The sequence below is a fragment of the Haliotis rubra genome, unplaced genomic scaffold (genome assembly GCF_003918875.1).
Source record: "Haliotis rubra isolate DU_JTF1 unplaced genomic scaffold, ASM391887v1 Scf1255, whole genome shotgun sequence".
NCBI classification, from domain to species: Eukaryota; Metazoa; Mollusca; class Gastropoda; order Lepetellida; family Haliotidae; genus Haliotis; species Haliotis rubra.
Genome location: NW_025765176.1, coordinates 48,945 through 193,123, shown reverse-complemented (window position 1 = coordinate 193,123; position 144,179 = coordinate 48,945). Strand labels below are relative to the sequence as shown.

General features: G+C 40.7%; 3 protein-coding genes and 1 long non-coding RNA gene across 6 annotated transcripts; 3 read left to right on the top strand and 1 right to left on the bottom strand.

The window, feature by feature from the left end:
- Nucleotides 1-44,263: 44,263 nt before the first annotated feature.
- Nucleotides 44,264-64,603, bottom strand: LOC124266415 (beta-lactamase domain-containing protein 2-like). Of its 2 annotated transcripts, none has more exons than XM_046701224.1 (8): nt 64,309-64,603; nt 52,578-52,769; nt 51,496-51,595; nt 51,148-51,256; nt 50,323-50,445; nt 49,738-49,922; nt 47,888-48,148; nt 44,264-45,628 (listed from the first exon to the last, which is right to left on the bottom strand). In XM_046701224.1, exons 1-8 carry the CDS (start codon nt 64,362-64,364, stop codon nt 45,512-45,514), a joined length of 1,143 nt encoding a protein of 380 aa, XP_046557180.1. In that variant the 5' UTR covers nt 64,365-64,603; the 3' UTR covers nt 44,264-45,511. The 2 variants fall into 2 exon arrangements, with proteins under 2 accessions (XP_046557180.1, XP_046557179.1); XM_046701223.1 differs by having other exon boundaries at nt 64,313-64,603.
- Nucleotides 64,604-66,184: 1,581 nt separating this feature from the next.
- Nucleotides 66,185-71,914, top strand: LOC124266414 (polypeptide N-acetylgalactosaminyltransferase 13-like). 2 transcript variants are annotated; one of them, XM_046701220.1, is made up of 4 exons: nt 66,185-66,349; nt 68,000-68,275; nt 68,776-69,477; nt 70,952-71,914. In XM_046701220.1, exons 1-4 carry the CDS (start codon nt 66,249-66,251, stop codon nt 71,880-71,882), a joined length of 2,010 nt encoding a protein of 669 aa, XP_046557176.1. In that variant the 5' UTR covers nt 66,185-66,248; the 3' UTR covers nt 71,883-71,914. The 2 variants fall into 2 exon arrangements, with proteins under 2 accessions (XP_046557176.1, XP_046557177.1); XM_046701221.1 differs by having other exon boundaries at nt 66,204-66,333.
- Nucleotides 71,915-73,780: 1,866 nt separating this feature from the next.
- On the top strand, nt 73,781-90,679 carry LOC124266419. Its single transcript, XR_006895764.1, has 3 exons — nt 73,781-73,794; nt 79,393-79,399; nt 90,577-90,679. It is a non-coding gene; the product is annotated as an uncharacterized LOC124266419 (long non-coding RNA).
- A 1,039-nt stretch (nt 90,680-91,718) lies between these two features.
- LOC124266418 (cell wall protein DAN4-like) lies at nt 91,719-105,887 on the top strand. Its single transcript, XM_046701227.1, has 4 exons — nt 91,719-92,089; nt 100,292-100,988; nt 102,485-102,613; nt 104,925-105,887. The coding sequence occupies exons 1-4, from the start codon at nt 91,808-91,810 to the stop codon at nt 105,176-105,178; spliced, it is 1,362 nt and encodes a 453-aa protein (XP_046557183.1). The 5' UTR covers nt 91,719-91,807; the 3' UTR covers nt 105,179-105,887.
- Nucleotides 105,888-144,179: the final 38,292 nt, after the last annotated feature.

Here is a 144,179-nt window from a genome sequence, read left to right as displayed (position 1 = left end):
GAATCCAACACTTCCAAACCTTATTTCAAACCTGAGGGCACACATAGAAATGCATTATTTCATGCAGTGCCAAACATCTAAGAGCTTGATAATTTAAATTGTACAGCTTTCATTGCTTCTGATAATACTAACCTGAACATTTCAGTCCAACACGACTCCAAGTGAGGTTTTCAAGGCATGTGGTATTTGCAGTCATCTGATTAGTAGACGTGTCACGGTAACCTTGATGACAGGAGTACATGCGAATACTGCCAACAAGCCGACTTCCGTCACTGACCTTGGCATTTGTGAGAGGTGGAGGCTGACCAAGACAACTGGGTGCTATTGGTTTACTTTCTGGAAAATACATTCATTAACCAAGCTGATCCTTACCGTGCTCTACAAACGTTATAGTCCTCTCTCAGAAGAAGCGGATGTCAAAGTTGCGACATTTAAGGCTTCGGTTAAACTTTAAAACTAATTTATGGTAGATGTGTGGAGGATATTGCCTAATTTAACCCATCAGTAACAAGTTTGTCCTATGTAATTCCTTTGTATGACATTGTGAACAAAATGACTTGTCTTTGCATGTTTCAGTGACAGATGCCAATTATAATACCATACACATATTTGTCTGTAAAATCATAGTATCATCACTATATGATGCTGGTTCACAAACAAATTCTTGTGATTTAGTAGGAACCGTTATGTTTAAGCAGCATTTTGAATACATTGAAATACTTCATGTTATGACCAAACATTACAACTATTTAGCTCATAAAGAGATATATTTACAAATGTCAATATCATTTTCCATACTTGATATCGCCTATGGGCAACAGAATCCAACACTTCCAAACCTTATTTCAAACCTGAGGGCACACATAGAAATGCATTATTTCATGCAGTGCCAAACATCTAAGAGCTTGATAATTAAATTGTACAGCTTTCATTGCTTCTGATAATACTAACCTGAACATTTCAGTCCAACACGACTCCAAGTGAGGTTTCCAAGGCATGTGGTATTTGCAGTCATCTGATTAGTAGACGTGTTACGGTAACCTTGATGACAGGAGTACGTGCGAATACTGCCAACAAGCCGACTTCCGTCACTGACCTTGGCATTTGTGAGAGGTGGAGGCTGACCAAGACAACTGGGTGCTATTGGTTTACTTTCTGGAAAATACATTCATTAACCAAGCTGAGCCTTACCGAGCTCTACAAACGTTATAGTCGTCTCTCAGAAGAAGCGGATGTCAAAGTTGCGACATTTAAGGCTTCGGTTAAACTTTAAAACTAATTTATGGTAGATGTGTGGAGGATATTGCCTAATTTAACCCATCAGTAACAAGTTTGTCCTTTGTAATTCCTTTGTATGACATTGTGAACAAATGACTTGTCTTTGCATGTTTCAGTGACAGATGCCAATTATAATACCATACACATATTTGTCTGCAAAATCATTGTATCATCACTATTTGATGCTCGTTCACAAACAAATTCTTGTGATTTAGTAGGAACCGTTATGTTTAAGCAGCATTTTGAATACATTGAAATACTTCATGTTATGACCAAACATTACAACTATTTGGCTCATAAAGACATATTTACAAATGTCAATATCATTTTCCATACTTGATATCGCCTATGGGCAACAGAATCCAACACTTCCAAACCTTATTTCAAACCTGAGGGCACACATAGAAATGCATTATTTCATGCAGTGCCAAACATCTAAGAGCTTGATAATTTAAATTGTACAGCTTTCATTGCTTCTGATAATACTAACCTGAACATTTCAGTCCAACACGACTCCAAGTGAGGTTTTCAAGGCATGTGGTATTTGCAGTCATCTGATTAGTAGACGTGTCACGGTAACCTTGATGACAGGAGTACATGCGAATACTGCCAACAAGCCGACTTCCGTCACTGACCTTGGCATTTGTGAGAGGTGGAGGCTGACCAGGACAACTGGGTGCTATTGGTTTACTTTCTGGAAAATACATTCATTAGCCTAGCTGAGCATTACCGAGCTCTCTACAAACGTGCCAAACATCTAAGAGCTTGATAATTTAAATTGTAAAGCTTTCATTGCTTCTGATAATACTGACCCGAACATTTCAGTGCAACACGACTCCAAGTGAGGTTTCCAAGGCATGTGGTATTTGCAGTCATCTGATTAGTAGACGTGTGACGGTAACCTTGATGACAGGAGTACATGCGAATACTGCCAACAAGCTGACTTCCGTCACTGACCTTGGCATTTGTGAGAGGTGGAGGCTGACCAAGACAACTGGGTGCTATTGGTTTACTTTCTGGAAAATACATTCATTAGCCTAGCTGAGCATATCCGAGCTCTACAAACGTGCCAAACATCTAAGAGCTTGATAATTTAAATTGTAAAGCTTTCATTGCTTCTGATAATACTGACCCGAACATTTCAGTGCAACACGACTCCAAGTGAGGTTTCCAAGGCATGTGGTATTTGCAGTCATCTTATTAGTAGACGTGTCACTGTAACCTTGATGACAGGAGTACGTGCGAATACTGCCAACAAGTCGACTTCCGTCACTGACCTTGGCATTTGTGAGAGGTGGAGTCTGAACAGGACAAGTAGGGCCTATTTGTTTACTTTCTGGAAAAAACGTTGGACGTGAGACACATGCAAACTGAACTTTTTTAAGACACATACTCGAAGAAGGATGCTTTACATTGTATTAAGCCTTCGAGCACGAGTATGTGACTGACAAATCAAAACCGAAATTGATCGAAACCGTAACTTATTCCCAAGAACAGATACACTTACATCTTTACATCATAGATGTTTGTAAACCAAACCCAACAAACGCATAAAGGCTCCAAAGTCATCAATATCTTGCCACAAAATTCAGAATATCCCAGTTAAGTAGGAATAATCGTCAGTTAATGTACGTTTAAAATTATGAATGTCTATGAATATCTTGAAAAGACATCAGGCCCGTCTAATATATGTAGTATTCTGTTTGGTCTGTAATCCCGTCACATGGAATAGTGATGTCTGGATAGTGCCAAGCATCTGAGAGCTTGATAATTTAAATTGTACAGCTTTCATTGCTTCTGATAATACTAACCTGAACATTTCAGTCCAACACGACTCCAAGTGAGGTTTTCAAGGCATGTGGTGTTTGCAGTCATCTTGTTTGCAGTCATCTTATTAGTAGACGTGTCACGGTAACCTTGATGACAGGAGTACGTGCGAATACTGCCAACAAGCCGATTTCCGTCACTGACCTTGGCATTTGTGAGAGGTGGAGGCTGACCAAGACAACTGGGTGCTATTGGTTTACTTTCTGGAAAATACATTCATTAACCAAGCTGAGCCTTACCGAGCTCTACAAACGTTATAGTCGTCTCTCAGAAGAAGCGGATGTCAAAGTTGCGACATTTAAGGCCTCGGTTAAACTTTAAAACTGATTTATGGTAGATGTGTGGAGGATATTGCCTAATTTAACCCATCAGTAACAAGTTTGTCCTATGTAATTCCTTTGTATGACATTGTGAACAAATGACTTGTCTTTGCATGTTTCAGTGACAGATGCCAATTATAATACCATACACATATTTGTCTGTAAAATCATAGTATCATCACTATATGATGCTGGTTCACAAACAAATTCTTGTGATTTAGTAGGAACCGTTATGTTTAAGCAGCATTTTGAATACATTGAAATACTTCATGTTATGACCAAACATTACAACTATTTGGCACATAAAGACATATTTACTTAATGTCAATATCATTTTCCATACTTGATATCGCCTATGGGCAACAGAATCCAACACTTCCAAACCTTATTTCAAAACCTGAGGGCACACATGGAAATGCATTATTTCATGCAGTGCCAAACATCTAAGAGCTTGATAATTTAAATTGTACAGCTTTCATTGCTTCTGATAATACTAACCTGAACATTTCAGTCCAACACGACTCCAAGTGAGGTTTTCAAGGCATGTGGTATTTGCAGTCATCTGATTAGTAGACGTGTCACGGTAACCTTGATGACAGGAGTACGTGCGAATACTGCCAACAAGCCGATTTCCGTCACTGACCTTGGCATTTGTGAGAGGTGGAGGCTGACCAAGACAACTGGGTGCTATTGGTTTACTTTTCTGGAAAATACATTCATTAACCAAGCTGATCCTTACCGAGCTCTACAAACGTTATAGTCGTCTCTCAGAAGAAGCGGATGTCAAAGTTGCGACATTTAAGGCCTCGGTTAAACTTTAAAACTGATTTATGGAAGATGTGTGGAGGATATTGCCTAATTTAACCCATCAGTAACAAGTTTGTCCTTTGTAATTCCTTTGTATGACATTGTGAACAAATGACTTGTCTTTGCATGTTTCAGTGACAGATGCCAATTATAATACCATACACATATTTGTCTGCAAAATCATAGTATCATCACTATTTGATGCTGGTTCACAAACAAATTCTTGTGATTTAGTAGGAACCGTTATGTTTAAGCAGCATTTTGAATACATTGAAATACTTCATGTTATGACCAAACATTACAACTATTTGGCTCATAAAGACATATTTACAAATGTCAATATCATTTTCCATACTTGATATCGCATATGGGCAACAGAATCCAACACTTCCAAACCTTATTTCAAACCTGAGGGCACACATGGAAATGTATTATTTCATGCAGTGCCACACATTTAAGAGCTTGATAATTTAAATTGTACAGCTTTCATTGTTTCTGATAATACTAACCTGAACATTTCAGTCCAACACGACTCCAAGTGAGGTCTCCAAGGCATGTGGTATTTGCAGTCATCTGATTAGTAGACGTGTCACGGTAACCTTGATGACAGGAGTACGTGCGAAAACTGCCAACAAGCCGACTTCCGTCACTGACCTTGGCATTTGTGAGAGGTGGAGGCTGACGAAGACAACTGGGTGCTATTGGTTTACTTTCTGAAAAGAAGCGTTGGTCGTGAGACACATACAAACGGAATGTTCTGTAGGGCACATACTTGAAAAATGGAGTTTAGTATTGTATTTTATAACCTTCGATGATGAGTATGTGTCTGACAAAGCAAAACCGAAATTGGTCTAATCACAAATTCCTTCCCACGAACAGATACACTTACATCTTTATATCATAGGGGCGGTGGGGTAGACTATTGGTTAAAGCGTTGGCTCGTCACGCCGAAGACTCGGGTTCGAATCCCCACATGGGTAAACTGTGTGAAGCCCATTTCTGGTGTCCCCGCCGTGATGTTGCTGGAATATTGCTAAAAGAGGCGTAAACCCAAACTCAGTCAGCTTTATATGATAGATGTTTGTAAACCAAACCTGGGAAAGCCTAAAGGCTCCCAAGTCATCGGTAGCTTGCCGCAAATTACAGAATATCCTTCAGCTAAATAGGAATAATCGTGAGTTATAAGTGTCGCTGGAAACGTAACGTTGACATACATAAATGACACATACTTGTAATGCGTTTAGCATTGTATGAAACCTTCGACTATGTAACTTAGAAACGGAAAACCGACAGTCGACGAATATGAAACCATCTAAACTCTTTCTTTCTTAGATCTTATAGTGTGGTTGAGTTTGAAGTGAAATAGCCGATATTGTACCAAAACCTTTAATTGAAGGGGAAAGCTTTTACATAGTTTAGTTTCTTTCATTTACAAATTAGTTGGTTCTTTTCCCCAAAATATATTGTCCGTAGTACACCACTATTGTAGTAATGATTGAGTAATGATTATGAATATCTTATTACCTTTGAAAATGCATCAAGTTGTGCATCTATCTATAATCTGTTCAAAGCCTTGATAGTATAACATCCTATAGCATATCCATAGGCTCATAGTGACGTTCTTTGGCTAACCCTGGGACAGTATAATATGCTATAGCATATCCATAGGGTCATGGTGACGTTCTGTGGACTATCCCTGGGACAGTATAACATGCTATAGCATATCCATAGGGTCATGGTGATTGTTCTGTGGACTGTCCCTGGGACAGTATGACATGCTATAGCATATTCATAGGGTCATGGTGACGTTCTGTGGACTATCCCTGGGACAGTATAACATGCTATAGCATATTCATAGGGTTATGGTGACGTTCTGTGGACTATCCCTGGGACAGTATGACATGCTATAGCATATCCACAGGGTCATGGTGACGTTCTGTGGGCTATCCCTGGGACAGTATAACATCCTACAGCATATCCATAGGGCCATGGTGACGTTCCTGTGGACTATCCCTGGGACAGTATAACATGCTATAGCATATCCATAGGGTCATGGTGACGTTCTGTGGACTATCCCTGGGACAGTATAACATGCTATAGCATATCCATAGGGTCATGGTGACGTTCTGTGGACTATCCCTGGGACAGTATAACATGCTATAGCATATCCATAGGGTCATAGTGACGTTCTGTGGACTATCCCTGGGACAGTATAACATGCTATAGCATATCGATAGGGTCATAGTGAAGTTCTGTGGACTATCCCTGGGACAGTATAACATACTATACCATATCCATAGGGTCACAGTGACGTTCTGTGGACTATCCATGGGAGAGTATATCATGTTATAGCAGATCAATAGGGTCATAGTGACGTTCTGTGGACTATCCCTGGGACAGTATAACATGCTATAGGATATCCATAGCGTCATGGTGAAGTTATGTGGACTATCCCTGGGACAGTATAACATGCTATAGCATATCCATTGGGTCACAGTGACGTTCTGTGGACTATCCCTGGACAGTATAACAAGCTATAGCATATCCATAGGGTTATGGTGACGTTCTGTGGACTATCCCTGGGACAGTATATCATGCTATAGCATATCGATAGGGTCAAAGTGACGTTCTGTGGACTATCCCTGGGACAGTATAACAAGCTATAGCATATCCATTGGGTCATAATGACGTTCTGTGGACTATCCATGGGACAGTATAACCTGCTATAGCATATCCATAGGGTTATGGTGACGTTCTGTGGACTATCCCTGGGACAGTATAACATGCTATACCATATCCATAGGGTTATGGTGACGTTCTGTGGACTATCCCTGGGACAGTATTACAAGCTATAGCATATCCATTGGGTCATGGTAACGTTTTGTGGACTATCCCTGGGACAGTATAACATGCTATAGCATATCCATAGGGTTATGGTGACGTTCTGTGGACTATCCCTGGGACAGTATAACATGCTATAGCATATCCATAGGGTTATGGTGACGTTCTGTGGACGATCCCTGGGAGAGTATAACATGCCATATATCCATAGGGTTATGTTGACGTTCTGTGGACTATCCATGGGACAGTGTAACAAGCTATAGCATATCCATAGCGTCATGGTGACGTTCTGTGGACTATCCCTGGGAGTATAACATGCTATAGCATATCCATAGGGTTATGGTGACGTTCTGTGGACTATCCCTGGGACAGTAAAATCTGCTATAGCATATCCATAGGGTCATGGTGACGTTCTGTGAACTATCCATGGGACAATATAGCATGCTACAGCATATCCATAGGGTTATGGTGACGTTCTGTGGACTATCCCTGGGACAGTATAACATACTATACCATATCCATTGGGTCATAGCACTTGACGTTCTGTGGACTATCCCTGGGACAGTATAACATGCTATAGGATATCTATTGGGTCATAGTGACGTTCTGTGGACTATCCCTGAACAGTATATCATGCTATAGCATATCCATGGGACAATATAGCATGCTATAGCATATCCATAGGGTTATGGTGACGTTCTGTGGACTATCCCTGGGACAGTATAACATGCTATAGCATATCGATAGGGTCATGGTGACGTTCTGTGGACTATCCCTGGGACAGTATAACATGCTATAGGATATCCATAGGGTTATGGTAACGTTCTGTGGACTATCCCTGGTGCAGTATTACAAGGTATAGCATATCCATTGAGTCATGCTGACGTTCTGTGGACTATCCCTGGGACAGTATAACATGCTATAGCATATCCATTGGGTCACAGTGACGTTCTGTGGACTATCCCTGGGACAGTATATCATGCTATAGCATATCGATAGGGTCAAAATGACGTTCTGTGGACTATCCCTGGGACAGTATAACAAGCTATAGCATATCCATTGGGTCATAGTGACGTTCTGTGGACTATCCATGGGACAGTATAACCTGCTATAGCATATCCATAGGGTTATGGTGACGTTCTGTGGACTATCCCTTGGGACAGTATATCATGCTATAGCATATCGATAGGGTCAAAGTGACGTTCTGTGGACTATCCCTGGGACAGTATAACAAGCTATAGCATATCCATTGGGTCATAGTGACGTTCTGTGGACTATCCATGGACAGTATAACCTGCTATAGCATATCCATAGGGTTATGGTGACGTTCTGTGGACTATCCCTGGGACAGTATAACATGCTATAGCATATCCATAGGGTCATAGTGACGTTCTGTGGACTATCCCTGGGACAGTATAACATGCAATAACATATCCATTGGGTTACGGTGACGTTCTGTGGACTATCCATGGGAGAGTATATCATGCTATTGCATATCGATAGGGTCATGGTGACGTTCTGTGGACTATCCCTGGGACAGTAAAACATGCTATACCATATCCATAGGGTTATGGTGACGTTCTGTGGACTATCCCTGGGACAGTATAACATGCTTTGCATATGCATAGGGTCATAGTGACGTTCTGTGGACTATCCCAGGGACAGTATAACAAGCTATAGCATATCCATAGGGTCATGGTGACGTTCTGTGGACTATCGCTGGGACAGTATAACATGCTATAGCATATCCATATGCTCATAGTGACGTTCTGTGGACTATCCCTGGGACAGTATAACATGCTATAGCATATCCATATGGTTATGGTGACGTTCTGTGGACTATCCCTGGGACAGTATAACAAGCTATAGCATATCCATAGGGTTATGGTGACGTTCTGTGGACTATGCCTGGGACAAGTATAACATGCTATAGCATATCCATAGGGTTATGGTGACGTTCTGTGGACTATCCCTGGGACAGTATAACATGCTATAGCATATCTATTGGGTCATAGTGACGTTCTGTGGACTATCCATGGGACAGTATATTATGCTATAGCATATCGATAGGGTCAGAGTGACGTTCTGTGGACTATCCCTGGGACAGTTTAACATGCTATAGCATATCCATAGTGTCATGGTGACGTTATGTGGACTATCCCTGGGACAGTATAACATGCTATAGCATATCCATAGGGTTATTGGTGACGTTCTGTGAACTATCCCTGGGACAGTATTACAAGCTATAGCATATCCATAGGGTCATGGTAACGTTTTGTGGACTATCCCTGGGACAGTATAACATGCTATAGCATATCCATAGGGTTATGGTGACGTTCTGTGGACTATCCCTGGGAGAGTATAACATGCTATAGCATATCCATAGGGTTATGTTGACGTTCTGTGGACTATCCATGGGACAGTGTAACAAGCTATAGCATATCCATAGCGTCATGGTGACGTTCTGTGGACTATCCCTGGGAGAGTATAACATGCTATAGCATATCCATAGGGTTATGGTGACGTTCTGTGGACTATCCCTGGGACAGTAAAATCTGCTATAGCATATCCATAGGGTCATGGTGACGTTCTGTGAACTATCCATGGGACAATATAGCATGCTACAGCATATCCATAGGGTTATGGTGACGTTCTGTGGACTATCCCTGGGACAGTATAACATACTATACCATATCCATTGGGTCATAGCACTTGACGTTCTGTGGACTATCCCTGGGACAGTATAACATGCTATAGGATATCTATTGGGTCATAGTGACGTTCTGTGGACTATCCCTGGAACAGGTATAACATGCTATAGCATATCCATGGGACAATATAGCATGCTATAGCATATCCATAGGGTTATGGTGACGTTCTGTGGACTATCCCTGGACGTAGTATAACATGCTATAGCATATCGATAGGGTCATGGTGACGTTCTGTGGACTATCCCTGGGACAGTATAACATGCTATAGGATATCCATAGGGGTTATGGTAACGTTCTGTGGACTATCCCTGGTGCAGTATTACAAGGTATAGCATATCCATTGAGTCATGCTGACGTTCTGTGGACTATCCCTGGGACAGTATAACATGCTATAGCATATCCATAGGGTTATGGTGACGTTCTGTGGACTATCCCCTGGGACAGTATAACAAGCTATAGCATATCCATAGGGTTATGGTGACGTTCTGTGGACTATCCCTGGGACAGTATAACATGCTATAGCATATCCATAGGGTCATAGTGACGTTCTGTGGACTATCCCTGGGACAGTATAACATGCTATAGCATATCAATATGGATCATGGTAACGTTCTGTGGACTATCGCTGGGACAGTATAACATGCTATAGCATATCTATTGGGTCATAGTGACGTTCTGTGGACTATTGCTGGGACAGTATATTATGCTATAGCATATCGATAGGGTCATAGTGACGTTCTGTGGACTATCCCTGGGACAGTATAACATACTATACCATATCCATTGGGTCATAGCACTTGACGTTCTGTGGACTATCCATGGGACAGTATATCATGCTATAGCATATCCATAGGGTCATAGTGACGTTCTGTGGACTATCCCTGGGACAGTATAACATGGTATAGCCATCGTTCGAAATAACCGCCCGCCCGGAGGCCCAGCGCAAGTTGTTATTGTATCGGTCCGGCAGTTTCAAATATTTGCAGGCCTGTATATCTTAAAACCTGCTAGAAGCAGCAGGCCCTTTGGCTAACTGGCAACTTAAACACTGGCTATAGCATATCCAAAGGTCATAGTGGCGTTCTGTGAACTATTCTTGGGACAGGATAACATGCTATAGCAAATCTATTGGGTCGTAGTCATCTATCTCTGGGACAGGGGAATTTTCTATAGCACATGTTTTTAAGCATTTGAGAGTTGAAATGGGACAGAGAAATAGTATATAGAGTGTATTTATATGTACAGGGTAGAGCAGAGCAGTACCATTAATTACAACGCTTCAATATCAACTTTATAATACATATACTACACATCAAAAGTTTAGACTCACTTACAGCACTCACTATATGTTATGTATATACAAATGGTTACATCAAAGATGAATTTCTCCACTAACTTGGGGAACCAACTGCAAAACTTATGAAGATGAATTGCACGAGGATCATGCATTAACTTGCTGAAAGCAATAATCTTTAAACGTTACGAATTTGTTTTACAAGACATCAGTCCATGTGTAGTGCGTTTAAACAATATGGAATATTTTGCAAAGTCTACTTTAGAACAGGTGACTGAAGTAAGTGGCTACATTTACACTAGTGAGTCTAAACTTTTGATGGATAGTATATTATTACAGAGTGTATTTAAGAATCATCACTAACATAAATTATGATCACATGTTGTTTTGTTTTACAGCGCATTAAGCACTAACCTAACTGCACTGAGAAAGGCTGTAAATAATGCAGTCAAAGCCATGCTCAAAGCATGAGCAATGATTCCGCACAATTAAATTCTCATATTGTCAACTCGTTTTCTAGGGCGGTTGGTAGTGGGGTAGGGCAGGGTAGTCGGTAGTCTTGTGTTTTATATATATAATTAAGCGTTATGCAGAGCATCTGCGTACAGATCCATATGTACAATGCGTTAAGCTCTTCCTCGGTGTCTCCCTCCTCAATATTGCTGGATTGCTGGTAAGGAGAAGAAGTTAAACCCTACTCACTCACTCACTCCACTCACTCACTCACTCACTCACTCACTCACTCACTACGTAAGCTAATGTGGACATACACACCATTATTGAAGAGAGCATATATATATTCCAACGCAACGTTAAGGAGTATGTGGTGAATTCATTATGTGAATTCGTCCCGAAACATTGTGTTCTTCGCAGTAAAGAAGTTGATATTTTAAACTTTTCTCAGTTTGTCTTTCACTTCTAACCGTCACTGAAAGGCTAAATACAAGGTGATGCGAAAAGGCTGGTATGGAATTGATAGAAAATATGCAGACATTTTGGAACTAACTGTGTTTTCCAACCAACATAAACTTTCAATCAAAGCTCTTTGGTTATTTTATACATAGAAGTGTATCTTACCAATCACCATAAAATGCCTGACATCGAAGTTACCGTGCAAAATGGTTGGAGTCTTGTCCAGTGTTCTTTCGAAGAGACGGAACATGGCACACAAAGATGTGGATCGGTTGTACACAGTTATAATACAGTCTGGGTATTGGCTGCACTTGACATCGCATTCCAGGGTAGAAACAACGCGTTGTTGGTTTAAATCAGTAACAGCCAAGTAATCGATTGTGTTATTTGCCTTGAATATCAACTCCTGTACATTGGCTCCTTTTAATGCTCCAATTAACAGAACTATCAACGAAATCCTGAAAGCAGTTGTCTGTAGTGACGACCACATCTTTAAACTGTCAGGTAGAGACTCCAACTGAACAGGCTGTCTTGCTACTAACTATCACTGTAATATTATACAGACTGTGATGAGATACAGACTTCTTCAAACTGATGTTCCCACCCATGACAGGCATCATCCTTTGGCCACGTGGCATATCTGGAAAAATGAATAATGCAAGCATAGTTCACAGGAAGTTTTGTTGCGGGCGTTTCGTACAGGATTACTATTAGAGAGAGTGAGTGACCTTGTTTTCTAGTGCAGAGTGAGTTAGTTAAAATATAAAGACACATCGGCAGTATTTTAGCCATATCGTGACGACCTCAAATTACAAACTAACAATACGCAGACGTTGACTGTTTTATATAGGGACTTCAAATTACTAGATTGTTAGATTTATATTTAACGTAAGCATGTAAGGAAAAGAACTACAAACAACAATATAATATGAGAACAGGCTGTTGACCGCTGGGACCTAAAAGTTGATCACAACAGAATGGACCGGGGACTGACAGTACATTTGCTATCTGCATCGACCCTAGCTGCACTTCAATTATCCCTTCAGGTGATTCCTGACAAATGTAGCCATGTATTAAAAAGTAGGAGTGAATATACCTGAACAGAGGTAGTCTTATACAAACATTCCAGTGGACAATCATTGTATAGCAGACCATCCACCTTCGACTGACTGACTGACTGAGTTTGGTTTTACGCCGCTTTTAGCAATATTTCAGCAACATCACGGCGGGGACACCAGAAATGGACTTCACACATTGTGCCCATGTGGGGATTCGAACCCGGGTCTTCGGCGTGACGAGCCAACGCTTTAACCACTAGGCTACCCCACCGCCCCCATCCACCTTCGAGGGTACACACGCAATATAAGTTATCTATATATACTCATGCCAATAATGGTTGTCACCCCTTCAATTTTTTAATTGGAGGGGGTGTGGGTGGAGGTGTGAGGTGTGTGGGTTGGGGTGGAGGGGGTGACAACCATTATTGGCATGAGTATATTTCACCAATATATAAAGGTCCTTTGTCTTATAGAAAACATATAAATCTAAATATAACTAATCAATCGATTTTTAAAACTAATATACTATCAAAAAAAAAGAAAGAAACGCATTGTAACAAAAGTGTTGACAACATGATTCAACACAATTGCACAAGTAAAAAATCTACTTTACCTGAAAATGTTGCTTTCTATGAGGTTTCTTACAAGGATTAAAAAGGCAAAGCGACAACGCAACAGAAATCATCTTCTAGTTGAAATTGTGCAGCAAAGAGCATGCACTGTCTGGCTATAAAAAATCCAGATTACTTTCGGAAATCGGCATTCGTTTTGAGGGAGTGTCAGGGTCAAATCACTAGGCCACGTCTTGACGCTGCGACACGGAACATCGCCATTGAAAGAATGCACGCTGGAGATTACCAATCTTCTCTTGCCAGGCGTCTGGATGTTAGTCTGAGCGCGATATCACGGCTTGCAGCTCGTTACAACCAAACAGGTATAACAAATGACCGTCCCCGTACAGGCAGACATAGAGTCACCACTGCTGGACAAGATCGGTACATCCGGGTACTACATTTGCGTGATCGTACTGCCACGGGTGAGAGCACTGCAGCCAGGGTGCCTGGACTTCGGAGGATATCCGGTCAAACTGTACGGAACAGGTTGAGATCTAGAGATTGGAGTGAGAGCCAGGAGACCCGACGTCGGGCCCGTGCTACGTCGTCACCATGGCGCTCAATTATCTACTTGGTTGTATAGAGATTTCCTTCTAAACTGATGTACAAATTCATGTACTAAAGTCTATTTGTGGACGAGTTATACATGTTTGAAAATGCAACATTTTCGCAACTGATTAGTGGCAAATGCGGTTTTTTTGGGGGTGGGATAGTATATTTAAAAGTAATTATTAATTGCAAACTAATCGCATGAAAAAAATCCTTTGTTGATGAGACTTTGAAATAGTTGTGCTTGGTGGAAAATTGCCTTTGTTGAAAAACGTTAGGGTGAGAGAAACAAGGAACCAATGTATTGAGGCTACAGCTGTTCACATGATAGGGTTTTCTAAAAGACATTGCCTTTGTAGAGCTTTCTTATAATGATGGATATGGCATTGTCGCGACTGTTTCTGTGTAGTATCTAAAGTTCATTCTTGTTTGTTTGAACGATTGTGGGTTCTTGGACATGCAATGTGTCTCTCATTGTATAGATTGTTATACAACGTTGGAATCAAGTTCAATAGAGGACTGGAGTCCTCAGGTGTTTTAAGAAAAGAAATTGATGGAACCCATGCGAGGTATTGATAGATTTGACAAGAACACTACAAGTAACCATTGACATCAGGAGACACTACCCAGCCATGAACCGCGAACAGGGAACCCACTTGGCCAATGCCTGGGACGTATTACTTTGATCATTCATTGTTGTCTGTTCTTATTGTTTTATCAATGTCTGTGCTCTATAGCGTTTTTATGTTAGTGTTATTACCTCCCATCTGCCATTTGTCCATTCTCTAGATGTCCACCGTTCATCACCAATCAACACTACATAACTGTTAAATGTTGGCTTCTATCAGCACTAATAAACTGTTCAGTGTTGGCGTCCATTCAGCGCTAATTAACTGTTAAGTGCTTGCTTCCATTTGTTCCTGTGTTTTGCCTGCATCTTTGTTGTCTTATTACTTTTTGTTGTTCTGGGGCGGTGGGGTAGCCTAGTGGTTAAAGCGTTGGCTCGTCACGCCGAAGACCCGGGTTCGATTCCCCACATGGGCACAATGTGTTAAGGCCCATTTCTGGTGTCCCCCGCCGTGATATTGCTGGAATATTGCTAAAAGCGGCGTAAAACTAAACTCAGTCAGTCAGTCAGTTTTGTTGTTCTTACATGTACATAGATATATGCTATCTCCTGATGAAGGAGTAAGGATATACTCCGAAACGTTGGGTTCCTCATAATAAAGAAGTTGACATCCATAAAAACTCTCTTTCTTATGTGTATGACTTCTCAATGCCACCCAAAGACCCAGCTAAAAGAGCAGCCTCATATTTTTATAAAGTGCCCGACATAAAGATGAAATATCACACTTTTTGACAAATTGAACTTGGGTCGTTTTTTAAGATTGCAAAGATATCAATATATAGAAGCGACAAAACCATTTCCACAGCCATATGAATTCTCTGCTAAAAGCAGAGTGGACTCTACAATGGTGACTATATCATGAGTATATATATTTGTGTCTGGACCAGACAATCCAAGGATTGTAACAATGCGATACGATGACTGGGCATATGTTTATGAATCACTATGAAATAGTGATGATACCAGGTGTTCGCGAAAGGTGAGAGCGTATCCTGCCTCACCGGTGGCACCCGTCATAAACATATGCAAAGGCTAGTCAATTGTTCAGCTGTTATAATTCGGGAACGTATGGTGGACGAGGTCAAAATAAGGGAACTGCATTGGACATAATTTTGTCCTCTTAGGAGACTGTAGCAATTGTTCAGTTAAATGGAAACATTTACCTTTACTGCTCTGAAAGCATCGCATATATTTCTTTTAATGTCCTGATGTGTATTAGTTTCTTTCCCACATAAAATATAGTTGTCTGCCTACACAATCAACTCAATATTAAATCATGAACACAGTATGTGATTCGTTATCGTATTATATTCACATTACTTTTTGGACATTTATCAAACGTTGCCTAACTGAAAAGGTCAATCGTCAGAAATAAGGTTGGTAAAACAATACAAGTAGTAAAACCAAATGTACAATGGTTCAACTTTGATGTTTTTGACTGCTTAATGGCCTCATAGTTTCATATCATTATTGTTTATAACTGAGGATAGTATCGTTTGCGTTATAAAAATTACTTTAAATTAATGTTTAATGAATTTAGTGTGTATTGACAAGGATGTTTTCACAGTCAATTTTATGAAAGAAACATGTCACGAAATGATAGGACCAGTTTCAGAAACCTGAAACACACTCAAAACCAACTAGAAATAAACCTATGTCGACGTTCCTGAATTAGAAATGTGCGAAGAAAGGCGTCGTCAGTTTCAACGAACTCGAACACGATCGATGACCCTACCCAATTAGCTGCCTATTTTTCTTTGACGCAATAAGGTCCTTTGACAAATCCATTACCAAGGGCCCATATGAGACTTCACGAATGTTTTGCAAACTTTCTAAACCATTTCCAAGTACATGTTAACAAGACGAACACTTTTTCTGCATAGACAACTTCTGCAATAGATGCGACGTTTCGGTGTAGATGCGAACACCGTTATCAAGCAGGTAATAAACAACATTATGGACAAGAAGAATATGAAGGATATTTGAGTTTATACAATTAAAGGGTTGACGTAAAGTGTTGATGACATTCTTTTCTTCACTTTTAGGTTTTCTTTTAGTTTTGTTGTTCCTGAGAGGCAGGGCAATTCACCAAACTTTACAAAGCCTCCGATAAACTAGCTACAAGAAACAAAGAAGATCCTTCAGACGTTTTCTACCATCCGATCCCACGAGTCACCTCTGTATGACACGTCCGGGCTGCCAAATATCACGGTTGTCATGACAACTGAGTATTAAGCACCATGTGTTTAGTTCATGTATGAGTAGCATGTGTGCGTGTATTGCAAGTGCCATAACTAACGTATTTGTATTCATGCCAAATTTACACAATGCAGGTGATTCCATGACATTTGAATGGTCAATCTAAGTAGTTTTACTGCTTCCAACCAAACAACATTAGCCCCACAAACAAGCTGTTGTTTCCTAACTGGCAGATAAAAAGCGTGCCTTCGGTGGCATTTTGCACCAAAATGATGTCACTGGTTTCGTGTTTTGCCCGCATTGTATGTTTTCTTAGTAAAGGTCGTGTGGGTCGTGTATTTATTAAATACGTATTGTGTCCATGTTGATATGAACTGACTTCAGTGTGTTTTAACCTCCATAAATGCACAATGCAGGGTGATAATGCTGCAGTTACCCAGCTAACGTTGTCACGTTGTTATCACAACGTAATGCTTTCGCTGCTACGACGTTATTCTGTGGATTCCCATTTACGTTGTCACAACGATGTGGCCTGACGTTGTGATACGTCATTTTACTTCGCCACAAGGATAAAGATATTTGATGCTAACGTATTTTACGTTGTCTTATCGTTTATTTAACGTTAACAGTTGAATAGTTTTACCAGTAGTGTTCCAGTACATAAGAAACAAAGCAGGAATTCACTTCCAGTGTATATTCGTCAATTTGCATATTGTTTTGCTCGTGTGTTTTCTGAAGCTGTTGTTCAATATAAAGAAAAATTCTTAAAGAAAAATGTTTTACTGAAAACTCGTGACACCAAGTTTTAAGAAACGTTGTTATTACGTTGGGAGGCGCCCTAGCAAAACGTTTCCTCAACGTAATTTGCAACGTTGTTATTACGTTTGACATAACGTTATGAAATATGTACGTAGTGACAACGTTGTGTCATGACGTTACCAGTCTACAAACCTTGCCACAACGTTGAGAAAATGTTGTGTTTAGCTGGGAACCCATCGTGATCCTGACGAAAAGCTTTGTTGTTATGTTTGTGTTGTGGACATGTTTTATTAAAGGATATTTTACAATTCTCTTTGTGGCATGAAAGCACTTCAAAACGTTTTCACAATATATGATCAACAATTTTGTATGTTTAATTTGGAGCCTGATAGACCTATAAATCAAACCGCAATGCATTCTGGCTAAAACAGGCGTTGCAGCTAAATGTCCCACCACACGAATATTATTCACACAATTAACACAATACCAGACTACAATAAAATGTGGAGCATCATCAAAGTTTTAGTTTTAGTTTTAGTTTTAGTTTTAGTTTTAGTAGCAACAGCTGCATGGCGTACGAGGTGATTATAAGGGATCCGACTCTGTGACTTCGTTTCTTGTGCTGTATATCACCCCTCGCACTATAGATAGTTTCATGCTGAAGGATTTGTTAATTTGCTCTGATAATTGTCATAGTTGTAGAATAAAATATGCACAACATGTCACGCCGCCTGGGTGTCAGAAGTCAATTAATAAGTTTGAGGACAGCATGGAGATCAACAAAATATTTGTATTTTATAATATGAAAGTGGTAACAAAACTTAAGGTCCATTAATGAAATTGCAAACCACAGACTGTATGTATGTATGCATGTATGTGTGTGTGTGTGTGTGTGTGTGTGTGTGTGTGTGTGTGTGTGTGTGTGTGTGTGTGTGTCTGTCTGTCTGTCTGCATCTGTCTGTCTGCATGTACGTTAGGGAATGCGTGAGTAGAGATTTACGTAATTTCAATAGAATCTTTAATCAGATACGTTGGGGGAAGAGCTTGAGGCAACACCAAGGGTTATATCCCAGACGAATCTTGTGAACTTGCCGGATATTGGTATAGCAGTCGAAATGTAAAGATGTTGGAAAATGTATTAAGATTATATGAATTATAGAATGTCTTTCCATATATATAAAACGATATGTAAACATTAAAGAGGGTTTTAACAAAGAAGAGATAAGTAGGTTATAATGCTTTTAGATGTGATGGGATCATTTGAGTTTACTGTATACTCTTCTATTTCTCGAATAATGATAACAAAATCTGTAAGTCAGTGCTGCTGATGTTTGCGTTCTTTAATGTGAGTACATAATACAATACAATGCAATATAGATTATTAGTGTCTCACCAGTTGTACAGCAAGAGTTAAAATACAGCATTTTGAAGATTAAAGGGTAAAAGTACAAATGCCACCCAAGAGGGTTATGAGAGACTATATTTCACAAAATTAGTGTGTACTTTATATAACCGTGTAAAAGATATAATATAGATAATAGGAATTAAATGATGAAATACACAAATAAAGATAAAATATTGAGTGGTTGTTAAATTATACATAGAAGTAATGTCCTATTGTTTACACATTTTGAGCACATGCTTCCTAAAAGAGGTAAGTTACAATGCTTATTTAAAATGGTAATATCAACAGAAGTACTAAAACATATTTTTAAAGTAAAAAGTACGAATAAAAGGAAGTGTGTTTGGTCTTCAACTTGATTTGTACAGTGTTTGCAGTAGCGTTGTGAAGCAGGGATAGGAGGGGAGCAGTATCGGCCCGTTTCTATCTCGAGTTTTTAGAGAGAGCCACATCTTAAGGAAGCAAGTGTCCCTTGCTGGTATCTTAGAAGTCGAGTGTAACCCTCAGTGTCAGTGAGTTGTGAATGTTGATGGTGATGTTCAATATAGAACAATTTTTTATGGATGACAACTTCTTTATTTCGTAGAGTGCGACGTTTCGATACAGATTCTTGTACCGTTGTCATTCCTTTGTGTGGGATGTGAAGTGAATGTCAGCACTCCAACAGTTCTATTACAAGCTGTTTACGGCGTTGCCGTGGTGACAAACAACCGGCACTGATGCGTTCACGGCGGACAGCAGGGGCGGATCCTGACTCCTGCTTGACAACCGTACAAGAATCTGTATCGAAACATCGCACTCACGACAGCGGTACAAGAACATGTATCGAAACGTCGCACTCATTAAATAAAGAAGTTGTTATCCATAAAAAATTGTTCAATATTGTACGTCTCAACTTCTAAAATGCCACTCAAACAAGATGGTGATGTTTGGGTTTGTTTCTAGAGCTTGTGTTTTCACGTTGTTGTGAGCATTGTTTGTGTGGACTGTTGTGTTTGTTAAAAGTATCGTTTTATTAAGAGATAAATAAGAACCTTTACCAATAAGTGCTAAGAAATTATTCAACTCAGTCAGTAGAAACATATTACATGGGACAAAATAGGACAACAGGTGCGCCTGTTGCAGAAGTCAATGTTATGAGAAAGTGTAAGGGCATGAACTATGGGCATATCATGTAGATCATAAAAAGAGTATTATTGTTGCAAGTTACAGAAGTGATGATGGCAGATGTTTTGGTGTAGGAGGCCGAAGGTAAACTGAAGGTGGAGCATAAAACGGAGGTAAAAGAACATTCTAATTCCATAATGATTCTACGGTTGTAATCCCGATTGATAGAGAGTGCTCACGATATTATGAAGAAACTATTTCATAATTGAAGTACTTGGTATGCAATGGTATACTCTCAGAGCTTGGAAAGGGATTTTGGTGCATTGTCTGTGTCATTTCAGGGTTCAATCTGGGATTTTTAGGTTGTAGATTAAGTGAGTAAATTAAGAAAAAGCCTTTCATACAGGTATATGACTCCCAAAGTATATTTACAGGTATATGACTCCCAATTTATGCTTATTACTAGGTAGTCTCTCTCTATTTTGTACAGAATGTATTAGTTGAGTACCCAAACAAACAGCAAAGGGATTTTTATATTAATTAACAATTGTATTCTAGAAAAGATTCCTTTTACAAATCAATACAGCTCACTACAGATGAATTATAAGGACACAATGCGAGACAAGGTGACAGCTACAACTTTCAAAGAACCTTTGTAAGGCAGTCTATCAGCAAAGCTCTATTCTGAAAACAAATGCATGTCGCTGACAATTTTAAAGCATTAGAGGTTTTGGTTAAGGAACTCCCTTAACAAAATCAATACGACTGACACTTAGCAAAACTGTGTCAACAAGGTAGGTAACGTCATTGAACAAGGTTACTGGTCTCGGGATGTTGGCTTACAACAGGCAACTGTGGCACCCACTTGTCATCCCTTTAAGTCGTGACTATGACACTACGACCAGACGAGGAACCGACAGAGATCTCCCGGAATAGATTTTGAGATGTTCCCCGCCATGACTGGCTGTTCCGTTTCTGCGGTTTTCACCCACGCCGCGACAGATAAATAACTTTTGCGTTTTCAATGATGATAGTTTCTTAAACAACTTTTTGAGGTGGAGTCCGGAAAATTTCTTTCAAATATAATAAAGCTGTTGGGTATTAGTAAATGATAAACATGTAGCACCATTCAATGGCAATATTATATAAAAGCAGTGGGTATCAGTGTGAAAAGAGATACTAGTCTTTTGTAACGTGAGATGTTATGTGAGTGAGTGAGTTGAGTTTTACGCCGCACTCAGCAATTTCCCAACTATATGGCGGCAGTCTGTAAATAATCGAGTCTCAACCAGACAATCCAGTAATCAACATGCTTAAAATACTATTCTTTTGAGTTGATTGTAAAAAGCACAGAAACTAAGATAAATCTTTTATGAATCAATGTTGAAAGAGGGCGAAGGGCAGATTTGTGGTTAAAATGTGAATGAGTTAAGATTTAAACTCCCTACATGTGATATTTCAGCCGTATTATTTTGGCTTTAACAAGTTACGAATTCATAATAAGTACAATTATACACCAGAGTCTGCTGTGTTCTTTGATCCTGATTAGTTTGAAATACATAGCGATCAGATGGTATCATCAAATTCGCTTTGCAGTATTTAAAATACAGTTTGCCCCTACCACCATATATAGCGTCCTCGTGCTTTACAACTATAATAGTTCAGGGCAAAAGTGTGTTTTATTACACTATACATGGTGGTAGGGCGAACTGTATCTCTTCTAAGATGCCAAATTTAATACTTTCTACGAGGATAATTACGATTAATTTAAAGACAGAAAACGAAACGGCAGTGTCGGTGACCTAAGTTAAGAATCCTCACTACTGGGAGCTAACTGGCGCGTTGCTCTATCGATGTGTCCTTGCCCCTACGTTAAGACAGACGTTACCAGAAAAAACAAATGAAATATAGTTTGATGATGGTTTACGTTTGGATTAAATATCTTCTCTGAATTATTTTAATTACATCTGTCATTAACGTAAAGCCACATGAGGCAATGCCAACGTTGCATTTCTACTACCACCAGCGTAAGTTTAGATCAGTACATCCAGAGGAGGTTGGGTAGTCAGAAAGCGACATTCCACAATTGCATTGAGGAATGTAAACATTACGAACGTTACCAAAAATTGTCGCTGAAAACTTGTGAGTCAGGAAATAACACATTTTAACCGTCGTAAAACCTTATAACGCAATATTTCCACCAGTGATGTTAGCTGCGTGAAGCAACAGCAAACCAAGAGCGCTGGATACAACGGTGTAGTTTACTGTAGAGGAGGCCGTACGAGGCGATGACAGCTGACGTACATCGTGACGTCGCTTACATTGTGACGTAATGTAAAATGGTTTCCCTGATTACGAGGGGCGCACTAGAATGGCGCAGTGACGGGATAACGTCATTTCAATTTGTTACGTCATCAAAAACTATGCCTTTATTGGCTGATAATGTTTGTTTTTCAGTTGAATAACCGCTAGGCATCTTAAGAATAAATACGTTACCGACATCGCTCACACCATTGTATTGTTACGTCGTCCCAGCTGTGATGACGTCATTCAAAACACCAATGACGTAAATTCTGAATGACGTCACAAATAGAGCAGTTCAGATGCTACCATAGGAGACAGCCAAGAACGACCACGGCTGATGACATTTTTCCTTTCTGTACCACTCGATGTCAATGAGTGCAGACCACAAAACGATAGTAATGGACCACTGGTTTAGCATGTTTACAATGTCGATAAACATCATGCCAACGCCGTCGGTTCCAAATGGAAATTCCCGTGCTTCAAATACTCAATAATACCCGGAAATTGTAGCCAAGACAGATGTTTATACTCCCTGAATTAAAATTCCTAAAACCCATATCGACGAAGGACACTAAATATTCGAATTATACAGATAGAGAATTAAAACTAGCATATAACGCAAAATTAAAACACATTTTAGGAACAATACAATTAAAGAAACGGGCTAGAGATCACCAGCGGCTGAAGGTGGGTCCACTTATACTACGCTGGACCATAGGGGTGCCCCACGGAACCTTTGCTTCCTGCATGGACCCACCTAGTTGGATTTACCATCCCCTTCAGCCGCTGGCGATTGTAGGAAAATTTGGCAGGATCATTTCCAGTGTCTTCAGATTTGATATTGCGGGAATATTGCTTAGAAATAACGGCACTCCGCTCACTCTCTACACATGTAGCATAGTAAGATTCGTCTTCATGCATTTTGTGAAACATTGATAACATTTTTGGCATTTTTAAAACACATGTGCCCGAAATCGATTAAGATTATACGAATTTCTTGTAAGCTGAACGTATACGATGCAGCTGCCATGGTATAATGGGATTGCCATTTCGCGAGAGCATCTAGCATCATAACTGTTAGATATTGTTTTACAAGACATATACATGAGGTGTGTCGGAATCGTGCACGTGACTATGGTTTTAGCTAATGGGTCCAGAAGGGTTATAGAGGTTATGTTTAGACAAATACAACTTTTGTAGCTACGTTTACTCGGGTTGTAAATGTAAATATAGTATTATGAACAAACTACGATATTTTTCAAACTGACAAGAATAATTACACACACATTCCATTTGGACGAGTTTGCCATCTAAAACTTGTCCATAAAGGTGACCAACAAACGGAGTCATATCCAACCGACGAGACAAATGAAACACTACGTAAAATCATTATTTTATTCAAGATTTTCAGATCTAAACCCATTCTAGGAACTGCCATGTCCCTCATCATTCTTTGGAGTTGACAATGCAAAATCCAGTCGACTGATCTCAGATACCCTACTGGGACCTTAGCTTCTCTCTCCTACTGTCAATCCACTTTCCTACAGCACAACAATTCTTCGACATGGGACCTGATCCAAGAAGGTCTGAACTCCGGTGCAGGTTCTGGCGTCTTTCATTTTGCCGACACCCCTGATCTCCCAGTAAAGAAGTGTTTTCACCCACATCCAAATACATGTATCAACTCCTCAATTATTTCATTGTTTTTGTGTTCTTTGCAAATGAACATACGCATTTACGAAGCAAGGTTTTGGACAAAGAAGATAGATGTTTCGTTAACAAACACCTTCTTCCAACAGTCTTTGTCGGTATGCTCATTTCGCACTTTCCAGGGTATCGCTACGGCAACCAAGGCCCTGAAATGAAAGAGACTTCGATCAATATTTGTTACAGGGTATCAGCATGCTGTGGATAAGTAAATTACTCAATTGAGTGAGTGTGTAGGTGGGTTTTTACACTTCTTTTAGCAATATTCTAGCGTACCCCAATTGGGGTACAGAGATGCCTTCATTACAATGTACCAATGTAGAATCAGACGGGTCTTCGGAATGACAGGCAGACATGGCTTTAACCTCTAAACCTACCCACCGCCCTGGGTACTCACAGTAGTGTACGCGAAAACAATATTCGCTTCTGCTGTGACATATTTTATTCTCTTGTTCATGTCATTTATCTCAATATATTTTATACAATTGTTGGAACCAAAATTACAATCCTGTATAACAAAGTATATTCTATTTCACAGTGTATAGGGCAGGAGATCCAGTAGTCCTACAGCTATAAGATCATGTGAAAGTGTTAGCAGTTTTACACCCTTTTTAACAATATTCCAACTGATATCACATCGGGGGACACCAGAAATGGGCTACACGGTATACCAATGTGGGAGTAAATTGATTTAGTTTACACCTCTTTGCCGCAATGTTCCAGCTTGATATCACGGAGGTGACACCGAAAGGGCTTAACACATTGTACCATGTGGGAAATCCAGACCCTGTCTTTGGCGTGACGCGAACGCGCTGTTACCCAAAGCTACCCTACGCCCGCATGAAGATTATGTAACAAACAATCTTTAACTTCTTCTTACCAGTGCATTTGGAGAGTTGTGTGACTCCAGGTGAGTTCTTAAGGCGTACTGTATTTGCGATTGGTTTCGGGGAGTCCATACCAGCACTGTTACATGTATGCTGCAGATACTCCCAACTTTTAGACCTTTGCCATGACTATGGCGTTGTCGATAGGCGGAGGTTTGTGTGGACAACTGTGAGCTGGAATAGGAACCTTGATATTGAAACAAACGAGTGGGTAGGTTGTGAGTGAGTTCATGTTTTACGCCACACTCAAGCAATATTCCAGCTATATGGTGGCGGTCTGTAAATAATCGAGTCTGGACAGACAATCCAGTGATCAACAGCATAGAGCATCGATCTGCGCAATTGGGAACCGATGACGTATGTCGAAAGCCAAGCCAGCGAGCCTGAACACCCGATCCTGTTGAGTTGCCTCTTACGACAAGCATAGCCCAGGTTACTGAAGGTGGTTGTTCCTATGGATGCTTCACGGTTTATTGAGTAAGCGGTGCTTCTGATGCAGAGCCTGAAAAGCAAAACACATAACCTCGAAAACGATTTTGCACAACTGAAATGGGTATCACAACAAAGATTCTATTTACGAGATATAAATGTTTCTTATTCGAAAGAATCTCTTTATTCTACAAAATTTAAATAGAAATCGGTACATAATAGAGCACGAGGTGCAAATTCAGCTGGCTTAGGATGAATGCAAGAGGCAATGCGGTATAAAAATTGATATAATATGAACCCAGTGATGATATAAACATATATGAAACATTCACTTCAGGAAAGGTCAAAGTAATACAAGCTCCAAATCTATGGTTAAAATGAAGTCTCACGACCTGGTCCTGTATGGCCAGAATGAACAGGGAATGCAAAGCCTATATAAACTGTGTAGCTTTATAATATTTTAGGTTAAGACTATGGAAGGCTCACGAGGTTGTAGTACGTTGTAGTGCTTCCAAGATTTCTTAGCCATGTTTCACAAAGTCAACTATAGCACACACACCACCCCACTACCACTGGATGTCAGCAGAGAATATTGTAATGGACTCATGATTGAATAAACAAATGTCTTTTCAATGAGGATTCTGGATATGAAATTACAAACAAATTCAGAACACTTTGAAATAGCTTATTTGGGTGCGTGCTTTTGAAAGATTCATCGTTTTTAAAACTGTTTCATTTTAGTAAAAGGATATCACAATCATACACACATTGACGCTAGGGTTGCGCGATGTTCCAGCGACCGGCGGCCCCGTTTCCCCAAGAGCAATAGTGCGCAGTGGGATTTAGATATTCTTTCTCCTCAAAGTCAAGTTTTTGATAGGTCCTGCTAGAAGTTTTTTTCACGGTTTGTCCGCGGTCTCCATTGGGAACAACTGGGCGCTGAGTCCCAAGCTCAAAGAAGGCGCACTTTGGTTCAGTCCACTTCCGGATACCTTTACGTTCCCCTGGTTCCACCACCGTTTGATCAAGGTTTGACACGTTTTGCGTGTTATAATCAGTTTCTACGGATGGGGAACTGGACGCCGGCCAGCTTTGGACCAAGTTTGTGACGGCAGGAAGCAAGACCTCCCAAGCAAGGCAGCCGGTATCCTGGAACTGAGAGCAGCATAGACCTCAATGAAGATTTTGTGTTTTGTATGTTTGCTGTATGTTTACATCGAGTCTTGCGTCGTGGCAAGAGGGGCAAACATCAACTGCAGCGAGATGCCAGAGAACGCGGCAGAGTGCCGTATCGCGGCCTATGAAAACCGTCACACGCTTCCTGGATTGCGTATTGATAGAACGGGACGAATCAGCTGTACAGCCCTAGCTTACTTAAGTAGGAACCGGGACAAAACAGACCCGCAAGGGTAAAACAACCTTGATAAAACGCTAAACAAACGTGGCCAGACGTGACAAAATTCGAAGGACCGTGAAATGCCGGGTATACATATGCCCCGTCCACTACGAGGACCCACTACGGACCAAAATGTTACAAGTTTTGTTACGCCGGGTCTATTGCGACACTGTCACGTTTCGGTATTTACGTTACCCTCCGTTTTACAACGGCCTACTAGGTTTCTCATTGGTACCCTGTCTTTCGGCAGCGTAACTTGTTGAACGGTTTAAAAATCTGGCGCATCCATGATCACGGACTGTGACGTTTTACTCATACAGTCCCCAAAGTTGTCTCCACGTCCATCCCGTTTTGTCCCAGGGTTGCCGTGGCCGATGGTAACATGGTGTAACCCTAGCATGAAGGACCATTTTAAAAAACAAAACAAATTAAATTGATGGAAAAACATTCGGGTTTTAATTGATGTTCCAGTAACCCAGCATGGCTGGGTTGCTTTGTATCATCATATCACAATTGCGTAGATCGATGTTCATGCTGTTGATCCCTGGATTGGCTGGTCTCAGACTCGTTTTATTATTTTCCAGACCGCCGCCATATAAACGGAATCCATTGCTGAGTGCGGCGTAAAGAGCTAAACTCACTCACTCATTATTCGTCTTCTCGTCATACTGGCCCTGAACATTTGGGTTTAAAGGATGACTAGAATTGGGAAAACTGGGGCATTTTAGTTTATTTGCTGTAGTCTTTGAGTAGGTTGTCCCTGTAACCATGGTGAGCACCATGTACCTCCCTGACACTTCAACAACCCTGGCCTCACGACTGATGTCACGGCATGAATAGAGATGGAGGCTGGCTACAGGGCAACGTTGAACTGGAATGGGAACTTTGCCATTAGACAGATTGGCAGTATGGTATACACACATTTCGGTCCCATTCGGAAATACCCTTTGACTCTCTCCTCGGGACGTTTGTCAAAGTATATATTCATGATATTATATTTGGAATGAAATTCAACCAAAAAAGATGTAATGCAGCTGTAATCCAGCACTGGTTGTCGTATTGCCACACTTATAAAAAATAAAACCAAGAGAACACAGTCACGATATTATTTCATTTATCCGCCATATTTTAAAGAAATGACTCCAAAACCTTTTCGGACGCTTTCTCCAACTTTTCATTATCAGCACAGGCATAAGAGATTATGGGTGTCCATTTTTGGAAGCCCCAGACTCGCATAAAGGCAAGGGTAATGTATGACAAAAAATTGAAAGCTTATTAGTAAATAACGTATTTTAGTTTGTGTTAATGACTGGTTTGCAGGGCGCATGCGACACAAAGGCAACCAGTGGTGGGGCTTTGGCAGGGTACAGGTGGCGGTTTCCGGAATCCCCGCACGGGTACAGTATTATTGAAGCCCATTTTTGAATTGTCCCCGCCATGATGTTGCTGGAATGTTGCTTTGAAATGAGCCAAACTCAGTCAGGCAGTCAGTCATCTCTTTATGCCAAAACGCTGATTTGTTTAGATCCAAATGGGTGAGGAATGGAATGAAGTTAATCTGACATGAAACTGGAGCCCTAATCTCTCTGAATAGTCTTGGACATCTACCAATACAGTAAGCAACCCACCAAGATCTGATAACGACCTAGATGCTCCATCATGTAACGGAATAGACTCTGGAACCTTGTCGACTGCCAATACATGATTGTGCACGCACCGATTAATTGGCGACAATCCACTGAAAAGCTCCTCAAAACGCCGGAAATTGGCTCTGAGGTATGCCGGGTGAAGGTGGTATTTTCTGAATTAGTTTACCAACCACCCGCCACAATACGTATGGTTCACATCACGCCACAACAAGATGGCCGGTGTTATACGTTTGCAGACATCAATGCTTCGAGGAGAAGACGAGAAATGCGAACTTTAATCTCTGTACATTCATTAATGGTGAAACATTTAGATCAGCTTCATTGCCTTGAGCCCTGCAGCATTAACATGGTTCGAGGGCATTAACACATCGCCGCTAATACAGCTTCTGTAATGTAACGGTGATTAGAGTTAGGATGTATAGATATTTTTACGTGGTTTGAGGCCGAAATTAAAAAAGGTTCTAAGAAAATTTAGGGATTTACAATCCACACAAGTCATTTGGGTAAATGTAAAGTTATGTATTACAGACCGAAGCTGCATGACTGACCACTAATTAAATGCTTCCGTATTGTATCTATTTTTTTATACAAAATTAAAGATGCCAAAAAGTCAAACTTTATAGTTGTGTTCTCTAATAAATAGAAGTTTGCTTTACCCAGCATCTTATGGGCTTGAACTCACATTAGTCCCACAATGAATCAGGGCGTATCGTTGCAAACTGATGTTAAGTTACCTGTTTCACTTTCATCAATGATACTTTGGTTTACAGAATCTCTTTGTTGCAGCTCTAATATATTTTACATACTATGCTCTCGTTTGGTGACGATTAGGGCCATTTAACAGAAATGCTGGCAAATGTTGGATTAGTTCTACAATTAGCAAAAGCGACTGTGCAGACTCTCTTTGGCCAGCTTTTATCATAGTACCTGTAAAATTTGGTACCACGGCCATCTCGGTGTCAAATCTGTAAAGAGATATTCTGCTTCACATTTTCAGGTCAGCCTGAGCACCACACAAATTTGGACTGGCTGGAAGTTTTTGGTTTTACAGTTTATACTGACCAGAACATTTAGGTGCAACACTACTCAATTAAGTTTCAAGGCACGTGGGTATATGCAGTCATCCCATTAGTAGGCGATATACCAATGGTAAAACCGCGAACGACACGAAATTACGTCCGAATACTGCCACAACAAACCGACGCATGACTTCCGTCACTGACCTCTTTGGCGCCGTTTGCTAGTGATGGCGGTTGACTAGGACAACTTGGAACTGGAATAGAACGGTACGGTCTACAGAAAAAATGTTATGTTGTTCCGTAACGTCATGATGCAGCAAAAAATGCCTGTGGCAAGATGGAGATGTAGAAGACGGTGAAGTCTCATGGCTAAATATATAAATCTAAACAGGATACATAATACAGTGACAGAGAATATGTACAAAACAGTTTTGATAACACAGACCTGAACATTTCAGTGCAACTCGACTCTCCAAATTAGGGTTTCCAAGGCATGTCGTATTTGCAGTCATCCTCATTAGTAGACGTGTCACGGTAAACTTGATGACAAGTGTACGTGCAAAAGGAAGGTACTGCCAACAAGCCGAACTCCGGGTCACTGACCTGGCATTTGTGAGAGTGGTGAGGCTGACTAGGATGGAAACGTTAGCTGGAATAGGAACATGCAGATTCAAAGACGATATCATGCTGTACAGAACACAGATTCAAGAGAAAATATGGCATTCTAAAGATTTAAAGAATACCTTCCGTCATTAACGTTGGCATTTTTTCCAGTGAAATGGAGGTTGTCTTGGACATTTTAGAACTGGGGCTGGAATATGTAAAGAAACACAGAGATATACATTACATCTACATGCTATATTTCCACCTTCACATACTACTACGTGCCGCTAAAAAATGAAGTTACAGCAATGGTTAGCATATAAATTCGTACAAATACGTAGTTACTATAGAAATTAACTTGAACTCTATTCCAACCTGAACATTGGAGATGCATGAGTCCGCTAGTGAGTTTTCCAAGGCATGTGGTGCTAGCGGTCATCTCATTGGAAGATATGTCACGGTTACTTCATGAAAACACTTGTATGTACGCACTACTTCCAACAAGTTGACTTCCGTCACTGACGTTGAACGTTTTTGAGAGGTTGGAGGCTGATAAGGGCAAACTAGGGTTTTATTGGGGTTTTATCTGGAAACGTAACGTTGGTATTTAGACTGAATTGGTACATTACTACATCATGCCACTTTTTAGAATTTTATGAAACTTTCGAGCACGGGTATGGTACTGACAAACCAGGAACACAAACGTGGTGAATTTGGAACTCCTTCCCAAGTGATCAACAAGCCTAAGGTAAAGGTCACATGCAATGCAAAACACTACATTGCAGATTCTGATACCTTCCGGTATGGACTTACAGTAACAAATTATCAAAAACGCAAAGTCAACAGTTACTTATAAAGTTAAAAAATAACGCGATAAAAAAAGCCCGAGAAAAATTCAAACGATTCACTAAATTCACCCAAGCTGAGGTGAAAAGTGGTTTCAACAGCTGTGCTGCGCTGCGGACATAGCGCATGCGCTGTGAATAGGTTCGCGCTTGAAGCGGGATGTCCGAATTATAAGGTCGTGAGCAGGAGTAGTCTAATCTTGATTGTGTACACAAACAACAAATAGTAAATAATCTACTCGTTACATAAAAGAAGCTTGTTAAGGATCTATCTACTCAGCTATGTGTCAACCAGTGAGGCGTTCGACATTTCAAGACGGAAAACCTTCGCTGGCGGTGAATACTCGGAGTAGGCTTTGATGTGAGCTATTTTTCTAATGTTTTGTTGATATTTCACAGGCGCGAGCTTTGTATATGTTATGACAGTAGATTACCGATTTAACTGTTTATATAATTTCTATGAATATTGACTATTTCACCACACATTCTTCTTACCGAGTCACTTTCTCAGTTCGATACTTAAAAGCAACGTCATTATTTAGCATTGTCAGAATCTCTCACTGTGATGCCTCTGTCACAGACAAAAGTCAATGTCGTGTTTTAACACTTATGTGTCTACCTGCCTGTCTGCTAATGACAATATGCAATGCACAACTTCGATCACTGACCACAAGCAATTTGAACTTAACACCTTTCAGGCTATACACCATAGACAGTAAGCTCAACTGGAACGCCAACACCAACGCCTTGTATAATAAGTGCCAGCAGAGACTGTTTCTCATGCGCAAGCTCAGATCTTTCCAAGTAGTGCCAAGAATAATGCTCTCATACTACAGGTGTTTCCTACAAAGTGTCCTGACATTCTCCATACAAGTCTGGTATGATTACATAATGCCAATTAGAAAGTGGCCAAATGTAACATATGTTATATTAGGGATTACACTTTCTTAGTAAAGTACAAATTCTAGTACTCTGAGAGTGTGAGTTCGAATTCCGGATGGGGCTCAACTCAAAAAAAGTACCAGAATTTGTATTTTTCTAAGAAAGTGTAATCCCAAATTTAACATATGTTAAAGTCTGGTATGGTTCTCTATCCGTGAAAAACAGGAACAAGCTGAACAAGATTCTGAACATCAGCAGCAAGATTGCCGGGACACCTGTACCCAGGCTAGACGACCACAACAGAGTTCTCTCCCTTGCTAGCAAAGTAGTAGCCGACCCAACACATGCCTTCTACATGAAATATGTCCTCCTGCCATCAGGCCGCAGATATCTAGGGGGCTGGGACGGGTGGGAAAAAACGGAATCTAGTACCCGGAAATGTAAGGAATAAAGCGCTTCTATCAACTTTCTGAATATTCAATCACGAGTTGACAGACATTTTTCAAAGAAAACTTGAAATGATAGCAATAAGACACTGAAACTGAACTTAGGCTATATAATTTTGCGTTTGTTTTAAACAATATAGAAAGTAACACCATTACTTACATTCCTCCTTAAAACACAGATTGAGACTTTTTCGCTCCTGCTGTTACTGTAACTTTGACTACTCACTGCTCCTGCACAGATATATTATAGTCGTTAATAATAACCTCTATTAATCGGACAATACCAATGATGCAAATGAGTGCTACGTCAATCATGAAAAGAGACAAGTTATTAACTGCCTTTGCCATTACACAATTCTCTCCTTTTTCCGGGTACTTTCGATTCCTAGAAATGAGTACTCGATTCCAGCTGTACCCGGCCCTTGGATCGAGTACCCGAGTACCCGTCCCAGCCCTACAGATATCAAGTGCAAAACTTAGAACTAAACGTGCCAAATGTTCTTTTATCCCTGTTAGTATAGCCATTTTAAATGACTCTTCAGACTAATTTTAGCTACCTAGCAGTGTGTATTGTTTTGAGTATTTTTACATGCCGTATCCCTGGAACCTTTTAAAGTATACTTTCTCATAACCTATATTAATCCTTGTTCACTGTGTATATTGCTGTGTTCGTGTATCATGTGTGTTCATTGTGTTGCTCTGTATGTTACATGTAAAACAAATTCCCTTCAGGGTTTATAAAGTATTATTATTATCATTATTATTATTACCCGAGATCTGTCTCTGTCACATTATGTAATTACACAGACAGGTAGGTGTGATACATGTTATGATGTCTGTTGATTGCAAATTGTTATTCACAAAAAATGAGCATGTACTTACAAAACCCGACATCTATATACACACACAAAGAGCCCTGGGTGTATCGGCAAATGAACCAGCCAATGAAAGGCTTCGTTACATCTAAGTGCACGCCCACCCGCTCTGACTGGGTTCGGTATCCCGGGTGCTTCGACTCGAGGGAAGTAAACCAAAGTACTAAATATTGCACTTTTGATTTGCAATTGTACGCTTATACTTTTGTTTATTTGTTGTTTTCATAATCAGCAATGTACACTCACGTCCAAAAGAAACGATACAAAGAATATTTTGACTATAACAGAAAGAAACAACACATACTGTTTGAACAGACATTTGTATTTGATAAACAGATGCATAATCACCATAATTATCAGAGATTCATCTTATTATCGATGACAACAAATTTGGAAAAAGTCTTGAAACAAGAGAGTGTCATCTGTCCAGTATTCGATCAGGTCACAATGTATATACACATCATGATACTGATAATTTTATCAGAGCGATCAGTATCTGGTATGTCCACCTCGTGCATCAATACATGCGGCAACTCGACGTCGTATTGAGTAGACCAAACGCCAGATAACATGCACGGGTATACTCCTCCACTCCTCTTGGAGAGCCTGAGCCAGCTGCTGTCTGTTTCCTGGAGGCACAGGTCTTGCACGCACTTGTTGACTCAAATTTTCCAAGAGATGCTCAATGAGTGACATGTCAGGTGACCGAGCAGGCCAAGGCAACACGTTGACGTTATTTCTTTGGAGGAAATCTGTGGTAACACGAGCTGTATGTGGAGGGGCGTTGTCCTGTTGAAATATGATGTGGTTTTGGTGTTGTTGCAAGAAAGGCAGGACAACTGGGCGCAGTATCTGGTCGATGTACCCTCGAGCGTTCAAATTACCATTCACCACAATGAGATCTGTCTTCACATCACCACCCCAAACCATGACACCGCCTCCGCCAAATGGAATCATCTCCTGGACGCAGTTACGTTGGTAACGTTCGCCTCGTCTTCGATAGACTCGAGCCCTGCCATCATTATGGAATATGAGGAACTTACTCTCGTCCGAAAACATGACCCTTTACCAATGCCTGTTCTGCGGTGCGTGCCCACTGCAGACGTCAACGTCGATGTTGATGCGTTAAAACTACGCTTCGAAAGGGTCTGTGAGCACGAATACCATGCTGTCGGAGTCGTCGTGCAACTGTTTTTCGGTTGACACGATGTCCAACACCAGTTGCTGCTGATGACGTCACAGGCAGGAAACGATTTCTGAGATGAAGCATCGGTAAATACCGGTCCTCATTCGGCGTGGTAACGGGAGGTCTCTCACTTCTGGGTCGGTCTGATGTCACACCTGTCTGCCTGTAACGTTGTAGGAGTCTCATGATAGTAATACGAGCGCAGCCCAACGTTGTAGCAACGTGCTGGTGGGTGGCTCCCATTTGCATCATTCTATTGGCCCTCTCTCTTTCTTCCTGTGTTAATCGCGGCATGGTCGTTAATATATTTTTGATGGGATGATGTCAGTGAACAGCTCTGCACTCATTTTATATGAATACCATGCACGTGATTCAAGCTGCACGCGGGAGCAAATTTCATACTTTAAGACAGTTAGCACGAAAACGTTGCCCCCAAACACAACTATTTGCATGATTCTTGACTGTTGAATTGAGGCGATTGTTTCCATGTCATATCTCATAAAAAATATACATTTTTATTCACAATATTTATATTTTTAAATTGGTATCGTTTTTTTTGGTTGTTAGTGTATATTATATACATGTATCATGAATAAATGATACTGGTGCTTTAATTATGTTTATTTTTTTGGTTGCATCTTAGCTTCAAGGTGTTGATGAAGGCTTTGTACTCTAAGGTCTTTATGGTATTGGCGTTTGTAAACCACAGGAAACAAATTCTGAAAATCCCCAAGTCATCATTATTTGAAGTTTAAGTATTCAGAACATTGTTCAGTTAGATGTGTACATACTTCTGTAATCGATACAGTGTACAAATGTCATTTAAATATTACGTGTGTCCTTGACATACTGGATGGAAAATGCGGTCTCGACCAGATACCAACACCATGAGCATCGAGTTACGTAATTCGGATAGGATGACATACATGAACCAAGTCGGTGAGCTAGTCAGTGGCTACCCGATTGTAAAGGTCCGCTCCAACAGAATTTTGCTGAATACAACTCTGACCCAGAATCTCCACGGGAATTATCATATACCACGAATGATAAAACATGGCCAAAATGTCCATGCAAAGAGTCATCTGACCGTTTACACACGGAACTATTCTTGGCTCCAACTATTGGTGTCAATATTTCATGACTTGTGAGGTACAATCAAGCATGCTTTCTTTACAGTGACTTCAAAAGGTATCAAGAGGCTCTTGTTCAGAAAGACCACCTCCGTGGTGTAGTGGTTAGAGCGTCCGCCCGGAGAGCGGAAGGTCGAGGGTTCGATCCCCGGTCGCGTCATCACCATTAAAATATGGTACTTGTTGGTCCCTGTCCCTGTCTAGCGCTCGGCATTAATGGGTACAACAAGGACTGGTTGGCTCGGAGTCAGTATAATGTGTCTGAGTGGGTTATTCATGCTTCACTGCGGTATGGTATCTCAGTGGGCTAGCACTATAAAACAAGCTCAAGTGTGGGCTAGTACAAGCAGCCACACACACACACACACACGCACGCATGCACGTCGTCATATGGAGACAAATATTCTATTATTAGCGAAAATATAGTGTCTTCGTGATTTGTTAGTGGTTCTTAAACAAATCGTTAGTCGGAATCGTATGGCGGAATAGTATGACGTGTGGTTATGGAAAAGCGCTTGTTGATATGCTTGCTATCTGTGGTGACAAGGGTCGACTTAAAGGAGTTAAAAATGTAAAGAACTAACGAAGTATTTTGCTGATAACCTTCCAAGCAACAGAGGACCACATGGTATCCAAATCTCCGCTTAACTAAACTATCATATTTAAAGTAAAATGTAGAAAATAAAAACGTAGTTACAGGTTGTAACTGTCAGTGGCAGCGACGTGACTGGGAGTGAGTGCTCTTTACAGATAAAAGTCGGTTCAGTCCGTTTAGAAATGATGGAGCGACTGGAGCCAAACTGCGTTGAAGAAGTTCATCCGTTCGCTTTTCGGAGGCGTCATGGTATGGGGCGGCGTTTGTGACCAGAGAACATCAAACTTGGTTATCATCCGAGGAAATCTGAATGCCCAGGGATATAGGGGTGACGTGTTGAGACCTTTTTGTGGTACCCTCTATTCGACAACAACCAAAAGGAGTCATTTTGTAGCACGACCACGCAAGGCCTCACATCGTCAGAATTGTTCGAGAATACCTTCACAACGTTAACGTCAACCTATTTAATTAGCCAGCGCGTCCTCCCGTCCTGACGTTATCAACATATTCATCACAAAGGATACAGAATGGAGGATCCTCACCTTTTAAAAGATATTCATTTGTATATCTTGAATGACCAATACGACATCGTCTTAATATAACCTCTTCAAATCTGGACTGAGAGCCAAAGTAGGCGCAACCATTGGTTGGTTAAATATCATGTAACTTATTTATATCTACTTGGGTGTATTAGAAATCTTAACTCACTCACTCACTTACTTTATACCATGGAATACAAAAAGGGAAAACCAATGAGACAGTATTAATTGTTCAATACTGAGATATTTGCAACCGTACGTATAAACCTTGGAAGCTACTCACAGTTTCAACATTCATGCAGCTGAATAAAATTTATATTAAATCATTTAGGACCACTGAAAGCTATCATGCTAAATAATATGTGGCTAATGGTTTGAAGATTGAACAAAGGTTGTCTTACCAATCACCATAAAATGCCTGACATCGAAGTTACCATGTAAAATGGTTGGAGTCTTGTCCAGTGTTCTGTCGAAGAGACGGAACATGGCACACAAAGATGTGGATCGGTTGTACACAGTTATAATACAGTCTGGGTATTGGCTGCACTTGACATCGCATTCCAGGGTTGAAACAACCCGTTGTTGGTTTAAATCAGTAACAGCTAAGTAGGCGATTGTGTTATTTGCCTTGAATGACCACTCCTGTATATTGCTACCACCTAATGCTCCATTAAACGGAAATATCACTGAAATGCCCCAAAGGGTTGTCATTACGGGCCACATCTTCCGTGTGGACCTGCTGAAGAGGCTCCTTACAGCTGTAATATCATATAGTGTGCAGCGATGTACAGACTTTGTCAAAGGTTATGTTCCCTCGCAAGCACGATTCAATACAAGATGTGATTGATTACTATCAGAGAGAAAGAGGGAGTGATCTTTTTTTCTTGTGTGTTAAAATTTAAAGTCACATCGTCAGTATTGCAGTCATAACGTGGCTTTTAAAACAAGTTAGAAATTAACGAGAAACACATAAAGACTGAATAAGACCGTAAAATAACAAGACTATCAGATTGCAATATGACTCCAGTATGAAACCAGGCTGTAGAGCACAGGCAACTGAAGGTTGATTGGTACAGTCTAAAGCAGTAGGAGTTATCTATTTATTCCTCACATATTTCAAGGTCCTTTGTTTTATGCAAGACATATCAAAATACACATAAGGAAAAATTCTTTTCAAAAACAAATAATCAAATGTAAACGAATCGAGAGAAGGGGAACCTTGGTGACTTTATGAAATAGTTATCTATCCCTTGTGATGGAAATGCCATGTGTTGAAAAACTTTAGGTTAAAAACAACAGGCAGCAGCTGTTCACTAGGGTTGGGTATTGACAAATTTTCATAGTGCGATATATTGCGATATGTTTTGGCGTATTGCAATATGTATTGCAATATATTGTGAAAGTGTAACACAAGGGTTAAAGTAATGAAATTACTGTTTCCTTTCTTTCGAAACAATGCCACTGGCAGGACTCAGATGTGATTGTACAAAAGATCAATTGAAAATGTTTCCAAATTGAAGACTTCGCTCTGAAGTTTTGAACTCGTGAAAGCGACTACAGCGGCGTCCGCTATTTTGGGTTTTTTATCAATACAACGAGTGCCGGTACCAATCTATCTTTTTTAATTTATTTATATGGTTTAAAAGTCATGCAAATGCAATTACATGACCAATAAACGTTCTCAAAAATATTAATGTTTAATAATATAAAGGCAATGCAAATGTTATTAGTATTTATGACTACATCACGAAAATTACGGATCATGTCACGGAAATTGCCGATCGTATCAGGTGAACCGGTTCGCGAAAAGTGTACCGCAATATATCGTATTGTGAAGTTCGAATTGCAATATACCGGTTAACCGGTATTATCGCCCACCCCTACTGTTCACACAACAATGAACATCTCCTGACATGTTCCTGGTGTTGTTGATCAGTTCAGTATCACTCCACAGTTCACAACACAGTCCGTGAGTGAGTGAGTTTAGCAATATCACGGCGGGCGACACCAGAGATGGGCTTCACACATTTTACCCATGTGTGGAATCGAACCTGGGTCTTTGTCGTGACGAGCGAACGCTTTAACCACCAGACTACCCCATCGCCACAGTCCGTGACCTCCAAGCTCTTAATGGCGAAGTTTCTTTAATGACACACCTACAGGTGATACAAAGTTACACCTAATTCATGTAACATGCTCATATGCAAAGAATAAACTGTCAGTTTCCATTAAGAAGGGAACAACAGTGTGTATACTTCAGGGGTTGACACGAACTGAGCACATATGTATGCAATGGATATATCAAAATGTTGGAAACTGGGAATTGTTTTTAAATCTTTTCAAACAACGTTGTAAAGACATGTACTATCAAGAATGGACACAAGATATAAGAAACTCAAACTCACTGCATATGTATTCTGCCTTTAAATCTGATATTGTTCCGGAATTGTATTTGATCGCACTCTCTTTGTTACATCTGCGCAGTCTTAACAAAATTTAGATGCGGCTCCACCAATTTAAAAATAGTTTCGTATAGAAGATCTAAAGACTATGACAATAATGTAGCTATATGCGATTATTGTAAAAATGTACCAGAAGATGAGTATCTGGTGTTAATGAAATGTCTTTTATATGCAGCGGTAAGAACTCACTACATACCAAGTATCTATATTATGAACCCAAATAAACAAAGATTTGTCCATCTTCTAAATACTAAGAACCATAACATAATACTCCGTCTAGCAATTTTTGTAAACAAAATCATGTCCATGCGCTCTGTAAAAATTTAATCTAAGTTGTCATTTTGTACTATTGGCCTCATGGCCACATCTACGAAATAAACCTGTCTGTCTGTCTGTATGCAATTCTTGCCTTAGCTTGATGTGCTGTTTGATTGCTTGATCTGAAGCAGAAAATAGTTATCATTTTTTAACAGAATACGATAATATAAAGACTAGATTAATCCAACAAAGACATTATATTTTCAAAGATGTGTCGGTCAGATAATTAAGTCTATATATTTGAACATCCACATTGTGCCTAAAATTGTAGAGTTGCTACATCCACCTGGAACAACATCGTATGGGTAAACGGTAAATTGAAGCTATACGTTACCATGGCAATAGTTTGGAAGATCATTGTTTGAAATTCATGGCACAAGAAAGCCTACAGCAGAGTTGAAAAAGTGTGTAAATTCAGTTGTTTTCTGAAGCTTTAATGTCTATCAGATTATGTTGCGCGCAATATCTGATTCAAAACGAAATCAGGAAATTGTGAAGAAATAGAATTACCATTCAGTAATATAAGGCTACAGAAAACATATCCTGTAATGAGTAAAAACACCTAATGGGTATAAAATGGTTCAACTGTGACATTTTTGAATGCTTTATGGCTTACAATTTTAAGATAACGTTTGTTTATAACTGAGGATAGCATCAGTTGTATTTCTTATCAAGTGCTTTATTTTAATGTTTTATGTAAATTTAGTATGCATTGACATTGATATTTGTCACATGGCTAAATATGACTTAAAAAAGATAGGAACAGTTTCACAAATCAGAACACCCTGAACCAAATTTGGAGAAGACAAGGCAGTCCTTGGTACACACAAACTGGAACCCGATCCGCGATCACCCCATTCTTTGTGAAAACAATGTGTTCCGTTCCTTTATTTTTTTTCAAATATCACTCAGTATTTTAATGAACACTTGTTTAATACTTGATAAATGAATTATTCTTGGGGCTGAAAGTTGACTATCGTACCCAACACTAATATATGACAGTTTGTTTGTGAGTACAATATTTGGAAAACTGTTGATACTTGTTTATACATGTGACTAGAGGTCTTTGGCATATTTATAATAGATATGTGATTAATGTTCTCTACGGGTTTTTCCTTTGACCTCCTTTATGCCAAGCTCTGGTGAGTAAGTCGCTTTTCTTTGAGTCTTTTGATATCTTGTTCAACTGTGGCCAAATTGTGTTTTACTTCTGACAGACTTAATCTTTTACCTCATTCCAGAACACATAATATTTTAAACCGACGTCCTCTTTGGTTGAAGTCAAATGATAATCTGCTACTTCATCATTAAATTCACTCTATGATTCTTTTCTTCATATGTTCTGCACACAAAGCATTTAAAATGTGTAGTGATTGGATACATCGTATGCGGAAGGTACGAGTAATTCTGTTTGCTGGCTAGAAACCAGTTTCAGGTGTGCCTGTATAACACTAGCATGGACGTTAATGAAAGAAGCGTTAGAGTCATATGTTACTGGATCACATGCAATATCGCCTTTGATCTTCTAAAGTAGCTTAGTGGTTAAAGCGTTGACCTTTCACGCCGAAGACCCAGGTTCGACTCCTCCCATAAGTACAATGTGTGAAGCCCATTTCTGGTGTCCCTCGCTATGATATTGCTGGAATATTGCTGAAAGTGGCGTAAAACTATACATACTCTCTCACTCTAAAGTGGATACAGTGGGGAATACGTCATCACGTTATCGCCCGGGTTATTACTTCAAAACCATTACAAACCATTCAAGTTTTTTTCAACCAAACCGTGCACACATATCATCCAGAAGTGCGTTTGGACAGTGTTTAAACTTTTGCTTTTCCGTGTTCCCTCAATATTTGTATATCACTAAGACATATTAACAGTTGGAGATAATGTTGTTACAGCGTATGTCATACTGATTGCATTTTCGTATGGAACTGGTGAAATGGATGATGAGTATTAGTTATAACGAAAAGTGCGAGACTACCGGTGATGAGTACAGCTGGGTGACCTTTCAATAACGACGATGAGTACTGGTGCCATTTCCATGAAGAGCAAATGGAAAATGTTAACGTTGCTACGTTCTGTTTGCGGACAGAAGGCATTACAAACGTGCAAACCGATATATATATCAAGCATTTAATGCTTGGCATAAACTGGAAGAAACACTTGTTTTGCAAATGGGTTTTAGGGTCTTTACTTCAGAGAATTGATCCCCATATGTTGATTCATGTATGAGTAAAAGGCGTGAATGTATTGTAATTGTTATGAATAATATATTAATAATAATATATTTTGTTCCATTGCTAAATATACAAAATGCAAGTGATCCTATGAAATTTGCTTGGTTAACGAAACAGTTTTACTGCATCAACCAAAAAACATTAGGTCGCGACAGGTTATTTTCCTGACTGGCAGATATAAGGAAAACAACCATTACATATTTGCTTCAAATGATGCCCTGTTACAATTACAAGTACTTGTCGAAACACACCACCACCATTTAGGATCAGGCAATTACAATGTATTGTCTGTCTGGTTGCCTGATGCCTTGACAAATTAGGAAGTAGTTGTTCGTGTTATAAACCACTGGTTGACCAAGATTGATCATTTACAGACTGTGACAGAGACATTCCTGATTGTGCGGTATGAGCAGATCCAGTCACTGATTATGATGGTTTGTTGTTTAACGCCGCACTTAGCAATATTCCAGCTATATGGCGGCGGTCCCACAGATCAGAAGTGACGTGGAAGATTAGTAATGTTAAAACGTTCCACGACAGTTCAAAGGTCCGAATTCAACTATCACATAGTTTATACTAAGATCTATTCCAGTTAAATATTAACGAGCTGCATTTCACGAAGCACCCATAAACTAGCTACTATACAAAGTACGAGGACTCACCACTGAAAAAGTCATCGAACTGGCCCAGATATTTGCCTTTTATGACTTTCAAGATGCTGAGTACATACTTTAACTCAGGTCATTTTCATGAATATTTATTATCAATAAATTAGATTCCATTTCAAAGTACACACATATACAAAATATATACAGCAAACAAATACATTTACAAAGAAGATAGGAGACAAAACAAGTGATGGAAGGCCAGAAAATAATATTTTCTACAATAATCATAAATTGATGGAACTTTTCATGAACGCTTCCTTTGTCATAAGACTGTGGACAGAGGATACAGTCACTTGCCTTCATTCGGTGTGAAAACAAGGTGATGTTGTTTTTGTTTATTTTGCAAACAAAAATTATCACTCAATCATGTAATAAACATATGAAGGGACAGTTAAGGTAACTAAATACACCTTTTTACTGAGAGCTGGATACTGTTAAGTGGATCTCATACGTGCACTGTCCAAACATCAATATATATTTGTGAATTCCAGTTCAACAGTTAGAAAAGTGATAAAAAAATGTTTCAACCTGTGACATGAAGTAATAGTAAATATGCCATAAATCTTCTCAAAAGCATTTACAGAATGTTTACATAACACAGAATACGTTCATATATTTTTCTTCTTGGAGATTATGTTATATATAAACGAATCTCTAAATATGATGTACCAACTAAAAGTCCTATTATATTTTCTTTAGTATGAAAATACATCTTTCCGTTTAACAGAAATTTTATTTTACAAGTCTGATATAATGCTTATAATTCTTGATTATTTTGTCATTACAGATCCTGGATTCCTCTTCATCTGCTGGGGCGGTGGGGGTAGCCTGGTGGTTAAAGCGTTCGCTCGTCACAACGAAGGCCCGGGTTCGATTCCTCACATGGGTACAATGTGTGACGCCAATATCTGATGTTGCTGGAATATTGCTAAAAGCGGCGTTAAACCATACTCACTCACATTTACATTTTGACTTCATGAAATCGACAAAGCCATAACAGAACAACATATATAGAGCAACATATATAGAGCAACACTCTGTGTCTATATGTGCTTGTTCCAAAATTCAAAAGGAATTAGGAAAAATAATAGTTGAAAGAACACCAAGTATAACAATATCACAGGGTTTCAATTAGAATTTTACACCTTGTCAGCACTGCAACAGAAGAAACGCTTTCACTCTCATGACTTGTTTCTCCAACGAAAACAAACACAAAGTTTAATAGTGAGTGAGTGAATTTAGTTGTACGACGCACTCAGGAATATTCCAGCTATATGGTGGCGGTCTGTAAATAATCGAGTCTAGACCACACAATTCAGTGATCAGCAGCATGAGCATCGATCTAAACAATTGGGAACCGATAACATGTGTCAACCAAGTCAGCGAGCCTGACCACCCGATCCCGTTAGTCGCCTTTTACGACAAACATGGTTACTGAAGATCAATATTCTAGCCCGGACCTTCACGGGTACTCAGAGTTTAATAAACATATATGGACAGCTAATACACAACATCTGAAACATGGTGTTATATTACACCAAATGTTTCACATCCTTTTATAGAATCAGAAAACCCCGGCATCGACTACATATAAAAATAAACCAAAAAAATACATGATATAGATTTACAATTCCAACTGTGGAATTCCAACTATCACTATCAGATGTAGATGACACCAGGTGTCCGCGAAAAGTTGCACCTTAGGCCTTGAATATTGTTGCTCTATATAATCTTCGTATATTCTGGAAAGTTGAAGTCACACCCTTGTCATACATTCTTTTGAGAGTATTTTTGCAAGTCTGTATCGTTATTCCTTAAACATGACACAGATAAAGCCTCTTTGGCCTCTTTGTATGTCTAGTGGGTAAGTCGCTTGAAGGGGATTGCCTCTGGGCTTCATATTGACTGACTGACTGACTGAGTTTGGTTTTACGCCGCTTTTAGCAATATTCCAGCAACATCACGGCGGGGGACACCAGAAATGGGCTTCACACATTGTACCCATATGGGGATTCGAACCCGGGTTTTCGGCGTGACGAGCCAACGCTTTAACCATTAGGCTACCCCACCGCCCCGCTTCATATTGAACGATATCATACCACCGAAGCCCCCAAACCTTAAATTCAAATTGTTGGCCGAAAGAATTTGTTTTCATTTTGCCAGTCTGAACAGAAATAAAACAGACAACTTTAGGGATGACAACTTCTAGTTTACTGTATAGAGCGACGTTTCAAAGAGTAGATTCTTACACCGTTATAACGCTATGTTTCGTTTATGACTCACCAACTTCTGAAATTCCGATGAAACAATTAGTCCTATGAAATATTCCGATTCATGCGCATAAACAAACAGATCGACAAGAGGGGCAGCACAATATAAGTCAATAGAGATGCCTTCGCTTTGGGGTAAATGTCTTTCTCTCTAACTTCACATGAACATTATCAAGGAGGATGTCAAACATTCCACACAGTGCTTCCACACTAACCCAAACGTAATCACACAGAAACATCAAATGTAATTCATTTAAAATACCCTGTTACCCGTACCCGTGTCATGCTTCACCTTATTTACATGCGTTTGGTGTTACTTCAGTCTTTGGTTACGTTGTATTTGCCTAACTGATTTAAGGATTTTAAGAGTGCCTTTTATTCGTTTTTGGTACAGATGATCAGAATCCTACTGCGCCAAAACTGCAAGGTGAACTGCTTCCAAGCGTTTCAAGAATTTCCTCGGAAATTACTATTTCTGTGTTCGTACAAAATTCTTCAGAAACGATAGGTGCCAACAAATTTATGTAGCCGCCATATACAAACCTTAACAAAAAATAATTGTTTCTCGGAAATTACTATTTCTGAGTTCGTACTGAATCTTCCAGAAATGAAAGGTGCCAACAAATTTATATAGCCGCCATTTAAAAACCTAAAACAAAGACTCATGTTTTCTCGGAAATAACTATTTCTGAGTTCGTACATAATCCTCCAGACAGTCATAAAAGGCAGCCTCCAGGTCGAGGAACCGTGGGTCATCAAAAAAGACCGTGTACAGAGGCATGATTTGTGATGTACCCCAAGGAGACCTGGTTGACGGTGTCAAAGTATCCGACTTGACCCCCAAAACCCGAGTGACCGATAATTTTCTGACCCTGAAAAACAATGCGTGTGAGTAAAAAACAAGGATTCTGTTATGCTGAAAGAAATGTAATTCTGTTATGCAAATAAGATTGTCGTTCTTTAAAATCGAAGGCATTGCATTACATGTAATTAGTTAAAGAAATAATTTGTACTGTATTGGCCACGCCAACCAATGGGCTATGGGTTCTTTTTTTTGTTCTTTTTGTTGGCAGATGAAAGGGTGGCTTTGTTTTGTTTTTTGCACCGACTGATGTCACATATTTGGTATTGTTGTATACATATATCCTTCAAAAAAAAGAAACGCATAGGTGATTTTGAGAATTCCGGACCCATGTAGCTGCAGTAAAAAACAATTCAAATACACTAAAAAAAATTCAAAACGTCATCTTTATAAACAACTTCAGTGCCAAAACGGCAATGGTAACTTTCCCCTTTGTTTTAGAGGCGTTTGAAAAGATATTCGCCAAAAAGTCACCAAGAAAACATAGAAGGGAAAATGCACGTGCAAGTAAGCGGAAAAGCTACTATAAAAAGGCAAACGTTGTGTTTTGAATTTTGTCATTCGTTTTTGCCTGGAAAAGAGGAAATCATCATGCCACGAGTGACTGTCGCCAGAGGCCGCCGTGAAGCTGGGGAGTCGCAGTTTGCAGTTGCCCGACATTTCAACGTTCATCAGAGCACCATTTATCGCCTTTCTGATCGTTTCCTGCAGAACAATTCAGTCCAAGATCGCCCGAGAAGAGGCCGCTCAAGGAGTTACCAACCAAACCCAGGATCGCTACATCCGGGTTGCTCACTGGGGTCATCGTCTTGCTACACCCGTGGACAATGCACAACACATCCTTGGTTTGAGAAGAATGTCCGACCAATTAGTCAGGAATCGATTCCGTGAAGTGGGGATTCGACCAAGAAGGCCAGTTGTCGCCCCTGTTTTAAGAGACTTCCATCGGCGCGATCGCTTGCGGTGGTATCGTATAGTCCGGAACAGGAACCTTAGAAACTGGAGGCGCAAAGTCTGGTTCAAAGAAATCACGACTTCTTCTTTACCGACGAGATGTGTTTACCGTCGGGGAAATGAACGTTTAGCCCTTAATTGCATTCGACAGGTCGACAGATTCGGTGGAGGCAGTCTCATAGTGTAGTATAAAATCTGATTTAGTGGTGGTTCAGCAAATCGGTACATCAACGAAGTCCTTGCACGTCACATGCTTCCGATTATGGACGGACAGAGGGAGATGTTCCAGCATGACAAAGCTACTTCACATAGAGCTCGTGTCACGGTCCGCAACCTTGCTAGTTCTAACGTCAATGTCTTGCCACGGCCTTCCCGATCATCAGTTCTAAACCCGCTAGAACACCTATGGGATAAACTCGATCGATGTGTACATCAACAAAAAACACGCCTCAGACAGTTCCACAACTGACCATCGCATTGCAGAAGGAATGGGAAAGAATACCGCAAGAGCGACTTCGTCGCCTTATCAAGTCTATGCCGAGACGGTGCCGAGTGTGCCAACTTGTAGACTCCAGTACACAGAAACACAACAATAAAGGCTGCTGTTGTGTTGGCGAACTCTTTGTCTATAGACGTGTGAATTGCCACATGTTTACCATTGAAATTGCGTGAAATAATTGCTCTTAAACTAATGCAATAAATTCTTCTAAAAATGACTTATGCGTTTCTTTTTTGATGAGTGTAATTTGTCTTATTTTAGAATCCGTCGTGCAGTTAAAAAATGATTATTGTGGATATATTTGTGAGAACTGTCTTATATGATTTCCCTCCATTAAAACTCGGGGTGGTGGGGTAGTACAGTGGTTAAAGCGTTCGCTCGTCCCGCCGAATACCTGCGTTCAACTCCCCACATGAATACAGTGTGTGATGCCCATTACTTATGTCCCCCGTCGTAATATTGCTGGAATATTGCTAAATTCGGCGTAAAACTATAGCTTACTCCATTAAAGCGAAATATTAGGTTTGACATGGTAATGTGACTGTTAGCCTTCTAGAGCCTCGCTACATGCTTTGTCTGACTACTGCTTTGGGAGCAGAGAAAAACTATCAACTTGGCGCGTCCATATGGAAGAGGATACATATCTACATGTCTTTATGTAATTATATGCGAGGAGTGTTTTCTGAACGTTTACACGATATCATAATTTTGTATATTTATTTTGGCGCCTGCCCTTAATGTAACTTAATGTAATGCATGCAAACAGGTGAAGGATGTTATGGTTTTCCTTTTTTTGATAATGTATTCTGCACCTACCTTATATTTTGGGTGAGGGAGATCACGAAATCCTACACCTCTGCCCCACTCTGATGTGAGCGAAGGAAATACGAGATCCTGGCCTTTTCTCAAACTGGTTGTCACCAACTTCCAAGTTTCCGGTTTGAGGAGTTGTTTCCCTTTGATACTTCCGCCCATTGCCATGTAACTGTAGAGTTTGGCCAAACTGCGAGCTGTCCCGATACCAAGTACCGCTGACTGTCCAATACTCATCTCTTCAGGGTCATTAAACGTATTGAACTGTCAAACAAATATACTGTGATGAAATGAAATGCAGTGAGAATGGATTGCCTTACAGATGGACTTTTTACAGTGAGTTACCTGATAGATAGACATTAAACATTACATCCATTGGAAGAATCTAACTTGATCTCATGAGCAAGAGAACACCTGCGCTTCAGCAGCGACCGTGCAATGACTTAAGGGGCTGTGATTAATGCCTGTGCTTCAGCAGCGACCATGCAATGATTTAAGGGGCTGTGATTAATGCCTGTGCTTCAGCAGCGACCATGCAATGATTTAAGGGGCTGTGGGTAATGCCTGCGCTTCAGCAGCGACCATGCAATGATTTAAGGGGCTGTGGTTAATGCCTGTGCTTCAGCAGCGACCATGCAATGATTTAAGGGGCTGTGGTTAATGCATGTGCTTCAGCAGCGACCATGCAATGATTTAAGGGGCTGTGATTAATGCCTGTGCTTCAAGCCGATTTATCTTCATGAAAGGATTAGCGAACAATTTTCAAAACGAGCATGTCCAATAACAAAGGTAATATTGTCTTGAAAACCAGTATTGCTTCATCTTTGCCAGTATTGATGGAGAGATGATTAACATGGAGAAGCATCGTCCATATTCTTTCATTGCAGGTTTCGAAGCAGGTGTATGGCACGCTAGACAGATGATCAAAATCTTGTTTGAAGTGAGCAAGGTATGTCGCAAGGAGTGCTGACATTTTGCAAGACATATTATAACTTCTCAAGACATATTTACACTTCTCAAGACATTGTTTTAAATCTCGCATGATAGATTTGCAGATGGAACGACGAGTTCAATTATAGTTAAGAATGGTCATTTTGAAGATTGCCAGGTAGTTCTAACTATATCATGCATGCTACATTTCAAAAGTTTTTTTCTCTGTATCGCGATACGTTCGCAATAGTGCCATGAATATATCGCGAACATTGCTTAAATGACGACATACATTGTATGTAGCACGAGTGGATACGTTTCTGGGATTAAGTATTTCTACATTGTTAGTAATCTTTTGTGTCAGCTGGATTTGATGACTACCAATACCACATCATGTAAAAAATATAAACATGGAAGAAAGTATCGCAACACCAAATATGTTTCATAACATCAATATGTTACCATTACCCATAGAAAAGGAACTTATCCAAACCCCAATTTAACTTTACTATCTGGATACATTGACCCACAATTTATAACTACATGTATATGGCAAATCTGAACCCAAAAACAACAAACACCTTGGCAAAACTTAGCAATGGTGGCACACATACCGTAGACACATACATCTCTTGCGAACTAGGTACGGTGGGGTAGATTTGTGATTGAAGCGTTCGCTCATCACGCCGAAGACGCTGGTTCGATTCTCCAAAAGGGTACAATGTGTGATGCCCATTTCTGATGTCCCCTGCCGTGATATTGCTGGCGTAAAGCTTTATTCACTCACTTCTAAACGAGGTTTGGGCATAAGTTAGTTTCAGATACAATGGCAACGTCATGCCTAAAACAATCCCATTGACAGATCAAATATTTTAGAAGTCTCCTACCTACCTACCTCACACACTATCCGAAGAGCCACTTACCTCTAAACCTATAACATTTAGTGACTTGCCAGTGATGGTGTCCGGGAAGAATGTGCTACTGGCAAAGAGGTGAAACAAATGCCAAGATTTCATGGAAGAGATAATCGACTCCAGGGGAGACAGGTAATGTCCTCGGGCTACCCGATGTGACAAAGATTTTGGGAGACCGATGTGGAAGTCAATGCCTGCAATAGAAACATACATACCTTTCATTGGACGCATCGAATCGGTGGAAAGGAGAATTTTAAGTGAGGTGCTAAGATTTTTATCGCCAGTAATTCCCCGATACGGCTTTAATTTACAACGACTCCAATTTCTTTTTAGACTGATTTTTAAGACAGTTTAGCAAATAAAATTCGGTGTCCTATAGATGTTAATTCATTTTGATGAAAACAAGGATTCCTGGATGGAGTTCAGGAGTCTCACTTGAGAAGAATACAGTGGACAGGATCGGATAGATTATTTTAGCGTAATCGCACCCCTGTGTCCTGTGATTTGATAATAACGCCCGTTGCTGCTTTATCTTTTGTGACATTTAAAATAGCTGGTTTTAACCGTATGGTATATCCGTCTTTGTTTGCTCACCAAAAGGCTCGGCAATCTCCTCCCGGAATATCTGAGTCATGTTCCTGTGTTTGGGGTCTGCCATCCTGACAAGAGTATCCACGTAGAAGCCAAACGTAAAGGCATGGTAACCGTGGGCAGTACCTACACGTAATGTATGTCATAAAATATATATCTAGTAATACACACTGGTTCATAAGGTGCATGTGCTGTAAATCCAAACTGTCACAGTTTTCCATAGAAAATGTAACTGCATTGATATTGTTTCCTGAAATTTGGCCAATATTTCATTTTGTTTGAATATAAAATGCATAACACGTTATTAATACTTATAGTGATCTTGGCGACTGATCTACCCATGACATATAGTAGTCGCTGAGTTATTAACAGGTAAAAAAATACTTGTTTCTACATAAATTAAGCGACATTTCTTGTAATCGTGACCTCTTGTGACCTTCACATTAAATATAGATCATTCAGAAGATGACTGAGATCTTGCCCAGGAAATCATGTATGCTCAGTTTTGACAAATTCGCATCTCACGTTCTTGAGCAGAACAGCTACATTTGCACTTAAGAACGAGTGATAATGACCTCCAAAGTCACGAATCCATGAAGGAAAATATCCCAACATATATATGGGAGGCGTTACGTCTCTTACATCTGTACACTTCTGTAATTTGCGCAAACTCCAAGTGAGTTTGGGATTCTAACGACGCGAAAGGAGCAAATGCGGGTTACGATGCTTATTCCATTCATGTAGTATAAACAGAAATTATAAGGGTGGATAAGCTACCCTACTGTCTTGTATATCACCTTAATGACAGTGGATCACGCAGAGACCAACCTGGTTCCCATAGAGGCGTTACCTCCTCCAGTCGTCGGGTGAAGGCTTCCTGGTTGTCACGGTATTCACGTAGAGTCGTCTTGTTGCCACCAAGGGACACCAGCCCGCCCTATAGATAAATACAAGTGCCTTACTATTCCAAATGAAACACTTGTCTTGATATTCTGGCCGTCTGGTCTAACTACTTTCAGTACATGTCACCTTGTTCATACAGGGTAGACTTCCTGTCCCATCCAACATTAGGCCCGTAAAACACCCAATGCAAGTTATCCACATATATCATTTTATATATCATTTTCAAAGATAACTTCATGTTTTGTTGCCTTATAAGAAACTGGATCAGCCTACCTGATGTCCCAGTAACTGCTCAACAGTTATCTCCCCTTTTCCGTTCTGCGCGAACCCCGGCCAATAATGGGCCACCGGCTTCTTGTAGTCCAGCCATCCCCTGGATGTAACCATAGAAATGTTTAATATTCATGTTTAAGATATGATGCCAGTCAACTGCCAAAATTTTGAAACAAGAAACAGGAAACAAGAAAAGGGTCAGATGTTTGATATCTGTGGCTATTTGTGATGAAAAGACTTTATGGATGATCATCATCTTTATTTGAAGAAGTTGATAAAGTCTTGTCATCTCTATACCACCAACTTCTAGAATGCCACTCAAACAAATTAAGGCTATTTGTACAAAGCGAACACGTCACTGCCGGATTCAAGACTGGCTGCACTTAATTTGAAATGAATTAAAAAAAAGAAATCGATCACATGCAGTCCTTTTAAAGTTTGGACAAGGACTTTGTAAATGGTTTCCATGGGGTGTGATAACGGACTGTACAAGTACAAGAACATAATTTGGAATTTCTAATGTGTGTTTAAAGGCTTCTTGAGTAAATGAGGTTGGCTTATTTGTTGCTCCACAATCAGCAACATTCCATCAATATGACGGCAAAGTACATAAGATTCCATGGACTACACATAGAGGTAAATGGCTTCCGTGAAAACATACAGGATATATATTTTAGACTTGGCTTTGAATATAACTTGAGAGTTACTCCTTGAGATGCACAGCATGTTCATTCTTATTATAGGTCCATGCAGGTAGCCACAGTAATGTAAGTCCCCATGGTCCCTAGTATGGTGATCTACCTTCAGTTGTTGGCGATCTATAGCCCGTGTTTTATACTGAATTGTCTTCTTTAATTGCAATGTTTTAGCTTTGCTCGCTAATTTTATATTCATATTTATGATTCTCTAGTATGTTTACTGTCCATCGTCGACAGGTTTTAATCTTTAAAATGTCTTCACTTTTTACTGTATAAATTGTTTTCGTCACAATATGGCTGCTATTGCCGATGTGACGTTAAATATTAACTCACTCACTCACTCATTATTATTTTATCCCTTTAATCTCCTGTTATTCCACTCACTTGTCTACCATCCTCGCTACGGCGAGAGCGGCCATGCCCTTCGTAGTTGAGAAGACAATGCACATTGAGTCACTGGCCCAGGGTCTCTCAGCCTCATCGTCAGCATATCCTGCCCACATGTCGACCACAACCTCCCCACGGTGATACACAGCGAACGCCGCACCCCGCTCCTTTCCACTTTCCACATTTTTTCTGTTGGACAGAAACATCACGATGCCAAAACAGGGGAGAACAAAGAAACATTCTTCTGCGGGGAAAAGACGAAGAAAGATAATGCCAGGTGAAAGGCGCAGGAGAAACACAATTTTGCGGGACAGAGTACAAAGCAAATTAATAGGAGAAGGGACTTAAGAATATTCATTGACAGGAGAAATAAAATAGAGATATACCTGGCAGGAGAAAAAACCCCAAAGAAACATAACTTGGCAGGAGGACGGGAAAGGAGAACATAGGTTTTCAATAGAAAATATAAAAGAAACATAACCTGTAACATAGCCATAGTTTGGGAAGAGAAAGAACAAGCATTATCATTTGACAAGAGAAACAATTTTACAGGGAGAAAGTACAAAGAAGCATAATATTAGAGGAATAAGGTTTCAAAGCCGCTTTTAGCAATATTCAATTTTGGCGGGAGAAACCAGAATGTAGAAACATAATTTTTAGGATTCGAAAGTTCGGCGTGAAAAGAAACGCTTTAATATTAGAGGAGAAAGGATAATTCTGTAGGAGAAAGCATAATTTGGCAGGAGAAAGGAAATGGAAAATCAAGCATAATTTGGCAGGTAAAACAACCAATTTGGCAGGTAAACAAACAGGAAAAACAGGAAAAACGATAAGAAGGGTCGCTTTAGTGAGTGAGTTTAGTTCTATGCCGCACTCAGCAATATTCCAGCTATATGGCGGCGGTCTGTAAATAATCGAGTCTGGACCAGACAATCAAGTGATCAACAGCATGAGCATCGATCTACGCAGTTGGGAACCGATGACATTTGTCAATCAAGTCAGCGAGCCTGACCACCCGATCCCGTTAGTCGCCTCTTACGACAAGCATGAGTTACTGAAGATCAGTCCTCCTGTAGGGGTACGCAAGTCCCAAAACATTCAAGGTAAATTTCTACTTACCAGATTATTTAAACGTAGTATGTTTGTAATTTTAAATTATGGCTAGATTTGACTACAATCGCCAGTGGCTGAAGGGATGGTGTAAATCCATCTAGGGTCCATGTAGGTAGCAAAGGCACTGTAAGTGGTCCCTAGTATGGTGATCTACCTTCAGTTGCTGGTGATCTATAGCCCATTTTTACACTGTATTGCCCAAAAATAGTTTCTACTTTTAAAGATATATGCTAGCTAGTTTTACCTCATTTTGTGATAATCTAGTGGTTTTACTGTCCTTCGTTGACAGGGTTTTATATATTATATGTATGTATTATGAATGTGGAACTAGTTTTAGTCACGATATGGCTGAAATATTGCCGATGTGACCTTAAATCTTAACTCACTCACTCACTGAAGTTCAATATTCTAACCCGGTGTAGGCTGGCTTTAGAACAAAGAAACATAATATGTAATAGGAGAAACGATAAAGAGTTTTGCAGTTGCAGAGGCGGATCCAGGAATTTCCAAAGTGTGTGTGTGTGTGTGTGTGTGTGTGTGTGTGTGTGTGTGTGTGTGTGTGTGTGTGTGTGTGTGTGTGTGTGTGTGTGTGTGTGTGTGTGTGTGTGTGTGTGTGTGTGTGTGTGTGTGTGTGTGTGTGTGTGTGTGTGTGTGTCAAACCCACTGAACCCCTCCTCGGCTCCGCCAATGCATAACTTCAATGCGGTGTTAGGTCATTTTTCAAAAAAGGGGGGGTCTAACCCTGAACCCCCCACCCCCTCTGCATCCGCCAATGAGTTGAAATGACAAAGAGACAACGTGTAACAAGAAACACAAGAAGTATACGGAATGCAGCGGAAGAAAGGACACGGAAACACGATCTGGAGACATGACACAGAGACATTGTCTGGTAGGAGAGAGGGAACATTAACAAGATGTGGTTTTGTCGTCTGATTTTGAAGTAAATAACGTTACAGTCAGATAAGAAGAAACTTTCTGGATGGCTATACTTGCTTCACAACGATACAAGAATCTGTATCGAAACGTTGCATCACCTGAATAAAGAAGTTGTTCATCCATAAAGTGTTTCCTTATCTCATTCACCAAATTCTAAATATACCACTCAAAGAAAATTACGTTATAGTCGAACTTACAGTCAATTACACGTTGTTCTAAGGTTGAAGCAGAAGCAAGAGTCACTGTCTCTCGTTTTGAGTATATTTCTTGACAGTTTTAGGTTTAACTTAATTATGAAGCATGATGGTAGATCTTTGCACAGGATGTTTCAAATCAAACCCAGACTGAAATTACTGAGGTAAATTTGAATACTGTCTATCTAGTTTACCTTCTTGGCCAATGAAATATACTATTCACAATTTGCTATGGATCAAATCATGGATTCAACAGAAAACTATGATGACGGGTCAAATTGGATTTAAATATCTAAGCTTATTGTAAGCATGGATCCTAGGTTTCAGTGTGTCATTTCATCTTGTGGATCCCATACCTTCTACTGACAGGTGTTGTGTACTTGTCAATGACTCGTTCCATTATTTGCAAAATGGTTGATTGGTGCCATGAAAACCATTTTTTATGGTTACTCATGTATCAAGTGCATAAGGTTAGATTAAAGTGACTGTTTGCCTAAAGGGGGGTTACCATATTATTATTTATCCAGTTTTAAATGGTTACAATTTCAAATTATGAATCTACGTTTAAGTAAACTTGTGAATTTTTGTGATCCTTAGCAAAGTGTGAGTAGTATATAGATGCTAAAGACATTGCTGGCGCAGGATTGATCTATCAGGGTGTCGTTGTACAAATCAACCTTAGCGTAATAGGATTGTCGTTAGTCTATTAAGGTATGGCTACGATTGCCCCAGGGCTAAGATCGCATTATACAGTGACTCCCAGAACAGTCGGGTCAGTTCTGTAATTCAATATGTAGCTTCAAATGAAGGAGTGGATAATACTCGGTCACCCTCTTCTCAAGACATAAACGTTGTCGGTATTGAAACTATCATCAAGAAGACCAACTGTGGTCTATGTGACAGATGTATAATGGATAATCCATTACTCAGAGATCCTTTCCTTCGTAATCCGATATGAAAGTACCAAACAAGGAAGGATATTTTGATTTTCAAGGTTCTGTGTCACATCCAAACACAGACAAAACTAAAACATCGTGTAATTTCAGACTTAACTCATAACCAACATAAGCATAAAATAGATATATTTATAAGCATGCATGGTTTGTATACGATTTTAATGAGATAAACAGAGTTATAAGTTATATGTTTGCAGTTTATTATTGCATGTATGTAGATGTCAGCTCATCAGGTGTGCCCGATGTATTCACATAGCAGAGGATCACATTGCTGACCGAAACGTATCTTCAACTTCGGCTATATTATTTTTTCACTGTCCTCGTCATGCATCGCATGTTTTCTTAGCGACTTACAGCCGTGGAAATCTGGGTTAGAATTAGCCTTCAGCATTCCAAGCTTGCCGTAAGGGGCCAGCTAACTGGGTTGATTCATGTCATCTTAACGCGATTATGTAGATCGATGCTGGTGATGTCAGTCACTGGATTATCTGGTCCAGACTCGATTATTTAGAGACCGCCGTCATCTAGCTGGACCATTGCTGTGCGGCGTTAGGCAAAAGCGAAAAGCAAACTTAGCAACTTGTAATTGTTCTCGGGCACAATCTGTAGGTTTTGGATGTTCCCCAGCACAAATCCACTCAACGTCCTTGCAGAGGAAATAGCCATGACATGAGAACATGAATCGCTATTTGATCAATACTATAACTTTTGAATATGTTGCTGGTGTGTAGTAGTGATGTAATAGTGTATTGCTTATGTCCCGTCTGACTACGTCTGTTACTCTTACCCTTGATCACCTTATCAACAGATATACTATTCAAAAAAGAAACGCATAACCCAGAAATCTGTTGGGAAAATGTTGTATTTTCAAACATGTATAACTCGTCCACAAATAGACTTTAGTACATGAACTTTTACATCAGTTTAGAAAAGGTAGTGCCTGCACAATTCAACTGGAAGGTGGTTTCTGTTGCGTTGTGGCGATGCCTTTTAGTTCTTGTAGAAAATCTCATCAAAATCAACATTTTCAGGTAAAGTCGATTTTTCACTTGTGCAATAGTGTAAACTCATGTTATCGACACTTTTGTTACATATTTTGACGATTGTTTCAACACAATTGGTATTTAATAGATTTAAAAAACTATAAAACGCCTATTCGTTTCTTTTTGGGATAGTATATTATCAAAATACGTAACGGTAAGATATAGTAATGAACAACGTTTTCATTGCAATTACTAGCATCTATGTAGATTCTAACACCATCATGAACGTTGCCAGGTTATGTACAGTGCAAGGTGAAGAAGTATATAAAATTATGCAAGTATGAGGGAGTGTTCAACATTTGGGCGGAGTGGAATGTTGTTACAGTCGAGTGGAGAAGTGTGTTGAGTACAGAATGCGGCTGATGTGAGATGAAACGATTGTCACTTTCTAGACAGTTAACGAAATATGTTAATTTGGCAATAGGTAATCACCTTTTCCATAACAGATGTCATTCAACGGGATGGTGTCTGTGGTGGCGGAGAGTGAACACACATTAACATAGTAGTGTTATAAGAAAAGCCCTTCTCAAATGGATGGTAACGCAACGCTAAAGTCTGGCTCTGTCAACAGGGCCTTGGTCAACTATGAATACGCCTTTTACCAACTGCAAGTGTTTATATTCTACATGAAGAGACGATGCTTGGGTTTGACCTTATGCTTCATACCTTGGAGTGAGTGAGTGAATATATGGTTTTACTCCGCTCTTAGCAATATTCCAGCAATATCACTAATAACATTTGTATTTCCTTTATATTATTATACATTAATATTTGGAGAATGTTTATTGGTCATGTAATTGCATTTGTATGACTTTTAAACCATATGAATAAAAAAAATAGATTGGTACAGGCACTTGTTGTATTGATAAACAACCCAAAATAGCGGACGCTGCTGCAGACGCTTTTTCTCGAGTTCAAAACTTTAGAGCGAAGTCTTCAATTTGGAAACATTTTCAATTGATCTTTTGTACAATCACATCTGAGTCCCAACAGTGGCCAGTGGCATTGTTTCGAAAGAAAGGAAACAATAATTTAACTACCTTAACCCATCTGTTACACTTTCACAATATATTGCAATACATATTGCAATACGCCAACACATATCGCAACATATCGCAATACGAACATTTTGGCAATACCCAACCCTAGCTATAACCCCTAGTCTACCTCACCGCCCATCAAACCTTGGAAGAGACCGTCTAGACACATGCTTTGAGAGTAAGGGAATATGCATACCAGTAAAGCAAAATATAAATAAACATAAGGCACGGTGTGTTCATGCTCAGTATCTACACGTATTGCATTACTCTCCGCATATCGTCTCACTCACACAAAATTAATGTTGCCTTTGCCTTAATCGTCCATATGTTGCCTGAGTCTCAAACATAGTATCTCTACTTTAATCGTGCAACGCCATTTATGTAGGGTTAAGGCTTAATTTGTACAATTCAAAATTTTGTGTTAGGCTATATTGGCGGAACTTCTCTGAAATTTCTGGTTTGGATACGAGGTGATGCGAGTCGACACGTTTTGATACGATTTTTTGCGCTTGGATGCGTTATTGTCACGATCTGATCTCCCGTTCAGATACGATCACATACGATGTGATAGGATTGTCCCTATCGACTCCACGATTTGGTCGCGATCTGACACAATCATCACGATCGGGGTCCCCGATTTGGGACGATGTGGTACGTGCATGTACGTTCTGATACGTTCATCACGAACCGATGCACTCTGTTGCGATAGGATACGATTGTGGTCGCGATGTCTTTCACGATCACGATCGAGGTGATCAAGGTTTGAGCTACGATTGGACCCCGACAGCCCGACTGACCATGGACTGCACTGTTCCTTGAACTTCAACAGATAAGAGTGATCACAACAACCCACAACCACGATTGATTCCGATCACCACGATTTGGAAGCACAATTAGACGCGATATGTTACGCTTTGTTACTATTCAGTACGATCTGATGCGATGATTATGACTGACAATTAATCGTGTTGATCGTAGAAATTTTTTGAACCGTCCAAAGTGTTTCTACGATCAACACGATTGCCACGACTGATCTCAAGATCTGACCTGATGAAATCTGATAGGATCACCACGATTAGTCCACGGTTCAGACCACGATTTCAGTTGTGGCGCGAATCGTGATAGTGTGAACCTAGCATAGCATCATGTATGTATAAGGCAACACGTATACACCAGTAACGCAGTTTGTGTGGAGGAAAGGCTTAACGTGTATATTTCAGGCAATATGTGTACTGGTAAGACAATATGTTAACGGGTAATACAATCCGTTTATGAGTATTATACACTATTAGAGAGCGACAGTGAGTTTCGTTTTACGCCGCACTCGGCAATATTCCAGCTATATGTTGGCGGTCTGTAAATAAATAGAGTCTGGATCAGACAATCTAGTGATCAACAGCATGAGCATATATCTACTCAAAAGGGAACCGATGACATGTGTCAACCAAGTCAGCGAATCTGACTACTCGATCCCGTAAGTAGCCTCTTGCGACCAGCATGGGTTACTGAAGATCAATTCTAACCTGGATCTTCACGAGTTCGGCAATATTACGAGGGATAGTGCAATAATTGTACGGATTAGGCAATACGTATGACAATATGGTTAAGATATGTACGGATATGGTAATATTTATACGGGTAAGATAATATGTGTACGTGTGGGGCAATATGAATAGTAGCATGACATTGGCATTGTGTATGCGTGAGGCAATTGGTATACGACAATATACGATGGGTAACGCAATGTTTTAGCCGGCCGGAAAGGCAAGGCGCGCGGTGAATGCAATGTTATAACGAGGAGTGAGTGAATGTGTGAGTGAGTATATTTTTACGCCGCAACATCACGGCAGGCTTTAAAACGAGGAAGCTATGCGTGTAGAAGTAATCCAATATGTGTAAAATTAAGACAATATGTGTGGAAGCTATGACAATATGTGTGGGAGTAAGTCTGCAACATGTGTAAAATTAAGACAATATGTGTGGGAGTAAGTCTGCATGTGGAGTGTAAGGTTACATGTGTAAAATTAAGACAATATGTGTGGGAGTAAGTCTGCATGTGGAGTGTAAGGTTACATGTGTAAAATTAAGACAATATATGTGGGAGTAAGTCTGCATGTTGAGTGTAAGGTTACATGTGTAAAATTAAGACAATATGTGTGGGAGTAAGTCTGCATGTGGACGGTAAGGTTACATGTGTAAAATTAAGACAATATGTGTGGGAGTAAGTCTGTATGTGGACGGCAAGGTTACATGTGTAAAATTAAGACAATATGTGTGGGAGTAAGTCTGTATGTGGACGGTAAGGTTACATGTGTAAAATTAAGACAATATGTGTGGGAGTAAGTCTGCATGTGGACGGTAAGGCTACATGTGTAAAATTAAGACAATATGTGTGGGAGTAACTCTGCATGTTGAGTGTAAGGTTACATGTGTAAAATTAAGACAATATGTGTGGGAGTAAGTCTACATGTGGAGTGTAAGGTTACATGTGTAAAATTAAGACAATATATGTGGGAATAAGTCTGCATGTTGAGTGTAAGGTTACATGTGTAAAATTAAGACAATATATGTGGGAGTAAGTCTGTATGTGGACGGCAAGGTTACATGTGTAAAATTAAGACAATATGTGGGGAGTAAGTCTGCATGTGGGCCCGGTAAGGCTACATGTGTAAAAATTAAAGACAATATGTGTGGGAGTAACTCTGCATGTTGAGTGTAAGGTTACATGTGTAAAATTAAGACAATATGTGTGGGAGTAAGTCTGTATGTGGAGTGTAAGGTTACATGTGTAAAATTAAGACAATATGTGTGGGAGTAAGTCTGTATGTGGACGGTAAGGTTACATGTGTAAAATTAAGACAATATGTGTGGGAGTAAGTCTGTATGTGGACGGTAAGGTTACATGTGTAAAATTAAGACAATATGTGTGGGAGTAAGTCTGTATGTGGACGGTAAGGTTACATGTGTAAAATTAAGACAATATGTGTGTGGGAGTAAGTCTGTATGTGGACGGTAAGGCTACATGTGTAAAATTAAGACAATATGTGTGGGAGTAAGTCTGTATGTGGACGGTAAGGCTACATGTGTAAAATTAAGACAATATGTGTGGGAGTAAGTCTGTATGTGGACGGTAAGGCTACATGTGTAAAATTAAGACAATATGTGTGGGAGTAAGTCTGTATGTGGACGGTAAGGTTACATGTGTAAAATTAAGACAATATGTGTGGGAGTAAGTCTGTATGTGGACGGTAAGGTTACATGTGTAAAATTAAGACAATATGTGTGGGAGTAAGTCTGCATGTGGACGGTAAGGCTACATGTGTACAATTAAGACAATATGTGTGGGAGTAAGTCTGCATGTGGAGTGTAAGGTTACATGTGTAAAATTAAGACAATATGTGTGGGAGTAAGTCTACATGTGGAGTGTAAGGTTACATGTGTAAAATTAAGACAATATATGTGGGAGTAAGTCTGCATGTTGAGTGTAAGGTTAAATGTGTAAAATTAAGACAATATATGTGGGAGTAAGTCTGTATGTGGACGGCAAGGTTACATGTGTAAAATTAAGACAATATGTGTGGGAGTAAGTCTGTATGTGGACGGCAAGGTTACATGTGTAAAATTAAGACAATATGTGTGGGAGTAAGTCTGTATGTGGACGGTAAGGTTACATGTGTAAAATTAAGACAATATGTGTGGGAGTAAGTCTGCATGTGGACGGTAAGGCTACATGTGTAAAATTAAGACAATATGTGTGGGAGTAACTCTGCATGTTGAGTGTAGGGTTACATGTGTAAAATTAAGACAATATGTGTGGGAGTAAGTCTGTATGTGGAGTGTAAGGTTACATGTGTAAAATTAAGACAATATATGTGGGAGTAAGTCTGTATGTGGACGGCAAGGTTACATGTGTAAAATTAAGACAATATGTGTGGGAGTAAGTCTGTATGTGGACGGTAAGGTTACATGTGTAAAATTAAGACAATATGTGTGGGAGTAAGTCTGTATGTGGACGGTAAGGTTACTTGTGTAAAATTAAGACAATATGTGTGGGAGTAAGTCTGTATGTGGACGGTAAGGCTACATGTGTAAAATTAAGACAATATGTGTGGGAGTAAGTCTGTATGTGGACGGTAAGGCTACATGTGTAAAATTAAGACAATATGTGTGGAAGTAAGTCTGCATGTGGAGTGTAAGGTTACATGTGTAAAATTAAGACAATATGTGTGGGAGTAAGTCTGCATGTGGAGTGTAAGGCTACATGTGTAAAATTAAGACAATATGTGTGGGAGTAAGTCTGCATGTGGACGGTAAGGCTACATGTGTAAAATTAAGACAATATGTGTGGGAGTAAGTCTGCATGTGGACGGTAAGGCTACATGTGTAAAATTAAGACAATATGTGTGGGAGTAAGTCTGCATGTGGACGGTAAGGCTACATGTGTAAAATTAAGACAATATGTGTGGGAGTAAGTCTGTATGTGGACGGTAAGGTTACATGTGTAAAATTAAGACAATATGTGTGGGAGTAAGTCTGTATGTGGACGGTAAGGCTACATGTGTAAAATTAAGACAATATGTGTGGGAGTAAGTCTGCATGTTGAGTGTAAGGTTACATGTGTAAAAGTAAAGACAATATGTGTGGGAGTAAGTCTGCATGCGGAGTGTAAGGCTACATGTGTAAAATTAAGACAATATGTGTGGGAGTAAGTCTGTATGTGGACGGTAAGGCTACATGTGTAAAATTAAGACAATATGTGTGGAAGTAAGTCTGCATGTGGAGTGTAAGGTTACATGTGTAAAATTAAGACAATATGTGTGGGAGTAAGTCTGCATGTGGAGTGTAAGGCTACATGTGTAAAATTAAGACAATATGTGTGGGAGTAAGTCTGCATGTGGACGGTAAGGCTACATGTGTAAAATTAAGACAATATGTGTGGGAGTAAGTCTGCATGTGGACAGTAAGGCTACATGTGTAAAAATTAAGACAATATGTGTGGGAGTAAGTCTGCATGTGGACAGTAAGGCTACATGTGTAAGAATAAGACAATATGTGTGGGAGTAAGTCTGTATGTGGACAGTAAGGTTACATGTGTAAAATTAAAGACAATATGTGTGGGAGTAAGTCTGTATGTGGACGGTAAGGCTACATGTGTAAAATTAAGACAATATGTGTGGGAGTAAGTCTGCATGTTGAGTGTAAGGTTACTTGTGTAAAATTAAGACAATATGTGTGGGAGTAAGTCTGCATGCGGAGTGTAAGGCTACATGTGTAAAATTAAGACAATATGTGTGGGAGTAAGTCTGTATGTGGACGGTAAGGCTACATGTGTAAAATTAAGACAATATGTGTGGGAGTAAGTCTGCATGTTGAGTGTAAGTTTACATGTGTAAAATTAAGACGATATGTGTGGGAGTAAGTCTGCATGTGGAGTGTAAGGCTACATGTGTAAAATTAAGACAATATGTGTGGGAGTAAGTCTGTATGTGGACGGTAAGGTTACATGTGTAAAATTAAGACAATATGTGTGGGAGTAAGTCTGTATGTGGACGGTAAGGCTACATGTGTAAAATTAAGACAATATGTGTGGGAGTAAGTCTGTATGTGGACGGTAAGGCTACATGAGTAAAATTAAGACAGTATGTGTGGGAGTAAGTCTGTATGTGGACGGTAAGGCTACATGTGTAAAATTAAGAAGGAATGGGAATATGTACCATAGATCTTTCTTAAAACTTAATAGATGCCATGAATGTTGATTTATATACTCATGCCAATAATGGTTGTCACCCCCTTCAATTTGTTTAATTGGAGAAGGGGTGTGGGGTGGGGGTGTGAGGTGTGTGTGGGGTTGGGGTGGGGAGGGGAGTGACAACCATTATTGGCATGAGTATATGAAGTCGATCAAACAAGGTATGTGCTATCAAAAGTTGAATAGTATATTTACAGCGAAGCCACTACGGGTAAGAGGTAGGAGTGTACTCCGTTGCCAATGTACCCATATATGTACGTGTTAGGCAACAGATCACACGTAATCAGGTCAATCTGTGAGTGAGTCAGACCCAGTGTCATTCAGTGTTATGGAGTACACTGTGTGGGTGAACAAACACGCCGATGACGAAGCAAATATGTGACTTTTATCACCTCAAAGGTTTAATTTCATAACAAAATGCTTAATAGTGCACCCGCAACAGAAACTCATTCACGTCCTTATCAGCGTATTAACCTATTTAAAGCTGAGCTGTCACAATTCACACTTAATATACAGTGATACTTATGACGCATGAGCTTGCTAGCGGTTTCGGTCCATAGTCCGATACAACGACCAGGTAGCTGTCATTTTGAAAACAAATTAACCTGAACTAACTGATACTAGGAACAAAATGGAAAGTGTACAAACGCCTGTACATAATGGAAAGTGTTTTCTTACGCCTTTACTTTGTAACTACTTACCTGAGGATGTCAGCAACTTTGCGAAACTTCGGATGAAAATAACCATCGACATGAGGCTTCAGTTTCGGTGCAAACAGTCTAGGCAGATACGTGAACGCCAGGGTGAAGAGAAGGAGGGTTACTCCCCAGCGTACCAGTCCCATTGTCAAAAAACTGTGCGATATGTGAATATGATGGGGTCTTAGCGTAATGGTTGATAGCACACTGCACACTCTCCCTCCACCCGACAGCCCACCAGGTAATACCAATAAAGACAGCGAAACCGGTTCAGGTATGCAGTTGGCCACCTTCGGCATTTTTTGTGCGGTATGCAGTGAGATATCTTTTGATATAAGATAAATACGCATTGAGAGGTTCAACAGGCAACGCTATAATCACACTGAAGTACGCGATCGTGTAATATACATGACTCAGTGGCATTAGTATGTGTGTGTGTGTGTGTGTGTGTGTATGTGTGTGTGTGTATGTATGTATGTATGTATGTATGTATGTATGTATGTATGTATGTATGTATGTATGTATGTATGTATGTATGTATGTGTATGTATGTATGTATGTATGTATGTATGTATGTATGTTTGTTTGTATGTTGTTTTTGTTTTTTTGTACGTGTATGTATGTATGTATGTATGTATGTATGTATGTATGTATGTATGTATGTATGTATGTATGTATGTATGTATGTATGTATGTATGTATGTATGTATGTATGTATGTATGTATGTGTGTGCGTATGTATGTATGTATGTTTGTTTGTTTCTTGGTGTGTGTGTGTGCATGAATGCATGTGTTACACACACACATATATATATATACACACCCTATACATATACATATACCTATACATATACATGCATTGTGTGTGCGTGTGTCTTTGTGAGACAGAGCTGAGCGTCCTATTATTATCCCGACTGAGGCAAGTTATACATGTTTGTATATTATATTTTGTTTCGTTTAAGGCTGCACACATCAATACTCCCGCTCTTTATCAAAGGAATAGCCGAGCCACCTGTAAACATTGACCTATTCTTTGTTTAAAATTAATGTATGTGTTGAGCCTATTACACACTCAAATGCGTTTATTCCGCTTTCAACAAAATCAACTTCTGACATGAAAACAATTTCCATCTCTTTTCGCTTCTTTATTATATATAGATCTGCGCCAAATATATCTTTACAGTATGTGACCTACTTTTAAAGTAAATATGTTACTTGTTGCATGCAATTCCCTTTTGCCGGTCCATGTATTCTTATACAATAATTGCATGTACTATAATACTGCACAATATTACTGTTGCAGGCATTCCCACATAACTGATCCACTACTCATATGAACGCTGCATGTACTTCCTTATAACAGATGAATGCACTCCCATGATACTGTCGCATGCATTCCCACATATATAATGCACGTACACTCATATAGACGCTGCATGCACTACCTTATAACAGATGCATGTCCTCCCACACTACTGCTGCATGCATTCTCAAATAACCGATCCACGTACACTCATATAACATGCCATATGGCTGGAATATTGCTGAGTGCGGCGTAAAACTAAACTCATATAACAGATGTGTGCACTCCAATGCAACTGTTGCATCCCCTTAACAAGAAAGTAGTTTGGTAGATCAATCACCAACTTCATCGATTCCATTAACAGGTCATACTGGTGTGAATTAAAATTAAATTTAACAACATGCTTGTTGTGTGACGAATGAAATGACAAACAGGCGTGAATGCCGTACCGTCTATTTATATCATATGCACGCCTTCACGTACACGTCTCATTGGCCGTCATCAAACACTGCTCCAGCTCACGGGAGATTAATATCGTGCAGCACGTGCACCACGCGAGCAATTGGAAGATTGAAATACACACCTTCCAGTGTCGACGATCACGCAGATAAGCTGGGTCACCGTGACAGCTGTGATATGGCGAGAGTGATTGCGGCGAGTTGTCACGGTCATCTCTGTCGCAGTGGACGTTTCCCCACAGATAACACACAGCAGCACGCAGGTATGTCCACTCACAGGTACGTGCTTATCATTACGTATGTCAGTTACAGTAGTGCATCGCGAGTTATAGTCTGTTTGCAGTGAAAACGTACCGATGAATTTCACTTTCAACAAAAAAGTAAATCAAATTTAGTGAAATTAAGATTGCGAATCCTCAGAATTTTACCTTGCCAAATGAACATTTAAATATCAAAATTTTATTCAACTTAGGATAAAAGTTGTTTAACAAACGATCATGGATTCAAATCGCTATTATTGGTTTGTATTACAAGGGGGTAAGCGCAGTAGATGGAACAGTGAAACAAAGGCACGTGCGGTACGTGATGAACGTTAACTTAAACCAGCTTGTTCTCTGTGTTTCATCTAATGTGCATACCCCCCTGTAATACAAACCAATAATAGCGATTTGAAATTAACCGTTTGTTAAACAAATTTTACCCTAAGTTGAATAAAATTCTGAGATTTGAATTAGAAGATAAAGCTACTCTGTTTTCAATTTTGCGGTCCTTTATCGTTGATTTAAGACCGCTAAATGTAATTTCAAAACCGAACGCGTTAGCGTGAGGTTTAAATTAAACATTTAGCTTTATCTTCGTTCTAGCACGACTGATAAGCGTTTTAAAACCGAACTGTTTGGCGCGCAAGAACACAAGGCGCAAAGTGACCTTTTTCCTGGAAATCGCTTGGAATCGTCCCGTTGAGGGACAGGTGTAATGAACAAAAAAAGAAATTTTCAACAACATAAATGCTATATTTCAGGAACCAGTATGCTTGTATTTGTAACAAGTAGCATACATAAATAAAACAAAATACAGTCTATACCGTAAGCAAGTACAATTATTTGATATTTCTCAAGCGAATTATTGATCTCCCCTACTGTATGACAATCGACTCGCCCAAATGCAAGCCGTGAACTCGCTAAGTTTAGTCGCCGCTAACTTTATTCACGGAAATAATTGTTGATAACCACCCTACTATTCCCAATTTGGAAACGATCTGACATGCCACGTTTTATGTGGGATACATGGACAGTAAAAGTGGAAGGACTGGGCATTACGGCCGGGACGGAAGCGGCCAGGTTAGGACGTGTGGGCCGACGTGTGTTGTCGACGTTAACACACGTAGATCTGGACCCGCTTTGAATATACTGCCGCTTTTGCGCCGCTGACGGATTTTCCAGCTTCGTAGTTTCTTCACTGGGATTAGGGTCAAGAAATTCTTCTTCAGACCATTCGCTTTTTACTTAAAAAAAGTAGGCCTTCACTTTCCCCGTGATAAAACAACTGTGACAGCCAGTATACATTAACACAAATTAAACTGTTATCATGTCTTGTTTTGGTGTGTTACCTGTATAGGAGTTCATTTCTGTGTCCCCCGCCGTAATATTGCTATAATATTGCTAAAGCGGCGTAAAACCATATTCACTCACTCATTCACGTACTGACTGTAGAAGGGTTACGCCCCTTAGATCGATATAGCGTGTTTGCTTGACACTTAGGTTTACACACATACTCACAAAACGCACCACAAACGCATATGCATGTCCCGCCTACACACGCACACGCACACGCACGCACTCAATAATGCTAACAAATACAGCGGTAATCAACAGCCACATCTATCTAAGGACCATAATTTCAGTTAAGATGTGTATCGTTTGCATCCAGGTACCAGAGCTTCCCAGGTAACTCTCACGTGAAGATGGGACAGAGGAAGAAGGTGATGCTGTGGACACTGGCTGTGGTGACCTGGTTCTTCCTCCACACCATTCTTCTTCTCGTCGTGCTGACCGGTATGTACAGACCCTTGGAAGAAGAGGGTGGGGCTGAGAAGAGGGTGGTGACGGAATCAGCGAACTCCAGAAACCCATTACCAGATCCGATACCCCAACCAGCGCTTTCGTCTCACACACGGCATGAACGGATGAAAATGGACTTTAAAAGGTTGATTTTGCTTATTTCATTTGTTCATTTGCTTCGTTTTGCATTTATCATTGTGGGTTCAATCTCGACATTTGTCACATATTGAAACACCAATACTCTCGCGATATGTACTTTTGTCATTGAGTAAGGCTGATGTACGAGATGGCTAACTGTCCAGTTATATTTCGATACTAATTTCAAAAACGCTTAGACACGGAGGTAAAATGCTTTGCGTTAATTATAATTTGTAACATAAAATACATAGGACATCTCGACATCTCGATTCGACTATTTACGGGTTAGCTGACTTTGCGGGACTTTCAGGTCCGCAATAATATTCACAAGTTATTGTGGGTAATGAATTTGGTCTTCTATAATGAATTAGCCTGTGTATGTTTTGGCATCGACGTAGTTGAAATCAGCAAAGCACGTTTTAAGAAACACGAATTGAAGGCAGAATAAAAGTGGGCGAACTTGTTTTTGTGTGTGCGGGTGTCATTCTTGGTTGTGTTACATTTCAGGAAAGGTAACAAGCTTCTCTTCAAACCGACATCGAAAAGACAGACAGGGACTTTTGAGAAATTTGTCATCGACCCAGAGAAGATGACTCGCCTTGACGTCACCATACAAAATATTATGAGCTTCCACTCGCGTCCAGGAGATGACTATTACGGTTTCAACGTCACCCGCAGCGAGGAAGTTCCCTTCGACAGGGACATCCCCGACAGAAGATCACAGCAGTGTAAGGACGCCACATTCAACTACTCAGCTCTACCGACAGTTTCCGTGGTAACGCCAGTCCACAACGAGGCTCTGTCTACTCTCGTGCGCCACGTGTTTGCGATACTGTTGCGCACTCCTAATCAGCTGCTGAAAGACATTATTCTGGTGGACGATAACAGTACGTTTTCTTATTTAGGCAAAGATTTGGACGATTATTTTCGGATTCTTGACCCTCGAATTAAAATATTGCGGAACAATGGTCGCGAGGGTCTTGTAATGTCAAGGTTACATGGCGCTGATGTTGCCAGGGGAGACGTGGTTGTTTTCCTTGACGCCCATATGGAAGTGTGCACTGGTTGGGCGGAGCCTCTTCTTGACAGAATCAACAGCCAATCAGCTATCGTTGTACAACCGGATGTGCCCGGAATCGACGGTGACACCTTTGATATCGAGACTGGTCATACTGTTGCCTTTAGAGGAGGATTTGGTTGGGACATGAGGTAAGAAAGATATTTAAAGTCTGTTGCTAAATAAGAGAGCGTGATCATGATAGTATAATTAATATGTATATCATAGTGTATCATGCCATAATGTATTGCATAAAGCCGTTTAAGTAACAGATACTTGTACAGAGGGCACGGGTTGTCCAGTGGTCAAAGGAATTTGTCTGGCAGAGTTGTGTCTCTTGGACAGGGAGGTGGGGTAGCCTAGTGGTTAAAGCGTTCGCTTGTCACGCCGAAGACCCGGGTTCGATTCCCCACATGGGTACAATGTGTGAAGCCCATTTCTGGTGTCCCTCGCATTGATATTGCTGGAATATTGCTAAAAGCAGCGTAAAACTAAACTCACTCACTCACTGTCTTGGAAACATGATTCTGTGTTCGAATCTAGTCATGTCATTATATCCCAATTTCGTCGATCGATGCTCATGCAGTTGATCATTGGATCGTCTGGTCCAGACTCGATTATTTACAGACCGCCGCCCTATAGCTGGAATACTGCTGAGTGTGGCCTTAAAAAACCAAATAACCAATCCATTCAAACACTAATTGGACAAATTCACTCTTCGTCATTGCTTTGCGAATGTAACGCGATATGCGTGTGTTTTTTTCTACATGTAATACATAAGACATTACTGGAATATTGCTGGGTAAAACTAAACTCACTCACTCACTCACTCGAATCCAGTCTGTCACCGTTCGTTTCTAGCACCGTTACTGTGCTCAGGGTTGTCACTGAAGTTTAAGACTTGCATTACCTCGGGCTTTCCTCTCATTTTTAGCTGACACGCAGTGATATAACTGGAGCAGATTCAAAACGTTAAACCCAACTCCTTCACGATACATGTTCATTTTGCTAAAAATGATATGATGATTCAATTAACAATAAATATTATGTTCTCTTAATTGAATATCGGGTGTGTTGCGAGAATGTTGCTTATGAAGACGTGAAACCATATACTTTACTAACATTCACTAACTCACATGGCACAGATCCTTATGTCAGGTTCCCAGCACCATGAATGATCGAGTGAGTGAGTTATATTTTAAATTCACAACCTAGTGTATCAGCCATAGAGTGACAAGAGCAAAAAAATAAGCAACCATTTATACTGTATAATGTCTGTACACAAAGGACAATAATACATACAGAGCATCACAGATCTGTATTAAAGCCATGTTTTCTTGATTACGGAAAGGGGCGGTTAGGTAGCCTAATGATAAAAGCGTCCGCTCGTCACGCCGAAGACCCGGGTTCGATTCCCTACATGGGTACAATGTGTGAAGCACATTTCTGGTGTCCCCCGACGTGATATTGCTGGAATATTGCTAATAACGGCGTGAAACCACACACTCACTCACTCACTGATTACGGGAAGGGTTTATTTTACTTTTTGGTTCGATACTAACGGGATCCGGACTTTCAGGGATCCCTTGCGCTTGATTTTAACACAATGCTATCTTCCTCATGCAGGTATGCCTGGATGTTTATACCGCCATATGTTTATCAGATGCAGACCTCACGACTTGACCCAATTCCAACGCCTGTTCTAGTTGGCTGCGCCATAGCTATAAACAGAAAATATTTCAACTCAATAGGTGGGTTTGATCCAGGACTCCAAATATGGGGCGGGGAGCATTTTGATTTGTCCTTCAAGGTATGGACAAGTGGAGGCAGAGTGGAAACGATACCGTGCTCGAAAGTAGGTCACGTTTTCAAAAGCAATAAATACAGCTATGGTCCCAAGGGTAAAGGGTACATCCTGGCCAGGAATCTGCTCCGAGTTGCCGAGATCTGGATGGACGAATATAAGGACATTGTTTATGCAACATCCAGAGACCTCAACGGCCAAGTCCCCGTGTTCAATGAAGCGGAGTTGGCGTCAATTGAGGAACGACGTCAACTGAGACGACGCTTGAAGTGCAAAGACTTCAGTTGGTTCCTGAAGCACATTATGCCAGAGATCAAGATTCCAACACGGGATGCTCGCTTCTTTGGGGAGGTGACAAATCATCAGACAGCAGGATGTTTCTATGTGATGAAAGATGGCTATATCGGTGTCACACCTTTGTGTTTTAGGTTTAGGATTATTCCAGAGAACACGTTTACTATAGATGAATCGGGTCGGATGTTATATGAAAGTGCATGTGTTGGATATGATAAAGGGTCGAGGGTGTTGAAACTGATGGAATGTCCTTGTGTGGCTCGAGGCGTGACTTGGCCGAAATGGGCCATTAACTCAGACAGTCAACTGACCTACACCGATGCCAGCGGAACGTTGTGTGCAACACATGTGACTTCAATGACGTACGTGCATAAGAGAGAACAGGTGGTTCAGTTGATCGATTGTGATGTACATAATCAATTTCAAAAATGGCATTTTATGTATCATTTTGTGTACTGAGCGTAAGTAATAGATGACTCCATTGATCGTCACGTTTGTGTTTTGTTGTTTGCAACATCGTTGTCACTGTAGTGATCCAACAACTTGTCAACAATCAGCTTTATAGAAATGACTGAAGGTTGGTTTGGTTGGTTGGTTTGTTGTTTAGCGCTGCAGTCAGCAATATTCCAGCTGTATGGCGGCTGCTGTAAACAGTTGAGTCTGGACCAGACAATCCAGTGATCACATCATGGGCATCGTTCTACGCAGTTGAGAAACGATGACGTGTCAACCAAGTAGGCGGTCATGACCACCCGATTAACTTAGTCGCCTCTTTCGACAAGGTCAATTCTACCCGTATTATGTGTCATAGGACATACGGTTCCTGCGTAATTCTAATGCTGCAGTTTGGGTGTTTGATGTAAATTCAAGTAATCTTCGCTAGGTGACAGATCGCCCGATGCCAACTTTGTTTTTTCACACACACCTAAACCCCACACCCAACCAAAACTACCAAAACCAACCAAACTAAACAAATGGAACATAGGATTTAATTCACACTCTGTGTTACATTAGGTAACATTCAGCTTATCAGTTTTTATTCAGTGTAAGGTTGTTCCATATCTTACATTGCACGTAACTCGATACACCAGCGAAACAATCTTCTTGACTTCAGTAGCTATCCAGAAACTAAACCATGGGTCGGCGTGTCAGGTAATGTCATGATAGCACGGATCGTTGTCATGACACCCGATTTTGTCCAATGCCGTGGTTCAATATAAAGCTACCCTAGGAGTATTAGTCTGTCTCACAGTTATAATGTTTATACATTAGGCTTTAGCCTACTGTCGCGTTACATAATATATGTTTGCTCATAATGTACTTAAATCATCTTAAAATGCATTTTTGTCTTCTTGTCTGAAATTTCCAGAGAGGAAGCTCAGCCTTTACTTGTCTGTTGATCGTTATGATGACATATTATTTTAAATGATAGTACGATTTAAAAAAAAAAATAGAACTCTAGAACTCTTTGCAAAGCATGTATGAGTAAGCACTAGAATTGAATCCTTGTAGAAAGTACGTAAATATACCTATTGCATGTTCGTTCGTGCAGATTTTCAAACATTGTGGAAATTAAGTTACTTTTAGTCCGTTTAAACAATTTCAGGTTTTGAAGATATTCCACTTTGAACATTTGCCAGTTAGGGTTACCCACCTTTCAATCACTTAAACACATTTTTGAGACCACAGATACATTTCCTTCAACATTTTAGCTCAGGGATTTGTCTGTCGTGATGAGTGTTTCTATCCCCACTTGACATTGCTGAACGGAAGCGACACATGACGTGAAAACCACTTAAAGCCTACCTCTGTATCTTTGATCAAAGGCGAACAACTCGTTCATAGCTAAACGTACATTGATGGTCGAATGCTAAATTCATAATATGCGTGCTAAGAAAGTAATTCGTGTATCATACATTTTTTTTAATAATGTTTAATGAACATCATATAACTAAAGACAAAACCATCTTCATTGTCAGAAGAAATCTTAGGGATGCCAATCCCGACCAACATGTCGCTCCGGTGGCAAACACATGTATGTAAAAATATATGTTTACTTGAAAGAAAACCCAAACCCCTCCGAAACAGCACGGATTTGAATCGAGCTTCTGTGTCTCACTCTAACAAAATGATGAGCTCACTGGTTTCCTTTTAACATTAGCTCATGTAGCTGATTTTGTGAAAGAGAATTTGCTATTTTGACGAATATAGATTTATACCAGTTATATACCTGGATACATGCAGTTCCGCTTCATATAAGTGAACAGTTTGAGCTAATTTCACCTTGGATTCATAAAGTGCACAGTATCTCAGTGCGTTTTTTTTAGCAAAGATTTGTTCAATTTCACAAAGAATAGGAGTGAGTGAGTGAGTTTAGTTTTACGCAACACTCAGCAATATTCCAGCTATATGGCGGCGGTCTGTAAATAAGATTTCGAGTCTGGACCAGACAATCCAGTGATCAACAACACGAGCATCGATCTGCGCAGTTGGGAACCGATGACATGTGTCAACCAAGTCAGCGAGCCTGACCACCCGATCACCTTTTACGACAAGCATGGGTTCCTGAAGATCAATTCTTACCCGGATCTTCATGGGTGCTTTTAGAAAGGGCGTTTATTGAATGATCAGTATTGCTCAGCAACAAATGGCCCAGGGGACAGAATGTTCACGTCGGATTTATGAAATATTACAATATCGATAATGCTGTAGAGAGGGGTTGGTGCTGCTGGCACATTCAGGCTGTTAAATCATAACATTTGCATCATTATGATGCCATAAGGTTATTATATTATAGAATGTACAGGTGAGGTGAAATTGGGTTTAACGTCGTGCTTGAGAATATTTCGCTCATATGACGACGTGCATGCGTGTGTATGTGTATGTGCGGCTGCTTGTACTAGCCCAGACTGAAGCTGGTTCAATAGTGCTAGCCCACTGAGATACCATGCCGCAGTGAAGCATAAATACCCCACTCAGACACATAATACTGACTCCGAGCCGACCAGTCCTTGTTGTACCCATTAATGCCGAGCGCCAGGCAGGACCAACAAGTACCATATTTTAACGTCTTTTGGTATGACGCGGTCGGGGAGCGAACCCTCGACCTTCCGCTCTCCGGGCGGACGCTCTAACCACTACACCACGGAGGCGGTCATAGAATGTACAGACAGACGTTAGGTATTTAGATTTAGATTAGACGTATACACCCATGAAAACTTAAGACTCGCCTGAAGCACTCACTATGTGTTATGTATATACATATGGTTACATAGAAGATGTATTTCTCCACTAACTTGGGGGAACCAACTGCAAATCTTATGCAGATGAACTGCACGAAGATCATGCATCAAATTGCTGAAAATAACGTGCATGTGAAGAGCTGCGGTTTGGTGTAAAATTCTGCTAAGAATTCGTCCATTTTCACTGAGTTTCATCATTTATTGAACTCATGACGTCAATGTTTTCAACTGTTCATATGTAAACAGTGCATTTAAACAGTATGGGAAATCTAGTTCAGAACAGTTGACTGAAGTAAGTGGCTAAACTTTTGATGGGTAATATATCGTAACAAACTTTTAAATTCACACTCAATCATATCTAACTTACACACTTTACACAGCCGCAGTCGTCTTATTACATTATAGTATCGCCCAAGTTCAACTTGTAATCTGGGCATGCCAATACGCAGTTTTGTCATATCGCGACATCATGCTTTAAACACAATTCCGGTTGTGAATTCACTTTGAATGAAGAATAGGAGTCATATCTGCTTCTACATGTGGCGGTGTGTGGTCCTGTGGGTAGAGCTCAGGTCACAATCAGTTGAAGTTAAGGAACGTTGGTCGCGGACAGTCCTCGGATGGGTGACCGTGTTTGGCAGCTTGACTCCAGTGTCAAGGACTGCCCCACAACGAAGCACATGTGACGCATGTGGTCTCACCTTAGGCAAGTGAGTTTGTTCAAAATTGCCTCTGTCCACCCAGCAGTAAAATTGGGTACCTGGTATGATACGGTAGTCTGAATTTGAATCTTGAGCGCCTGACAGGCGACCGTTTGTATTCTCCACATGGAGTGTTCTGTACTCGTTGACCAGGGGTAATATGTCAGCGCTTTGTGCAATGTGCATGGATAAACGCGCAATATAAATGGACTATTATTATTATTATTATTATTACATTGCAAGCTAGATTGCCATTCCTGAGTTAAGATATCAATAACACGTTGCTTAAACTCTGACAAAAATACTTCAAACACTGCCAACACCTTTAAATACCCAAACGTAACAAAACCCGTACCTAAATAAAACTTGCTTAACCGAAGAGGTCATGTATGGCTTCAACATTATCCAAGGAGTACAACATTCCATATACAACACACTTGATATGGATGTGCAACTTCTTTATTATTTACACACGACGTTTCTGGGCTAATAATTGCCCCTTCATCAGGTGAATAGTTACAGAGGTATATATAGTATCCCAACACGAGCTGAATTCGACGTTCTGGTGATTTCGACGATTGCATTGCTCGCGCTATATCGGGTGAGTACGTGTGCGATGGGTGTGCACAAACAGTTTCACTGGTAGGGCGGGTGCCCAGTCGCTGTCGTGAGAAGTGTTATTGACAATGGAAATCGGGAAGTAAAGTTATATAAAAAGCAAACAAACATCAATATTATTTACCTGAGATCGTTAATACCACTTTAGATGCAAAATCAGTTGCCTTTATAACAAAACATAGCAAGTGAAAATTCAGTAAGATCAGTCGTCTGCTGGTGACAGGCAGTATATAAATAGGAAGCCACGTGATCACAACACTCCCTCGCAGTGTGGAGCAAAAAGTATGGCTCATCGTCGAAAACCCATACAAAATACCCGGATGTTACGAACGGCAACAGTTTCGCCGATACGATGTCATCAACGCCATTTTTGTAGGAAACACTTGCTATTTTTGTGTGAAATAGATGAATATATCCTCTATCAGTCGAGGTTAGTAAAATAAAAACTTTAAATGATATTACAGATAAAAATTACGTTTTTGTCTTACATCGTCGAAAACCCCTGACACCGGGATATGTACAGGATGCCACAGACTTGATTGAGCTTCCTTGGAGCTGGTCGCCTAAATCGTCGCTGCATCCACGGGGACAATCAACATCCGGCCCTGGCCCTTACTCCTCACTCCTACCTCAACCCTGATCAAAGAATTTCTATCGATCCCTAGCCCCCGGCTTCCCGGTTTCCCGCCCCACCTAACCGGCAAGTCTCGCTTGTCTTTCTTGTAAATACTCAACCACCCAAATCAATTTGTATGTACCAACCATTCATCATCCATTTTTTTGTAAATATTTCATGTTTATCATCTCATCATTGTATGTATATATTGTTTCACATTGTATTTATTGTATGTTTATCTCCCGAAGAATCCCAACCATCAAACAAAACATAAACCTGTTCTACAAATGCATCAATTTCTGCGGCAGAGGGTTCAAGGTAACATTTCTCGACCAAACATCACTTACAAACACACACAAACACACACTTATAGACGGAAACGCAATCAAATGGGAAGTTCCACGGTGGCAGACACAAACACAAAGCGTCATACACATCGACAACAAAGAAACACAATCAGACATCCAAGAATACATACACTTCGCTAACACTATCCCCACTCAACCCAAAACCATCGACTTCAAAACAATCAACACAAAGCAGCCAACACCAAACAAGCCAAACACTCAGATCACCTTTCTCACATTTAAATCCACCACACTAATCAATTACATAACATTTGGAGCCCTCAATTACAAAGTACACCCCATGCGCAACAAAACCCAACCAATGCAAAAACTGCTTCGCATACAATCACACCACACACCTTCAAAAACCTTCCACTATGCCCCAGGTGTGGGTCGGACATGCATGACATTACAGAATGCACCCACGCTACATACTGCATGCACTGCGAATTACATGGACACTCTGCAAACCAAAACACATGCCCCATCAAACAGACACAAATACTTAAACTTAACAAGCACCTCAAACACACCGACCTACAACCTCATCAGCAACCACTCCCTCCTCTCACTCTCATCCTCCAACCTCACCAACACCTCATATTCCACAAACACCTCCATCTCCTCCTACCCCCAACCCCCCACTAAACCGCAAATCCACGCCCTCCCCACCCCACTCCCCACCCCTCACCCCTCCAGTTCAACCAAGCAACTCCCCAAACAACCCAACCCACCCCCATTTCGGCCTAAATCAAACAAACCTAAGTCCCATACCAAGCCCAAACTCCCGCCCCCAAACCCCAGCCCACCAAACAACCACTCCTACCCACCCCAAGCCCCCTTACCCATCCCACCCAAACCTACCCGCCCCAAAACAGCACCACCACCTCCTAAACCCTCCAAACAGCCCCCAACTCTCCTTCACTGCATCCCTCAAACCCCGCTCATTAAAAACAAAGAAAACCACCACACCCGCTGCTCAAATCTACCTCACACCAACCCCTCAAAAACTCAACCACAATCTCAACCTAATCATCGAATTCATATAATAATATAATCATAAATGCATATTTATAATGCGCCCCTTCCACACCCTAAGGCATGCTCAAAGCGCTACAGAATATTTACACTGGAGTGTTTTCAGATGAAGTTATACATAATATACTGAGAAAAGGTGGGTTTTAAGTCTGGACTTAAAAATGTCAATTGTGCCAGAGCTTTTAAGGGCACATGGGAGAGAGTTCCAAAGTACAGGTGCAGAGTAAGAGAATGATCGGTGTCCAAAGGATTTCAGTTTGTAGGATGGGATGACCAGTCGGTTTTTATGTGTTTGAGCGCAAGTTGCGTGCGGGGACATATGGATGTAGGAGTTCAGACAAGTAGGAGGGAGCCAAACCATGGAGGCACTTGTATGTCAGACAGAGGATCTTAAAGTCAATTCTGGCCCTAACTGGTAGCCAATGCAGTTCTCTTAACACCGGTGTTATATGGGAACGTTTAGAAGTCTTGCTGATGATGCGGGCGGAAGTGTTTTGGATCTTCTGAAGCTTATCAAGGAGTTTAGAACTGACGCCTGAAAGGATGCTGTTACAGTAGTCAAGCCTAGATGTAACAAGAGCTCGAACAAGGGCTTGAGTTGCAGCAGTTGTCAGGTATTGCCGAATGTTACCAATGGATCTTAGGTGAAAGTAGCAGGTCCTGCTCAGACGGTTAACATGAGCATCAAGAGTCAAGGAAGAGTAGATGTGGACACACAAATCCTTAACAACATCGGAGAATCTGACGTCAGCGGCTGCGACTGTAAAGACGTCGGTTTTGACCTTGCTAAATTGTTGCTTTGTACCAATGAGAACTGCTTCTGTTTTTGTGTCATTAAGTTTAAGCATGTTTCCTGTCATTCAGCACTTGATGTCCTGCGTACATTCAGCGATGCACTGAAGAGACGTGGAGAGATCTTACAGATGAAATGCTTTCAGGAGCTGGGTGTCAGAAGCGCAGGCTTGACGAGAAACTGTGTGGTCTGTAGTAATCCTTCCGACATATCCGGTATACAACACAAACAGGACTGGACCAAGGACTGATCCCTGTGGCACCCCCACATGTGATTACAGTGCCTTTTGATCTCTCAGTGCCAACGACAACAGAATGCTGTCGGTCAGATAGATAAGACGTCACCCCTTGAAGGGCATGACCTTCAAGTCCGTACTGTTGTGTGAGCCTGGACAAGAGTCTAAGGTGATCGATTGTGTCGAAGGCTGCAGAGAGGTCCAACAACACTAGAGCAACAATCCTACCATCATCGACACAACGAAGCTCATTCGTCACTTGCAGTAAGGCAGTCTGACTGGAATTCATCAAGCAGAAGATGTTTAGAGAGATGGTCTTTGAGTCTGACATGCACAGACTTCTCAATTATCTTGGAAATGAAGGATAAATTTGAGACAGGTCGAAAGTTCTGAAGATTCTGAGAGTCAAGATCAGGTTTCTTTAGCAGAGGTTTGACTACAGCATGCTTGAATCTGTTTGGAAATACACTACTCTCCAAACTTGAGTTGACAATTTTGGTAATGCTTGGCAGCAACAAGTCAAGATATTGAAACAGAAGTTTAGTTGGTATGGGGTCGGAGTCGCAGGTGGTAGGCTTTGAAGAGCGGATAATTGATTCAATGTCCTTGTCAGCAGCAGTACTCATGCAAAACCCCACAGCCAAAAGACTACACAACATTGCACACAAAAACAAAATTTACCATAAAAGTCTAGCCAGCCTCCTCATTGCTATCAAATCTCTCTCATAATCTAACAACCACTAAGCTACTCTAGCATCCATCTATTCTCTCAAAATGTCTGGCTTTTTATAAACTTCTATTCCAAATTACTGCAGTCATGGCTCTGATACAATCGAACTGTAACGGCCTCCGGGTCAACGGGCATGAGCTTAAGGTACTCATCGCCCAAAACAAAATTTCCCCCCAGCTAATAGTTCTACAAGAAACCAAATTATCCTCCAAATCCGCCTTCAAAATCCCAGGCTACCATTCTTCCGGAAAGACAGACCTGCCGGGGGCCTGGGTATATTCACATAAAAAAAACTAAGCTATTCCGAAATCGATATTCCAACCACCAATCTAGAAGTCCTGGCTATCAAAACAACAATAAATAATAAAGAATTAACCTTCATTAACGCCTACAGACGGCCATCCATTATAATAAATTCTCAAGATTTAGACAACATGTCAAAATTCTAACCAAATCTTGTATATGGGAGGCCCACTGCCCCATCAAAATATCCATACCCACACTCCTCCCACCACAACCACAAAACAACCCAAACACTAACACCAACCAGCTCCACCTACTACCCACTACACTTCCAAAACACCACTAAAAATACACCCCCATACACGCCTAAACCACCCCACACTCACCTACCTATTAACAAAATCATAAACATCCATGAACTCAAATCTGCACTCAAACACAAAAACACAGCCTCAGGCCCTGGCCCAGATAAAATCACATACACTATACTCAACAAACTCCCATCAAACATGCTCAACCTCACACTTACACTATTCAACCAAATCTGGACAACAGGTAACATACCCTCTTCTTGGAAAACAGCCAAGGTGGTGCCAATCCTAAAGCCAGGGAAACCCATTAACTCCCCAGATTCATTTCGGCCTGTTTCCCTCACTGCCCACTTATACAAACCTCTAGAGTCTATAGTAAATAATAGACTAAAACACGAAATTCTAACCCATAATTTAATCAAACAGGACCAGAGCGGCTTCACTCCAAATTGACAAACTTTAGACCATAGTTTACATTTGGAGCAAAATATAAAAGTAGCGCAGGCACAAAAGCAATACACGCTGGCCATTTTCATCGACTTTAGTAAAGCTTTTGACATGGTTTGGCACAACGGCCTCATCCAAAAACTCCAAAAAAATGCCATACACGGGTGTATTCTAAATTTCATTCATGATTTCTTAAACAACAGACAAATAATCGTCAAATCTCACAACACCATCTCGGACCCTGATCCCCTAGAAATTGGAACTCCCCAGGGGAGCATACTATCCCCAACATTATTCAACTTTATGATAAATGACATATTTCCTGACAAGTGGCCAGAAATTTCTACTGCTAAATTTGCGGACGACATTTCGTTTTGGACATCCTCTACTTCAGTAAAACAAGCCACAATCAAACCTCAAAGAATGCTAAATTATATCCGAAACTGGGCCCAAAATTGGGGGTTCCATATTAATTAAACAAAAACCCGTGGGCATCTTATTAAAAAAACAAGTAGGCAAAATTATACACCCAAACTTAACCTTAACAACCAAGAAATCAAGTTCGAAAAAGAAGCAAAATTCCTAGGTGTAACTTTTGACCAACATCTTACATGGACACCCCACATTAATAACTTTGTCAACTCCTGTCAAAAAGATTTAAATCTCATGAGAGCTATCAGTGGTACTAACTGGGGTGCCGACAAACTAACACTTATTAATATATACAAATCACTTATACAGTCAAAACTGGACTACGCCACCCCGGTCCTCCACTCCCTGTCTCCATCCAACCTTCAAAAACTTAATTCCATACAATATAAAGCCCTTAAACAAGCCCTAGGCACTAGGACTGGCACCTCCCATAACACTCGTCTACTACTCACAGGCATCCCTTCAATCAGAACACGAATAGATTAAACTGCACTCAATTACTGAGCTGGGGCCCAACACAACCCGATTAATAAATTACTCACAACCAACTACACTAACACCAACAAATCTACCATTAAAAAATTTAAAAACAACCCAAACAAAGCCCCTCTACTCACTCACCTCAACAGTCTGTTCCATGCACAACAGCTAAACAACATCCAGCACACGCACCCCATAACAAGCTACATCCACGACAAACCACCACCTACTAAAGACACCTTCCTTGCATCCACACTCCAAAATCTCCCTAAACACACTGACATCCACACCAAAACAAACCTCATTCAAACCATTAATAACACAAACTACCCCCTACACACCCACATATATACAGATGCATCTCTCGGCAAACACCCCCCTAACAACAAACCTCCACTATACAAACCACACCAACATAAATACAGCAGAATTAACAGCCATTTTAACTGCACTGCACTTAATCCCCTCCCTCAAACCTACCAACTTCCTATTACTAACCGACTCCTTCACTGCTATCAAACAACTCCAAAACATGCATTCAAAAACACGTAACGACTTAATACACAACATCATCCTCCAGATCCACTCCCTAAAACACTTAAATAAAAACATCACACTAATGTGGATCCCTGGACACACTCACAATTAAAGTAATATCACAGCTGGTGCAGCAGCCAAAATAGCCACCACATATACTTCCCAACCCATCAACTTCCACACATCCAAAACAGAAATTAAACAACTCATTAAATCACACACACTCAATCAAAACTATCAACATAACATCAACATAAACAAATCCACCTGGGTCAAATCCATCATAACAAAACCTATAAGCAAAACACCCACCTTCTGAGACACCAAACACACAGATATACTTATTACGAGACTAATTGCTGGCATCACCAACCTAAACCACACACTACATAAACAAAACATACACCCATATGGACTATGCACACACTGCAAACTACCCGAAACAATTGAACATATATTCACACACTGCCACCTACAACAAACAAACATCACTCAGCTACAACTCCATACCTAGCAAATTCCACAACAACATTCATCTCTTACTCAACCCATACAACCCACACAACATATTCAAAGCCATATCTACTTTCATCTCAAATTCCAACTTAATCAACAATTCTACAATGACTTAAATAAATCTATCACCTCTCCCCTAACCATGTAGACATGGGATCCAAATTGCCTACACTACACCTAAGCCAAACCGCTCTCCGTCGCCACCTAACTAAACCATAGCCATTACATAATAGCCCAGTCCATAGCGTTAACAGCCTACCCCCAGCCTACCGCTACTTCACCCCAGCACAAACACCTCTCCCCATCACCCCCAATAAACTACACCCATTTCTCTCTCACACACACACACATCTCGCCAAGCCACCACCACCCATCCCCGTTTATACCCAACTACTAGCTTTTATCATGATATCATACCAACCGTACAACTTCACCCCACCCCTCCTCTCCAGTCTTAACCCCTTTTTCTTTCTATATCAGGTCCCTTATCATTACCGGTACAGCTAAACTGTACAAACATATTTAGGCCCAACTACGCTTTACCACCCTGCCATATATCTCATCCCCCCTCCCCCCCTTCACCTCCAGCCCAACCTTTTTCCCTTTCTCTTAATAATTTTGGCTTTTATTTTATTTTTCCATCATGTTTTAAGCGCTTTTATTATAAATTCAGGTAAGTTTAAAGCCCCTACACTTATATTTTTTTTCGGTAAGTTGGTTTATCCCCTATTACTATATTATTATTTCATTTACTTAAGACCCCACCCGACCGCCTCCGTGGTGTAGTGGTTAGAGCGTCCGCCCGGAGAGCGGAAGGTCGAGGGTTCGATCCCCGACCGCGTCATACCAAAAGACGTTAAAATATGGTACTTGTTGGTCCCTGCCTGGCGCTCGGCATTAATGGGTACAACAAGGTCGGCTCGGAGTCAGTATAATATGTCTGAGTGGGGTATTCATGCTTCACTGCGGCATGGTATCTCAGTGGGCTAGCACTATAAAACCAGCTTAAGTCTGGGCTAGTACAAGCAGCCGCACATACACATACACACGCATGCACGTCGTCATATGAGCGAAATATTCTCAAGCACGACGTTAAACTCAATTTCACCTCACCTCACCTAAAACCCCACCTACCCCGTCGACGATATTGGCTTCGCTAAAAGCCGACGTTAAACTGTAAATTTCGTTCATTCACTGTCATTCACCTGATGAAGGGGCAAGTATTAGCCCAGAAACGTCGTGTATAAATAATAAAGAAGTTGCACATCCATATCAAGTGTGTTGTATTACCCTACAACTTCTAAATGCCTATCAAACATCTGAACATTCCATATGCTTTTCGTGGATACCTATAACTAGGCACAAGAGTAACTCTAAGCCAAAATTTAACAAACCTCGGCGAGGAAGCTAAATAAATTGGGAATCTGCCACAATCGCCCATAGCTTGCATATTCGGATCCCTTTTACTAATGTTAAGAAACTGTTTACACTCCAGACGCTGAAAGCCCCACAACTTGGAACCAGATAAAAGTATTGGCATAATCTGAGAATTAAATGCTGTAAAGAAAACCTTGTAGGAAAATTGCCCATAGAAATACATCGTTCTTAAAACTTCAGATAAGGCTTTCTTAATAGCAACAAAATTGCAACTCTGTGAAAAACGTAATTGACTTGTAAGAAACTTTCAAAACGAGATAAATTTCCACCTTTCATAAAAAACATTATTTTAGTTTTTAGACATATTAACAGTCAAATCCCATGACTCACAATAACTTTGGAGAGTATCAGGACGCATCTGTAGACCATTTACACTATCTGCAACAAGAATAACATCATCTGCGAAAGGTAACAGAAAAACTTCAATGATATCAGGATACAACTGAATACCTCAGTCTACTGTTTCAATTAATTATTTCATTCGCCAACTCATTAATCAACTGACGCAGCCTTGTCTTACTCTATTCGGAGATTCAAAGAAATCTGTGAGTCAATATGTGTAATGTGGCATCGACCTATCTCTGCCGTACAGATGTGGGCGTACATCTACATCAACAATCCAGTGTTAGCAGCCCTTAAGTCGGCTCTTGTGACCGCGCGTTGCACCTATCCTAACCCGAAACCAGCATTTGCACTTTGTAGTAGTGTGTCCATACATGTAATTACCTCTGTCCACCCAGCAGAAAATGGGTGGGTACCCGGTGGGATAAGTCATGTGACTATAACCTTCTAGCGCTTCACAGGCAGCTTGGGTTGTCCGGGGTAATAATGAACTCTCTGCGCTATGAGCATGCTGTCAGTGTGGATTTGCTGATTAAGAATACTTAAAAATTAAAAAGATGACAAGGCAGCAGAGAGGGTTCGGGTGATCCTGGCACAGTCAGGCTGGTAAGGCTTATCATCACCTCAGGGCCCTTGTCCCCTCTACACGCAGCCCAGACAGCGAATAGGACTTCTCCCAGGAAACGCTGCCTAGACGAAGCCAACAAGAACTTTCCTGAGAATATGTAGACTCCCCAACGCTGCAGCCTTCTGCATTACCCAGAGTGTCAGAAGGGCTGTCAGAGTCAGGCACCTAATCGCCAGCACACAAAGTGGAAGCCGCGGTGGCTGAGCGGTCTAGGCGTCTGACTTTGTGTGCTGGCGATTAGGTGCCTGACTCTGAGGGTGCGGGTTCGAATCCCGGATGGGACTCAACCCAAAAAAGTACTAGAATCTGTACTTTACTGAGAAAGTGCAACACAATTGATGCAGAGGTACTCCGAAAGGTGTAGAAGGAGTTCTTTCAAAGTTTCAGATCTGTCAATTTGTCTGTATTATTTCCCAAAACATCTGAGTGGCACTGCCAACAAACCTTCGCCACTGCGACTGCTATTTTTGTTGACACTGGCAAGCTCGGATGTAACGGCGGCTTAGCTGATTGGCTTCTGTGAGAATGCGGAGCCAACAACGGGAGGTAATATAATTATCGGACCAAGCCCTGAATGCATCCAGGGTATAGTGGAGAATGATCGTAACGTATATCCTGGAGATTATCGAGGATGGGTCGTACCATGGATCATGGATCTAGATTTGCTGATTCAGGGCTTTTTCTGGACAGATGCGTGATTTTACATATATATACTCTCACAACAAAGAAACGCATATAGGAACTTCAACTGTATTTTTATGTTTATTTTGAAACATCTTGTAGGCTTTATGAGTGAATGAAATGTAGCGAAAATGCAAACTGGGAATGCAGACTTATCCGTCTTTGGCACCAACTCGAGGAAAGTCAGTTTGAGTGTCACATGGAGACGTGTGGTGGCGCTGAAGTTAATACCTCGTGTGACCACCATGGGCATCCAGAACTGCACGGCATCGCCTCGGCATCGAACGAATAAGTCTCAGAATCTCGTGTTGCCCATTCGCAGCCCACTCTGCCTGTAGTGCCTGTGCGAGTTGCTGAAGTGTCTGGGGCTGAGGGCTACGGCGTCGCAGCCGTCTGTCCAGGGCATCCCACAGATGTTCGATCCTGTTTCCTGTTGAAACAACTCCCTCTGGCGATCAATGATTGGAAGGAGGTGTGGGCGTAGGATTTCGTCACAGTACCGTTGAGCTGTCTGGTTGCCCTGGATCATCACCAAATAACTTCTCCTACGGCAGGTGATCGCTCCCCACATCATAACACTTCCCCGGCCGAATCTGTCCACTAGGGAACGCAAGCATCGGCGAAACGTTCCCGTCGACGTCTGTACACCTGCATTCTTCCATCGCGTCGTTCCAATAGAAATCGTGATTCATCACTGAACCAGATTCTAGGTTCCAGGCCTGAACGTTGGTGCACCATTGAACTCGATGTCGACGATGTTGTTGTCGAAGCACAGGGCCAAAATAAGGTCTTCTGGCACGTAAACCAGCCTCTCTCAACCTGTTCCTGACGGTCTGTGCAGAAAGCCTCCTTTTAATCCGGGTATTTGTCGAGCGGTACTGGTCGCCGTAGCTGTTCGATGACGCAGGTGATGTACTCGGATGTAGCGATCCTGCGCCGCAGTGGTCGCTCGAGATTGCCCACTACGAGGGGCATCTGCTACCGAATTCTGCCGGCGATATCTCTCCCAGAGCCGTGAAACGGTGCTTTGGTGAACATTCATGCGTCGGGCAACTGCACGTTGAGACTGACCAGCTTCAAGCAAACCAAAGGCGATATGACGGTTGGCTTCACTTAGACGTGGCATTTTGCGTTCGTCAACAATATTCAAAATACAGTGAATAATCGGCAGACAGCGATCAACCTTTTATATCCATCATTGAGACTATCTGATCCCCAACTTTCACGTGCATTGCATGTGAATTGTGTATTCTGTGACACTACACGCCGAAATTGAAAATCATGCTGTTAAATACGGGTATTTTACGGATGGTGCGTTTTGTTGTGATGTTTCAAAACATAAAGACCATAAGACTCATAAACAGAGCAAAACCCTTTGTAAAATGAATCACGTTTTAATTCATTGCTACATGAAATTGCTATATTCATGGTGCGTTTCTTTTTTGGGAGAGTATATTATATTGATGTTGTACTATGCGAATCGGATATGGGATGACCTTCTCCTGACTTTCATAAAATAATGTTTGCAATTATGTTTGGCCGTCAGCATAAATTATTCATGTAACAATCATACAGTTAATTAATAAAAATATTCTAGATTCATGACAGAGATCGATCTTCGATATGGTAAGTATAATCAGGCTACGTGTGTACGTGACCAGGATAATAAAAACACACGATCGAATCGCTTAATGATCGATCTGTTTATATTAACTTAAAATGGAAATCACATACAACATAACCATACGTTCATACTTCATGCAACTCGGATTTTGATGTTTAAATGATACTTTAATTTGGAGACCATGTTCATATTTCCCTTAAATAATTCACATTTTTCCCAATTTAACATTTTTTTCGGAAATGATCGTAAGCAATGAACATTAACATTTAATTTCCATTTTGTACAATAAAAATTTAAAGAGTGAGGGTGTCTTTCGAGTCCAAAACTGTATCGACAAAAACGTCACATGTAGTGAGTGAGTCAGTAAAAAGCTTTACGAACAAATTTCATTTGTCACGCCTCAAAGAAAATGACAGGTGGAGATCTATATAGCTCAGCTTTGAAGAGTCAGGTAACTCGCAGCGTGACGCTGCTCGTCGATCCAGCGTACATAGAAACACCATTTGACATTCATGGCGACGTTTTCAGCAAAACAATAAAGTTATAGACCGTCCCGTTAGTGGCCGCCCACCTGTAACGACCCCACGTTAAGATCGATGACGCCAGACAACACGTTGCTTGAGTTGCACAACAGTATCGTAATCAGAACAATGTTATTTTGTTACACAGGTTCGGAAGATCCCCTGCAAAAACAATACCAATATACTATTTCTTTCCAAAACGTCATCTCTGATTGTTAACAGCTTCAACGCCAAAACGCGGCAATTTTAACTATTTCCCTTGTTTTTGAACCGTTTGAAGAAATATTCGCCAAAACGTCACCCAGACAACATGCAATGCAAAATGCACGTGCAAGTAAGCGGAAAAGCAAATGGTATCGATCACTATAAAAGGGCAAAAGTTGTGTTTAATTTTGTCATTCGTTTTTGCCTGGAAAAGAGGAAAGAATCATGCGACGACCGAGAGCCCTCAATCGAAACATCGTCATAGGCCGCCTTGAAGCTGGGGAGTCACAGTCTGGTTGCCCGACATTTCAACGTTCATCAGAGCACCATAGCTCACCTTTGAATCGTTTCCTGCAAACCAATTCCGCCCAGGATCACCCGAGAAACGGCCGTCCAAGACTTACCACCCAAGCCCGAGGGTCGCTACATCCGGGTGGCTCACTTGCGTTATCGTCTTGCCACAGTGCACAACGCATCCCTGGTTTGAGAACAGTTTTCGACGGAACTGTCAGGAATCGATTGCGTGAAGTGGGGATTCCACCCAGAAGACCAGTAGTCTCGCCCCTGTTTTGAGAGACTTCCATCAGCGCAATCGCTTGGTGGTGTCGTAAAGTCCGGGACGACACCTTAGAAACTGGAGGCGAGTCTGCTTCAGTGATAAATCACGATTTCTTCTTCAGCGGAGACATGGAAGACAGCGTGTTTACCGTCGGAGAAATGAACGTTTGGACCCTAATTGCACTCGACAGGTCGACAGATCCGCTACCTTGCCAATTCTAACGTCAATGTCTTGCCACGGCCTTCCCAGATCTCCTGATAGAACACCTATGGGATGAACTCGATCGACGTGTACGTCAACGTCAAAACACGCCTCAGACACTTCCACAACTGGCCATCGCATCGCAGGATGAGTGAGGGAGGAATTCCGCGAGATCGACTTCGTCGACTTATCCAGTCTATGCCGTGACGGTGCTGAACAGTAATTGCTGCTAATGGTGGCCATACAAAGTACTGACATTCACATAATCTTGTGAACTCAAGTAAACAGAAACACAACAATAAAGCTGATGTTGTGTTGTCGAACCCTTTATCTATAGACGTGTGAAATTTCACCTTTTTACCATAGAGATTACTTGAAATAATTGCTCTTAAACCAACACAATAAATTCTTCTAAAATGGCTTATGCTTTTCTTTTTTTGAAGAGTGTATGAAGATATAAATTCTGTTAAAAGTGCACTGAACCATGCTCACTTACTCACTCTCATATACAATTTAAAGTTCAAGTTGGTCTTATCTGCTTTCAAATGGTTAGCAATGTATGTCAGTTGGGTACATCCTAGTGAACTCAGTTTGTCAGTAGAGCCATAGCACGATCCCTAAACAGCGATACTCGACATACTGTTTTACTGTCCTTTGTTGACAGATTATAGTCAAACAATTACAGAAAACATAGACTCATCACGACATGGCTGCAATATCGCCGATGCGATGTCAAATTATAACTGACTAACTCTTGCGGTTACAGCTTTCCAAATGCCTTTTATTTACACACGTGACACTGCGATGCCCATCGGCTTAACTGGTAGTATTGTTAAACCAGTTGGAAACGTCATCACAGTACCATAAAGACATGAATAGGTTAGAGGTGTGAGGTCCATCAATATTCATAACGGAACGCTGGTACTTTATCCATCAATAAATAAGAGAGTAAATCAATTATATATCTGATACAGATCAGTCGAGTATAGTGGTCACATCGACTGGAGTCGAGATAAATCAATTCCTTGCACTATCGGTACTTTAGGGCATCAATCGACCTGTGTCTATGACTTTAGTTTTAAATCTGAACCTCGACCACAGTGAAGGCTTAACGTTTTCATGGCCATTCCTACTGTCTGAGTATGGTTTGACGTCACTTCTAGCAATATTCCAGCAATATCACGGCGGGGGCACCAGAAAAGGGCTTCACACATTGTACGCATGGGAGGAATCGAACCCGGGCCTTCGGCGTGACGAGCGAACGCTATAACCACTAGACTTCCCCACCGCCCCTAATGGTGTTTCCTAAGCCTCCTCTGGATGGCATGTAATGGAATTTGGTGTGTGTAGATAGTACTTGGTCTGAATTGTATGTCCATTGTTTGCGATATGTAAGGGTTTGACCTTGTTTTGACCATGCTCCTGAATTCTCATAATAGTATTTGACAATATGGGTGTCTTTTCTGAACTCAAGGGCTTTGGGGTGGCTTGGTGCTTTAAGCGTTCGTTCATCACGCCGAAGACCCAGGCTCCGGGGTCAATGTGTGAAGCCAATTTCTGGTGCCCCCGCCTTGAAATGGCGGGAATATTGCTAAAACCGGAGTAAAACCCAACTCACTCACTCTCTGAATTCAACTGAGGGCACTGAGCATCCGCCTTCAGGCGTTTAGCAAGCCATTTGTTTCGTGTAAGCCTGATAGGTTGCAAAGCTTCTTAATTAGATAGTATTGAGTGCTTGCCAAACCTTTTAAGCAACAATCATGTGTAAGCCCGGGTGTTGTTTTCTATAATGGTAGCTACGCCCCTGGCCTTAGATTTGCTTACCAGCAACCTATACCAGCTTAAAGAGACAACTAGCATAATCGGGTATTCAGAATCGCTGATTTTACATCTGGAAATCGTCAAAGCGATTGAACATGTCCTTGTCTTGAACCCCATGACATACAATGTACCATGCATTTTAAAATCCAAATGGTATAAACACCTGGCACATGTGAATAACAAGGGAGCACGTATATTTCACGTGCATCACACCCGTACAAATACAGAGCATGTTGTTCATGACATGCCCCGGAACCATGCATTCGACTTTTAGCCGTGGTTTCTTATGGACATCGAAATGGAAGTTTGAGAACGTAGATATGTATTCAAATTAGGAAACATACTCGTACGTGCCGGTGCCTGAAAAATACCGTGCGGCACTGTGAGTCTTATTTACAGACCGTCAGTAACTAGAATGTCCTTCTCATCATTGGTCTTCAGAACAACTGTCTCTCTATTTATCCATCGATGCATGACGGTACCCTCTGTTGACTGTGACTCTCTGCAATCTGTATCATTAATATGAAGTGGTCTTGTATCGATCACTCACTTCGCCGACCATAATAACAAACAAAGAATCGTTGGTGGACACACGCCACTCAACTTTCCATGTAACTTCAACCAAGCAAAACGACCAAAGGAAATTGTACTCGAGAAAACTTTCTGTTATATGTTTTGCTACTTGGCCGGCACAACTTCAGGGAATGTTTCTTCATCATCACGAAATGTAAGATTAATTCCTTCAATATATTGCACAATAGTCTACTAGATTTATGATTGATTTGCAAATCGATCTGCTTTTATATGCATCGAGCGATTCATCAACAGTTTTTCATTTCCTTATTTTTAAAATTTGGTATTGATTATAAATGATAAAATGAAAGAATCTAGGTCCTTTGTACATTGGAAACCCATTCAAAATTTCATTGACGACATTCCCGCATGGGTAACCATAGGGAAGCACCATAGGAAGCCTAAACATCAGTGTACAGAGACCGTCGCAAAGTAAAGGACAGGCGTTTGACAAAGCTCAGCGAGAGGCAGAAAGGTTTTAGAATTCCCAAGACCAACATCAGCAGCATGAAGACTATCATCTTGATGCTGGTGTTTTCAAGTGTGTCATCAGACTGGCTGTCACAGATAGGTGGAGAACGGGACAAGCTGTTACCTGGTTATGTGTATCAGGTATTTCAGACGGGTACAGTGAGACAGTGTTATCGACTCTGTGGGTATTCGGCCAGGTGCGCCTCCGCCAACTGGATCTCGACTACTGCTGAGTGTCAACTGAGTACCAATGCTGTGGGTATATTGCAAGTTTCGGCGAACAACGTGTATCTTCCTGTTCATCAGTTTGCTACACAGGTTGGTAGTTTCCATGTGAATTATTGCATGTGTTTGGGGGGCAGCCTTATAATACAGACCCGTACAGCTTGGGGTCGGGGGTAGGGTAAAACCAAATTAAGAAAAAAATGAGTCAGTCAGTTAAAGCTTATATATGTGAATCCGTATGTTTAGATTTGACATACTGTTCATTTTTGTATTTCGACCTGCCATTTGTGACGATTCGAAAGATTCATGCAACTGCAATTATTCGACATAGCTACAGAATTTATGATAATTATGCTCACAGAGGCATGCACTGACGCTCTCTCTCTCTCTCTCTCTCTCTCTCTCTCTCTCTCTCTCTCTCTCTCTCTCTCTCTCTCTCTCTCTCTCTCTCTCTCTCTCTCTCTCTCTCTCTCTCTCTCTCTCTCTCTCTCTCTCTCTCTCTCTCTCTCGGGATCGGGATCGGGATCGGGATCGGGTAGTCAGGCTCGCTGATTTGGTTGACAAACGTATCCCAATTGAGAGTTAATGACAATGAGAGATTTTGTTTGTTTCGTAAATTGGATGACAAAAATGTTATTGAAGATGAATTTCATGTACTCCTTAAGTCTGAACGTTTTTCTGATTTAAGGTTAAGATATATTCAGAGCCATCTTACTGCTCTTCTAATGACATAATTTATGGAGAGCAGAAGGGGGCAAGAAAGGGATGTTGGGGGTGCAAGGATCAATTTAATGTACAAAAAATGATTTTGGAAGAGGCTAAAACATGTCACTGCAATCTCTCTATGTGCTGGACTGCTTACAAGAAAGCATGCGACTCTGACCCTCACGTATGGATTCCGAAGTCTCTGCGTTGTATTGACCTCCCTGGGCGACTACTAGTACTTGATTTGCTCGTTTAAAGAAAATCTGGAGCTCAGACCTAAATGCTCAAAACAAGGTCACCAATACTTTTGCTGTGCCAGTCCTTTCCTACTTCTTTGGAATAGTTGATTGGACAAAACAAGACATCCAGAGTCTTGACCGCCTGACCAGAAGGATAATGCCTGATAACAGAGCCCACCACCCTCGTTCCTCTCTTAATCATTTATATATGCCAATCAATTCTGGAGGTCGGGGATTGATTAATGTGGAGGCTCTTCATGATAGAATTCTTTTGTGTACTTTTGCACATATATTTGTCAGATGATCCTCTGGTGATGCATGTCAAGACTCATGATGAAAGCAAGGAATTCCACAGCTATTTTAAGCGTGCCAAGGCTGTTTGACAGAATCTGAAATTTGAGGTTGAATTTGTGAATGGCAATGTACTGCTAGACCGTACAGAAATGGGAGTAAACCAGGTGAAGTCATTCACCAAGTCTGCTCCTTCGCCTGGATGAAGTCGGTTGGTATTAAATGTGAAACCGAGGGCTTTCTTCCACGGAAAGCGAGGTGGGGGTCGAAGTCACAATACTGCGCGATAAATTTCTTGCTACATTCACATGATTAACGTCCACTCACCAGTATGTAGATACTAGTCAATGTGCGTCTTTATATTTGGTCTTATAATCCTAATTAGTTATTATCATACTTGTATGCATTTTGAAACTAAATAAAAAGCAGACAATCTGCTGATACTTATAGTGAATTTATAACAGAACTGAAATATATAGACATTTTATAGTTTGCCAATGTGAATCATAATTCGCACACACACCCTAGTGTATGTTGTCTGTCTCATTACACTTCACGGCGAAAACAATGATTCTGTTGAATGCTACGACAAATGAAAAACAAAATGCAAATATTATAATTAAAACAGATTAAAGTTATAGGAACAATGTCAGGCTATTACCTTGTTCGAGGAATGTATCCATCAATATCCACAAAAACGAGTGATATGTCATTCATCTGCAGCTGTTCCAAGTGATGTGTCTTTTAACAGTTTAATATACGAAAAAGTGATAAATCTTTTCAGGTATTTCATATTGGTGTATAGTCTCATCGGTCACCCAAGATAGCACACCTGGCAACTAATTGCATAATGTCCGCCTTTCTTTAAAAACAGTAATTTAGTTAGCCAATAATGGGCAATCAATCAATGTATTGCCAGTTAATCCTTTGAAAGAAGGACGTTGTTTTTACGCAGACACCGACACGACAGAGTGTATTCAGTATAGATTAGTAAATCTACATACATAAACACTTACTACCTTTTGACAAATCCGCTGTGTAAGATTAAAGTAATTAATCAATCAGCGTGTTATCGGTTAATCCTTTGATCGATGTTTATAATGTTGAATATTTACTCCAGACACAAGAAATGCCAAATGGGAACCTTTGTCGGGTAATCTAAGTGTGTTACTACTAACTATACCTGTTATAAATTCATTAACTGGCCATCAAGTGAATGATGACAAATAACATGTAAAGGTTTACACCACCTAACACGGGTTACAACAAGGGAGTATTAATTGCTGTATTGCATGTGAAAACTTATGGGCCGACACTGTTTTGAGAATACAAACAGATTTTTACATGACATGATTAAATATCGAGGCAAAACAACACAGAAATAGGATCAATTTGGATCAGTCATTATACAAATAAGGCCTAAGGACACCAAGCGATTTTGACAGAATCGTCTATGAAAACAAGTTGTAACTCGGAAACTAGGCAAAGCAGGAGACAAAATTAAATGACAGTAGATTGTGAGAACATATAGCTTTCATTTTCCACAACAGTTGTCACGATTTCAGGTTTATACAAACCTGTAAACAAGATAATTTACCCCCTGAAATGTAGATGAATTCTGCATCGGCCCTCATATCTATTCCTCATATGACGTCACAGAGACGCCCCGCTCTGATTGGTTGAAATTTCGTTCGCGGGTGAGAATTGTGCACTGTTGTCAAAAAGGTCGATTTAAGTTAATTAAAGACCGAAGTGAGTAGTTTTAATGACGGGGTTTCATTTATAGCGATGCCAGTTAGTGATTTATGTATTTGTACCCCACTAGAGTATATGTGATCTTTAAACAAAATATGAACATGAAATGTCGACTTTGCAATGAATTTACAGAGACTGTCCAACACCTTGTCAGATGATGCCGTTCTTGGCACAAACAGCATATCTTAAACATGATGACATGGCTCGTTGCTTTTACTACCGTTTCCGCCATGCCTGTGGCTTTGACTCTGAGGTCCATCCATGGTACGACACTGATCATGTCCAGGGCGTCATTGAAAATGATGCCTTCAAACGTCTGTGGAATAGGCCCATATACAACCTCAGAAGAATTCCTGTCAACAAACCTGATCTTGTCCTCTTTGATAAAGCTAATGAATTTATTTACATCATTGAATTTTCTGTCCCTTTTGACAGCAGCGTGATTGGCAAGATTCAGGAAAAGCATGCAAAATATGCAGACCTCGCCTTTGAAATGTCTCGCTTTCATTTTAAGTACACTGTCGTCAAACTCCCCATTGTTCTCGGTGCCCTTGGTTTGGTACCTCCTGATCAAGGTGCAAATCAGGAGAGTGCCCGAGCAGAGCCCTATCTGGGTAATGCAAAAGTCTGCAGTGTTGGGGAGTCTACATATTCTCAGGAAAGTTCTTGGTGGGTTCGTCTAGGCAGCGTTTCCTGGGAGACGTCCCATTCGCTGTCTTGGCTGCGTGTAGAGCAGGCAAAGGCCCAGAGCTGATGATGAGCCTTACCAGCCTGACTGTGCCAGGATCACCCGAACCCTCTCTGCTGCATTTTCATCTTAATCTGTAACACATGATAATAATTAACAACATGTCACCAGTAATATCACCCTGTCTTGTCCTCTATGCAACACATTAATAACACAAGATCTCTACTTTTGTACCACGAGGATTGGACATGTGATAAAATGGATCTCCGATAACCTGCCATCCGGGGCGCTGCAATTAGCTGTGGAGATTCCCCTGGATAAGTATGAAACAAATGATGCAGATTCGATTCCCAGTTCGGCGCCGGCTCTTTGTTTTTAGGTTTGCCAGGGCCATCGTGGGTTTCACAAAAAAGGTAGATATGTGAGACATGCATCATTTCGGGCAAACATTTAAAACGAAGGTGGCATGCCGTGATATATATTGAACACTGTTCAAAGCGGCATGAAACCAAACTCACTCACTCACTCTCTCACATAAAAATACAAGCTGATTGGTACGGTACGCAGTTGGCAAAGTAATTGAACCACACCAATGTAACATTACTGCCGGAATATTTATTTGTGACCTTGCTTTCGTTTCCAGACAGCGAGCGCTCTCGTTTAGGCAATATAACAATGCATTCCCTCACAAATCCATGACACTGGATCAATCTTTACTCCATTCATGACAGAGCATATTGATCAAATGATCGCGGAACGTTTTCAAAATCCTTACATACAATATATTGATCAAGCGGAACAAAACCAAAAACTGATCCAGTTATCTGACACTCGAAGCACACGTATTCCCATGTACCTGAACACCGGAGAGAAAGACGTATGAACATGTTATATAAAGAGTCGTTTCGCGAAGACTCATAGCCCCACCTCGACACTAATTGCTTATCTCTCCCATATCTTGATTCCAAACGTAAAAATGCTGAACAGTGCGCTTCAGGTATTATCTTAGGTTAAATATCTTAATTTGGCAATAACCGAAATAAGGACACAAAATATGTTTGTCAAATTTGTAAATATATTTCCGGTCTTTCTAACATACATTTGTACCCGAGTTGATCCACTGCAAGTATTGGAACCACTGTCTATTCAAAACTAACTGAACAGCTTCAGTCTCCATCTTTGCTTTGCTTTGAACGCAACGGGATATGCGTGTGTCTTTCTACATATAATACGTAAGGCAAATTGATCTCCTGATACATATGCTTGTGGATATCACTTGCCGTCAAACAAACATGTGAATAAAAACCAAGGCAATCACATAGCCCCGACAACTGAATAGTGTCCTACTCAACTTTTTCGCATTTAGATCTATTCAGAAAGATTCAGAATGAATGTCAAACAGGATGATTTCAACTTTCCTTTGTCAAGCACATGCAGCCTTTGTTGTTTCACGTCATTTGAGGTACAGTCTAGCACACTCTTTTACCAAAGGGACGGTGGATTAGTCTTGTGGTTAAAGCATTCGTTCGTCCCACTGAAGACCCGGGTTCGAGTCCCGCACCGTGGTATTGCTGGAATTTGCATGAAACTATATCCGCTTACTCACCCTTTTCACCAAGTTTTCAAAGAGCTTCATACGGCTCAGAAGTTGTTCAATGCGGGTTACAACACTAAGGGCCTCAGCGGAGTTTTCAACAGGTTTTATATGTGTGACACTTTGATGCCATAATGGCAAAAATGATGTCCGATGCAATTCTGACTTTTCGAATTTCTTCAGGCGAACAGCTGACGAGCCTTTGCATGTGTTTATGACGGGTGCCACCTGAATCGCAGGATACGCTCACCTTTTCGCGAAAACCTGGTATCATTACTATAACTATTTGACAGTGATTCATAAACGCAAGCTCTGGCATCGTATCTCATGGCGTCAATCACTGGATTGTCTGATCCAGACTCGCCAAAGGTCTGGGTTCGAATCCCCACATGGGCTCAGTGTATGAAGACAATTCCTGCGAACATCGTGCACAGCATGAACCATAATCTTGTGGTATATTATCTACACATTGCTGGAGTGTCAGGCAATGGCGGGGTAAGCACAAAGGTGCTGCACGGAATATGATTCATATCACCCCAGCAACACATGCATATCGGCCAAATGTATTCCAGGGTGATGATGCATTCAAATCTAAAATAAGATATATCTGCCTTCGAGGATAATCCAGTACACAATACATGTATAACCAGGTTGCCTAGGCGGCCCTTTATAACTCAGTAAACTCGGGTCTGATTGTCACAATCACTGTTAAGATGATTGCGTGTCATGTTTCACTCGCTGATTACGTGTTCTCGACCGTTTCATGTATGTGAAAAAAAGTAACAAAATTATTTCCACTATCAGAGTCATAGCGCCTGGGGTCGATCCTTTATTATCGTCTTCGATATCTTTGTGCTTTTGACAGAGGTCTTTCCACGTTACTGCTCAGAATACCTAGAGGCGTTAAGGAAATTGATGATTTATCATTATGATATGTTATACGGATTCATCCGGTTTGAACGTCGGCTTATCGATTCATACCTCAATAACTGACAACAACACTTCAATCTTTAAATATATCTAGCGTTGTATTAAAGTAGGAATATAATCTATTTTTCGTGTTACATGCCAACGCTCTAACGGCTTTTCAGCTTCAGTTATAATCCGTGTTTGTCGAAAATCAACTGATGGTTGTCATGTTAGGGGGGATGTTAAACAGCAAATGGTAATATCTGAAACTGTAAAACGTTTGATTTGCATACCCTAAAAACAAATCATTTTTTGATCGATAAAGAACAAAGAACTTGTACGCTACGATACCATCAGCTATTGCCAACGAAACTGACTATATTAATTGGCTGAAAGGTCAAAGAAAAACGATACAAATGTTGTAAAACAAAGCCCACATTATTTAAGTTTATATCAATTATATACTATCTACGAAATTAAAGCCATCTTGTTGTCAATGTTGTATTGGAAAACATTATACATTGCTCATGCAGCGCCATCTGTGGTTTATGGAGACATAGAATGCACGGGAGTTCTCAAGCTGAGGTCTAACCAACCGTCGAAGCTGATTGTGTTAGGTTCAGCTCAGGTTCAGTAACTTGCACCGGTTAATATATACTAATCAATAAGTCATAACAATAAAACTTCACCAACTAAACTTCTCAAGATTTTCGAAAACATATATTGACTCATTTGGACGTAACAACGCAAGTTAACATCAATAATCAGTCTCCATGACATCACTGTAGACATATTGATACTACCATAGTTACAGTACATACATGCATTGCGTAAAGCTTTCCTTGGTCATGGTCAAAGTTTAAAAATCAAACGGGGAGGCCAGCGTTAGGTCTCTTTCAACTTCATTTGTGACTGGCCATGCCAGGTTTCCAGACAATTATTTGACAACGTGAATGAACTAAGACAAGGTTTTGTAACATGATTGCAACTTTACTTATGTTTGGTCAGAAATGCGTTATGATTCTGGATTCTCACTATTCAAGTATGGATTCACGTTTGTGTCAAGTTCATAGTTGCGATAAGTACATGATATCTATCACTATATACCAGGATTTCAAAGAGCTTTATACGGCTCTTGCTCAGTTGTTCGATGCAGGTTACAACATCCAAGGGCTCAGTAACGCTTTCAAAAGATTTCATGGTTTTTGTGTAGGACATTTCAAAATTTGATGCAGTAGTGACATGAATGATGCCCGATGCAAGTCTGACCTTCCGAATTTCTTCAGTTGAACAGCTGACTAGCCTTTCATACGTTTATGGGGGCATTGGGGTATCCTAGTGGTTAAAGCGTTCGCTCGTCACGCCGTCGAAGACCCGGGTTCAATTCCTCACATGGATGCAAAGTGTGAAGCCTATTTCTGGTGTCCCCCGTTGCAGGAATATTGCTAAAAGCGGCGTAAATCCATACTCACTCACTCCATACGTTTATGACGGTGCCACGGTCACTGTTTCGCGAAAAGCGGTATCATCCCTATATGATAGTGATATATAAAGGCTTGTATATATGCTACCATCACAATTCTTTGTGGCTGGAAGAATTCGGTTTAATATTTGTCTTGTTGTATTCTACACAATACTTTGTACAGTTGATATTTTGTATAGTTCGTATTCTTGGGTTTTTCTGAGATATTAAGACGAATAAAGTCTCCAAACCTGCATAATTGTCACCTTGCAGCTTCTGAAAAATATCATGATGTGTTTCCAACACTGCTCCCGTCAATCCGGTTTGTTTGAAACACAACGATGTGTTCGGACATCTCATATCACGAAAAATGGCCCATACATTGGCTCTCGTGGGCTATAATTTCCAGAGTTTTGTGGTATTAATCGAGAGGAATTTCTTTAGAGAATGGCAATTTTGGGACCATTCCTGCTTTTCAAAGCTTTTTTTCCAGCTACTTACTGTTTGTTTTTCAGTTGTTCGCATGTTATTGAATGAAAATTTCATAATTCAGACTAGGTAAATGTTAATAGCTGTAGTTCAGTTCATCGGTAGTAAAATTAGATGTTTACATAACCAAACATCTATTTAAACTGAAATATTTCCTCCCCAGAATCATCCTTGCTCAGATGCACCCTGTGGACCTGACGAAATGTGTGTCCCTGTTAGCAGCAGTTCGGACTATGTATGCGCACTCGTCAAGGGACACACAAGCAACAGTGCTACACCTACTGAAACAACTACTGCGGTACCGGATACAACAGGGGCACTGACTACATCGCCCTCACCATCAACGCCATCTCCGACTACGACGGCTTCACCAACGACGGCACAAGTACCAACTACTACAACACCAGCTACGACTACAACACCTTCACCAGCGACAACACCAGCACTAACTACAACAACACCTTCGCCAACGACGACAACTACACATATTACTACAACACCTTCACCAACGACGACACCAGCACCAACTACTACAACACCTTCACCAACAACGACACCAGCACCAACCACAACACCTTCACCAACAACGACACCAGCACCAACTACTACCACACCTTTACCAACAACGACACCAGCACCAACCACCACAACAGCTTCACCAACGACGACACCAGCGCCAACTACAACAACACCTTCGCCAACGACGACTACACTTTTTACTACAACACCTTCACCAACGACGACACCAGCACCAACTACAACAACACCAGCTCCGACTACAACACCTTCACCAACGACTACAACAACACCCACAACCACAACACCTGTTCCAACTACCACTACACCTACAACTACTACACGTAAGCATACCGAAGTAAATCCTTGAAAAAGCTTTAATAGGCAATGAGGTCATAAGATGCTCTGGGCAGTTGTTCTGTATATCGGGGATACCAAACAACTCCGTGGGAGTCCGGGGCTGAATGATTCCTCTAGTTTATACCAGTCAAGGATCGGCACGGTATGACGTGTTAGGGGTTGCCAAATGGGATAAACGTTTACCAAAACATTGGTTTGATCCTCGGCAGGTTTTAGTACACTGTTTAAGCCCGGTGTTGTTTGTTCTTCATGTTATTTGGGCTGAAAGTAGCGGAACGTGCTTCACTCGTTATTAATTATTACTTATATTACTTATTCTGTGCCTCTATAATAATAATGATGATGATGATTACGATCACGCAATGCATGGGAAAATAACTGGGTCGTTTGTCTGTTACGTCTCACCAGATTGACTGAAAAGTGTTATCAAAAAGTGCAAATCTAATACAGCTTCAGGGCCTGATGGCATTCGAAACCGGTACTGGAAACTGTTCCTCTGTGTCCAAACACCATTACTTCACTGTTTCAATTCTCTTGTGGACACATGCGATGTTCCTCCATGGTTCTGCAATACTCTTTCACAACAAATGAGACTTGACTGATCTAAAAAACTTCCGGCCAACCACAAGTTTGAATACTCAATATAAATATTCACAGGGTGTTTGACAAACCATCTTACTGCCCTTCTTATGACATAATTTATAGACAACAGAAGGGAGCAAGAAAGGAATTTTGGGGGTGCAAGGATCACCTTTTTGCACAAAAGTTGGGTTCGACTAGGCAGCGTTCCCTGGGAGAAGTCCCATTCTGGGCTGCTGTCTGTGCTGCGTTTAGAAGGGGCAAGGGCCCTGAGCTGATGATGAGCCTTACCATCCTGACTGTGCCAGCATCACCCAAACCCTCTCCGCTGCATTTTCATCTTAATCTGTAAAACATAAATGGCACTTAGTTCCTCATCATAGCACTACACTGCATACACTGCAGTAGAGAGGCATTTTCCTGGTAATTTAATCTCTAAAGAACGTTTCGAAGAGACATGTCTTCAGGCAGCTTTTATAGATTGTTAATGTTTGGGCTTTCTTTAATCCCAAGGGAATATCGTCCAATGGTGTCGGGGCCATGTAAGCCAATGATCTCTGTCCATACTTTTTGAGGCGGTTTATTGGTACTTTAAGAAGTAACTGATCAGCAGATCTTAGTGTTTACCTTGACTGGACGATACTAAGACAACCATTCTTAAGCATTTACTTTTCATTTCCCAAATGTTTTACACGATTTGGTTGTCCTATCTTCAGAATAGAGACAGTATATGTGTATCTCAAGTTCCTAAAACTTGATCCCATTCCGTCTGGGGAAATGTGTCACAAAAAGTCTTCTTTCGCTTTTGTTACATGTCAATGGTCATTGTTCGATATAGGGAAGTACGGCGGTTACAACAGGTTAACACATCCTTAGCTTAATGTCTGTTCTTTTCACTCAGATGATGGAACGTGCGTGACAGACAATGACTGCAGTTCTCTCCCCTTCACCAAGTGTTCCCAAAACCTTTGCGTGTGTACCGTGGGCAGCGATATGGATAATACCACTGGCGTATGTCGATCATTAACAGGTATGTTAGTTGGATGATTGGTTGTTTAACGCCACACGCAGCAATATACCAGCAATTTGGCGGCGGGATGTAAATAATCGAGTCTGGACCAGACAGTACAGTTATAAATAGCATGAGCATCGATCTACGCAAGCGCCAACCACGTCAGCGAGTCTGACCACCCAACCCGTTAGTCGTCTCTTACGACAAGCATGGGTTGCTGAAGACCAGTTCTAACCCGGATGTTCAGGGGCCTTTGATACATGTAGTGAGACAACCCGACCAACATCAATACCGCTTTGGTAGTACATACATGGTACATGCAATAACATGATACATATGGATATTACTTTGATATACAGGAGGCTACATGACAATGGTGCAGACGAAAGCTTATTTCTCACATTTGACTAAAGTTCGTCCTAACATTAACGACAACATTAACAAACTTAAACACGTCAAAGGAGACCAACCGGAAGAGCATTTGATGAGATCTGAGGTTCTCATCAATTGTTTCTGCCTGTGAAGATCATGGTTAGACTTGGTCTTAAGATTGCAAGGAATGCTCTGTTCTGACACCCATTTGCATGGAAAGAGCATAGTAGAAAGAAATAGGAAATTAAACATAGATACAATACAGGAATGTGATGTGTTTAAACGAAACTGTCAAGTTTCTGTGCAGGGCGACGTCATGACTGACGCAAAATCACGCAGAACGACAACGGTAATAATCTGCATTTCTGGCTTCTTCCCTTTCTTAAAATGAAAACGATAAAAACATGTAACAATACACAGATAGTCAGAATCATTCTGATTACTTACATCTCACATTTATGTACAAACGACCCCTGAATCAAGGGATGGGTCCTCGCAAAACCCATGTCATCCGCCATATTTTTTATGAAATCTCAACGGTAGTGATTTCATACGTCAACATTGTTGTACATATTTGGCAATTTCTCTGAGGTGAAGGTCGGTAGAATAAAGCAGCCTTCACATGGCAAACTAAAGTTTGACAACACGTGTTGTCAAACTCGAGTTTGAGAGTGTGAACATTCCAACAACTCGCCACCAACACCAATTTCAGAGTTGTCAAACTGATGTCGAGAAATAGGATTGGTCTCTATTCTCACCAACTTTTCCATCAAACTTTGGATGTTGACAAACTCGAGTTTGACGTGTGAACTGAACAACCAATCGCAGTCAACGAAATTGTCACGTGACCGCACCGATACAGACATGACGCTCAAATGACACGAAAGTTTGACAACATGTGTTTGGCGTGTGAATACGCGAGTTTAAAATTCAACAACATGTGTTGTCAAACTTTAGTTTGCCGTGTGAAGGTCGCTTAAGGGTAAACACAATCACCATATCCCGCCGATTACACTTTCAGTATCATAATGTAATCGTTCGGTTATTTTTTCATGAAACTAATTTAATTATCTACATTAAGCCTTGTTCAATATCATATCATACGTGGGAATAGGGTGTACGTGTTTTATTCTTTGAAAGTGTTTGTAAAGCATATATAAACATTTACACAAGTGTTAACAGATGAAACGTAGGCATCATGTACTTGTACAATATGTATTTAAGTTCCTGTGATGTGCAGAGTTACAGTTTGGTATGTAACTCTTCGTCAGAATAATTTCCAATATCGAAGTCCAGTCCACGATACAACCTATCCTTTCTTTGCTGAACTGGCATCATGAAAGCAGCGTTAGCCATGAACGCCATTTAATTTGCGAGATAACCACACTGTTAACAAGTTAGCGGCGGTCCTTCGGTGTGTTTTGAACAACCATTAACCCTCTGTTATTAGTTAACAGTCGGTTAAATGTACTTAACGGCTGGTTAAAAGATAACCGAGTTTTGAACAACCGGGCCCAGCAGTTTATTCTTTAAGGTTTTTAAAATCAAATGATATTTTTTAAAAAGCCTTTGAAGTAATATTGGGTGCTGACTAGATACGAATACAGTTCATGTATTAAGATATTTTTAATTGAAAATCAAACATGTGATAAAATCAACAGATTCATAAATATTTGACTCCACAGATAATTGGTCATAGTCAAATGAAAGAATCAGGCGTTCTCTAGTTCTTTTGAGCAGTATAATGTCACTTAATGTTTTGTCTGATCACCGCTTTTCGCGCCATGGGTGAATTTGGATGAAAGCATTTCATTTCTTTCATGTGTTATTTGAAGTATATGTTTCATGAAGATGCACGGTGTTCAGCTATTTCATTTTGCAGTTTGAATTAACACAGTTAAAATATAGTCGATGCCATTTTAAATTTAACTCATTCACTCATTTCTTGTAATTGTAGAGTGTTCCTCCGTCGCATCCGTCTTCTCCAGCTTCAAGGACAAGGCCATCACAGGCGCTAACACTCAGAGCATTTCGAGCAAGACGCCTGCAGAGTGCGCACAATTGTGTATAAACGCCTCGTTCGTATGTAAATCGTTTGAAATGTTTTTCAGCACCTGTCTATTGCAGACTGTCAGCTGGTATGACGTTCCAGAAGGTGAACGTGGGTATAAGAAAGGTGTCGACCATTACCAGCGTAGATGTAATTGGTGAACTTTGATGCACTGTCCGGTGTCATTCTGTGCTACTGTTGGAACAGTGCCGGTGCACATCAGATTCTCTGTATATGGGTACATTGTTGTCATTGAAAACGCGGCAATGCACTCTTTCAGGCCTCGAACAAATGCCTGTCTATGTTTTTACAGGCACAAGGATGATACGAAAAATTGAAGTGGTAAAGAAATGAAATAAGTCTAAACTGATATTTGACATCTCAGGACACAATTTAATTGGTGTCGCCACAATTAATCACAACATGAAACATATATGAAATATATCAAACATTGCACAAAAGATTACAAAGTACAAATATATATTCTGCAATATGTACAATTCAATTGGATACTCTAAGTAGTACAACATATTAATGTCTCCAGGCTTGTCTTCAGGTTGGACAGTTCTCTCTGGAGGACTTGATACTTCTTTTTCTTTGGGGGCAATCTGTCTGGGGGTTCCATCGGAGTTCAGCCTCAACCCAGTTTGTGGTCATGTAATCTGCGATCTGCAGACATCTGTTGTCCTGAGACATGTCTGCTAGGAGTTCGAGCAAGACATCTTCCACCTACAATGCAAAAACACAAAAGCTCCATAATGTTACCTGGTAGCACTTAGAAATGAAATGGTTTGGTTTCTATAGTATGATAATACATTATATACTACCCATCAAATGTTTAGACTCACTTACAGCACTAACTATATGTTATGTATATATATGAGGTTACATCGAAGATTAATTTCTCCACTAACTTGGGGGAACCAACTGCAAACCTTATGCAGATGAATTGCACGAGGATCAACCATCAAATTGCTAAAAAGCATGTGCAAATATCGTGCATGTAAACACCTGTTAAGAAGTCTTGTTAAGAATTCACCAATTTCCAGAGTTTCATCATTTATTGAACTCATGACACTAATCTTTTCAACGTTACGAATTTGTTTTACAATACATCAGTTCACGTGTAAACAGTATCTTTAAACAGTATGAAATATTTTGCAAGATCTAGTTTAGAACAGTTGACAGAAGAAAGTGGCTACATTTACACTAGTAAGTCTAAACCTTTGATGGGTAGTACATAATTACACTTTTAAGAAACAGTAATAAAATGGTTTGGTTCTTATGGTATGATATAATGTAATATATAATATCTGACTATATAACATTGTTATAAAACAGTAAATGTACTTACATTTGCCACTGGAACTAAAGGCAGACCAGCACACCCACAAAGGAAGATCATTTGCAGGCGGCATCGGGAGAATCGAACTGTCGTAACTGTGCATGAGCCATTGCAAAAATGATACTAGCTTTTGTAAATTAATGTTGTTTGTACAATATGAAAGATATGTAAGTGTACTGTATGGCACTGATTAGTTGAACAAATTAATCACTTTCACTCACATTGATTGAGTGAAGACATTAATCAGTATCATTATTATCTCAGTGAGCTAAACTCAGTAAATGAACTCAGTAAATTTAAATCATATGTCACCACATAGTTGAGAATTTTACAGCACCCAGTGACTTAATCCCTTATAACAACACCGACACAACATTAAGGAGATTATACTGTAATAACAATATTCTACTCCACGGGAATACCCCTCTCCAATCACCCCCAGCGTCTGTTCTTGTGTGTGCTGTAAGCTTTTTATTCAGTGCTTCATTCAGTTTGAAAAGCACATGGCCTGAACTCTGAAAAGAGTCCGACAGAAATTCGTACCAAATTTACATTAAATGATAGAAACATGGATTAAATTGTACTGCAAAACATTATTAAACATATTGAGTGTGTACTTACACCATGGGGAACTAGAGTATGGCATGCAATGCCTAAGAACCAAATTACTGTCATGAAAAAATATCGCGTGTGCGTTCGAAGACAAAACTGAAACCTAAAACCAGCTGCTTCCGGTGTGATGCGACACAGAAGATCGCGCAGTGCATACCGCTAAAATAAATTGCGCAAAACATACCGCTATAACATAAGTGAGTGAATGAGTTTAGTTTTACGCCGCACTTAGCAATATTCCAGCTATATGGCGGTGGTCTGAAAACAACCGAGTCTGGACCAGACAATCCAGTGATCAACAGCATGAGCATTGATCCACGCAATTGGGAACCAATGACCTGTGTCAACCAAGCCAGCGAGCCTGACCACCCGATCCGGTTAGTCACCTCTTACACAAGCATGGGCTACCGAAGACCAATCCTAACCCTAACATGGGTTCGCTAAAATATACAATACAAACCTGTCACATGTGACAGAACATTGTGCATGGTAAGACGTCATTGTCAGTGATAGGATGTGCACTGTAAAAGCAATTTTTAACTTTGCCTGTAAACAGGTACCCAAAGTATGTTTTGGTTCTTAATTGGCGTGAGGCGGTGGGGTAGCCTTGTGGTTAAAGCGTTCGCTCGTCACGCCAGACCCGGGTTCGATTTCCAACATGGGTACAGTGTGTTAAGTCCATTTCTGGTGTCCCACGCCGTGATATAGCTGGAATATTGCTAAAAACAGCGTAAAACTAAACTCACTCACTCACTCTGAATTGATGTAAGTTACACTACGGTTATAACGAACTCAAGGGGATCACAAATTTAGTTCGTTATACCCGTAGTTCGTTATAACCATAGTTCGTTATACCCGTAGTTCGTTATAACCGTAGTTCGTTATGACCGTAGTTTGTTATGACCGTAGTTCGTTATAACCGTTGTTCGTTATAACGGTTGTTCGTTACACGCCTTTCTAAAAACTACGAAATGAGGCCGGGACCCACCAATTCGTTATTATATCCGTCAGTTTATTATAAGAGTGTTCGTTAAAACGTGGTTTCATGTATGTCTCTATTCATGTTTTAAGTTCATAATGTCCAGTTAACCACCTTTTCGATGTTGTGTTTTTGTGTTTAGTGTATGACTATAACCAAGGGCAAGAGTGATATAAGAGTCAACCAATGATCCCGGATTTGAATTTCAAACAGGCAATGGTTTACTGCCTCACTGTGACACTGTGGGACGAACGAACGTAGTCACTATATTTTCTTGAATGTCGATTCACATTCTGACTCAATACTTACATGTATCGTCTTATAGTTTACTTTACTTTTTTTGGTCAATTCATGCGACCTGTACGCATAATGTGGACTCTCTGTGTTTCCATTTAAAGTAGATGTCAAATAGCTGATATCGTCAGGGCAGGGGCAGATCCAGAGAGGGGGTGCGGGGGTGCGCAACCCCCCTCTCCCCCGATACAATTTTCCCTGAGGAGCAGACTTCATAATTTATGTGCACGCCCAACGCCCCACCCCTCACCCTTTCTCACAAATCCTGGATTCGCCCCTGCAATGGATTGTAGTTATACATTGTTGCAATTACTGATTGAATTTTGCGTCAAGCTGCTAATATTTGGCTATGGCTGAACGTACACTGTCACTTTTTACTTTTCAATATGTACAAACTGCTTATATCCATTTCTTAACAAACACCTTGTTCTTACTTCATCACTGGCAAAACCTACCATTGTGCTAATACAAGGCTATGTGAATTATCTGTTTGTTTGTCATCTTCAGTCTCAACCAGCAAGTAAAAGGATGGGCGATAAAAATGTAGTTTTAATTTTTAGAATTTCATATTACATATACTCATGCCAATACTGGTTGTCACCCCCAATCACTTTTTTATTGGAGAGGGGGTGTGGGGTGTGGGTGTGGGTGTGTGTGTGGGGGGTTTGGGGAGGGGTGTGACAACCATTATTGGCATGAGTATATTTACACAATCTTTCTAAATAATTGTGTAAATATGTTTTATGAAATTTAAAAAATTAAATTACTTGTTTATTGATGTAAGGTGCAGACCGAGTGGCTTTGCTTAAGAAACATTTTAATATGTAAATATAAAATGACGATGACCTGTTTTAATCAGTTTGCAATCGTAAATGTATTTTTTATCATACCAGGGTATATATTTCCATAGCTGCGGGGAAAATGGATATGAGAATACGTCTTTCACGTTGGAATGAAATTTCAAAGCTGACGGGGACGGGAACCTAGGAAAATATAAGGACAACTAAAACAAATATGCCAACTGTTGTTTTGTTACGTTTCGAAATGAGACCTGTAGAGATCCGGGTTAGACTTGGTCTTCATGTAACCCATGCTTGTCGTAAAAGGCGACTAACGGGATCAGGTGATCAGGCTCGCTGAATTTGTTGACACATGTCATCGTATCCCAATTGCGTAGATCGATGCTCATGCTGTTTGTCTGGTTCAGATTTATTTACAGACAGCCGTCATACAGATGCAATATGGGTTTATTTGTTTAATACTGACTAACGTTTCTAAAAGTGAATGCTGAGGAAAGCAAACTATACACCTGTTTTTTATGGCGGCTAAAGGTGAAAAAAGAAAGGATGTTTATTCAATGGTGATGTTTTTGATAGGATAGTCAACGTTGTGTTTTTTACCTACTTTTTCAGTGTTTCTGCAAATACTTTCATTCCAGGAGCATTTCTAATTTTTCTTTCATTTTGATTGAATTTAGATTTCAAGTGTATACGTTAATTGCCCGTCAGTTGAAAATAGTTTTCGGACATCAGGGCTCCGAAATTAATTCACTTGGAGGAGATATTTTCCGATCGTCATTTTTGAGAAAACCTTTAAGTAGATTTGGTTTCCCAATTCTAAATGGAAACATCAACTCTGTTAATCACTTGTTGGAAACGATACAAATAAAATTATTTTTAATCATTTACGACAATGTGTTCATGTGTTGCTATGATCAAAACAAGTATCTGTTGTCTTCGTACAGAACACAATGGAACAATTCTTACTTGGCTCTGTGATGATTACTGATCACTATGTAGTTTATATCCGTGCTCTCACGGCAATGATTAAAGCACCAACGAGTTTTGTATGGAATAACCTTGTCAAAGAAGGAATTATGGATTGTCTATTCTGAATCAGTGGATGGTGTTAATCCCGAACTATGAGCATTGTACTTTCAGTATTCAGTCACGAGGGACGAAAATGAGTAATTTCGAGTTTCGAGCCTGTTATTTTACTCATTAATCTCTGACATTTTAACAGAAAAAAACCCAGTGAAATGTCAGTCCTTCGGAGAAACTTCTTCAAAGACAACCTATTGTTCAGGTGATGCAATGTAAGTTGGTGACGTAATGAACACTAGGCCAATCGTATTCCATATGGCTTCAACTGACCCACCAGCATTGAGAACTCTAAAAATGCGCAAGTGCATCAACGTAAGTATGGGCGGTAATTCTCCCTGATTATGAAACTGTGTCTGTCAGCATAGAACTCACTTTCTTGAGTGTCACAAATGGCGTGAAGGATCTACGTGCCAGGTGGCTCAGGAATGTGACGATCTTTAGAGTATATCAGAAACCTGGTCGTCCAGTGCCCTGTACAGGTATATTCGGTTCTATCACGAAGTATCACCACGGTGATCGGGTCATGTTTCCATGGCAGTTGATGCCTATAGAGAGGATCTCGGTGTGGTCCGCCGCTGTATTTCATCGATATCGTGACGAGAATAAGTTAAACTTCTGAGGCCTACATTGATATCGTCACTAAAACAAGTTATACCTCTGAAGATTTCAACGACATCGTGACTAACACAAGTTATACCTCCGAAGATTTCAACGATATCGTGGCTAAAACAAGTTATTCCTCTGCAGATTTCAACGATATCGTGACGGAAACAGGTTATACCTTAGAATCAAACAGTCACTGGAGATGTCCACGATTTTGGAGCTGCTTCTCCTGCCGGACATAAAGAGGAAATTATAGATATCGTCCACAGTAGGCGATCATACATTCAACATATTCTGATTCTGAGAGGCGGTGGGGTAGCCCAATGGTTCAAGCGTTCGCTCGTCACGCTGAAGACCCGAGTTCGATTCCCCACATGTGTCCAATGTGTGAAACTCATTTCTGGTGTGCCCCGCTGGATATTGCTGGAATATTTCTAAAAGCGGCGTAAAACCATACTAACTCTGATTCTGACATTGAAATCAGGTCACCAGTGATTTTTAGAGGACGAAGTCTGAAACGAATTGTTTGAAATATACCTTCGTTTCATAGTTTACGTTTCCATATCGTGAAAGAGTCAGAGCTTCGACGTTGTGCATTATGCAGCTATGGAAAATATTTGTTGTCAGGTGTATTGCTGGATGTTGCTGGTAAATACTGTGGTAAATACTGTTGGTAAATATTGCTGGTAAATATTGTGTTGTGAATGTAAAATATATAGTATGTCTCTAGGTCATATTTAGATAAACGTACATTTTGAAAATGATGCTGATTGAGTATGTTGCGAACACCTTTCGTTATGAAGTCAAAATTGACGTAAAAAGGAAGAAAATTGAGTAACTCGAGTCACTGAAGCAGTCGTAAAATATTAGTTTCGTGAGTAATTGGCTTTCTTGATTAATTTTCTACCAAATGGAATTTAGTAGTATTGCAAATGACATACACTGTGCATCTACATATCTTTGAGAACTAAATAACTAATTTAATGATATACAAAGTGGTGATTTGTATTGTGCGTGTGGTTTGGTTGTGGACACCAGCACTCATTGATCACAACAGGATGGAAGCGTTGCGAAGCTCATGTTTGCGATTGGTGATTGAGTTTGATAATTAACTGCTTGTTTTAGGCAAAGTGTGTGAACTGCGGGTGCTTCTGACAGGCCAAGATGTGTTTCCCCTTTTAGCGAACACCTGGTGTCAACACTGATTTAAAGTGGTCATTAATATAATTTGTTTTGCTCTTCACACTAAACGGAATCTGTTGCCGATACTTGATAGTGACGTATGTTTTCGGGACAAGGCAGCCTGGGCTAATAAATATACAAAGACTTCACGTGATACATGACCGTCACAAGTTTGAAATGATACATTTATACCATTATGGCTGGCTGGAAGGATGTGACAGTCAGTGAACTGGATTAAACGCCGACTTTGAAAGTGTTATTTAACAGGTACGACAACTCATCAGCTTTAAGTTGGAGTAGGGTTGAACACCAGAACGTTCTGACAAACCAGGGCTGTATGTTAATTTAGTACTTTAACGCCGTAATATTCAAGATATGACACAGTACGTTAAGCGAGGGCCTCTGAAACAAGTGAGCGATATCATCAGCACTGTACATGCCCTAGTTACATTATACACAATGAACGAATGAATGAATGAATGAATGAATGAATGAATGAATGAATGAATGAATGAATGAATGAATGAATGAATGAATGACAATGTGGTGCTACAAGCCTGTATTATCTCAGAAAATGTAAGGCCCTGTGTGTCAAATCAGCCGATGTCGTTTACAATCTGACCGGGAAGACATATCGGGCAGAGAGCCATGTTTCTTCCCGCCGAATGGCCTGTTTTTTGTTGTCTAACATAAGTTATTATTTATATTCCTCATAATAGATACATGTAAAGGGGTGTTAGGACGCTAAACTACCATCTACTCATTCATGTTTGTCATTCAGGGTCGAAGGAGGTGAGGTGAGGTGAAATTAGGTTTATCGTCGTGCTTGAGAATATTTCGCTCATATCACGACGTGAATGCGCGTGTATGTGTATGTGCGGCTGCTTGTACTAGCCCAGACTGAAGCTAGTTTTATAGTGCTAGCCCACTGAGATACCATGCCGCAGTGGAGCATGAATACCCCACTCAGACACATTATACTGACTCAAAGCCGACCAGTCCTTGTTGTACCCATTAATGCCGAGCGCCAGGCAGGGACCAACAAGTACCATATTTTAACGTCTTTTGGTTTGACGCGGTCGGGGATCGAACCCGTGACCTTCCGCTCATCGGACCAGGGTCGAAGGAAAGTACATGTAACGGTTGGTACGGTTACATGATTAGTTCACCTGACCGACAATACGATAATACATATATGTTCTATAGCGGGTTCCTTCTCTGTTTATGGTGGGTGAGTGAGTATGATTTTACGCCGTTTTTAGGCAATATTCCAGAAATATTTCCGGCAGGGGACACTAGAAATGAGCTTCACATATTGCACCCGTGTGGGGAATCGAACCCGGGTCTTCGGCATGACGAACGAACGCTTTTACAACTAGGCTACTCCACCGCCCTCATTAGAAATAATTAGGGTACGTGTTATCTCTGGCTGACAACATCTTGAAAAAGGGCGCCTCGATCGCAGTTACACCCAGAGATGTAACCAGGATTGTGTAGTTTGAACACGAGCTTCGTCCTGAGCAATTGTACACTGAATAGAATGATACCGAGTGCCTACTGAATAATGAAATTATTCATTCAGCTTGCATACAGAATGCTAACAGGTTTTCTTTTACATTGCCAACAAGAAATCTGAGGACTTTGATATACACATGTAGTACATCTTGGTGACCTCAGTCATCACTCGACTCGCTAACATATTCAGTATGCTCCTCTAACTTTCTGTCATGTTCTTGAACCAGAACATCGTGTATGTACAGTAAAGTGTTCCTGTGGTGATCGTCTTCACTTCCGGTTCCGTAATCTCGCGACAATATCGGATCAGCTTCAGAACAGGTTTGGGATAGCCAAAGGCGATAGCATGAGTGAATTGCCATCTTGAATTGATGTAATTTGGATTGTCTCTGTGTTCACTAATATCAAAATTCACACCGTTCTGAAGAGGTGCAACATGTCTCCTATTCTTCAAATATACTCAATACTTGAGTGTGATGGCATCGAGAAGACTATAGGCAGAGTCAGCTCCTAGTTCTGTCTCAAACCTTATCTCTCCTTCGGTGTAGGGAAATGATGTATTAATACCAGCCAGGATATGTCCTATAGTCGACGTGCGAGTGATGTTATGGGTGCCGTTGTACAAAGCGATCTTAGCGCTAAGGTGACCGTAACTCCCATACCTTAACATAGGCTTAGGTAGCCTTAGCGCTAAGGTTGTTTTGTACAACGGCATCCAGATCAGGTAAGATGAATGGGTTTCTTCTAACAAAGTGAGCTTGTTTTGTGGTTGTAGAAACTATGCGAGTTTCAGCTGGTGGGAGAGATTGATAAATCTAACGAGGATAGTAATCCGACCTAGTAATGCCATTTTAGATCAATCTTGACACAGGAAGTTAAAAAGAAGATAAAGTTATTACAATTAGAAAACTGGTTACCATGGAGATCTTTCTTGATCACTCATTACTGAACTCGTTGGTATCTCTTTGCTGAGCCACTACGTATCTTAGTTGTGGCATATCTTAGCAGATTACCATGACAGGGCATGTTCTTATGGTAAGTCTTATTGGAACATCGGCACTTATCCAGACCGTTATTTACGCTGCAATGTAAACTCTTGACCAATCTGCCTTTTCAAACAAGAAAGACATTTCTTTCAACTTTGCGTTAATTGTGCACATATATCGAACTGCCACATCCAATATCTAGTTTGCAAGTATAAATTTCAGTCGAATAAATGAAGTACACTTGATAATTCTTTGTAGGTCATAGGCCCATGATTGTCTCAACGAAAACATGCTCATCACATTTAGCATAATGTTTTTGTATTCAGTGATCCAGAAAAGTATTTGATTGTGTCTAATATTTTTTCGAAATTAAATCTGTGAGATGCTCTATATATTATACAGTTAAACTGAAGATCGAATTACTTCTATTAACCGTTGCCGATAGTGCCGATATTAAACCCTGGCGCTGTTAAGGATTGAGTTTCGATATATTGTTAAAGTTGATTTCAACCGTTTAAAAACTTTGTTGGTTTGTGGTTTAACGCCGCACTCAGCAATATTCTAGCTATATGGCGGCGTTCTGTACATAAACGAGTCTAGACCAGACAATACAGTGATCAACATCATGAATATCAATCTAGTACAATTGGGATACAATGACATGTGTCAACCAAGTCAGTGAGCCTGACCACCCGATCCGGTTAGTCGCCTCTTACGACAAGCATGGGTTGCTGAAGATCAATTCTAACTCGGATCTTCACGGGTAAAATCCATATTGAAATAGCTGGATGGGGAGCAACGCAAGTAGCAGTCCGAAGCGCACAACTGCCATTTTGATGAAATGATTTGCACAGAGCCTATAAATGTCGTCCGGTTTGTTCTGGCGTTCACCTGATGTATGCGGATGTAGTTTGTACGCTCCAGCGATAATTGTTCAATATTCCCAGATCACACCATAATTGGATCAGATTAGTTTAAGAGCGTTAAAAGAGTCATCAAGAGGTTTTACATAGTAGTTTCTCAGCGATGTTCCAGCTAGATGGCTGCGTTCTGTAAATGATCGAATCTGGACGGTACAATCCATTGATCAACAGCATCGGCATCGATTTACCCAATTGGGATACGATGACATGTGTCAACCAAGTCAGCGAGCTTGACCACCCGTAAGTCACCTCATACAACAAGCATGGGTTGCTGAAGATCAATTCCAGCCCGGATCTTCACGGTGTTCGTCACATAAACGTTTGGTCTTCTCGATGATACTTACAATACGGACCATGTTTATGTCTTGACAAAAATCAAACAATCCAGTGATCAACACCATGGGCATCGATCTACGCAGTTGGGATACGGTGACATGTATCGACTGTGTCATCGAGTCTGACCACCCGATCTCATCAGTTGCCTCTAACAAGCATGGGCTGCTGAAGATCAATTGTAACCCGGCTCTTCACGGGTCAACGATCTATGGAATTGGGATACGATGACATTCATCAATGAAGTCAAGTCAGTCCTGACAATATACGAGGGACGTCCCAGAAGTAGTCGACCTAACTATATTGTCGATGTCCAATGTTAGAAAAGCTTCCATTTTATTTTGAAGGAATCATTAGCAAAGCCATATCAAAAATTTCACATATGTGGGTAATGTGGTTAACCAGATATTAGTCATCACAACACATTGGGGTATAATGAGTGAGTGAGTGAGTTTAGTTTTACGCCGCACTCAGCGTCTGTAAATAATCGAGTCATGACCAGACAATCTAGTGATCAACACCATGAGCATCGATCTGCGCAATGGGGAACCACATTGGGGTATAATATTTCTTTAAAAATTGCGGAAAGTGAATAACGATCTGTCATTTTGTACCTCTTGGATAATGGTATGCACTCAGATAATATCATATAAAATATGTTCAGGATGGTATTTGATGACTTCCCTTCATAACGGACATTCAATGATTTGGATTGCTTGATATATATTTAGACGGGGCTGTTTTTAAAGGACACCCCCATTTTAATCTTTCAAAAACACATTGTGTCAAGATATTCAAGCGGGCACTGTTTACAATATGTTGAGAGCTGACACCTGTGTGACATTTCAGTATTTGGTTGGAACCCTTGGCACCATGTATGCATAAGTGAAAACGTTAGAATAAATTATGTCCTTATGATTACGTCATCTGAAAGGAGTTGGGTAGTGTCTCCAAAACAAGATCTTTCAGTAAACATCATGGGGAGAGTCACTTTAACAAGCGATTGTAGTTTCAAATTCCGTTTTTATGCACTTTAATATCTACATTTGATTCTAGAGGACATCTGCCTATCTCAAACACACAAAATGTGTCTTGCATATTTTGTTTCCTGACGTTTGTGATGCATTTATTGCAGATTTTGCGTTTTTTGGGGTACCAAGATAAAGAGTCAAACAAAATGAGCATCGTGAGGTTGGCACATGGCAAACGCAATTTGCTTGTGGTTGACAGATACTATGTAGAAAAATAAAACATCGAAATAGCTGCATTTGTATAATTTTCTAGCTGAGGCCGACTACTTTTGGGACGCCCTTCGTACTGTACTATATCCCGTTAGGCCTCTCTCATGACAAGCATGGGTTGCTGAAGACAAGTTAAAACCGGTTTCCCACGGGTTGAGTACTTTTGTAACTTGGTTGTTTGTGAAGCCAATGGACACCCAGTAAGGGGCTGTATATAACTGTGCCTGAATAAAGCTTCTTGTTCTTGTCTATACAGGGATCTGAACTCACAACGATTCTGTTTTCTGTTTGTAAGTCCTGTTTCCGGAATGAACTGGGTACTCACGATATTGATATTCAGAATATGCCAGTATCTTAAATTGATCTGGCACCGGTGTTAGTGTCTGAACAATACTGCGTGCTTATCGTCTCTGTCTCCGTGCCATTCCTACTGGGTTTGATGATGCCGTCTGCTAGTCACGTCTATGTTCACTGTCTGTCTTTTGTTCAGTATCAGAGGGTCACCTGGTTAAGTCCACATTACACGAAGGTAGCCAAAGTGTGCGACAATGCCGTCAAGCCTGTTTCCAACTGAAGCATAGCGATTCCTCATTCTTTCTGTTCTCCATGTTACTGTTCCTGTCCATACTTCGGAGTTCATGGACGAATATACCAAGCTGTTTTTATTCCTCTATGCATCGTGTGACCATGATGGATTTGGGACGGTGGTTTGTCTCATGGACATGGTTTAAAAAAATCACGCTGAAGATCCGGGTTCGATTCCCCTATATGGGTACAATGTGTGAAGCCCATTTCTGGTGTCCCCCGCCGTGATATTGCTGGAATATTGCTAGAAGCAGCGTAAACCCATATTCACTCACTCACTCACTGTTATCTATGCTAGACAATGGTACAAGAAAGTTTGTCAATATTGCATTTCCCAGGTTTTAAAATGCCACTCAAAGAAGTAATATACTCATGGAAACGAATTAGGGAACACATGAAAGTACAAGCGTTCCTTTATTCTTTTCCAGGTTTCTTCACAAGGTATGTATTGCACTGTGGGTGAAATTCTGGAAATAAATGAAGGAACACTTGTACTTTCATGTGTTCCCTTATTTGATTCTATGAGTATATTTATATAGACATATTGATCCATTATTTATCATCAATCGCTTCACGCATTGTGTTTATATATGGAATCGAGTCTTCGGCGTGACGAGCAAATGTTCAACCCCTAGACTACCCCGCCGCCTCTGTAGTGTTGGAGAAGAAAATCATTTATGTGTCAAAATGTCCTGACGACATTTGCTTTCATGTATGAATCATGAATCACAGAGAAAATTAATCATTTGTTTTTTGTCAACAGCAACTGCTTACTTGTATATCGATCTTTGATTGACCTTCCTTATGAACTTGTAAAAAGTGGAAAATTATACAACACAGTTAACATCGATATTGTTCAAAGCCGGTAGACAAACCGCAGAGGTAATAATTAATTCATAATCAATAAACCATGCTGGATAAAATAAATACACAACAAATACACGCCACGTTGGGTAGTTTTACAGACTGATCAGCTCTTGCTTTCATACAGTATCATATGGATGTAAACATCCCCGGACCTGTGAAGATCCGGGTCTTCAGCAACCCATGCCTGTCTTAAGAGGCGACTTCACCCTCTTCTCAGGACATAAACATGGTCAGTATAGTAAGTATCGTTAAGAAGACCAAACGTTTATGTGACATACATCCGTGAAGTCTTCAGCAACCCATGAGGCGACTAAAAACATCGGTGATCAGGCTCGCTGACTTGGTTGACACATGTCATCGTATCCCAGTTGGGTAGATCGATGTTAATGACGTTGATCACTTGATTGTCTGGTCCAGACTGAATTATTTACATAACGCCGCCATATAGCTGGAAAATTACTGAATGCAGTGTGAAGCAACAATTTACAGTAAAGTAGCTCATTTCAATATATAACAATGGTTAGTGCCTACCAATCGATAACGTATGGAACTCAAAGTGGGTGAATTTGGTTTTAACAGTAACTTAGTTATATAAGCAATCTCGCAATCCCGAAAACTACTTTCACTAAATCATTGACAAAAATTTACGATTTGAATTTAAATTTATATAGAAAAAATGATCGAACAAATAACTTTATATGCAAAAATAAATTTGTAATTCAATTCAATTTTGCGTACGATTTTATCTGTGGCCAGAGTCAGTAAGTCAGTCAATATATTGTCTATTTCCATACCACCGCCATGAGACAGGAATACTGCTGACGGCGTTGAACAACAAGTAAACAAAACACATCATGCTGACAGCGTCAACAGGAAAGTTTCTGATTTTACATCGATTATATTTCGATTCACACGCATACACATCGATCCATAAAAAATATAACCCATTGTGATGTGTTTGAGTTTTTGAGGAGTAGAATAATCATTAAATCATAAAACCAACTCTTGACGTTGTGTTATGGATTGTATTCTCCCCATGCACATTTTCATTTCGGTTAATGTAATCCGTTCTATGATGTATAAAGCTTGTCTCAAAATACTCGTTGAGACACTGTATTTTCTCGTATGTTTCCACGGTGAAATTGTTGTTTCTTTGCCTGCAGACACCGTATGAAACCGTTAGGTCTGGTGCCTTTTCTGTGCTGTTTTGTCTGAAAAACATCTTCAGATGACACACTTATATATGACCTATAGCCACATTGTTGGCGTGCAATGATTTGGAATTAGGCACCATGATAAACTGAGATGTTGGAATCAGTTTGCTTCTTCGTGGGTTTGTGATGTTAATACGTTTCTTCTGGTTTTGACGTGATTAGCAGTACCCGTGAAAATATTACCATATTATTTTAGCTATCAATTCGTAAACCTCCCCCTCGTATAGCAAGTCCTCTTGTCAACAGTTCAAATTTAGGTTTGATATAATAAGAATCCTGCAGCGTGTATCCATCCACAACCTCCTATATTAATCTGAAACCCTTCATACTACTGGAGAAATGCCTGGACGTTTCATTATCAGTAAATGTTTACCTGGGAAAACATACACTACCTGTGTAGATCCTGGTTAGAATTGGTGTTCACTAAACCATGCTTGTCGTACGAGGCGACTAACGGGATCGGGTGGTCATGCTCGTTGACTTGGCTGACACATGTCATCGTATCCCAATTGCGTAGATCGATGATCATGCTGTTGATCACTGGATTGTCTGGTCCAGACTCGATTATTTTACAGATCGCCGCCATATGGCTGGAATATTCCTGAGTGCGGCGTTAAACAACAAACAAACAATATCATAAATAGTCGTAATTAATGATGTAGAGACTCTTAATCATCATGTTTTTATTTATAGGCTGACTCGCGCCAAAACGAGAAGGGTCGCCGAGGTGAGCGTGAAGTGAAACCGCCTTAGGTGCAGATCTTGGTGGTAGCAGCAAATATTCAAACGTTCACCATGTTGCAAACACTTAGAGTCGTCATTGATTTACAGTTATCAGTGTATTACTTTTACCGGTATTTTGTTCCTTCTCCCTATGGAATCTGATACTCGAGACCGACTTGTATCTGTTGTTAACTATGGGAACAAAGCGTCTTTACTGAAGCCATATTTTACAGACAAGAGTAGGAGTGCAAAGCTGACTTATAGCATGGCTCCAGGTACGAGTACCGTTCGTGAGCATGTGGAATTTTCTTGTTCTTAGATTAACCAAATATGCAATTTCTCTCTCAACCAGATCAATCACACAGCCACTTCAACAACTCTTCAGAGATATTCTCCTCTGAGGGAGCTGAACTTAAATCGAGTGCACATTGATTCATTGACCAGGGTTGGCTATAGCATTAAGGGCTTCACTGTAGTTTGATAAAACAGTTTCTTGTAGACATGTGTAGGACATCCCAAATTTGTCACAAGAATGATGTGCAATTCCCTATTTTGACTTGTACAATATGATCCGCTGTCTTTTTCAGATGAGCAGTTGACTAGCCTTTGCATGTGTTTTATGACAGGTGCTACGGTATCATCACTCACTCACTCATGATAAAACCGGAACAGTAAATTGACTTTGCTTGTAGCGGTTATATCTGATAATTACTGATTTATTTTTGCAAACACACCAGGCCCCGATTTCTCGAAACAAACTTAAGTCTCAATTTTGACTTAAGTTAGAGTTCTTACTCAAATTTGAGAAAACGCATTTCCAAGAATGAACTGAAATCGATATTAAATTCATACGTAGTAGATAATTTGAGTTTGGTGAATAGAATACTGAAGTTGTTTGGGCTTTTTTATTTTAATAATGCAGCTGAGTTAAAATTCATCTGTTTCAAATAGTCAAACTCAGTTTGAAATTTGAGTAAAAACTTGAGTTTGTTTCGAGAAATCGGGGCCTGATATCATCACTAAGTGGTAAACAGTTGCTCATGATAATATGGGAACAGTAAATTGACTTTGCTTGTGGCGGTTATATCTGATAAGTACTGATTTATTTTTCAAACACACCTGATATCATCACTAACTGGTAAACAGTTGCTCATGATAAAATCGGAACAGTAAATTGACTTTGCTTGTAGCGGTTATATCTGATAAGTAATGATTTTTTCTATATAAACTGAGTCAAAAAAGAAACTTCACATTCTTTCTTCAGGGCACTATAAAAGAACAAGAGATGGTAAGATGGTTAAATTGTTATTATTTCATTGCTGAAATCTGTGTGATGTACTCGATACACTGACAGTGCCATAATCAGTTCCATTAGGCTACACCGCCGTTCCAAAACATGGGTAGACAGAATGTCAACCCACAAGAATAACAATGCGAAATTTCTCAGTTCAATATCGTGTATGGCCGCCCCGCGCATTCACCACTGCCAAACACCGTCTCCTCATCGACTGCCTGATGCTTGTGAACACGTGGTTGGGGATTCTGCGCCATTGCTCTTGCAAGGCAGCGCCAAGTTCCTGCAAATGCTGAGGTTGGTTCCTAAGACCACGAAGCCTTCTCCCAAGTGCATCCCAAACGTGCTTTTTTGGATTAAGGTCAGGGAATCTCGATGGCCAGTCCATGACGTTGATTCCAGCGTTTTGAAGGAAATTTCGTGTCAACATCGCGGTATGCGGCCGAGCATTATCATGCTGGAACTGTAGACCTGGGCCATGAGCCGCCATGAAAGGAACGAGTTCAGGGGTGAGCACCTGGTCGCGGTAAGCAGCAACTGTGAGGTTTCCACGGATGACCAGAAGTCGGGAACGGTTGTTCCCACAGAAAGCACCCCACACCATGCAACTTCCGCCCCCGAATCTGTCGACTTCCTGTACACAACATTGGGCATACCGTTCACGACGTCGTCTCCAGACTCTATGCCTGCCGTCCGCGAATCTGAGGGTAAACCTGGATTCATCGCTAAAGACGACTTGATTCCAGTCTCTGTGGGTCCATCAGAGGTGACATTGGGCCCACAGCAGACGTTGACGTTGATGAAACGGCGTCAATATTGGCCCACGATATGGACGTCGAGAATGGAGATTGGCAGCCCGCAACCGATTTCGAATGGTCTGTGAGGACAGTCGACCTCTAAACATCTCAGCCCTGGTTCGTGTAGCCGGCAGAAATCTGTCACGTAGGTGACGAAGGACGATTTGACGGTCGTCTGCTCGTGACGTCACACGTGGACGACCCGACCTTGGGCGATCAGAAGTGGTGCCAGTTTGTTGTAGACGACCTCGCAACTCATACACAGTACGACGGCTGCATCCCATTGCTCTTGTGACGTCAATAACTGATCTTCCCGCTTGCAACATGCCAACGGCACGTTCACGTTGCACATTTGACAATCGTGGCATTTCAAGTACCGTTAGAACTGTGGTTTAAAAGTGTTTTTTCAATTCTTGAGGCCAATGCAAACACGTGCTTATAAAGAAAACTTCGATGCGAAGATCACGTGATCGACTGCACGTGCAAAACCTGATTTGGCACTAACGTCATTTGCACGACGAATGGATGGGTTTGAGTGGGTTTTGCTAACGTTTTTCTAGAGTCGATAGATAGGGGTCCCATTTCGGATACATAGATGTATCATCAGAGAAAAAGTATTCATTATTTTTCAAATTACATTTTGTGAAGTTTCTTTTTGGACTCAGTATATATCGACACACAGAAATGTTTCTCCAAATTATGACACGTAATTTAATTCATACTGAGTAAACATTCTGAAAAAGAGTTCAGTGCAATGTGCTTGTGCTCCAAACAAATTAAATAATGATAAGAAAAAATGAAAGTTTGCGTTTAACTGTCGCAAGTACACAAGTTACCAAAGGTGATATTGATTGCCACTTTCATTTTAACATAATTACAAAAAACATGCCCTTTCGGTTCGAACTGTTTGCGTTGTATCTAAGTTACGTTGGGTAATAATCTAACAATTTTACCATCAGATCGATAGAATTCCATTGAAAGAAATCCCGAGCTTGTACACTAATACACAGACAACTGACGCGAGTACTGAAGCAAGAACGTAAGAAAATGAGCTCCACATTATTAACCATTTTGGTAGGGATGTTTGTGAAATTGAATTCTGGTGTCCTGTTGCATGGACTTTCACAGTATGGTATACAAAACATGATTTTACAAGGATCAGTGTTTCGCGTCTTCGGCCAAACGACGTTTCAGCAGTGTCACCGTTTGTGCATGTATTCCTCGGACTGTTCGTCAATCAACTGGCTATCTTCTGCCAGGGATTGTCAGTTAAATATGCAGCATGTCGGTACTGGTACTTTGCAAGTTTCACTGAACAACGTGTACATGCCAGTTGAACCGATTCAACCACAGGTAAGGCACCAACACTCTACGTCATAATTCCAGAGTTATAGCGAAATAAATCAACGTACACGGACATAAACAATATGTCTATAAAAAAGAAGATCGTATTGTTAATGAAACACATTTTACAGACAGCAAATGGCGGCTTCCACGTTATTTTCTGAAGTAAACCATCATAGGAACATTCGAACTTCCCGGGTAACCCTTGACCTCTTTCCTTCATAGCCAGGTGATGGAGTGAGTTTAGTTTTACGCCGCTTTTAGCAATATTCCAGCAATATCACGACGGGGGACACCTGAAATGGGTTTCACACATTGTACCCATGTCGGGAATCGAACCCGGGTCTTCGGCGTGACGAGCGCACGCTTTAACCACTAGGCTACCCCACCGACCCTTATACCCAGGACTAGATTAAATTAATGATCTTAGAATACCTTCTTCTTTTTTGTTTGCAATAAACATATTTATAACCATTATATATGATCCTGTACTGGTTAGAATTCAATGGGTTTTTCTCAATGTTACTAACGTTAAGTTACAACATAACATGTTCTCAACTTACATACGCATACTGTATAAACATTCCCGTATGACCTTGATTGTTTATAAAGCTTGAAACATCGCAGCTTTTGATGTATTTATAGGTATTACAAATCACTGACAAGTGTTAGGTTCCAATTAATGAACTCCAAATGTTCCAAAACCAACGGGTTGGCTTTGTCGCAGGGCGTTTGGGCGCAAACAGTGTCGCTTTCCATCAATGTTCCTCAACCACGCTGAGGGAGTTGTCCAGTATACCAAATGCTTTCTGTTGATTTGATTTGATGTTTTTTGTTTAACGCCGCACACTGCAATATTAGAGCTATATGAGTCTGACCACCCGATCCCGTTCGTCGCCTTTTACGACAGGCATGGTTTGCTGAAGACCAATTCTATCCCGGATCTTAACGGTTCGAATTTTATAAATACCCGGCAACCATTTTACATTGCTGATTCCGTTGAATATGTTTTCAAATCTGGCATCGGTAGATCAAGATGACTTGATCTTGTTACCTTCCAATACGATGAGAGTCACAGTGGTGGTCAAAGTATGCTGCAAACATATATCACGTGTTTGCATGTGCGTGAAGGTGATGGATAGTTGTCTTATATGACACAATTTCGTTGGTACATTGGAAGCCACCTGGACACATAATGATATTTGCTTCAATTAGGAAAAGTCACCTTAACAAATGTTATTAAACAGAAAGTGGACACACCTTTGTTACTGATGTCACTTAACTTTTTTGTAATTTACATGTACTTGATCAGGCATGTATTCCCAAACCTAAAAGTGTATTTAGGTTGCTGGAAGCATGGACACGTCTCTTTAAAATTGTCCTTGTATTAGTCACGTTATGTGAAGTGATGTCATTTTAGTTGTACTGCATATAACCTTGTAATCAGGTAGTTGAATTCAAGCGGGTACATCATTCTTATCAAGAATGGGCCTGTCTTCGTTATAAATGTACTGCAAACTACACTCACTCACTCATTCACTGCACGGTTTATTCCATCACAAGGGATAACTATAATTTAAAAGTTTGTACCTTGAAGGATCTTTTTTTAAATATCATTTTTCATTTAGTTATTGGGTTTCTAAAATATATAGAATTAATTGATACATTTTGAGATGCATAAACATTGTAAATAGTAATTTGGTCGAATGAATACTAACTGTGATTGTAAATGGCTGTACCTTCAAAGGCGCTGAAGTACCGTAAAATAATTGTCCCATTCCATTCCAAATATTTTTAATTCTCCCAATTTTAAGTCGAATATTTGTTCTGTTACTGTATGGCTAATTTACTAAATAATGGCCAACACTTGAAGGTATGATATATACAGCTAGTGCGCATGCAGGTAGCAAAGGTAATGTACGTCCCCATGGACTCAAGTATGTAGTAGTTTTACTGTTCATCGACAACATGTTTTTAATTTCTAATTTGATTGCTCTGAAATAAATAATTAATTGTTCTCGTCACGATATGGCTGAAATATTGCCGATGTGACGATAAATATTCACTCACTCACTCAAATGGGGCATGTGTCATTTCAGCGCAACAGGAAGTATGGTCGATTTCCAATTATTTAAGGCCCATGGCTGGTGATCCCCCACCTTGTTCTTGCTTGAACATTTTACAGGCGCTGAAAAATACCCCACACTTCCACCTTCTGATTTAAGCTGAAACGACACAACATGGCGTTATTGTTAATAAGCTAAACTAAGCTGAGGTTATTAATGCCTTCTATATGAGACATCCTATCATGTGACTACTACACGGCTCCTACATCCTCTGACGTTTCCGTCTAAACCTTGAATACAAAGACTAAGGGTAATTGCATAATTACGCCTTCGATTTATCGACATAAGATCACACGAATGACCTCATCAGTTTGACAGAAATACAGAAGTACAATCAGATAAATGATTTTGGTAATTGTCGATTGATGTAATCGATATATCTGTGCAGGTTAACAAATGTTTTCATATTCATGTTTAAATTTCGGCACATCGGCAGTATTTCAGTAATACCGTGACTATAAAGGTTTTGCATACACAGTAAATACATGTTTTCTTATAAAATCGAGTTATCGAAGGGCTGTACTATAACGAAACTTGTACAGCTGTTGTTTTAAAGCTAGTATGTAACCATAAAATTTATAGAGATTATTACACGAGCAAATGTGTCATACAAAATATACGAAACGATTTTGCGCGAGTTTCGTATAAGTGGCATGACACACTTGCTCGAGTGTAATAATTTCTTTATTATCCATTTTATTCATTTACATTTTTGCAGTAAAACTCGGTAAGCAAGAGTGACGGCCCTGTTAATTGACGTCACGTTCAATGGGGAACATTCCTGGAGTTGCGCCCCCTTGCCCGCTTGGAGCGCTGCGGTAGTCACGGTCCAACAGTAGCTGTCACTCTGATACTGGCCTGCCTATCGGCCAAGCCTAAGCTAAATCGACATTAAACCTACTTTTTACTCTGTGATTCTTATATTACGAATTACGGAAGCTGGAAGTTGCCCCGACTGAAGACTGTGGTCAAAGCACGAAGAACTAGCGTGTTTAGACGAAAAATAATGCTAATAGAACGGTACTGCAGTTATTGTAATATTGCCGTTTCCCGGAATGTCTCACTCAGCAGTTCAAGTTGCTTTGTAAATTCGTCAAACCATTTACTCCCCATTATGTCACATTACACAGAGCATTAATGGCGTCGTAGTAGTTGTTGGAACATACCGTATGTTCAGTGTACACTGAAATTAGCCTTAAACAAATAACGTTACACTGACCTGATTACATTAGTGCTTCAGTTTTCGTTCACGTAAACAATCTATTCTCATAGCTTATAACGCTTCGGGATACAATGGAAAGAGGAAATGCTATGGCAACGTATCGTTTTCGAGAGGATTTGAAACTTAAATCATTTTTATCGAATTAACGACTCGTTGACAGTGTGTTCAACAAAATACATTACACCCATTCACACGATAAATAAGCACACAACTTCCGGTTTATAGTTTCTACATATTCAGGGACCGTTCATAATTAATGGGATGGGAGGTGGTGATGATTATTATGGAGAATCATGTGAATGACCTCCCTACAATTCATGTACAAAGTAAGTCACACCCCCTTTGCATATATCATATTCAAAATCAATTAAACCCACCCCACCCCATAATTTTAAGCATAATCGTTTTTATGTGCAAATTTGCTGACCCCCCTAGTACATGTGTACACAATTGATGAACCCTACCTTTCCAGAACAAAATAGGTGACCCCCCTTAAAATCATCATCACCTCACACCCCACATCCCCCCAAAAAATTATGAACGGTCCCTTAGGTCTATTATTCAATCCCAAAAATGTACAGTAAATTGGCATATTGTTTGCACAATATATTTATAAGTATCGTTTGGGACCTCACCCCAATCTTTACAATTTTGAAAGGCTGACCCTTCTCTACACAAATAACCAGTACCTAAATGTCAGATCACATTTTGAAAACACAAGAATATTATTTGAAGTTGTGTTTCAGGTGTTGTCAAATAATGTAACTAAGCATGAGTGAAATACTGAAATATATATAAACACATTGAACCATTACTGGATGTCTGAACTATCTGATGCCAGAAGCAAGGGGGTATCGGGTTCATTGTCCTTTAAGATGGGAGCCTTTTAGATTTGAAAATAAAATATTTCACATTTGTTTTTCCAGCATGTGTGAAGGGTTTACAAATTACATCAAGGCTCATCACAATTATAATGGGCTCACAGTGTCAGTGAACACAGTGTGCATTTTAAAATATCGAAAAAAGGAATAATTTAGCTTTTGAATGGTAGTCTAAATGGTACAATTGAGATTCTACAATACTTAGGACTATTCTCATGTGTCAATTATCATCAGCCAAAAAGCAACAAAGTCCGGGTTGTCATTTCAGGTTTTATTGTTGAACAAATTATATTCTGCATGTATGGACATTCATTAATATAGACATAAATACAGTAAAAAATGACGGAGAGAAACTGTTTGGCTCAATATTCTTGCCATCAAAACCATCATGGGTAATTGTTTCCTCCCCAGCAACCTCACTGATGTTACATTCAACATCACAAGTATCCACCAGCATTAAGTGGGTCAGTTGATACAGTCCAGGGAAAGAATTGGTCATACAACATCTGTTTCTCTCTGTTGCCTCAGAGGTGTTCATCCTGGAAAACATCAGTGGAGTATTATTATCCAAACTGATACAGGGTAATATTATCTTATGACTGCCAGTTATGAGAAAATGTATCATTATCAGATTTTAGTTATTGTTGTGGAGAAAGACATGTTACATGATAAACATATTCATTGGGATAAGGTAGAAAACATTATTCTTAACAAATGTTTCAACTATAGAGAAGCATAATTTAGATATCATGACATTTTTCTCCTTCTTTGAGTGGCATATAGAAGTTGGTGTGATGAACAACGAGGAGAGATCTATGGATATAACTTCTTTAATATAATCATGAACGACATTTCGGTGTAGCTACAGTCATCAAGCAATTAACTCTCCTCGTTAATTTATTTTTCTGTCTGGAGAAATGTCTGATACAAAGAAGTGTATTCAACAAGTACACCGGACATTATTCAGACAAATTCATACCAAAAGCAAACAAACATTAACCTGTATCATGTGTGTTCTGGAATCACCTGGGCCTCATCTTTGTGGACAACAGGCACCTGTAGGGAGATGCATTAAAGGGAAAAAGTCAATTGTGTATTAGCATTCCTGGTAAACTTTAATTCAACAATGAAAGTAGGAAAGGTGTTATAGTCAAACATAAACAACTTTGCAAACATGTATATAATGATGCAAACTTGCTTTTTAATAGCAAGAAGCAAATGAAAGTTAACCCACAGGTTCACATGAAAATTTACTTGTGAAATGCCAATTACCTTAAAACATTGAAAATAATAAATTGGGGTCTGTTCCAATTTACTCGCCTACTCTACCTACCTGTCATCAGGAGATATAAGCATATGTGAAAATATCACATACATTAGAATTTTAAGTACATTACTCAAATTAACTCAGTGTCAAACTGACAACTGTATTTAAGGTGCATGGCCAGGTGCTGTCATATTGATGTGCTGTATGAGAGAAGACAAGCAGGTAAAATCAACAGGCCATATCAATTTGATGGATGCTTTGCTAAAATATAACTGAAATATAGTTGAAAATAGATTCAATAGATTAACCTGAAATTAGAATCCAATAGCTGTGTTTAAGTACGGTGGAAAATTTTGAATCAATGTTAACAATGAATAAAGGCTAACTACTACAGGAACTGTATCATAGCTAATCTTCACTGAGGTGCTGATTTCACAAGTCATGTAATCATTGGACCAAATTAAAAATCCACTTATTAATTATATTACGTTAAATAGTCTGAATTTATCAATTAAATTAATTTCTTTTAAAAATCCAATATTAAATGACAACTTATATCAGTAAAAAGATCCTTCAGAGATGATTTGAAAAACTAATTCCTTTTCATGGTAAAATCAATACAGTCAAGCAGGACATGCTTGAACGTGATTCTTTCATCACAAGGGATACAAAATGGAGGATCCTCACCTTTCATATTTATTCGTGAGTACAGCTTGCATGGCCAATGCGACATCTGGAATCACAACCCAAGTAGGTGTAACTGATGGCTGCTTTAATTTCATGTAATTTATTTATGCCTACGCGGGTGTCCTACTTCTTTTGCATCAGATCACGGATGTAATATCTAAGAACAGCTTTGTGATTGCTGTATGGTATGAGAAGTGGTGTCACAGACTTGTTGGATGCTGCTCTTGCAGCAGCGTCAACCATTGTGTTCGCAGTAATTCCGACATGGCTGGGCAACCAACAGAAGGCGATGTCGTATTGGCCCGTAGCAAGATCATTAAATAGTTCAAGAATTTCGATTAAAAGTGGTTGTTGAATTGATTGATTTTTCCTGCAGAAAAGAAAGAGAATCTGAAGAAATGTTAAATTGTTTATGTTTTGCTTGGTTACTAATGTATTCCAGTGTTGTTAATATGGCATTTGATTCGGCTGTAAACATAGAAAAGTTTTCCGGCAGTCTTGATTATATAGTCCTGTGGATGCAATGACGGTTTGTCACTGTCAACTAAATCACCGTCCTTGGATCCATCGGTAAAATTAAATTGGCACGTATCATATGTGTTTTAACTGATAATATTCTTGTTGAAAAATAGTTGATTTGTTTCAGATTTCTTTAGTTTTGTTAATGTTACATCCACCTCTGGCCGCATGTGCCATGGTGGAGAAAACACTTTTGGTCGGTGTTATATCATCAAGATGTATTTTAGAAGCAGAAAAGTCAGAGTGTATTCATATACTGAGTGAAGGAATAAAAGAAGTTATTTTTCAGTAGAGTTCTTTATAAAGAGTATTAAAAATACAGTCATGTGCCGGACTAGGTTTTGTAGAACGTAATTTCGAAACATGCTGCAGGGATGATTTAATTCGACGTTCTTACCGGGACGGCTCATAAGCCTCTACATACAAACCAAGGCCTTAGGCCTTAGTGATGAATTGAATCTTGTATTTCTAACTTGCTTTTACAAACACCACCATAAATAATGGAGTCGTAAACCATGGTTTACGTATGTGTGGATTCGTAGAGGACTTAGGAATGCATTCCTCAGGTGGTTTGTTTAGTTCATCGGAGAATAATTGCTCTGAACCAGGAGCATCAATAAAGCGATCAGGAATACAAAGTCACTCGAACAAAGGCCACTTAGATTTGCTGAAGTTCCATGTTGATAACGGAGAAACATCAGCCGGATATATTGTTTCAAAAATAATCGGCAAACGATCACTGCCACACAGGTCTCTATGGACTGACCATTCAAATTCTTTTAACAGGGATCTTCAGCGTGACAGGCTGACGCTTTAACCATTAGACTACCCCACGGCCCCTTATGATAAATGAATGGAGATTACAAAATATACACATCTATGTTTTTTGTGTTAACAATAACTTTGAATTTCAAAAACAAATATACAAAACAGATGAACTCAGTAACGGAGTAAGAACGACTCAATGTAATGTACATCGTCCTATTATACAAGTGGACCCTGCCTTTTGCAACTCCAACAATTTCATAGGTTTTGATAATGAAGCTACAGTAATGTGAACTTGAAAATGATACGAATGTAAACAACCCTAAATCCCGAAATGTAGTTTAGGAAAGTATAGAAAATCTTGCTATAGTAGAATTTTGATGGGAACAATACCATGATAATTAAAAATTCACGTGGTGGCGAAAGATATTCAACACAACAAGCATTAATTTTCTTTCTAGTATAGAAATGTGTTATAACATTTTATGAAATTGAAGACATTTTATGTGTTTCATTTCCTGGACAAAGATTATGAAAAATTATAATACAGTATCAGTACTCCTACCTTGGAATCAGTCCGCAACGACGAATTAAAATGAAAGATAGTTCGAAAAGGTCACGTCTTTGAAAAATAGCAAAAGTCCATTAATTGATGATTTTGGTTGGATTTCTTAACGTCTTTTCGAAATTTCTTTTGGAAATTCTTTTCTTTTCTTTAAAGAATTAGAAATTAGGTTTTTAAAATAAATTAATGAAACGTACAGTATTAATCATTTGAACCCGTGAAGATCCGGGTTAGAATTGATCTTCAGCAGCCCATGCTTGTAAGAGGCGACTAACGGGATCGGGTGGTCAGGCTTACTGACTTATCAGACACGTGTCATCCTATCCCAGTTGCGTATCACTTGATTGTCTGGTCCACACTCGATTATTTATAGACTGTTGTCATGTAGCTGGAATGTGGCTAGTGCGGCGTTAAACAACAAACAGACAAACTATTCTTGTCCTCTACAAGTGTACTCTAAGAAGTACGAAGTGAGGTGAGGTGAGGTGAGGTGAGGTGAGGTGAGGTGAAATTGGGTTTTACGTCGTGCTTGAATATTTCGTTCATATGACGACGTGTATGCGTGTGCATGTGTATGTGCGGCTGCTTGTACTAGCCCAGACTTAAGCTGGTTTTATAGTGCTAGCCCACTGATATACCATACCACAGTGAAGCAAGAATACCCAACTCAGACACATTATACTGACTCCAAGCCGACCAGTCCTTGTTGTACCCATTAATGCCGAGCGCCAGGCAGGGACCAACAAGTACCATATTTTAACGTCTTTTGGTATGACGCAGTCGGGGATCGAACCCGCGACCTTCCGCTCTCCGCGCAGACGCTCTAACCACTACACCCCGGAGGCGGTCCGGTACGAAGTGAAGAATGTAGACAAATACAGAATAATCCGTTAAGTGTATTGCTTTAAACAAGTTTACAGGAGTTCAGTGATCAAAACCTGTTTTCTCCAGCCAACTCATTTAGTGCCTATACTAAGACAAGAAGAATCTATGTTTTACATAGATAGTGTTCTCTTAAAGAAACCAATGTCAGATCATAACAAATGCTTATGTTCGATTCCCAATGCGGATACACTAAGCGAACCACATCCTTGGTGTCAGCCTTCTAACTGTAGATTGGATAATGAGCAAACATACAACTCGTTCTTTGATCAGTTTTAAACTAAAACTTTAATGTCACGACTCGACTGGTCAGTAAACAATGATATACAGATCTTCCCACGAATGATCGACCGGTGTTAACAATCACAAAGAACGTTTTTGAGTCGTAAACAAGGGCAAAAAAGGTATGATGTTTGTTACGTGTACAGTCCCTGGAATACAAGCATGATCTGAGTGGGGCTGCGAGATCAATGTCTTTATAGACTGCAATTAGTAGCTGGTTTATTCAATATGTGCAAACATTATGTTTTTGTTTTGTATTTTCTTAATTTGAACAAACACTGAAAATCGACGTAAAACACTCGCTGCAGGTGCACTAACGCAAACACATTAAGATTCATTTGATCTCTGTGTGGACATAATTACTTGTCCATGTGATGTTGGAAGAACACCGAGGAAGATGTCGAGAATCTACAGTAGTGTCTTCAATATCCGAGCATATAGCCAGATTCACCTCAACACTTTGACAATATAGTTATCTCGTGATGTCTTATCATTCCAGTTACTGTAATATAGCAGAACTATTTCCGACTGAAATAACAAACAAATTAATAATTCATTTGTTCTTACTTCACAACAATGATGCACAAGGTCTACTTGTATTATTTGCTGTTTGGCTCCGATGTTTCTGCCGATGATTTGACTGTTAGATCGAGTGATTGTTGTTTCTCGCGAAAACCAGTGATACTCTGGCATAACGCATCTTACGACAATCATGAGGTAGTCAGGCCAATTTGTGGACGAAACACAATCAGTCAGGTTACACAGCCTTCCCCTATCTTATGACAAGCATGAGGTAGTCAGGCCAATTTGTGGACGGGACATAATCAGTCGTTCCCCCATCTTATGACAAGCATGAGGTAGTCAGGCCAATTTGTGGACGGGACATAATCAGTCGGGTTACACAGCCTTCACCCATCTTATGACAAGCATGAGGTAGTCAGGCCAATTTGTGGACCGGACATAATCAGTCAGGTTACACAGCCTTCACCCATCTTATGACAAGCATGAGGTAGTCAGGCCAATTTGTGGACGGGACATAATCAGTCAGGGTTACACAGCCTTCACCCATCTTATGACAAGCATGAGGTAGTCAGGCCAATTTGTGGACGGGACATAATCAGTCAGGTTACATAGCCTTCCCCCATCTTATGACAAGCATGAGGTAGTCAGGCCAATTTGTCGACGGGACATAATCAGTCAGGTTACATAGCCTTCCCCCGTCTTATGACAAACATGAGGTAGTCAGGCCAATTTGTCGACGGGACATAATCAGTCAGGTTACACAGCCTTCCCCCATCTTATGACAAGCATGAGGTAGTCAGGCCAATTTGTGGACGGGACATAATCAGTCAGGTTACATAGCCTTCCCCCATCTTATGACAAGCATGAGATAGTCAGGCCAATTTGTGGACGGGACATAATCAGTCAGGGCCTCCTTTCACAAAGCACTCAGGTGATCTTAAGTCACTAAGGTAACCTTAGTGCAATGTTAAAGAATGGGAGTTAAGGTTAACCTAAGTAAAGGTTGCTTCGTGAAAGGAGCCCCTGGTTTTCACAGTTTTCAGCCATCTTACGACAAGCATGAGGTAGTCAGGCCAATTTGTGGGCGGGACATAATCAGTCAAGGAACACGGGCTTCACCCATCTTACGACAAGCATGTGGTAGTCAGGCCAATTTGTGGACGAAACACAATCAGTCAGGTTACACAGCCTTCCCCCATCTTATGACAAGCATGAGGTAGTCAGGCCAATTTGTGGACGAAACACAATCAGTCAGGTTACACAGCCTTCACCCATCTTATGACAAGCATGAGGTAGTCAGGCCAATTTGTGGACCGGACATAATCAGTCAGGTTACACAGCCTTCCCCCGTCTTATGACAAGCATGAGATAGTCAGGCCAATTTGTGGACGGGACATAATCAGTCAGGTTACACAGCCTTCCCCCATCTTATGACAAGCATGAGGTAGTCAGGCCAATTTGTCGACGGGACATAATCAGTCAGGTTACATAGCCTTCACCCATCTTATGACAAACATGAGGTAGTCAGGCCAATTTGTCGACGGGACATAATCAGTCAGGTTACACAGCCTTCCCCCATCTTATGACAAGCATGAGGTAGTCAGGCCAATTTGTGGACGGGACATAATCAGTCAGGTTACATAGCCTTCCCCCATCTTATGACAAGCATGAGATAGTCAGGCCAATTTGTGGACGGGACATAATCAGTCAGGGCCTCCTTTCACAAAGCACTCAGGTGATCTTAAGTCACTAAGGTAACCTTAGTGCAATGTTAAAGAATGGGAGTTAAGGTTAACCTTAGTAAAGGTTGCTTCGTGAAAGGAGCCCCTGGTTTTCACAGTTTTCAGCCATCTTACGACAAGCATGAGGTAGTCAGGCCAATTTGTGGGCGGGACATAATCAGTCAAGGAACACGGGCTTCACCCATCTTACGACAAGCATGTGGTAGTCAGGCCAATTTGTGGACGAAACACAATCAGTCAGGTTACACAGCCTTCCCCCATCTTATGACAAGCATGAGGTAGTCAGGCCAATTTGTGGACGAAACACAATCAGTCAGGTTACACAGCCTTCACCCATCTTATGACAAGCATGAGGTAGTCAGGCCAATTTGTGGACCGGACATAATCAGTCAGGTTACACAGCCTTCCCCCGTCTTATGACAAGCATGAGATAGTCAGGCCAATTTGTGGACGGGACATAATCAGTCAGGTTACACAGCCTTCCCCCATCTTATGACAAGCATGAGGTAGTCAGGCCAATTTGTCGACGGGACATAATCAGTCAGGTTACATAGCCTTCACCCATCTTATGACAAACATGAGGTAGTCAGGCCAATTTGTCGACGGGACATAATCAGTCAGGGTTACACAGCCTTCCCCATCTTATGACAAGCATGAGGTAGTCAGGCCAATTTGTGGACGGGACATAATCAGTCAGGTTACATAGCCTTCCCCCATCTTATGACAAGCATGAGATAGTCAGGCCAATTTGTGGACGGGACATAATCAGTCAGGGCCTCCTTTCACAAAGCACTCAGGTGATCTTAAGTCACTAAGGTAACCTTAGTGCAATGTTAAAGAATGGGAGTTAAGGTTAACCTTAGTAAAGGTTGCTTCGTGAAAGGAGCCCCTGGTTTTCACAGTTTTCAGCCATCTTACGACAAGCATGAGGTAGTCAGGCCAATTTGTGGGCGGGACATAATCAGTCAAGGAACACGGGCTTCACCCATCTTACGACAAGCATGTGGTAGTCAGGCCAATTTGTGGACGAAACACAATCAGTCAGGTTACACAGCCTTCCCCCATCTTATGACAAGCATGAGGTATTCAGGCCAATTTGTCGGCGGGACATAATCAGTTAAGGAACACAGCCTTTATCCATCTTATGACAAGCATGTGGTAGTTAGGACGTTATGGCCCGGAACACAGTCAGTCAGGTTACACAGCCTTCCCCCATCTTATGAGAAGCATGAGGTAGTCAGGCCAATTTGTGGACGGGACATAATCAGTCAGGTTACATAGCCTTCACCCATCTTATGACAAGCATGAGGTAGTCAGGCCAATTTGTGGACGAAACACAATCAGTCAGGGAACACACAGCCTTCCCCATCTTATGACAAGCATGAGGTAGTCAGGCCAATTTGTGGACGAAACACAATCAGTCAGGTTACACAGCCTTCACCCATCTTATGACAAGCATGAGGTAGTCAGGCCAATTTGTCGACGGGACATAATCAGTCAAGGAACACAGCCTTCCCCATCTTATGACAAGCATGAGGTAGTCAGGCCAATTTGTGGACGGGACATAATCAGTCAGGTTACACAGCCTTCCCCCATCTTATGACAAGCATGAGGTAGTCAGGCCAATTTGTGGACGGGACATAATCAGTCAGGTTACACAGCCTTCACCCATCTTATGACAAACATGAGGTAGTCAGGCCAATTTGTCGACGGGACATAATCAGTCAGGTTACACAGCCTTCCCCCATCTTATGACAAGCATGAGGTAGTCAGGCCAATTTGTGGACGGGACATAATCAGTCAGGTTACATAGCCTTCCCCCATCTTATGACAAGCATGAGATAGTCAGGCCAATTTGTGGACGGGACATAATCAGTCAGGGCCTCCTTTCACAAAGCACTCAGGTGATCTTAAGTCACTAAGGTAACCTTAGTGCAATGTTAAAGAATGGGAGTTAAGGTTAACCTAAGTAAAGGTTGCTTCGTGAAAGGAGCCCCTGGTTTTCACAGTTTTCAGCCATCTTACGACAAGCATGAGGTAGTCAGGCCAATTTGTGGGCGGGACATAATCAGTCAAGGAACACAGGCTTCACCCATCTTACGACAAGCATGTGGTAGTCAGGCCAATTTGTGGACGAAACACAATCAGTCAGGTTACACAGCCTTCCCCCATCTTATGACAAGCATGAGGTAGTCAGGCCAATTTGTGGACGAAACACAATCAGTCAGGTTACACAGCCTTCACCCATCTTATGACAAGCATGAGGTAGTCAGGCCAATTTGTGGACGGGACATAATCAGTCAGGTTACACAGCCTTCCCCCATCTTATGACAAGCATGAGATAGTCAGGCCAATTTGTGGACGGGACATAATCAGTCAGGTTACACAGCCTTCCCCATCTTATGACAAGCATGAGGTAGTCAGGCCAATTTGTCGACGGGACATAATCAGTCAGGTTACATAGCCTTCACCCATCTTATGACAAACATGAGGTAGTCAGGCCAATTTGTCGACGGGACATAATCAGTCAGGTTACACAGCCTTCCCCCATCTTATGACAAGCATGAGGTAGTCAGGCCAATTTGTGGACGGGACATAATCAGTCAGGTTACATAGCCTTCCCCCATCTTATGACAAGCATGAGATAGTCAGGCCAATTTGTGGACGGGACATAATCAGTCAGGGCCTCCTTTCACAAAGCACTCAGGTGATCTTAAGTCACTAAGGTAACCTTAGTGCAATGTTAAAGAATGGGAGTTAAGGTTAACCTTAGTAAAGGTTGCTTCGTGAAAGGAGCCCCTGGTTTTCACAGTTTTCAGCCATCTTACGACAAGCATGAGGTAGTCAGGCCAATTTGTGGGTTACACAGGACATAATCAGTCATGGCCCGGAATCAGTCAGGAACACGGGCTTCACCCATCTTACGACAAGCATGTGGTAGTCAGGCCAATTTGTGGACGAAACACAATCAGTCAGGTTACACAGCCTTCCCCCATCTTATGACAAGCATGAGGTAGTCAGGCCAATTTGTGGACGGGACATAATCAGTCAGGTTACACAGCCTTCACCCATCTTATGACAAGCATGAGGTAGTCAGGCCAATTTGTGGACCGGACATAATCAGTCAGGTTACACAGCCTTCCCCCGTCTTATGACAAGCATGAGATAGTCAGGCCAATTTGTGGACGGGACATAATCAGTCAGGTTACACAGCCTTCCCCCATCTTATGACAAGCATGAGGTAGTCAGGCCAATTTGTCGACGGGACATAATCAGTCAGGTTACATAGCCTTCACCCATCTTATGACAAACATGAGGTAGTCAGGCCAATTTGTCGACGGGACATAATCAGTCAGGTTACACAGCCTTCCCCCATCTTATGACAAGCATGAGGTAGTCAGGCCAATTTGTGGACGGACATAATCAGTCAGGTTACATAGCCTTCCCCATCTTATGACAAGCATGAGATAGTCAGGCCAATTTGTGGACGGGACATAATCAGTCAGGGCCTCCTTTCACAAAGCACTCAGGTGATCTTAAGTCATCTTATGACAAGCATGAGATAGTCAAATTTGTGGACTGGGCAATGATTAAGTCACTAAGGTAACCTTAGTGCAATGTTAAGAATGGGAGTTAAGGTTAACCTTAGTAAAGGTTGCTTCGTGAAAGGAGTCCCTGGTTTTCACAGTTTTCAGCCATCTTATGACAAGCATGAGGTAGTCAGGCCAATTTGTGGGCGGGACATAATCAGTCAAGGAACACAGGCTTCACCCATCTTACGACAAGCATGTGGTAGTCAGGCCAATTTGTGGACGAAACACAATCAGTCAGGTTACACAGCCTTCCCCCATCTTATGACAAGCATGAGGTATTCAGGCCAATTTGTCGGCGGGACATAATCAGTTAAGGAACACAGCCTTTATCCATCTTATGACAAGCATGTGGTAGTTAGGACGTTATGGCCCGGAACACAGTCAGTCAGGTTACACAGCCTTCCCCAATCTTATGACAAGCATGAGGTAGTCAGGCCAATTTGTGGACGGGACATAATCAGTCAGGTTACATAGCCTTCACCCATCTTATGACAAACATGAGGTAGTCAGGCCAATTTGTGGACGAAACACAATCAGTCAGGTTACACAGCCTTCCCCCGTCTTATGACAATCATGAGGTAGTCAGGCCAATTTGTGGACGAAACACAATCAGTCAGGTTACACAGCCTTACCCCATCTTATGAGAAGCATGAGGTAGTCAGGCCAATTTGTCGATGGGACATAATCAGTCAAGGAACACAGCCTTCACTCATCTTATGGCAAGCATGAGGTAGTCAGGCCAATTTGTGGATGGGACATAATCAGTCAGGTTACATAGCCTTCCCCCATCTTATGACAAGCATGAGATAGTCAGGCCAATTTGTGGACGGGACATAATCAGTCGGGTTACACAGCCTTCACCCATCTTATGACAAGCATGAGGTAGTCAGGCCAATTTGTGGACCGGACATAATCAGTCAGGGCCTCCTTTCACAAAGCACTCAGGTGATCTTAAGTCACTAAGGTAACCTTAGTGCAATGTTAAAGAATGGGAGTTAAGGTTAACCTTAGTAAAGGTTGCTTCGTGAAAGGAGCCCCTGGTTTTCACAGTTTTCAGCCATCTTACGACAAGCATGAGGTAGTCAGGCCAATTTGTGGGCGGGACATAATCAGTCAAGGAACACGGGCTTCACCCATCTTACGACAAGCATGTGGTAGTCAGGCCAATTTGTGGACGAAACACAATCAGTCAGGTTACACAGTCTTCCCCCATCTTATGACAAGCATGAGGTAGTCAGGCCAATTTGTGGACGAAACACAATCAGTAAGGTTACACAGCCTTCCCCCGTCTTATGACAATCATGAGGTAGTCAGGCCAATTTGTGGACGAAACACAATCAGTCAGGTTACACAGCCTTCCCCCATCTTATGAGAAGCATGAGGTAGTCAGGCCAATTTGTGGACAGGACATAATCAGTCAAGGAACACAGCCTTCACCCATCTTATGGCAAGCATTAGGTATTCAGGCCAATTTGTGGACGGGACATAATCAGTTAAGAAACACAGCCTTTATCCATCTTATGGCAAGCATGTGGTAGTTAGGACGTTATGGCCCGGAACACAGTCAGTCAGGTTACACAGCCTTCCCCCATCTTATGACAAGCATGAGGTATTCAGGCCAATTTGTGGACGGGACATAATCAGTTAAGGAACACAGCCTTTATCCATCTTATGGCAAGCATGTGGTAGTTAGGACGTTATGGCCCGGAACACAGTCAGTCAGGTTACACAGCCTTCCCCCATCTTATGAGAAGCATGAGGTAGTCAGGCCAATTTGTGGACGGGACATAATCAGTCAAGGAACACAGCCTTCACCCATCTTACGACAAGCATGAGGTAGTCAGGCCAATTTGTCGACGAAACACAATCAGTCAAGGAACACGGGCTTCACCCATCTTACGACAAGCATGAGGTAGTCAGGCCAATTTGTCGACGAAACACAATCAGTCAAGGAACACGGGCTTCACCCATCTTACGACAAGCATGAGGTAGTCAGGCCAATTTGTCGGCGGGACATAATCAGTCAAGGAACACAGCCTTCACCCATCTTATGACAATCATGTAGTCAGGCCAATTTGTGGACAGAACACAATCAGTCGTGTCCGACATTAGCAGCAGATTAACATTAACTGTAGACAGTTGATGAAAAATAGCACACAGGTTATTGAGAACAAAAGGCCATGCATCAGGTTTATATACTTCTCACGTGTACTTGAATATTTACAACAATCCAGTATGCAGTAAGTGAGAGAGTTAAGTTGTACGCCGCGTTTAGCAATATTCCAGCAATATCACGGCGGGGGACACCATAAATGTCCTTTACACATTGTACCCATGTAGGGGAATCGAACCCGGGTCTTTGGCGTGACGAGCGAACGCTTTAACCACAAGGCTACTCCACCGCCTTACCTAACGTGCAAGTCATATACATGTAATAAATAAAGGTCATAGCTCAAGAGTCAGTTCTCTACCGTGCTGAATCAGAAGAGCATCTGGATGAATTAAATCAGAGGAAGTATGCCACTCGCATAAAGTTTTCAAAAAAAACCCAAACACTAAGTAGTCTTCCTATTTTGTTCATGTGACACAATTTGCTGTATCATGCCATTAGAGATGACAGATTCGGGAGTTCACCGAAGAGATATGCAAGGATCGGGAGGTGTTTACTTTCTCGTGCGTAGGACAGCTTGCTGTCTCATTTTTTGTGTCATTCCATTGTTGTTTTCATTTTACTTTTAGAGCCACGCATGCGCAAGTCGTCCCTGTACCGGTGGCCAAGTATGTGTACCTGTAATGATGTCAAGATCACACGTTTGTCTTCATCCTATACCTGCATCGGCAACGACAACTGCAACATCAGGACCATCTACAACGGTAACAACTGGGATGTCTTCAGAACAAACTACTTCCCCAAATCCATCAACTACAACCACGCCGGAAGAAACTACCGAAGATCCTACAACAACCACAACAGAAGCCACGACCCAAGATCCAACTACACCAGAAGAAACGACCGAAGATCCTACTACAACCACGCCAGAAGAAACGACCGAAGATCCTACAACAACCACAACAGAAGCCACGACCCAAGATCCAACCACACCGGAAGAAACTACCGAAGATCCTACTACCAGCACACCGGAAGCCACGACACAAGATCCAACCACACAGGAAGAAACGACCGAAGATCCTACAACAACCACACCGGAAGCCACGACCCAAGATCCAACTACAACCACGCCAGAGGCAACACCAACTACACCAGAAACAAGCACTACACCAGCACGTATGTTGTCCTCATGTGTAACAATATATACTACAACAAAGGCAGGGCAACATCCGAAAATCATATATAAACTTAAACGTGGTGAGGTCATTTATACCTTAAGGTAAGAAAACGTTTTGTGTCCGTAATGGGCACTTTAAACTACATGAGAGAACATGCAGTGTAGCAACAGATTCAACATTCGTTGAGTTTGAGTTAAATGAAACATTGTCAAAATCAGCGAAAAACAAGGGTGCTGAAACACACCAGCACCATGTTTGATGCACACGCCCAAACACAACAGCCTAGTGCATGTGGAAGACAGACGTCCCATGCAGCTTTTGGCAACTAGGCACTGGCAGTTGTGAATCGGTTCCAAAGGGCTTGGAGCACAACATATCGGTCATCTGGCCTTGATGTTTTTTCTGGGTCTTCCAGAGCAAAGTCTCTCCTGTACACTACCAGTGGCCTGGAACCTGTCCCTCAGTCTGTTAAGGACAGAGGTCTCGTCACGATATGGCTGAAATATTGCCGATGTGACGATAAATTTTAACTCACTCACTAAGAACAGAGGTAGACACCCGAAGACGGTGAGCAACACTTCTTATGGATTCACCATCCTGCAACCATGCAATGGCCTTGCTTCTGTCGTGGGCGCGTAACGGTCTGCGCTGTGGCATGGTGAAGATGTTGTGAGGCTTCAATACTGTCTGTAGCTTCTGTTAAAGGAAACGTTGCCTCCAGCTGCATGGGAAATATGTCTTCCACGTGCACTAGGTCGCTGTGTTTGAGCGCTTGAATCAAACATGGTGCTGGTGTGTTTCAGCGCCCTTTTTTCGCTGTCTTTGGCATTGTTTCATTCCACTCAAACTCAACGAATATTGAATCACTTTCTTCACTGCATGTTCTAACATGTCATTTAAGGTGCCCATTAAGCACACAAAAAGTTGCATTTACCTTAGAGTATACATGACATTACCACGTTTAAGTATGACTATGAAATTTTAAGGTTTCCCATACTTTTTGTTCGTAGTATATATCGACACCTGTTATATGTAAAACGTGAGTGAGTGATTTACGTTTTACACCACTTTTAGCATTGCCAATATTCCAGCAATATCACAGCCGGCGACACCCGAAATGGGTTCACACATTGCACCCATGTGTGGAATCGAACCCGGGTCTTCGGCTTCAACCACTGGGCTATCATATAGCCCCATATGTACAACGACCGGAAAAAAACCCAACAACACTGGATGATATGTTTAGAGTCAAAATAAGAGTCAATTCAAGACCTCTTCACCATCAGACTAAAATATCAGTATATAAGACACAGCATATAATATCAGAATCACATATTTTTCCTATACGACTGCCAACATGTCAGATCATTGCAGCAAGAACCAGCTAAAAGGTATGTTATGGAAGCCTAAATGGGGTTTAACTTCCCGTTAACAAAAATATCATGCCTGAAGCTCTATTCCATATCGCGAATACACAGAAACCGGAACCGGACACCGGAATGCATTGTGGGTACCTTGGTAAAGTACTGTGGGTAGGATTGTTTGATAAGTTACATGTACGATGCACATGCAGATTATTTTATTACTTATTATTCTAATAATATATTATAAATGGTCTTACCCGTGTAATGGGGTAAGGTGGCATCAGAGAACATGGTAAAGAGAATATAAACAAACGATAGAGACATGTGTAAACCAAGCATGGTACAAGCACGTTATAATGTTTCAGTGAGTTGCCAAGATAAGATAGGAGGATACGTCCTTGTGGCATGAACTCATAAACAAGTTCTGTATAATTCTGTATAATTATGCTACCCACAGTACTTCGTAATGAAATATCACGTTTCAACTTAGGATATGTATACATTATAATGACTCCAAGACTCCACGACGTGCTTTGTCCCGTTCTGGTGAACCCGTGAATATCCCAGTTAGAATTGATCTTCAGTCATCCATGCTTGTCGTAACAGGTGGCTATCGGGATCGGGTGGTCAGGCTCGCTGACTTGGTTGACATATGTCAACTTATCCCAATTGCGTAGATCGATGCTCATGCAGTTGATCACTGGATTGTCTAATCCAGGCTCGATTATTTATAGACC

Excerpts from the sequence above, each read along its gene's own strand:
- LOC124266415 (XM_046701223.1), bottom strand. The coding sequence starts at position 64,455 with ATGGGACTGGTACGCTGGGGAGTAACCCTCCTTCTCTTCACCCTGGCG. Across the intron at positions 51,596-52,577 it reads GTAGCGAGGATGGTAGACAA|GGGATGGCTGGACTACAAGA; the intron begins GTGAGTGGAATA and ends GGTTACATCCAG. Across the intron at positions 48,149-49,737 it reads TAAATGTTATAGGTTTAGAG|TTCAATACGTTTAATGACCC; the intron begins GTAAGTGGCTCT and ends TTTGTTTGACAG.
- LOC124266414 (XM_046701220.1), top strand. The coding sequence starts at position 66,249 with ATGGCGAGAGTGATTGCGGCGAGTTGTCACGGTCATCTCTGTCGCAGT. Across the intron at positions 68,276-68,775 it reads ATGAAAATGGACTTTAAAAG|GAAAGGTAACAAGCTTCTCT; the intron begins GTTGATTTTGCT and ends GTTACATTTCAG. Across the intron at positions 69,478-70,951 it reads GGATTTGGTTGGGACATGAG|GTATGCCTGGATGTTTATAC; the intron begins GTAAGAAAGATA and ends TTCCTCATGCAG.
- LOC124266418 (XM_046701227.1), top strand. The coding sequence starts at position 91,808 with ATGAAGACTATCATCTTGATGCTGGTGTTTTCAAGTGTGTCATCAGAC. Across the intron at positions 92,090-100,291 it reads TTCATCAGTTTGCTACACAG|AATCATCCTTGCTCAGATGC; the intron begins GTTGGTAGTTTC and ends TTTCCTCCCCAG. Across the intron at positions 100,989-102,484 it reads TACACCTACAACTACTACAC|ATGATGGAACGTGCGTGACA; the intron begins GTAAGCATACCG and ends CTTTTCACTCAG.